At 35.1% G+C, this 144,179-nt stretch overlaps 1 protein-coding gene and 2 pseudogenes across 1 annotated transcript; 2 read left to right on the top strand and 1 right to left on the bottom strand.

Moving 5' to 3' along the window:
* Positions 1-48,384: 48,384 nt before the first annotated feature.
* LOC149204616 (uncharacterized) lies at positions 48,385-49,144 on the top strand (annotated as a pseudogene).
* Positions 49,145-70,102: 20,958 nt separating this feature from the next.
* Positions 70,103-122,069, top strand: LOC149204615 (polygalacturonate 4-alpha-galacturonosyltransferase-like; annotated as a pseudogene).
* Positions 122,070-133,208: 11,139 nt separating this feature from the next.
* Positions 133,209-134,332, bottom strand: LOC149204614 (glutathione S-transferase U15-like). The gene is made up of 2 exons (XM_089393327.1): positions 133,965-134,332; positions 133,209-133,861 (listed from the first exon to the last, which is right to left on the bottom strand). Exons 1-2 carry the CDS (start codon positions 134,295-134,297, stop codon positions 133,493-133,495), a joined length of 702 nt encoding a protein of 233 aa, XP_089249453.1. The 5' UTR covers positions 134,298-134,332; the 3' UTR covers positions 133,209-133,492.
* Positions 134,333-144,179: the final 9,847 nt, after the last annotated feature.

The raw sequence follows: 144,179 nt of genomic DNA, 5'->3' as shown, positions 1-144,179 counted from the left end.
GTTGACCATGGTTGATTTTCATATTAGCACAATCCTTGTCACAATGTGATCATGGAATATTGTTGACCATGCTTAACCATGATTGATTTTCAAATCGAGAGAATATTTCTCACAATGCGACATTGGAATCTAGTTGACCATGATTGATGATGGTTCATGATGGTTGATTTTCATATTGAGACAATATGTGTTAGAATGCGATGTTGGACCAAGGTGGACCATGATTGTCACAATGTGACGTTGGACGAAGGTGGACCATGGTTGTCACAATGTGACGTTGGAACATGAGATAATCTTTGACAAAGTGTGACCATGGTTGACCATGATTGATTTTCTTATTGAGATAATCTTTGTCAAAATGCAACATTTGGCCATGGTTGATCATGGTTGACCATGGTTGGCTATGATCGACCATGGTTAACCATGGTAGATATTATAAATAAAGGGAATAATAAACCCAAGGGATTGATATTATAAACCAAAGGGATTAATATTAGAACCCTAAGGGATTATGAACCCAAGTGAATAATATTAAACCTAGGGGACTAATATTACAAACCAATATTTGGGCATTAGACCATGGTTGACCATGTTTGATTCTCATATTGAGACAATATATGTCATAGCGTTATGTTGGACCATGGTTGATCATGATTGAATTTATTAAACATGGTAGACAATGGTTGGCCATGGTTGATCATTATTGACCATGATTAACCATGGTTGACTATGGTTTACCATAGTTGACTATGATTGATAATAAACCTAAAGGAATAATATTAAACCCTAGGAATATGAAGCCTTATATTAATAAACCCAGGGGATTGATATTATAAACCCAAGGGATAAAAATTATAAACCCAAGGTATATAAACCCTAAGATAAATATTCGAAACCCTAAAATAAACATAGTTAATCACATTTGATTTCCATATTGAGACAATCCTTGTCACAATGCAACGTTGGACTATGGTTGATCATGATTGATTTTCATATTGAGACAATCTTTGTCACAACGCGAATTTGGACCATAGTTTACCATGGTTGATTTCCATATTGAGACAATCTTTGTCACAATGCGACATTCAACCATGGTTGACCATACTTGATTAGGATTGACCATGGTTGATATTATAAACCCAAGGGATTGTGTTATATACCTAGGGGGGATAATATGGGGTACCAAAGGAGGTACCCAAGGTAATAATGTAATAATGGGTGGGCCATAGTAATAAATAAGGTGGTTAACCCATGTCATGTAAGGGACCACAAGTAGTTAATAATAATATAATGGGCCCACTGTTGTAGATCTGATACCAAAATATAAATATACCCAAGAATAACAAGATATAAATAGATAGAAAAGCTTCTTTATTGATCAAACCCTTAAGGTAGGGCAACACCATACATTCACTCCTTAAGGAAGGAGAACACTCCACAAGCCATATGCCTGTTCATACAATAATCCTTCACTATCTCCCATGTGGAGTCTCTAGCCTCTATATAGGCCTCATACATACAATACCATGAGTCATTACCATGGTTCCCTCATACCATCAACTAATACCATGGGCCCATTATATTATTATTAACTACTTGTGGTCCCTTACATGACATGGGTTAATCACCTTATTTATTACTATGGCCCATCCCATTATTACATTATTACCTTGGGTACCTCCTTTGGTACCCCATATTATCCCCCCTAGGTATATAACATTCCACCCCCCTAAGCATGTTTCGTCTCCGAAACATGGGAAGAACATAAATAATAAGATCTACTCAAAAGAGTAGTCCATTGATACCATGCACGTGCATCTAGCCATCCAAGAGAAAGGTGAACCCTCGATCTCGCTGGTGCCTCGCTCGCTTGAGATGGAAGTTGACCGTGGCAGCTCTTCTGTGTTGATGTGTAGTGGGTGGATCTTCTCTCCTCGCTATCCATCATGTGACTACTTGGTTTCCATCTTGATGGTTGTCTTGCGGGGTGATGTGGGTGATGATATGTTGAAGTTTTAACCCACGATGTCTTTTTCTTTAATTCACCCCTTACTGGAGCCTGACTGTTATCTGGTGCATGTTGTGGTGCCTGATGTGGTGCCTTATCTTCCAATATTACTTCAACCACTGAACCCTCATCAGATGTGTCAGCACCTGTTACCTTTTCGGCTTCAGCCTCTGTTTGTGTTTGATTGTCGACCATCAACTGCTCATCATCTGATATGTCAGTCCCTGTAACATCTTATGCTTCAACCTCCTTGGACTCTACCTGCTTATTAATGGAAATATCCTGTAATGTAATTTTCTTCTTTTTATACCAGAGCTTCAGGAATTTCTTCTGCACATTAATATTTATAGTACCCACTAATTCCATCCAAGGGTATCCCAAAACAACATCCATGTTATCCATATCTGAAGCATAGAAATCACCATGAAACACATACTTATCCACAGAAAGTTTCAAATCGTTATAAATTTGAACAACCTCATCATCAACATGTGTACTTTCAATTTGTTTCTCTGGAACTTGCAATTTTTTTGCCAAGTTGACATTTATGAGATTATGCTTGCAACTAGGATTTATAGAAACAATGATCTTTTCTTTCTGAATCAATCATGAACCTACAATAAGGATATACCAGTAGGAAATAACCCCACATGTTTCTCTTTATCTTGTTTTCTGGCATGAGACCATCTGTCTAAAAGTAATTTTTCAAATTCTTCATCGGGCAGGTCGGAACACTTCTTTTGGTTAAGTAATCCCCACCATGTGGCTGCCTCATCTTTAAAATTAAACACTATAAAAGTTCTCCAATGAGGTGTCCATAATAAATTGTGTTCTTTTATGCATTCTTCAATAGTAGGACCATTATCTATTCCTGTAAAACATAGAACCTTGCTAGAAGCCATGAAGAGAGTTTTGAAAAAAAAACACACACTTGGCGAAAATTTGAAATTGTCACAGTTTCGTTAATATTGCTCAGAATCTCTATTATAACCTGTTTTTAGAAATAGAACAATCATTTTGCATCTGCCCATGTGGTAGAAATCTTGATCCAGGCACTTGAAATTTCAGATCTGTGCTGCTACTCTCCCGTCGTCACCAAAATTTCTGCAAAAAGAGTTGATTTTAAACCAACGATATCTCCCTCATCCAGACTCCAATTCGACTGATTTTTTTTTTGAAATTGGGTATTTTTTCCCAAAGAATCTAGATATGCAATTAGATTTTGCAGATCTTGTACCAGGACGTCTAGATCTACGCCGCAAAATCACTGCCCTGAAAATTGTCTGCAACCCCACTGATTTTTAGATCAGTGATATCTCCATCATCCGGACTCCGATTCAACTAATTTTTTTTTTTGAATTCGACTATTTTTTCACAAAGAATCCAAATCTGTAATTATATTTTACAGATCTTGCACCAAAATGTACAGATCTGACCTGCAAAGTCACCACCCCCGAAACCCTGCAAAAAATATAAAAAAAAACTCCACTTTTGTGCCCAAGAAAGTGCTCTGATACCAATTGTTGTAGACCTAACCCAGAAATATATGATAATGGAAATAAACCCAGAAACAATAAGAGAGAAATAGATAGAAATGATTCTTTATTATCAAACCCTTAAGGTAGGGCAACACCATACATTCACTCCTTAAGGAAGGAGAACACTCCACAAGCCATATGCCTGTTCATACAATATTCCTTGACTATCTCCCATGTGGAGTCTCTAGCCTCTATATAGGCCTCATACATACAATACCATGGTTCCCTCATACCATCAACTAATACCATGGGCCCATTATATTATTATTAACTACTTGTGGTCCCTTACATGACATGGGTTAACCACCTTATTTATTACTATGACCCATCCCATTATTACATTATTACCTTGGGTACCTCCTTTGGTACCCAATATTATCCCCCCTAGGTATATAACAGATTGATATTATAAAACCAAGAAAATAATAAACCCAAGGGGTTAATACTAAAACCCCAAGGGATTATGAATCTAAGGGAATAATATTTAACACGAGGGAATAATATTTAATGCAAGGGAATAATATTTAATGGAAGGGACTTATATTATAAACTCATGGTATATAAACCCTAAGATAAATACTATAAACGCTAAAATAAACATGGTTCACCATGATTCATTTTCATACTAAGACAATCTTTATCATAACGAAACATAGTACCATGGTTGACCATGGTCAGTTTTCATATTGAGACAATCTTTGTCATAATGCGACGTTGGAACATGGTTGACCATGATTGACCATGATTGTCCATGATATTGATATCGAGACAATATTTATCTCGAAGTTTATATACCTCAAGTTTATAGTATTAATTCCTTGGGGTTAATATTATTCCCTTGGGTTTATAATCCCTTGGGTTTTTTATTCCCTTAGGCTTAATACCGATCCTTTTAGCTTTTTAATCTGAAGGTTCATATTCCTAGGGTATAATATTATTCAAAGGGTTTATTGCCAAAAAGGTTTATCCCTTTTGGTTATAGCTAGACTTTTTCTCAATAATTCAAATATAGATCACAAAAGTTGAAAATTTATAGATCTATATAAACAATTAAATATTTTTCGATTTATATAATTTATTATAAATTATAAGATCTATTTATTTTTCAATCTATATAGTAAATATAAATTTTAAAGTCTACATAGTTTTCATTTTATATAGTAAATTACAAAAAAATAATTTTCATTTTTATATAATAATAATTAAATTATTTTTAAATAATTGAATATATTTTCAATTAAATATATTTTTAACAAAATAATTAATATATTTTTAATGAGATAATTAAAATAATTTACTCATAATTAAAATGAAACTTTTTTCTTTACTGTTATTAAAAATAATTAATTATTATTATTTTATTAAACAAATATTTCTTATTTCTTTTTATTTTATATTAAAATATTATTCAAAAATATAATTTTTTAAGCTATTATTAAAAAATAATTAAAATAATTATTTCTTATTATTATATTACTTTTGATTATTTAATTAAAAATACATCGGGCCACGCATACTAAATTAGTATAAGCTACCTCTTTTAACCATTGTATATTACGATTTTAAATTTCGAAAACAGGTTAAGCACATATATTATCCTAGAATGAAAATGAAGAACAGATGATAATGGGTTTTTCTATTTTCCCAATCATTTTTGCGATGCACCCAACTGACATAATATGATGTTGGACCATGCTTGACCATGATTTATTTTCAAATGGAGAGAATCTTTGTCACAATGTGACATTGGACCATGGTTGACCATGTTTCATTCTCATATTGAGAATATTTTTCAGAGGGTGACATTGGACCATGGTTGACCATGATTGAGTTTATAAAAAAAGGTAAAAAATTGTTGGCCATGGTTGACCATGATTGACCATGATTAACCATGGTTGACTATGGTTTACCATAGTTGACCATGATTGATAATAAACCTAAAGGAATAATACTAAACCCTAGGAATATGAACCCTTATCTCAATAAACCCTACGAATATGGACCATGGTTGACCATGATTGGCGATGGTTCACGATTGTTGATTTTCATATTGAGACAATTTATGTTAGAAGTCGACATTCAACAAAGGTTTATCAATGATCATGGTTGTCACAATGTGATGTTGGACCATAGGGAGTAATATTATAAACCGAAGGTATATAAACCCTATGATAAATATTGCAAACACTAAAATAAATATGGTTGACCATGATTGATCATGGTTAGTTATGATTAACCATGGTTGACCATGATTGATATTATAAACCTAGGGAATTGTCATTATAAATCAAAGGGAATAATAAACCCAAGGGATTAATACTAAAACCCCAAGGGATTATGAAGCCAAGGAAATTATTAAACCGAAGGGACTAATATTATAAACCTAAGGTATATAAACCCTAAGATAAATATCATAAACACTAAAATAAACATGGTTGACCATGGTTGATTTTCATATAGAAACAACCCTTGTGACAATGTGATGCTAGACCATGGTTGACCACGCTTACGATGGTTGATTTTCATATCAAGATAATTTTTGTTACAATGCAATGTTCAACCATAGTGGAGCATGATTGACCATGGATGGTCGTGTTTGACTTTATAAAACATGGTTGACTATTCTTTACCAAGGTTGACCTTAGTTGACCATCACTAATCATGATTATCATATTGATACAATCTTTATCATAATGTGACATTGGACCATAGTGGAGATAATGATTGATTTTCATATTGAAACAATCATTGTCATAATGCAACGTTGACTAATGATCAATTTTGATTAATTATGGTTGACAACAATTTATTTTATAAAAGATGGTTGACCTTCGTTGAATATTATTAAACCAAATGGACTAATATTATAAATCCAAGGTATATAAACCCTAAGATAAATATTATAAACACTAAAAGAAACATGGTTGACCATGGTTGATTTTCATATTAGCACAATCCTTGTCAGAATGTGATCATGGAATATTGTTGACCATGCTTAACCATGATTGATTTTCAAATCGAGAGAATCTTTCTCACAATGCAACATTGGACTCTAGTTGACCATGATTGATGATGGTTCATGATGGTTGATTTTCATATTGAGACAATATGTGATAGAATGCGACGTTGGACCAAGGTGGACCATGATTGTCACAATGTGACGTTGGATGAAGGTGGACCATGGTTGTCACAATGTGATGTTGGAACATGAGATAATCTTCGACACAGTGTGACCATGGTTGACCATGATTGATTTTCTTATTGAGACAATCTTTTTCAAAATGCGACATTTGGCCATGGTTGATCATGGTTGATCATGGTTGACCATGGTTGGCTATGATCGACCATGGTTAACCATGGTAGATATTATAAATAAAGGGAATAATAAACCCAAGGGGTTGATATTATAAACCCAAGGGATTAATACTAAAACCCCAAGGGATTATGAACCCAAGTGAATAATATTAAACCTAAGGGACTAATATTACAAACCAATATTTGGGCATTAGACCATGGTTGACCATGTTGGATTCTCATATTGAGACAATATATGTCATAGCATGATGTTGGACCATGGTTGACCATGATTGAATTTATAAAACATGGTAGACAATGGTTAGCCATGGTTTCATTATTAACCATGATTAACCATGGTTGACTATGGTTTACCATAGTTGACCATGATTGATAATAAACCTAAAGGAATAATATTAAACCCTAGGAATATGAAGCCTTATATCAATAAACCCAGGGGATTGATATTATAAACCCAAGAAACGAATAAACCCAAGGGATAAAAATTATAAACCCAAGGTATATAAACCCAAAGATAAATATTCTAAACCCTAAAATAAACATAGTTGATCATGTTTGATTTCCATATTGAGACAATCCTTGTCACAATGCAACGTTGGACTATGGTTGACCATGATTGATTTTCATATCAAGACAATCTTTGTCACAATGCAACTTTGGACCATAGTTTACCATGGTTGATTTCCATATTGAGACAATCTTTGTCACAATGTGACATTCAACCATGGTTGACCATACTTGACTATGATGGACCATGGTTGATATTATAAACCCAAGGGATTGATATTATAAACCCAAGAAAATAATAAACCCAATGGGTTAATACTAAAACCCCAAGGGATTATGAGTCTAAGGGAATAATATTTAACACAAGGGAATAATATTTAATGGAAGGGACTTATATTATAAACCCAAGGTATATAAACCCTAAGATAAATACTATAAACACTAAAATAAACATGGTTCACCATGGTTCATTTTCATACTGAGACAATATTTATCATAATGAAACATAGTACCATGGTTGACCATGGTCAATCTTCATATTGAGACAATCTTTGTCACAATGAGACGTTGGAACATGTTTGACCATGATTGACTGTGATTGTCCATGATTGTCCATGATTTTGATATCGAGACAATATTTATCTTGAAGTTTATATACCTCAAGTTTATAGTATTAATTCCTTGGGGTTAATATTATTCCCTTGGGTTTATAATCCCTTGGGTTTTTTATTCTCTTAGGCTTATAATACCGATCCTTTCAGCTTTTTAATCTGAAGGTTCATATTCCTAGGGTATAATATTATTCAAAGGGTTTATTGATAATAGTTTATCCCTTTTGGTTATTGCTAGATTTTTCTCAATAATTCAAATATAGATCACAAAAGTCGAAAAATTATAGATCTATATAAACAATTAAATATTTTTCAATTTATATAATTAATTATAAATTACAAAATCTATTTATTTTTCAATCTATATAGTAAATATAAATTTTAAAGTCTACATATTTTTCATTTTATATAGTAAATTATAAAAAAATAATTTTCATTTTATAGAATAATAATTAAATTATTTTAAATAATTGAATATATTTTCAATTAAATATATTTTTAACAAAATAATTAATATATCTTTAATGAAATAATTAAAATAATTTACTAATAATTAAAATTAAACTTTTTTTCTTTTCTGTTATTAAAAATAATTAATTATTATTATTTTGTTAAACAAATATTTTTTATTTCTTATTATTTTATATTTAAAATATTATTTAAAAATATATTTTTTAAAGTAATTATTAAAAAATAATTAAAATAATTATTTCTTATTATTATATTACTTTTAATTATTTAATTAAAAATATATCGGACCACGCCTACTAAATTAGTAGAAACTACCTCTTTTAACTGTTGTATACTACGATTTTAAATTTCAAAAACAGGTTAAGCACATGTATTATCCTATAATGAAAATGTTCAGGTTAAGCACATATATTATCCTATAATGAAAATGAAGAACAGATGATAATGGGTTTTGCTATTGTCCCAATCATTTTTGCGATGCACCCAACTGACATACCAAGAGATCCTGCCAGCGGTGTGTGCATCCCTCTATTCAAGCCCTTACTGAGGGTAGCCCCTACACAAAGATATTTCGCAAGAAATCTCAAAATTCACTCTCGTTATGGCAAGATTTTTTTCGATTAGTAGTTCGATAGATTTTAAAAATTATTTTGATCTTTTAAATCATATTTTCATCCCCATAGATCCTCTCAAGCTGTTTTCTTTTAAATGGTTTGTTATATTCGTTTAAGTTAAAATATTATTATTTCTTTTTGGGCAAATATACAAAATTTCAAACAATAACTTGCATGGTTCTAACACATGCCAACAACCAAACATTTCTCTAAAATATATAAAACTCACCTATAAATAACACTATATTTTGGGTTGTTGGAGAAATATATACTTTTGTACAAGTTCAAGTTAAATAATATGTACCTTTAGATTTATAACAATTTAAATTATTGATTACATTGAAACAATATAATATTATCTATATTAATAGTACATTATTATTATTATCTAATTTTAAGGTTATAACTAAGCTAAATACTATTGGTGTATGAAACTTTTTTGTTTATAGGATAAGGGACTTACTTGGCACAGGGATTTCACTGCTAAATCTAAGTAGGCATACATATTATACTCCTTAAATTTTGAACATGTAACTTTTTATCAGGAAACACATGTTTTTAACCATTAAACCGACAATAATAGAAGAAATTATTAAAAATAATTTTTAAAAACAAATAAAGATAATAAAATAAAACAACTGCACTTTAGTGCAATAGTATTCTGCTTCATTGTATATGGGATTTGGGTCAACAATTAGATGGAAATCCATTTGTTCTGCGAATTATGTGGAGCTCGAAATTCAATTGCCGTCAAATGATACAATGCATTGAGAAGAAATACGTATATTTTTTATTTCAAACATGAAGCAGAAATGATCCATCGCCCGTCGTTCCTTCACCCATCTAAAACGACGATCCATGCACACACGGTTAAATTGTTGATGAAGCGTTTGGGAGACAAAAGTGATGACAAAGCACTTCATTTAAAATAACCATAACCACACATTACTTAAAAAAATAACATTTCACTATCACTGCACTCTCCCTCGCGCCACAACCCTCGATCTGAGACTTAGACGAAGGCATATTGCAAGTTTATTCGCCCAGATTGAATCACACCCGTCCAAATCAAATAAATAAATAAATAAGTCAATGGTGACTCATCCACCGTGGGCCGATATAGATATGTCTATGGTGAATTATATATTTATAATAATTTAAATTAATTATTATTTTAAAATATGGTGAATTATATATCTATAATAATAAAATTAATTAAAATAAAATTAATTATGTGATTAAAAAAAATTAAAAAGTTAAATATTGATTAATATTAAGTGTTTTTTTTTTTCATGAGTGTTTTTTGGCAATGTATTATATTAGATATCATTTTTTGGGATTTATTTGGGTTAGAAAAGTCATTCATCTATAACTATTTCTAAGAGAGATATTCGTAAATGACTAATTTCTCATCATTTTTAAATAGTCCACTTAACACATTGCATCAGATAAATAAATAAATAACAAATTAATTCATTTGTATCTATTAATTGAAAAAAACACAAAACTATTTAAAAATTTAAATAATTAATTATTTCATTATTAATTAATAAATTAACAATTAATTAATTCTTTATTAATTATTAAGTAATTGAATATATGACTAACTTCAGGTTCGACCATTGTCATTTGGAAGATCCACTCGCAGTCGTTTCACGAATTAGCGAGTAAGGGAGCAAGCAAACCCAAAAAAAATTGATGTTCACTCTAAATTATTTGACTAAAAATTATTAGCGAGTAAGGGAGCAAACAAACCCAAAAAAATTGAGGTTCACTCTAAATAATTTGACTAAAAATTACATCTCAAAATTTAAAAAGCCATTTTTAAATATTATTTCCGTGTGATTTGTCATGATAAAAAAAAATCAGACATAAAGAAAACCTATTACCTAACAATGCCTCAAAAGATTTAATTTTATTGTGAGTGAATAGGGTAATTAACCATTAAAAAAACTCGGTATAATCGTTGAAAATCCGCAATCTCTCAACGCCCAAACCTATTCAAACATCTCTCACAATCTGTTTAAAAAAAAAACCATTACCTAACAATGCCTCAGAAGATTTATTTTACTGTGAGTGAATACGGTGATGAGATTTAGCTTGGTAAATTAACTCTTAAAAAAACTCTCTTTCAAAAAAATATTCTTTACCATCAAAATCATTTACAACTTCTTCACCATCAATTATTTAATGAACATACAATTATATCCTTCACCATCCGTTATTTAATGAACATACAATTATATCCATGCTAAAATCTCAATTCATAAATTCGACTTTTCGTAAATAATATTATGTTTGTGAAAATAATATTTATATATTATTTTATTTAAATATGAAACCAATATTTGTGAATATAAAATTTAAATATCATTTTATTTAAATATAAAATAAACAATATCAAACACACAATCGGTTGGGTTGGGTTTAGCCTTTTTTGGTCAGACGTGACTAAGATAAGGGTTATTGTGGAATGTTAAAAATTAGACATTTTTTTTTAACAAGGTCGGGTAGTTTATATATTACTAATAGCTTTGATGGAGCAAACTCCTATTACAAAGACTTTATCATGAAAAACGTCTAAGCCACAAGATAGGAACGCAGTCTCTTCTCCTAGGCTTGTATTCAAGACTTCATGAGTTTTTATGTGAATTATAGTGTACTGTCTAACGAACTGACCTACTAGAAATAAAAATTTACAAGTCATGAGCTCTGTGTCAAATTTTCAAGGCTTAAAGACTGAATGCTCCTGATTTGACTGGTTCTTCTTGTCAAAATTGTCCAAGTTCTCTCCTTCGTTGTTCAAAGAGTTCTCTCCTTTATTGGGTTGGGTACCATGTGATTTGTATGCTTGTTTTTCCCATGTCTCTGCTTTCTGCTCTGGATTTTGCTGTATATATTTGATTTTGTGTTGCCTAAGATGCTTCTTCTTTTGCTGTTGATGTCCACTTTCCTTTTTGCATAAACGGGAATCGTTGGATGTGTCAACGGACGAGGTTGTCAAAAGATTAGTAGCCAAGGTTAAATTGCAGAGATTAGGATTAGAGGTTGTGCGAAGGGGATAAACCAGAGGCGCTGATGAGAGAGGAGGTTGGACAATCCATCGCAACTGTCACTGACTGAGATCGACGGTCATCAGGCATGAACAAGTCCGCAAGTTAACCGAGCAGAAGGGCATGATTATACGCGGAGGTGGTATATCGAGCAAGTTAAAAACCATAAGTGGTAAAAGGGAGGGGTCACCCAATAGCATTAATCGGGCGACACAAAGCACTCAGCTGCAGGGGTCTGTGCACAGAGCTAGCTGCAGTCTTTCCAGGCCTCTGCGCACACAGCTACAGAGCCTCTACCTTCTACCCTACTCCCTCGACTAAAACTTACAGATGCTTCAAGATATTGCCTTCAAGGACCCATTACATTTCATCTTTTTCCCAAGAACTACTGTCCCTCATAGAGCCCTGCTCTATTTATACTTTCCCTTGGCCCGTGATCCCTCCACGGGCCGACTCTATTACTATTTCTTTACATTATTTTTGGGCGAACTACCTTTGACTCAACCTACTATAGTTCACGCTCTGCGCTTTCCGCGGAGTCTTTTACCCTAATATTACCCCAAAATTCTGGGCTTCGCAACCCATACTCATTCTGTGGAGCTTGCGCTACCCAACAGTGCCCCAACACAATCATCATGACTTGTCCCGAGTCACTTACTACCGTGGTTAGACACTCAGTCTTGGCTTTGCAGTTCGCCTTTTGTTGAGTGGCGCTCGTCATCCGGTTGCTCCTGCTTTGTCTCCTACAATGCTTTTCTGGTTTCAGTGGTTCTACCATATCTCACAACGGATGATGCTCATTCTGCTATGCTCGGTTAACACAGAACACCCCCTCCGAGGATTCTAGCGCGAGAAGGGTAGCCGCATACAAGACCTTCTGGTACCACCGTAGCCCTTTCCGACCATCATATCTTCTCTTCACACCGTCCGCTGCAACCTGTGTTGCAATTTTGCAAGACCCTAGCTGCTGTCTACCGAATCCCACTCGTCGAGAACTATTAGAGGCAACTTATTGACTGCATCTCCACCCATGGCCACCATCTCTCCATCCTTCTGTTGCTCTACTATAACGCGCCATCCTGCCCCTAAGCGGGGTGACAACATTCGAACCAATTCTACTTCGCCTTCCCTTTTTTCCGATACATCCCCTGCTAGTGATGTTGCATCCTGTGGGATACCCGTAGCTGTCAATACCAGACTCCTTAGAGAGTCCTACCCCTTCTTCGGCCAGATTACTACCTTCGAGCACATGCCAGGTGCAGAGATGATGAACAACTCCATTTATATTTTTAAAGCATAGGTTGCCCAACAGATTCCCCATGGTGATTTATAAGCCATGCGAACTTCAAATTCCTAGATTGCCACTCGTTCTAGCTTGTGTAACCTTCCCGTGTGAAATGTATGGTCGATCATTTCATATCTGGCTCGTTATGTGGCTCTTAATTGTCCGCCGCTCATTCCCTTTTTCCATAATGTAGCCATCTTTTCATGAACAGTGGTATTAACAGTCATCAATCCTTGGAGCGGCGCACCTGCATGGCTCTGTCTGCGAAACCACGCCCCTAATTGTTTGTTAATTGTACACGTACCCTAATACCAACGCATCTTTTCCCCAGACTGCTTTATCGTCCCTCGCTCTCTTTCAACTAGTCGGAGCAGTGAGACTCTTTGTGGAACAGTTAGTCAGGTGGTCAGCTTGGCCGTATAGAGCTTCAGGCGACTGCCATTCACTCTTCCTAGGAAGGGGTCTCCGTTGAGCTTAGCTAGCTGAACTGCGCCCCCGTCAGTTACTTCTTTAACGACATAAGGCCCTAACCAATGCATACGGAGTTTACCTGGGAATTTTTCAAACTTACTGTCATATAATAATACAAGGTCATCATTCTTGAACGTGCCCACCTTGATATGGTGATCGTGCCATGCTTTCTTGCACTGTTTTTGTACCTGCTGATGAAATCCCACTAGAAATCGTTCTTCATCTAGTTCGTCGAGTTGTGCGAGCCTTTCCTCGAAATCCCCATGATCTGCCATTCCTGTAGCTGTTGCAATCCGTAGGCTGGGCACGATATATTCCATATGCATCACAGCCTCCTTACCATAGACTATTCGAAACGGTGTCTGGCCTGTCAATTTTTTGGACGTGGTTCGGTATGCCCATAACACACCAGGGATGCACAAGTCCTAATCGTTCAGTTGCGCATTGCAGATCTTATTCAGCACGGTTTCCAAAATTTTGTTGAATGCCTCAATGATCCCATTTGCTTGCGGATGGTATGGCGTGCTCTGTTGGTGATATATTTGGAATTCCTCAGTGAGCGCGCTAATGGTTTCGTTTAAAAATGCGTTACTCGATCACTCATGAGAATCTTAGGACACCCGAACCTGGTCAACACATTCTCGAACAAGAACTTTGCCGTTGTTGCGGTTATGCAATCTTTAACTGGCTGTGCTTCTACCCATCGAGTTAAGTATTCTGTCGTAGTGATAATATAGGGTGAGCCCATCTTCCCTCATGGTTCAATAGGCCCGACGAAGTCGATCGCCCATTTCTCAAATGGTTGTAGTGTTACCTATGGGTGAAGTGGCATTTCATCCCTTTGCAATGGCTTGCCTGTTCGTTGGCATACATCATAGGCCTGGCAGTATGCTTTTGAATCTTGACGTAGGGTGGGCCGCCATAATCCAACTCAAAGAACCTTCTGAGCTGTGGAGCAGCCCACATAATGTCTGCTAGCAACCCCTCCATGTGCTTCGGCAAGGATCTATTGTCGCTCAAACTCTGGTACATATCTATGTAATATCTTCGGCAATAACAATGAAATCTATTGCTCGTGTCACCAATTCCTTCTTTTGTTGCACAAAATACCCCTATGACGCAGTGCCGTTAGTCAAAAAATAGATTATATATTCAAAGTGGCCATCCGCAATGCGCACTGTATACAACTTGGTGTCGAGGAGCCCTTTTAGATTCGTGGGTTCCTCGCCTGTCTTAATCTGGGATAAGTGATCTGGACCCACATTCAGACGTCCTAGCTTTACAACAACCTCAAAATCATATTCCTAAAACAATGGCAACCATTGATAGATGCACACCCCCAACACAAGCTTATTCACTAGGTATTTTAGCGCAGAGTGATCAGTATACATCTTAAAATGTCCTCCATGCAAATAGTGATGATACATCTGGAGTGCGTACACCATTGCCAGTCTCTCTCACTCTGTAGTAGAGTAATTTTTATTGGATTTTGACAACCTTCGACTTGCAAATGCAATCGGGTGGTCAACTCCCTCCGCACCTTCTTGAGTAAGTACTGCTCCTAACGTGATACACGGTACATCGACATGCATGTGGAACTCCATGTCCCATTTTGGAAAAATCAAGATAGGGGCAGATGCCATTTTTTCCTCCAGCAATTCCAAGCTTTTGTTACATTCCTCATTCTAGCAATACATGGCATCCTTTTTTAACAATTGTTCCATTGGAGCCGTGATCTGGGTGTAACCTTTTGTGAACTTCCGATAGTACCCTGTGTGTCCCAGTGTAGTGTAGAGTTGTTTAACACTGCACGGTGTTTGCAAACCTAATATGACAGTGATCTTTGTTGGATCCACCACCAGGCCTTGCCTACAAACTACGTGACCCAGCAAGTTCCCGAGGAATGCACACTTCTTTAGATTGAGCGCAATCTAGTGTCCACGGTAGGTATCCAACATTAATCGTAAGCTCTCAGTATGTTTCTTAACCAGGCAGTATGTTTCTTAACCAGGCCAAAGACGGTCCAATCATCAAGATAGACTTCCAAGAATTTATGTATAAATTCCTTAAATGTAGCTACCACATGTAAGAAAATATTGCCGGCGCGTTCTTCAGCCCAAATGGCATCACCGTATACTGAAAGAAACCCCATTCCATAGCAAACATTGTCTTGCTTCGATCCTCCAGCGCGATCTTGATCTAATGGTATCCATAGAACCCATACGTAAAGGAATACGCTTCTTGCCCGCCCACATTTTCTAAGACTTCACCGGTAAAAGGTGTGGGAAATGGATCGTTAACACAAGCATCATTGAGTTTCCATATATCCATGCAGATGCGGATCTCACCCTTCTATTTCTTCTCCTGTACCACCATTGGACTTACCCAATCGGACTCCTTTATAGGTTCAATGATCCCGGCTGCCAACATCTTGTCTAGTTCTTCTCCTACTTTTGCTTTATATTTTGGATTCAATCGATAAGGTCGCTGCTTTACTGGTTTCACGTCAGGCTTCAAAGGTATCTCATCATTCCTAGTTCGCCTCGAATCGCTTTCAGCTCTGTAATCTTGGTAGGGAAGAGATCTCGATACTCCCAGAGCAACTTGATGACCTTTTCTATTGTATTTTCGTCCTAGTAATCTACAAGCATAGCATACTTCGGTTCTCCTCTATTCCGATATTCACTTGCTTCATTTTTAATGGCGCTGCAATGCCTGGATCTTCTATTTTGGGGCCGTGCACTTCTCGACTTCCTTCGAATTCTAGTATATTAATGTCACGTGGATCATCTTCGTCACCTTCTACTTTTACATTATAACATTCCAGGGCCCAGCTTACCTGTCGTGACCAGTCAAGTTGCACGAATTCTTCTAGTTCTAGCGGCATCGTGAAAATTGCAGTCTTTACTAGCTTTAATTCGTTGTCCACTATATCCATCAATTGATCCTCAAAAATAAATGTTCACAGAAACCCTTCGCGGAAGATATCCCACTCCCCTATCCCTTGTCAGAGCTTTGTTTCAGTATACCAATTCCTTGGGATGACATCTAAGGTATGATAAAATAGGTGCACCCACTCTGGTTACGGCTCTTCACCATAGGCTTTGGTCAATTTTCTCAGATGTATGTGCGGATTTTCTCATCCATCATATTTCTCCGTTAGATGAAGTGCTAGCTTCCCAAATCGTATCTGCATCATGCGCTTACAGCTTCGCTAGTCTGTGAAAGTGCCTTCATAGGTAACCCACCATCGCGCCAGTGTCGCGCACAAGACCCATTTGAGTGCATCAAATCGCTGGTACTCTGGTACTGCACTCTCAAACTTCTCCAGAAATTCATTTACTACTGTGAGCTCGTCATACACTGGCAGCTCGCGGTCCTGAGCTTTAACGCAGTACACTGATTTTGTCAGCATATTGCAGCTTAAAGTAGTTGCCCTATTCATTCTGTTCCGCCATTTCTCATCTTCTTCCTCCGAATCATTGGTGTATGGTTTTGTGTAACCCTGTGAAATTCTCCGTTCCTCCATTACCTTACCCTTTATTGGCCTTTGTGCATAAATTTGGTAGATGCAATCCAAGGCTTCATTTTGCTCGTCATCGGACACAGGTTCCATGTAGCAGGGTCCCTTGGTTGGATCTAGCGGAACAACTACGCGGCGCGACTTTTTCTCAAATATCATCTTCCTATGCTTGAAATTAATAATCCCATTCATGTCGATGACCCAGTCTATTCCCAACAATGCGGGGTATGGACTTTTCTCGTCCACTATCTCAATAACTTCAAAATCTGTTTTATTGCTTGCACCACCCAAGTCTACGGTGATTCCTTGCAGCCTACCCAGGGGCAAGATCTTCTACTGATTTTCCATCTGTAATTGGATCGGAGACCATTGGAGTGGGGGCTTGCCGATATGCTCCCACGTCTGCTTGCGCAAGACGTTTGCATTCGAACCGAGGTCCAGAATGACCTGATCCATCTCATTATCACCAATCGGTGCTGTTAACTGCATTTCTTGTCTTGTCCGCGACGTATGGCTCCACATTCATCGAACTATTCAAGTTTCTCCCCATCCTGCGTATTTGTTAATTACCTCCTGCAACCCTTTCACTGCCCTATTATCGTGAAGTAACTTCATGCAAGTTTCTATGACAGTTGTTAACATCGAGGGACCTTTATACGGCTCAGACTGATCTCCTTCTAAGATTGCACCGCTCCTTAGTACCATATTTACTTTAGGTTCTTCATCACGTGGTTCGGAGCTTATCATCTGGACATTCTGTGTTGTCGTAGGAGGTGTTGTTATTTTGTCGCAAATCTATGCTAGCAGCATAGGGAAAATCTAGCAATTCATGGTCGAATTGTTCGCAATAGGGACATGATACTCGAGTTGGATTTGTGCAATCCCCTATGTAGTGTCATGGTCCCCCACAATTATAACAAATTAGCTATCCTCAACCCCTTCCTGGTCCCATTCCGCCTTGTCCTCGACCTCGTCCTTGGAATCCACCATGCACAAATGTTACAACAGGATTTTGACCTCGTCCCGTAGTCTGTATTAGGTAGGCAAATGCCTGATCCACCAACATTCGGCAATCTCTGTCCTCATGACCCACCGATCTACAAAAGTTGCAAAAGAGCTGCTGGGGGGTCTAATTGTATTTTGGCAACAAATGGAAATTATCTGTGTTGTGTTTTCCTCCTACTTAACAGATTGTGCACCAGAGCGGGGCGATCAAGCTCGGCCCTGCCTGTGCCTCTAGTCGCAATGGTGCTGGTCCCCCCGTGACCACAAGGTTTACTGTGACTAGAAAATGGTCTTTATCATGTCCCTGGCCCCTACACTTGATGCACCAAACTTCTTCCCGAACTTCCAGTGGCTTGTCTTGTTTTAACTTTTGTATTTCCAAACACAAATTTCAGACTTGCGCTTGGATTTGTTGAACTCCCAACCCTGGGTCCTATACCGGGGTTTCGTGCAGCCGCATTGCTACCTCCAGCGCTTCTACTTGGGTTGAGATCTTCTGTTGTGAAAAATCTGATTTCAGATATGGTGTTAATGATGTGATAAACCAAGCATGGTGTTGTGCATCCATCAGGGTCATGTTGGCTTCGCGAATATTGCTTTTTAACCTCTGATCCAGATCCCACGGGGTCTCACCAGGCATCATCGTGATTTCTTTGAATCCTACCACCGACCACAACTCCGATTTTGGCTGGTTGAACTCCTTTTTTAACTCCGTGTAGATGTCTGCTATCCTCGCCGTTGGGTTGATGCCCGAGTACTTTATATACCATGTTAGTGCTCAGTCCTGCAGTGTGCTGACTAAGATGGCTTTCTTGATATCATCATTCATGATCTACTGCGTGTTCCATACTAAATTCAATACAAACCAAAACTTCTCCAAATCTTCACTTCCTGCTCCCTTGAATATTAGTAACTGGATGGCGCTCGCCATTACTCCCATCCTGATCCTTCGTCGCTCTTTCCTCTAGCATCCCTGCCTTTCACACCAGACACCCCTTAGGCAGATCTCGATCTCGGCAACGGAACAATTTGGCTTGTATGGGCTTAACCCAGGCTTAGAAGAATTATTTAGCCAAACAAATCCCGCAACTAGCGGCCCTTTCGACACCAGACCGCGAAGCGCGGACTGAGGTCTCACTCAAGGCAGCAGGGGAGGGTGCTGGAACCAGGTTTCCGCACCCTGGGGATGTCATGGGTGTGGTTTAGGGCTCGCGCGTTGTTCTGCAGCCTTGCGCTACGCTAGATCCGTGCAAATCGGAATACCCTTATCGCGTTTAATACAGATTGAATCACTTATTACTAGTTTGATCTAGTTAAAATGGTCTTTAAGCAAACATTTATTACTTTGGGTTACTTCGCGCATCAAGATTAATCCAGTTCACATGTATTCAACCGTACTGAATGTAGAAATCATAACAGTTCATTTATTATAAGAGAGTAAAGTCGCAACCAACACAGAATTTAGAAGAAACTTATCTTTATTATCACTCTTCCACAATACATCTATATCCACCCTGCGCACTCAGCTGCAGACTTGCTAGTCCTCTGCGCACACAACTACAGAGCCTCTACCTTCTACCCTACGCCCTCGACTAGGACTTACAGACGCTTCAAGCTACTGCCTTCAAGGACCCATTACATTTCATCTTTTTCCCAAGCACTACGTTCCCTCATAGAGCCCCGCTCTAATTATACTTTCCCTTGGCCCATGATCCCTCTGCGGGCCAACTCTATTACTATTTCTTTACATTATTTTTGGGTGGACTACCCTTTGACTCAACACACTATAGTTCGCACTCCGCACTTTCCACAGAGTCTTTTACCCTAATATTACCCCAAAATTCTAGGCTTCACACCCCATACTCGTTCCGCGGAGCTTGCGCTACCCAACATGTCCCAATTGAGCTATATCTAAATGGGAGCGGTCCCTGGTTTTCCATTTTTCCCATGACTATTGTCACCGGTTTATGGTCAAATGCTGTGGTGTGTATAATTTTCGATTTTATGGAGATGTGCACTGCTACTATGTTTTCTTGTATCAGAATTCTATCCAGCCTCTCTTTTATGTTGCTTTTTCCCACTATTTTATTTCTCCAAGTGTATTTCCCATTGCTAGGCGGGATGTCTAGTAAATTGTGTTGTTCCATTATTTTTTCTAAAATATCCCTGGATGGGTCAGTATGGTATGTTCCTCCAAACTTTTCTTCTATACTTCTTACCAAATTTAAATCTCCTCCTAGAATTATTTTCCCAACTTGTATTTCTTTTAGTGCCTCTTTTATGTTGGACTATCATTGCACTTTTTCCTTGTAGGGATTTGGGGCATATATATTTATAACATTGTACCTCTCTTTTGTGTTGATTTGCATTAGATCCCTTTGGATCCAGTGCTGGTATTTTTTGTGTTTTATTAACTCCCATGTTCATTTTTTCCATATTGTGAAAATACCTCCACACGCTGTTGTTGCATGTATTGCTTCCCCCTCATAATTTCTAATTTTTTTTTTATATATTTTCAGTTTCTTGATTGTTTGTTTGTCTCCCAAATCATAAGGATATTTGGGTTTACTTTTTCCAGAATGTCTCTTGTGGCATTTTCTTTGACGGATGATCCCATTCCTCTGAAATTCCAGGAGACCACTATCATTATTTACTTGTTGGGTGGTGCGTGGCTCCTTTCCCTCTTTGATGACTCTTTTGGTTGTTTCATGCACTCCTTCCTAAGAAGCTTTCCATAGGTTCTTGCATTCCTAATTCCATTTCCTTTGTTGTTGCTTCATCCCTGAGTTCTTTGTTTGTATTTCTTCCTGCTTTTTTTTGGTATTCTATGTTGGGGGTGATTCCTTTGATTGTTTTCTAGTTAGAATTCTGTCTATTGAGGGAGTATTGAGGGAGGGAGAGGGGTGTGAGAGTTTGATGCCAGAGGGGATGAAGGGGGGTTGGGGGTATGTTGTGGGGATCTAGATCTGGATCTGGATCGTGGTCCAAGGGAAGAGGGGGCTGAAGGATCCAGAAGCTCAAAAGGATTAAGGCTAGCAAGATGATTATTATCTTCTTTGGGTGATGTGGGATGGAGATCAGAGGATGTGGGGGGTTGCGAGGTAGAAATATTTGTTTGTTTGTTGATTGTCTTCTTTCTTTTGACTTGTTCCCATTTGTTTTCCATTTCTTCACTCGTTTCATTTTCATTTTCTTTTTTTTTGTACATCTATTTGCAAAATGACCATATTCATGACATACCTTGCATTTGAAGGGAATTTGTTCATAATTCAGCTGTTGTATGTGCGTCCACTAGTCCACTTTGATTTTGATAGCTTCTGGTATCCCTTTCCCAAGATCCACTTCTACAAAGATTCTGGCACATGCATGCATATTTTCATTTGGCTTGCATTTGTCTATATATTTCCCAACTGTGTTTCCTATGGCTTTGACTAAATCATCGCGCCAACAGTGAAGGGGAAGGTGTGGCAATCTAACCCAGATGGGGATAGCATTGGGGACATCCATTTCTGGATCGAAATCCAGCATCCATCTATTTAGATATAAACCCCTTGTATCCATAAAATAAGGTCCATTTCTAAACCTCAAATCTCAATCCTCCTTGGTTTCAAAGTGAAAGGTGTAATATCCTCTTCCACAAAACGTGATTGAGATTTTTCCATCTATTGACATGGTCCAATTCTTTTCTACCCATTTTTGGACAGTTTTGGGCGATGGCCATAACCCCATAAACTGCCCCACTAATCCTTGCTCCACCAGAGAAAGTGCTGCTCTGCGGGGAAGTGCAAGAGGAAGTGAGATTTCAGGAATGTCTTCCAATCTTTTAACAAACTTTGTGACTGATGGTCTGTTCTTTGTCGAGCCCATTGCGAAGATGAGAGAGGCAAAAGCTTTTGTTTTTCCTTCATTTTCTTGTTGTTGATCTAATAGAGGCTCTCCATCCTCTGGTGTGTCCATGGTGCTCAAACCCCAGCAGCAGGGGCCGCTAAGGAGCAGGTACAAGCTTCTTGTGTCATTCTCTAGCTAGGGTTTCGTTGCTCCTTCAGTGAGCATCACTCTCACATATTATTATGTCCTAAAAAATAGACATTTTTAACATTAAAATGTAAAAAATATTTATAAATATAATTTATAATAATAATATTAAATATAATAATATTTTATTAGATTAATAGAAAAATGGATAATTTTAACATTAAATTATAATGGTTTGTAGATTTTTGTGGTGTGGTTTTTGAAAAATTGAATTCAGATATTCCACATTCTTCATTTTTAATTCGTGGACGTTTCGAGTCTAGACCAAGACTCATCATCAGGACTGATTTACAAAGAAGAGAAACAGAAGCAATAAATATGGTTAGGTGAGTTGTCAAACTGGTAATCCGACATCTAAATGATTTGAATTTAAATTCATTTTTATTATTTTTATTGTTAATAATATTCTGGTAATATTTAATTTGTTTTAATAATTTATTAAATTCCGTTCATTATTGATTGTATTTCTTTCTTTATATTCCTAATCTTATTATAAAGATTCTTTTAATTTTATTTTATTTTAACTAAATATAATTATTTTTGTTTATAGATTGGTTTTCTTAATTTTGAATTATTGCTTAATTTAAGTTAATGTTATTAGTTTGTTTATTCAACTAAGTATATTTACCTTAATAAATTACCTATTTATTTGAAATTTTAATTGAGTCTATATTAATCTATGTTTTTAAGGGAGGGATGTTTAGTGAATTGTTTCTTTCAATACTTTGATTGATACTAAGTTTAAGTTTATGCAATTAGCTTGTTTTTAGGTTTTCTTTAAAATTTATTATGTTTTTTTAATGTAATAAGTTTGTTCTTTTTTTAATTAAAAATTAAAATATAAATATAAAAATTTATTTTATTTTATTTTATTTGATTAATTTTAATAGTTTAATTTGTAGGAGATTAATGTATTATCAATAATTAGGTTCTAAACTCATATGTGTTTATGTTAATGGATTATTGTTAATGTATTCTAAATTGAATCTTACTTATATTTAATATGAAGCCTAGTTATTATATTGAGAACAAAATTTTTCTTATAATTCTTAATGTTATTTTTATGGTTAGGAGAGGAGTTGTTTTGACCTATAGAGAGTGGGAAAGATTAAGAGAGGTAGGGGGATGCAAAAGGGAGGGTCATTTTAATCAATGGGGTGGAAAGTGAGGTCCAGTTTCTACTAATTTCCCAGCCTCCATCCCTATTGAGGTTATGTGGGTGTTTTATGATCTCAAGTGCCTCGCGAATTTTACATTTAAAATAGTGTTTTTCATTTGCAATGACCTTTGTGTCTTCAAGGCATATATTGTGGTTTGTCTTACCTGCATGCTCAGCTAAATCTGAAGAATGAGTTCTTTCCATACATATATTTGCACTATGCTCTTTGAGCCTGATCCTCACTAACTTGCTTGTTTCCCCAATATAGTGTTATCCACAAGCACAGTTGATAATATAAACACCTTTCCGCTCGAGCTGCTCTTCGTTGTCCTTGACCAATTTCATTCATTGTTTAATAGTAGTCAAGCGCTTGAATGAAGTTTTGATATCTTTCTTTTTGAGAATTTTGGATTGTTTGTCAGTAACACCATGAATATACGGAAGGTAGGCATTAGTAGTGGGGGGGTTATTTGATTTGTCTTTTTTGTTTCCGGATTTGGCTTTCTCAATGGCCTTGAAGATGTCTTTATTATTGTATCCTAGTTTAGCAAATGTTCTTCTTAAGTAGGTAATCTCTTCCTCGATGTGGCTCTCATCTGATATTCTACGTGCTCTAGTGAAGAGGGTTTGAAAAACACCCATTTTTTGAGCTAGGTGGTGGTGTGAATGAGCACGGAGATAATTATCAATATGTGCCTTTTTCTGAACATTTTGTGACCTATGGAACCATCCTTGTTTCTTATGAGGAGGATGTCAAGGAATGGTATGAAATTATTCTCCTCAATCTCTAATGTGAACTTGATGTCATCAGACATGCTATTGAGATGGTTTAAAAAGTTTTTAACTTCATCATCCCCATGAGGCCAATCAACATTGGTGTCGTCCACAAACCTGACCCAAAACTTAGGTTTTAATGGGTAGGTGTCAAGAGCCTTATTTTCAAATTTTTCCATGAAGAGATTGGCTACAATAGGTGAAAGAGGTGATCCCATAGCCACTCCTGAAGTTCTATCAAATATTTCCCCTTAGAAGGTGAAGAAAGTGGACCGTAGACAGATTTCAGCCAACTTTGCAGTTTGGGGGTCTACCACCTCTTTTACCACTTGTATTGGTTCATCTAAGGGAATCTTGGTGAAGATTTGGACCACATCAAAACTAAATTTTTTATTGCCCGGGTCTAGCTTAGCATGTTTAATGAATTCAACATATTGGTTGGAGTCTTTGACGTAAGAGCTAGTTTTACCAGCCAAAGGTGCTAAATTGCTCGCAACATACTTTGCTAAATCGTATGTGGGTGATCCTATAGTATTGACTATAGGTCTCAAGGGGACATCTTTTTTATGAATTTTTGGGGCACCATAAATACGAGGGGTAATTTCACTGTCAGGGGTAAGGCACTTTTTTAGTTTCTCGTCTAGATTGGCTTCTTTAATGGCTCTTTTGACGAATCTTGTAATTTTAGAGATGGGGTTTTTCTCTAGTTTTTTGTAGCTACCACTATTGTATAAATGGTCTTTCATTTTGTTTATGTAATCCCCATGATTCATTACTACAGTGGCGCCTCCTTTTTCATCCTTTAGAATGACAATGTCATTATTATTCCTTAGATTTTTTAGGGCTTTAAGTTGTTCATGGTTTAGATTTCTTTTAGAAGGTCTGGCTTTCCTTAGGACGACAGTGCACTCTTGTCTGACAAGTTCTTTATCTTCATCATTGAGAGCCTTAATTCCATCTTCAAGACTGCAGGTAATTTCTTCGTTAGGGATTCGTTTAGGGGCAAGGAAAAAATTGAGACCTTTGTCAACGACTTCAGTTTCTTCCTTTTTTAGTTCATAACAGGAAATATTTATAACTTTTCTATTGTTAATAGAGTTATTGTGATGAATGTTTTTTATTGTTTTTTTATCAGATGTGATGGTTGTATTAATATCTATATTTTCGACCATAATATTGGTTATTATTTTATTATTATCTAGTGTATTATTCTTTTTATTATGTTCAATCATATTTAATGTATTAATGTTATCATCGTATTTCTTATCTATGCCTATGGTTTTATTATCTAAATTATTATCTACGCTAATGTTCTTTGTAACTATTTTATTGTCATCTAAACCTAATTTATTTTGAATTCTGTTATCATTTGTTTCATACCTACCATCTAATTCATTAAATGTATTGTTTGATGATTTGTCTTGTATTACTTTTGTTCCAGCGTTTTCACTGTTGATGACAGCGTTCAACCGTATTTCAGTCCTGATGATGAATCTTGGTCTAGACTCGAAACTTCGACGAATTAAAGATGAAGACTATGGAATATCCGAATTCAGTTTCTCATAAAAATATAATTATTAATATACAATTAATAATGAATATTTAATCTACTTAATTTAGAATGTTTCAAGAATTTTGGAGAATACTGAATTTATATATACTTTCAAACTCTATACAAAATAATTAATATGTAGTTATAATTAATAATAATCAATAATTTTTTAATTAACAAATTAACTATCAATTAATAATTAGATAAGTATTAATATTTAATTATTATTTAAATATTAACAAATAAAAATGTTTATATACTTTAAAAAATAGTAATCCCAAGGTTATTATTATTGTTATCTTAAATAACATTAATCAAATTATTTATTAATTAATTAACTATTAATATCAATTATTAATTAATTACTAATTACTAATTTTTCATTAGGAATTAATTTATATACATTGTAATTTAAATATAAATTGATGGTCGTTGTTGTTGTTGTTGTTATTGTTGTTCAAGAGATGTGTATTATAAACTCTACTAATTAAAACCCATAAATTATTTAATAATAATAACAATGTTATTATTATTTATAATAATACTACTAATAATAAACCTAATATATTAATATTATAAACCTAAGGGATTAAATAATAATTAATAGATCAATAATTAGTTAGTTATAAATAATTAATAAGGAAATTTAATATTCAACTATTAATATTTAAGTAACGGCTTAAATAGAGAGAAATGTAGAGATATAATTTCAACTAACAGCTATATTTGAACAATAATATTTAAATTATGATATTATTTTATTAATATATTAAAAACAAATATTATTAACTAACGACTATATTAAACAACTAGGTTTTTAAAAATAATATTTAAATAATGGTATTAGTTTATTAGTTTATTAAAAAAATGTTAATTGGTAATGGCTATATTTTTTTAACCTTGGGAGGACCCTTCATTTTTTATTTATAAATGGAAAATTTACACCACATATATGAGATAGGTGGCCTCAACTTGCCCGATGGGAAACCAAGTTTTTCTGGTCACCTATCCTTGTTATAAGCCATCCAAAAACAATAAAGTTTAAGGCTTTTTAACCAAGCTAAGTTTGTCTCAGTTTTATGACAAGATGTTATATGTCTACCTATCATAAGCATGCATAGTGTAAAGTAAATGTTACCCACATAAAACAAAAAGAAACCAGATTAACTAACTATTCCTGTTGCTCTTCCAATGTCGATTCCACCAGTGTCGGTTCCTTGATAAATTCTCTAGGAATCTCTATTAATTCAATGATGCATGGGATGTGCCTTTGGATTCTATCGAGACAGATGTCCTGCTTATGGAGCTAGAATTAGGTTCGCTGCAAATCCTGTTTGTAATTGGGCATATCTTACACGGACAGAACCATCCCCACTAATATTTGTTCCATGGCCTTCCCCAACAGGCTTTTCATAAGCCAATAGAGATCGACAATCTTCTTAAATTGAGTTATTCTTCCTCTGGTATTCCTAGGATCTGGGACTAAGGTCCTCCAGTTCTCTATCTCCTCCTTTGTCTCACTATTTTTCTTAATTTATTCCTCCCATTCTTCTAGCAGATTATGGATGCCTACATTCGTTCCCTCCCAGTATGCCACAACGTCTTCACTAATGAGGTGTTCAATAGACTTCCTTCCTCTACGCGGTTCTGAGGTGCTTGGATATTTGGCCTTTGCAGGCTCCCTCCCACGTCTGTCGCGACCTCTTCCTCTCGCATGACGAGTCATCTCCACTCCGTTCAAGACCTATTCACAGGAAAGAGGTGTTAACCTCTGGCTTTGAATCTTATTGTCGGCGTTCTCCTTATTCTTTTTCCTAGCCCAATTACTCTAGGTGCGGGTCACAAGTTGGGTGACAGCCCAGTCAGAAGACGAGGCAAGTCTACTTATCCGGTCATGCTTCTCTCTTCTCCCTTCCTAGTGCTGCTCATACCTTGAATGGTTGGCGGTCCCCTCTCTCCACCATGCAAGACTCCCCATGCTTAATTAATCCTTCCCATTCCCCTCTGCCTAGTCAACCTGCACCGATCCTCTACCCATCCCAGTACCTAGCCTCTCCTGTTCTGCCCGAGTTAGAACGCTAGGTCACAATGCAGCTCTCAGGAGCGGCTTCCTAGCCACTGGCCAGGTCAATACTCGGATGCCTTATAGCCAAGACGCAGAACCAGATAACAACCATGCAATGCCTGCAATGCTTTCCCCAGCAAGTCCCCCAATTCCCCTCCCTAGGTTTCTCCTGATCCCTCCAGCAAGAAACAAACCATGTTTCCATTACAAGAGGGTTGTAGGGCCAAGATATATAACTGTTCTCACTCTGCAAATTTCATCGATGGTACCAGTGCCTCCCTGCTCTATTGCTCCAACTCCAAATTCCGCAAACAATAATACAATTACCATTCCCCTGTCTTACCTTAACTGTTGTGCCTCCCTCCTTGTCCTTGTCGTTCCTACCACCTTTCCCACCACCCTGGCATGTATTCATATGAAGGGCCACTTCACCCATCACCTTGAGCATGTGAGGGGCAGTGGATGGCACCTTTGCTTTACTCCTCATAACGGCTAGTTTTTAAAAAATAATATTTAAATAATGATATTAATTTATTAATTTATTAAAAAGTATTAATAAGTAACAACTATATTAGTAAAACCAAATGTTACCAGTTTTCAAAAAATAATATGTAAATTATGATATTAGTTTATTAATTTATTAAAAGCAAATATTAATAAGTAACTTCTGTATTAAACAGCTAGTTTTTGAACAATAATAATTAAATTAATTTATTAAAAAAAATCAAAGTCAAACTCTAAATAAAAAGGGAAGTCAAAAATTGAAAAAACGAGTCAAGAACCTAATCTAGATAAGATCATTTAATAAATAAAATAATTAATGGAAATAAAATAAACTAAATTAAAAATAATTAATAGAAAAATAAAACAAAAATACACACAAGTCAAAAGAAATATATATATATATATATATATTCAAAGAAAAAAATCAATAAATAAAATATGGGGCCGAGGCCCATTAAACAAATAAAAAAAATACTAAAAGGAGTTAAGAACAAATATGATGATAAAATACATAGAAAAACATGAAGGGTCAAGAAAATAAACTCTAATGAAGAGTAAATCAACAACCAATACTATAAAAAGGATGTCAATACGTACATAGGTATTGACATCCTTTTTATAGTATTGGTTGATGTAGGTATTGACGTCCTTTTTATAGTATTGGTTGTTGATTTATTTTTCATTAGAGTTTATTTTCTTGATCCTTCATACTTATTATGTATTTTATCATCTTATTCATTCTTGACTCCCTTTAGTATTTTTGTTATTTGGTTAATGGGCCTCAGCCCATATTTTATTATTGACCCTGTTTTATTTATTGATTACTTTTCTTTGAGTATATATATATATATATATATATATTGACTTGTGTATATTTTTGTTTTATTTTATTTATTTTTCCATTAATTATTTTTAATTTAGTTTATTTTATTTATTAAATGATCTTGTTTCTATTAGGGTCTTAACTCGTTTTTATAATTTTTTACTTCCCTCCTTGTTTAGAGTTTGACTTTGATTTTTATTTTTAAATATTATTTTTCAAAAAAAAGTTGTTTAAAATAGCGGTTACGTATTAATATTTGTTTTTAATAAATTAATAAACTAATATCATAATTTACATATTATTTTTTAAAAATAGTAATATTTGGTTTTATTAATATAGCCATTACTTATTAATATTTTTTAAATAAACTAATAAACTAATATCATTATTTAAAAATTATTTTTCAAAAACTAGCCGTTTAATATAGCACTTACTTAATAATATTTGTTTTTAATATATTAATAGATTAATATCATAATTTAAATATTATTGTTCAAATATAGTCGTTACTTGAAATTATGTCTCTACATTGCTCTCTCTTTAAGCCTTTGCCATGGTCTCTCTCTTCTTCTGGTCCTCATGATGAACCACATTTGTTGGTTCGAAATGTGTCTGCCAAAAATTTCTCTTATGTGATTTCTACCGAAAAACTTTACTTAAATAATTATGTTTCATAGAAGCGTGAATACAGATATTAATATTTATTTAGTTAATAATTAAAGTATATTAATAAATATTAATCAAGTTATTAATTAATTAATATTTAATTATTAATAATTAAGTTGTTATATACCTTGAGTTTTTAATATTAATCCCAAGATGGTTATTATTATTATTATTATTTAATTATTCATTAATATTTGATAAGGTTTATATATTTTGGATTTTTAATATTAATCCAAGGACATTATTATTATAATTACGTCGTAAGGCGTTCCCTCTGAGAAAGACATCCTAAATGCCACCTTGCACCATTATGCATCATGAGATCTGTTCTTAGAAAATTGAACCATTCTTAGCCATTGGATGATGTCATACCCATCTCACGAGTCTGACATGATGAAGCCATAATCGTCTCACAGTTAATTAATAGGCATCGTTATTGCAACTCTCATCGATTCAATTACTATTCTCTGCTTCTGATATGTTTGCTTCATTCTTTCCACTACCATATCTTCTACATAAAAAAATTTAGTTCACTCAATATATAATTTTATTATATAAAAATAGTTGAAAGGCCTCGAACATCAGCCATGGCTACGGCCTGCAGGAATCCCCACCATTTACTAGAAATATGATAACAATTCTAAGTATTGATGGAAGAGTCTGAGGGAATATTCCATCAACTATCCTTAATTTAATTTCTTGGAAGCAGAGCTTCAGGTATTAATTAATCTAGCCCACGTTCAACTTGGAAAAGATTAGATTAGGTTTCATTATATAGATTATATTAGGTTTCAATAACAGAATATATGGAATTATTACATATGAAAAAGTGTCTTGTCTGGTACAGCACTAGATACATGGGATTGCATTTCAACTAGTCTTGCGTTTGTATGAATTTGATGGTTAAGCCACTTCTTTCTAAATGGTACCAATAATGAAACTCAAGCCACTTCTTTCAGAATGGTACGAGTAATGAAACTCAAGCCACTTCTTTCAGAATGGTACCAATAATGAAACTCATGTGATCTTTCCATGAACTAAATTTGTAGTACTTTACACTTTCATGTTTCTTTGTTTCTATTTATGAACTTCTTTTCTATGGATGTTTCTAGAATAAATATTTTTAATTTCTAAATATTATATTATTATTATTATTATTATTATTATTATTATAAAATTTACATGACCATGGAATGTATTAAGAATTTCAATTAATCAACCTGGATTTGAATTTTCCATATTGCATTCACAAATATACAACCTGGAAACATTCGATGGTGTTCACATATATCATTAATATATATCATGCAAACCTACAAATATTAGATGGTGTTCACAGATATCATTAATATATACGGTGCAAACATGCAACACTATTCACACATATCCTTAATATATATCCTTTACATTTACGACCTTAGTTATTATTCCTTACGAGTGTTCACACATATCCGTAATATATGTCATTTACATTTACGGCCTTAGTTAGTATTTCTTTTACAACCTTAGTTATGCTTGCCAAAATCAATCAACTATTTATATTGAAACTTCCATGGATTCATAAAAGGCATACCACTAAAGTTCATTTTCTTTTCTAAATTTAAACTTTCAAGGATTCATAGTATCATTTTTCCAAACTTCCATTGGAAAACAAGTGTATATTTTTTTATCTAGTTCATTTGGGAAAAATAAGTGTACAAAAATGGGAAAAAGAAGTGTACAGTTTTGTATGTAGTTAAACAAGTGTACATTGTTCAAAGTACACTTTAATCCATAAGCAAAATCCTTGTTTCAAGGAAAAAATTATTCCAAAAGCAAAATAAATCAGTTGCAAATGGGTATCTTGATGGAGTTCATCTACATACATTCGCTTTGACGATATAAATCAATTTCAGTATGCTCGAAATAACTTTACTTTGAGATTATAAAACAAAGAAACTTACTTTGAAGTTATAAATCTATTTCAATATTTCAAAAACTCTGCAAATGTTTTTCTTAAAATAAATTCTTCAAAGATGTGATGTCAAAAATTGCAAAGTTACATAAACAAGTGGAAAATTCCTCCCTTAATCTAGTCCCTGTTTGGTTACTTCTTTGTTTTACACATTGAGTTTGAGCATGCTCATGGTGAAACTCTAGTTGACAAATTGAGTTTGATCATAGTGAAGAAGAGCACTGAATTTGACTATTTCGAAACATTGAGTTTGACCATAACTATACTATATCCATATTGAAAGATTGAGTTTGACCATAACTAGAGTATGATTATATTGAAACATTAAGTTTGACCATGACCATAGTGAAACATGTATTGGTCACCTTATTTTGTCCTTGTCTAGCTTAATCTTAAAGTTTTTGTTTGAGTTCTTCTTCGGTTGACGCATGGAGTTTGAGCATGATCATAGTGAAATCCTTATTTGGGTTCTTCTTTGGTTGACACATTGAGTTTAATCATTATCATAGTGAAACTATTTGGGTTCATTGGTTGACTCATTGAGTTTGAGCATGATCACAGTGAAAATGTTTTGGTTTTGGTTTGGTTGGCACAATTGAATTGGAGGATGATAATAATGAAACTCTTTGTTGAAAATAGAGTTTGATCACAGAGAGAATGAGCATTATGTTTGATGATGACCATATTGAAACAATGTGTCTGACCATGACCATATTGGAGAACTTATTTGCTCCTTGGCTAGATTATTTTTTAGTGAAAATGTTTGGGTTTTGGTTTAGTTGGCACAACTGAATTTGAGGATGATCATAATGCAACTCTTGGTTAAAAAATAGAGTTGATCACAGTGAGAATCAGAATTAATTTTGATGATGACCATATTGACGCAATGTGTTTGACCATGACCATATTGGAGAACTTATTTGCTTCTTGGCTTGATTATACTTTAGTTGTTTTTAAATTTTAGAAAAGCTCTCATTTAAACATAATGAAAGGAACAACTTGCAAATATTTGACAACAGCTCACTATCAGATGCACTTGAGATAAAGTGTTAAGGCACCTACCCCAAGATTGGGTTCCAATAATTCGCATTAAGGCACCTAACTCGGGAATTGTTTCCACTAATTCGATGGTGAGGAAGTTAGGTCATGAGGGGGATGCTTCTGGTTCCAGAAGGAGCCAGAGGGAACACAACCTCATATCCAGGTGGGTCTTGTCCCTCTTATTAAGGCACCTGTCTCGAGAATTGTTTCCACTAATTCGAAGGGTGAGGAACCGTTAAGTGATGAGGGGGATGCTTCTAGTTCTAGAAGGAGCTAGAGGGAGCACAACCTCATGTTCAGGTGGGTCTTGTCCAGCTTATTTTTAGTTAAAACATTCCAAAAGTGAATAAATGTTTATTTTTTACTTTTACATAGTGGGAAAATTTATCATAACTTTATGACTCAGTTGTTAAATAGTAGTGGAAGAAATTATCACTGGTTATTATGTGGGAATGCCAAATGACTCATCATTGTTATTGAAGGAAAGCCACTTCACTTGGAATTACCCACTTGTGATTTGTAAAGTGGAAGCCTTTTACTCCCACTAGATGCCTCTAGGTCTTAGACCTTTAATCTATTTATTTAAGTCTAAAGAATATAAGCTCATGGCCAAGAAAAAGTAATTTTAAGGCATACTCCACTCCAAGCTCAATAATGAAGCTAAAAACTTGTTTGGTCCTTGTTTTCAATTTTTTTTGGGACATATTCAATTAAATTACAGTATATGGAAATGCCACCTTGTACCATTCTGCATCATGAGATTTTTTGTTAGACGATTGAACCATTCTTAGCCATCGGATGATGTCATAACTGTCTCACAAGTCGGACCTACCATAACCATCTCACAGTGATTTAACGAGCATCGTATATACTTGCTATGAAATATGGTTTAGGTTTTATTTATTTTATGACTAGGAAACTACCTTAATTGTTTCTTCCCTTCTCAAAATGCTAATGCAATGAATCTTCATCTTGTACGTCTTGCAACTCCCATTGATTCAATTACTATTCTCTTCTTATGACGCTTTTTCTTCATTCTTTCCACTGAAATATATTCAGCATAAATATTTTTAGTTCATTCAATATATCTTTTGTTTATATAAAAATATTTGATAGGCCTCAAACATCAGCCATGGCTATGGCCTGCATGAATCCCCACCATCCCCTAGAAATATGATAACAATTATAAGTATTGACAGAGGAGTCTAAGGGAATATTCCAGCAATTATCCTTGATTTTTGGGAGGCAAAGCTTCAGGTATTAATTAATCTAGCCCACGTTCAACTTGGAAAATATTAGATTAGGTTTCAATAACATAGTATATGGTATTATTACATATGAAAAAGTGTCTTGTAACAATTTATAATAAATAGTTGATGGTCTAGACATAAGGATAATTGATTATTTCAACGTGATTATCGGGACCTGGAGGATGAGGATTGAAACATAAATCAGTATGACTGAACGCATATATTCTTGTATTGCAGCTAACATTTCCATTTACATTACGAATAATTATTAATCATAAGGGAAGTTTCGTTTCATAACATGAGTATAAGCTTGTTATAGTTAGGCTTAATTATTAATCATAAGGGAAGTTTTGCTTCTTAGTATGAGTATAAGCATGTTATAGTTAGGTTTAAGTATTAATTGTAAGGGAAGTTTTGTTTCATAATATGAGTGTAAGCTTCTTATAGTTAGGCTTTTTATGAGTATAAGGGAATTTGTAATTTTATAATGTTTATTTTTTTTTTAAATGTAAAAATGAATTTAGTGATTTAAAAATCTTAAAAAATTAATAATATAAAGGTGTACTTTAATAAAGTGATTTTTTTTCATAAAATTTGGTGGTATTATTTCTAATGAAATTGTTAATTTTTGTAATTTAACACATATTTTTAAATATAAAAATAGATTTAGTTGTTAGAAATGTTTCTTAAAAATAGATTTAGTTGTTTGAAAAGTTTTTTATTTTGTTCAAATTGTCACAAATGTGTGTAGATTTTTAACTTACCGTGAAGTGTTGTTTATGGTTAGAAATAACCATCTTATTAACTCCAAGTTAGTTAATGATCTTTGATGGAAAGATGATTATAAATTCGGATCGAATAAAAAGGTATCTGATTTTCCATCCTTTGGGGCATTAAGTCTTTGATAAATTAGATCCCTCTATTGGATTAAAAAGGATTTCTTATAATTTATTAGTTTTATGTTTTTTATTTTATATAATTTAATCCACTCATAATTATTAATTTTTTAATATAATTTTATTTAATTTGTTTAAATATTAAAATATTAAACATTAAATTACATTATACTACAATATCTTTACTATATTATTATTACTATTATTACTTAATTTTACAATATCTTTACTATATTAATATTATTATCATTATTATTATCATTATCATTATCATTATTATTATTATTATGTAATTTTAAGGTCATGACCAAGCCATGGGGGATTCACTAGGGGAGTAATACCATACCAAGTGGGTTCATATTGGGGGATATATATTGAGGAAAAACCGACATAATATATTACAGGATATATAGCGGGTAAAGGGTTTTTATATTATTAGGCATAAAAAATGGAGCTCAAAGTTAATGAAAAAATATAAAAGGGTATAAAAATGTTAATGAAAAATGGATACTTACAATATCTACTGAATTTACAGGTTTTTTAAATTGGGAAAGTATATTGGGTTCATATTGGTAGGGGGTTAAATAATGTGATTTTTAGAGGATTTTCCAATACATAATCAAATTAAGGGAATTGTTTAATATTCCATGAATGCACGTGATATGTTAGAGGTTCGCTGAGTGAAGCCCACATGGACCAAGCCAGACACCAAAGTGGTGTATGATACCTCTTTGTTTGTGGGACAACGGACCCAACTCCGCGCAACAATTTGATTGCTATGTCTACGAAGGAATATATACTCTACCCCCTTAGTTTTGAACATGTGACCTTTTAAGAGGAAACACATGCTCTTGACCATTACACCCAGTCAAGCTATATTTTTGTTTGTCAATTTACATTTTCATGATGTTTAAAAACTTTCTTGAAGGGGTCAATGCCACTTCAAAGATTTACATTTTGATAACAGTGAAATTTAATCAAATCCATTATAGACGTTAACAATTCAGCCGAATTTAAAATATTTAACGGTCACTTCTTCATTAAACAAATGAATTTGACAGTTCATTCTTTTATAACCATTAAATTTTTTTATATATATTAACCCTCTTTATTTCCAATCGATTCATAATTGTTTCAGGGTGTGTTTCGTTGTTTTATAACTGTTCTCATTTTTATATATATTAACCTTAGCGATTCATAATTTCTCGATGACACCCAACATATGATTAAATGCGATGAACCCCATGGTAACATAAATAATGCATTATTGTTTGTTAAAAAAATTGTATAATACAAATCGTATTGTAAAGAATTATTATTCATTAATTTTGTTTTTTTTTTCATTTTAGGTAAAACAATCATTCTAGTTTTTATATATATTAACCTTAGCGATTCATAATTTCTCCATGACACCCAACAAAAAATAGAAATACTCCATTATTGTTTTGTTAGCAAATTTGGATAATACAATCCATTTGTAAAGATTTGTTATTCACTACTCATTTTGTTTTTTTTTTTCATTTCAGTTAAAACTGAATAAGAGCCTATGTAGGTCAATGACGTTGGCACTACTGAGACTAGATGAAACTATTCCTAATCTTCCTGATGATATCATTAGAGAGTGCTTCCTCAGAGTTCCATATAAATCGCACTAAACCTAAAATTCGTGTGAAAAAATATAAATATATAGTAAGTAGTCCAGGTTTTTATAAGTACTGGATGACCTCTCGAAAAAGTGACCACTTGATCCATATGATTCAGTATTTCAGGCTTAGACTACGTTGCAAGTTCCTTCTACATTTATATGGACGCTCGGACACTAACACTAATATCATTTCATTTTTATTAATGTAAGTTCTAGCATATGCAAATAAATTTAGATTTTTCTCAATTGTGTAAATTATCGAAGCATCACCAAAGATCGAAGATGCGAGTATCAGCCACATCAATACACTGCTACTTGAGCCCAATAATCCTCCGAAAAATAGGTACTCTCAACTCTTAGTTGTGATTGCAGTTGTGGAAAGGAAAGCGGAGGCCAAAGAGGTCGTGAGAAATGCACTCACCATTATAGTGCCAAATGTTTTGAAATGAAACAAACTATTTCAACGAGATCCATCCCATTCATTCAGAAGAAACCCTTATCATTCACCATTGGAAAAGATTCACATAAAAAAAATCAACAAAATGGGCTACATAATCAAATAATTAAAGAATTTACATCATTACTCGAGTAAGTAGGAATGGATAAGAGTCAAATTACAAAACCAATGCAAGCCTGGTGAGGAGCCTGCCAATATTCAACAAAAGATGTAAATAAACCTCTATAGTTGATGTTACGAGGGCAAAACTAAGCTACAAATAAGTTGTTTTCAGATGACTCTACACGACAAGGCTGGTATTTTTTCATGTTCTTCAAAACATTGTAATCCCATGAAGAATGACTGAAACCCTGGTTAGGAAATCCTCTACCATAATAAGGATTGTATGAAGCCATTTAAACGCTTGAAATAAAATAGAAACAAATTGAATACCTAGAACTCAAAAACCTCAAGAAAGATCAAGTGAAACGATCGCAAGAACTATGAATTAGAGATGATTCTTGGTGTTATAAGGAGATACAACCTTTCAATAGATCCACACAATCAATTACAGTGAAACAAGAACAATAGTTAACAATTAATTTTCTTAATTTTTTTAGGTTTATGTTTAATAATAATTAACGGTTTAATATGAGGGTAGACCATTGCTCAATCATCTAACAATTAATCTGATGGTGAACAATGGTGCAAAGTGGAATTTAGGAGAGTTCACCCAGATGGTGGTCAACAAGAAATATGGAGGAATTGTACCAAAATGACCTCTGATTTTAAAGGTACAAAACTACGATCTATTTCTTTATTTACGAGGCATTCATGTTGGCATAATCCGAAAATTTATTTAACTTCAACACATTTGTAACACTCAAGGAAGTAGTATTGTAGTAAGATTTCATTATAACATGCCCTTGTCTTCTGTTAATATTTTTTTCTTTCAACGATTGTCAAAGAACCATTAATTAGTGTTATATGCTATTGTCTTACGACATTTCCTTTGCAACATCTGGTGTAATTGCTAGTATATAAAATCTAACAGATTAATGAAATCAAGAGATAATGTATTATAAACTCTGCGGATTTAAACCTAGGGATTATTTAATAATAATAGTAACAATAATATTATTATTATTAATAACAAAAATAACAGTAAACCTAAAATATTAATATTATAAATCTAAGAAATCAATAAACCCATGGGATTATTATGAAAAATTAATTTTTTATAATATAATATTATTATTTTATCAATATTGATATTAATATATTTATCAATATTGACATTAATATATTTATCAATATCAATATTCATAATATTAATTTATGAATATTGATATTAATATAAATTTTAAATCTATATCGTTAACCAAGTTTTTCAATTATATTTACTAGTGTGATTTTGCATGTGATTGATATCAGCCTATATCAACAACATTTATTTAAATAAATATAATTATGCTAATAATATATTCATAAAAATAAACACACATGACTTGTAGTGCACCTAGATAGCCCATAAATTTTTAACGAATGGGAATTCACATCAAAAATAACTCCATTGTTCTCCTAACCGAACATAACTCCAATGTTACAATGACTATAGTGAACAGTGACATATACAACAATATTATTGCATTGAAATCTCCCAGAATCTTTATTAGCCACCAATTCTACAGGAGTATAAACTCACCTAATACATAAATCTAGCATTCCTGTCTCACAACATCAAAACACAACACACAAGAAGACAAACCACAATACCTACTAGCTAAATATTATTTTACCCATATGTCAACCTTCTCATTTCTAATTGCTAGTGAGTGGTGATATCAACTTCTCTCTCCTCACAGATACAAATTCAAATAACTCGGACCGATCGGGCAATGACTCCTTCACTTTGTTTCATTTACAAAATTGGTCATCCCATGCACTTAATAGCAGCATTGTTTCACTACAACACAAAGGGGGGTTTAAAGAAAATAATTAAGACAATTTTTGAGTAAATTGTCTTAACTTGAGACCAAAGAAAACTTGTGTATTGTCTCAAATATTGTCTTTAAGTGGGTGTCTCAAATTAAATTGTCTTAAAATATTGTCTCTATAAAGGCAATATATAAAATAATCCTTTTTGTCTCCCCGGAGACAATTTAATTTTCATTTTTTTCTTTCTAGAGACAATAGTTGGGATTAAAGACATATTGTCTTTAAGGAGACAGTGTCTTTCATCCTAACTATTGTCTCTCTAGAGACAATAAAAAATTACATTCAAAGGCAATACAACATCACTTTTGAACCAATGCATTCACAAGTGCCAAGAAATAAACAATATTCAAGTTTTTTCTTCCAAGTTGTAGACATTGCATCGCTATTTGTCTTAATTTAGGATGAGTGATGCTTCAAGGAAACCAACAATCCAATGAGAAAGACCTCTTTTAAGACCCCTTCGATGGTGAAAACTCACTAATGCAGTGATCCAAACTTTTTGAGTCTTTAATCATTCCCAGTCCATGATTTATAAAAGAAAGAAGAAGGTTCAATTGTTCTTGTCCACTCTTCTTGATAGTAGTGAGAATGAATTTTCATATTAAACTTCTATTCAAAAGTTTAAATGAATTTCCCACCATAGCCTTCGGCTACACGATTTTCTCCATTATTCTCACATTCTTCATTCTTAATGTCAGAATTGTTGCCTCCATTACATTCATTCACTCTTGATTCCAACTTTTATTTAATATTAACTTGACTTGTTCATTCATAATTTTTATGATAAGCATCTACTCAGCTTTGATGGGGGCTCTTCTTCTGTCAAATAATTCACAATGTAAAATCTCAAATAAAAAGAGTATCAAAATTAAATGTAAAATCTCAATAAATGGAAGTGGAAAGTGGTAGTTTTCTAAAATGTGAAAAAATATAATATTTGAAATATTTATAATTTTATGAATTATGTTTCTAAGTGTTTTTTGCATAGGAAAATATATTATTAATACTAAATGAGTTAGAAATTTTAAATTTACTTTTCCTTAAAAATATTCTTCATATTCTAATTTATATAGGTTAAAATATTAATTTATTTTTAATATTTAATATCATTTTATGTCATTTCAACACCATTCATGTTTAAGGTAGGTAAACCATATTATTAAAAAAATTCACCTATACCCAAATTAGATAATTAAAATTTGCCATGTCATATTAGCTACCTATATTTCTTTTTAATTTTAAAAGATTTTGATTGCATTAGGACATGGAAATTCAATGTTAAGTTTTTTAAATCAAATTTCCTATAATGAAAATAAAATATCAATAACTCGCAATTTTGATTAATTTTACTTCATTTATAAATACAATACAATTTTGAATTAAATAGTTAAAATAAATATACATACAGATTAAAATCACAACGGGAATTATACCAAAATCACTCTCAAACTAAATTTAAAAAAAGAACTTTACAAAGCTGTCACAAATCTTAGTAAATTGAAAATGATACTTTTGAATGGAATGGTTGAAAGCACAATAGTTATATTTACATTAAAGTTGGACCCGAAATAATAAAACAATAAAAGACCTTGAAACAAAAATATGCCAATAACTTTGCAATTTTGAGAGATTTTAAATCTCATAATTTTCAATGTATATTTTGCTAGATAATGCACACAAACACACACGCGCACACACACATATATATACTAAATTCACCCCAGAAGAAGTGAACTCACACATACCTGGAAATCCAATATCCTCAAGATGAATTATTTGTGTCTTCAACCCTCACAAATAGGTTTTTAGATGTGAATGTGAATAATAATAAATTAAAATTACAATATATGAACCAACGAAGAATTAAAAGAATCAAATCAACAGATACCAATCACATTTAACAAACCTAGTGCTAAATCTTCTTTGCCCTCCAAACATCTTAGTGGCATGTGTAAAAATTAATTGAAATTAAGGAGAAATGGCGATGAATGGGTTCATGGGTAAACAACGAAAGTTCAAGGCCATGTTACACCCCCTCAAAACTGCTATCTAGATTATTGTAACATGGTATGACAATAATATTAATCCTTACATTCAAATGGTGCGCATAGATATATATTCATCCAAGTAGATGGAAAACCGAGATTTCTAGGTTCAAGTATACCTGTTCGTTTAGCAGTTGAGCCATTTCTACCTATTTTTTTTAGACAAAAAGATCCACTAATGATTAGTAAATAGATTTTATGATAATAAAACAACCAATTGCCTAAAGAAATAAGTTCATCCTATGGATCTTTATATCAATTATAGGTTTGTCCAAAATAATTGTTTTTCATAATTTCTTGTTCTCTTCTTTGAGTTCTGTTACTTCAACTTCCAACTCAACAATATATGCCTGCAAACAAGGAAAATTTTTAAAAGATTAATATTCCTAAATAAAAATCTAGCAGCAAATACCAAGTTTGTCAAACTGAGGGTTCTGTCAAAATGTTTGCCCAAACTTAGTTGTGTCGTTAAAATAGAGACAGGAATCAGAAAACTAATATCAATCAACAAAACACAGCGGTTATAGAAAAATCCTTTCATAATGCTTCTCGAGAAATAGTTTATCAATAAGGACCAACATTCTTACAAAATAAGACAAACAGATTGTTATGCTCAGTTAAGAGATCAAGGAAAGTTCACTTACACTATGTTTATAAGGCTTGACCTTTGAGGATAAGCTGACAAGACTTATTCAAAACCAAGCACATGATGTATCTTACCTTCATTAGAAGGTTTGGCATAATGTTACCCTCTAACTCTGTTAAGACCTTTCAGACAAGAACACATCCATAACCCTCTTCCTACAACTTTTTTGCTTCCTTTTGGAGTGTCTGGGTGACCAAGAATACCATTAGGAGGGTTGGGATAATCTTTCCTTATACCTCAGGTAAGACATAGATGATTGGGCAAGAAGACCCCTCTCTCCTACAATAGCATCCTTTTTGGAGCACCCCAGGTCACCAGGACAATAATGAGAAAAATCAAGGGCAAACAAATCATGATGTCAAATATTTGTATGCCGCAAGCATGGACCTCCCAACCCATAGTACAAAGATGAGGACCTAAGAAGCATAGAGTGAACCATTAGTTTTGCGATCTCAAAATCCAACCAAAAATAGGTAGTTCACTTGTGCATGCAGTCCATTAGAGATGGCTTATACTTTACTCTTCAATCCTAATATCTTCACTAATACATAGGTAGGTACCTTAATCCAGAGAATGGATCTTAACATAGACTTATATGTAGTTAAAATTACATTGTATAAATTTTAATGTTGGAGGCTTTTGATTGATCCAACAAATAAAAATCTAAAACATTAAGGACATGATTACTCTTTCATGATCCTAAAATTTACATACTTTATCATGAACCTAAGATTAAAACAAATGACACAAATGCTATCTTTACCCCTAATTTATGTAAAGCACAAAATATCATTTTTTAGTGGAAAATTCAAAAATTTTATGAAGAAAGATAGATTTCATATTTCTATAGACGATTCAATGTCTCAAAAATTTAAAATTTGACCGATGAAAACTATGCTTCTCATTTTTTACCAAGATAGATACTCAATTGCAACAAATCAGAGCATAACGTACAATGTACACGTAGTTATTCAATACATATCTCACAGGAAAAACTATAAAATACATCATAGAAGAGCTTGCGCATGGACAAAATTTCAAAAATATAAACCATCACCTGGAAAAATTGCAGGATAGTTTTTTCATGAACCAAGAAACATTTAGTACTGGGATTCTGGAAACTCCTTGCACATAAAAAATAATAGAAAATAAAGAAATAAATATATTTCTTAACTTATCTTTTAGGAAATAATAAGGTTTGTAATTGAGTTTGAGTTTGAGTTAGGTTTGTAATCTAATGCACTGACAAAATACAAGAGCGAGTTTGAATGGAGGATTATGGTACCAAAGCCAACAAGTTGGGCAAATCCAAATCAATTTTAGTATCAAATACTGAATGCAGGCCTCACGTAGATTACACCCATACTGTCTAACTTGTATAGTAAGGTGAAATCACTGGTGCAGAAAAAGATAGTTTTTTATATCAGTACTTTTGGATTACATGATTTGGCCTCATGTCAAGAAGTATGCAAAAGGTCTCAGATAATGGCAACATAATCTTAACTGTGTGTACTCTTGAGCATGCATCCAAGGTAATGTTTATTGAGGGAAATGGATCAAGTTTAAGATCAAACTAGCAAGAATGTTGCGATGCGCTACTTCATGCTAAAGCACTGTATAGTGACATGTCCACTCATACATTTTACAATACATATCATAAACATATAATGATAAAATGTTTTATTGATCATTTTACCTAGAAACACAGTAGAAAGTGAAGCACTAGCTAAATGTCATAGAGGACGCCTTGTATACAATACTTGCCTATCCTCGACACAAAGGTTCAAGGAAGCAAAGTAAAAATCCCTAAAATAGGCATGATGGTCCTTTATTTTTGGTGGCTCCTTTTTCACTAATGGTGAAGAAAAACGTCACCAACATCTAAAACCTAGCTCAAGGTGGAAGAGAATAATACCTACTATTGCTATTAGGTATTTGGCATCACCAAGATCATGTTATACTACTTAGTCTTGCTTTGTTAAATTAGATAATAATTGTTAGGTTGGACCCATATGATGAGAAGCCCCATATTCACATACCACACATTCCTAAGAATTGTGTTGATAGATATGCAATATACCATCAAGAAATCCTTCTCAAACTTGGCAACAAAAATATCCAACTAAGTTTCTATATATGATACTACCTACTTTTTTGTTGCTTCCATTTACCCTTCTTCTAATGTATATTCTAGACATTGTGATGCATAATGACCATGCTTTTGAGGAATGAAGCACTTATTTTTACTCAAGTCCTTTAATAAATATGAGGTTTACTCCTCACTTTTTCCCTTACCCTTGCTAGGTCCTTAACCTTTTCCCTTATTTGTCTAACCAAATAGAACAATGTTCTCATCAACTCCCTTCTTGCTAGCTTTCAACTCCATACAAGTCTTCCTCTTGGATACAATCATCATCCATATTTTCAATGTGAGGAAGGTTCTCATGATCAGAAACACCTTTGAAGAATGCTTCCCATGAATCTAGGAATCCATTTAGTGCCATGTTCACTCGCTTTAAATCTACAACCTTCTCCATAACTATTACAAGTTGACCATGAACTTGTGCGCCTTGCATAAGGTAACTATTGACTAAGTCTGATTAGGTCATATCTATGGATCTAAGATTGTTTCACAATATCACCATCCTATTTATGTTCTCACTTTCCTAGAAGTCCACTAGGACATAAAACATATCCTTTATTGTATTCTTCTCATATATAGAGGGATCAACTGATCCTTTACAATGTCCAGGATCATCCATTTGGACTTAACTTTTGTCCTTGTGTGCACTTCTAACCACTGTAGATCTATAGATGAAGGCAAGATATTCTAGATATCAGTCTTTTAATAAGAGCATAACCCTTAGTTTCTATAACTAAAAAAATGAGGCACCATAAAGTCTATCCTTCAATATGAAGCTAGCTAACACCATATTTCAGATCCAATACACAAACACCTAGATCTGACAATTAGTCCATCAAATAAATATGGAAATCATCTAACTACTAGTCCATCCTTCTGACAATTTCTTATCCACTATAAATGTTGGAGAAGTTCAATTAGAGCAAGGAGGGTTGTTGGGCAGTAAATCCCTACCTTGAGTGAAAAACATATTAGGAAAGCATATGCTCACCTTAAGTTGGCTAAGCTTGATGACATTGTGTATGTGGGTGATAGATGCAGTGTTTTAAGTTTTTGATGTTTGGGATTCACTTTTTGGCAATTGTTTACCCTCCACCTCAAGGAAGGCTTGTTATCTAAGCACATCATCCTCACATCCTACCTAGAAATAATGCAGTTGAAGAACGAGTCATGGACAAGGATAACTCTCTTTTGGTCCATGATCTTGACAAGTTTCCATCTCTGTAGATATAAAACAATAAGACTTTCAAATTATGAGGTGCCCACATCCTCCACAACCAAAGTATGCAGAGGAATTGAAATTGACTATAAGACTAAAGGAAAATGGAATTATGGTCCCTTCACAAGATAGGTATCCAAAAAATTATGCATAGAGGATGCTTGTTTAATAGGAAGTAGTAGAACCAGACATTGTTATTATGTTTGTCAAAGGATTGAAATTGAGAATAGGAAGGATTTTGTATACTAATAATCTTTTTCGTAATTTTTGTTCCAATTTGAACACTGATCTCCTTAATGCCATGGATTTGGGTAGCAAGTTTTTTAACACCAAATTTTTGGTGGCTGCTCAAGAAGTGATCAAATGTGAGGAGCCTAATCACTTATAAATACAAGAAATTCAAGGGTTGAAGGCTTTTGTATGCAGATCTAGGAATGGTTTACTTTCATTTGTAGCTAGGATTGAAGTTAAATCCATGATGAGCTCCAAACCTCTGCAAATGCTTAGGCCTCTCCATCAGATTTGTGCTTGCACAATTCTTTGGAACCAAGCTCCATTTCTCAGAGAATCGATCATGTACCATGGCTATCTAGGTGTCCATAGGTGGTTTCTTTGTGACAAGAACAATGATGACAACATAGAAGTGATAACATCATTGGGTTATTTCAACATGAGTAGACATATGTGGCTATGGATTAAAACCCAACAGGTTGGATTCTCCCATTTGTGCATTATGCACTTGCCAAGAATGTCAATGGGTGGCTTTCATGGACATAGATGAATTTTTGAATCCTATAGAATATATTCAAAATGGGGCTATGCCAATAGATTCTACTCAAATGGGCCCTTACATTCATGGAAAGGCTAATCAATAATGCAACATCTGCGTATCTAAGCTTATTCAAAATAGGAGAAACAAGAGTTGATTGTCATAGCTTTGGCCCACCTAGATTGAAGAAACACTGAGATGAAGGTGTGATAGCAGGTTACACCTACATGCTAAATAGAACAGAGGGGCATAAATCTATTGTTCTCTTATCTGCATTGAACCAAATCCTAATAAACATAGTCCATTATTTTCAACTCAAATAGGTATATTATTACATGAACCATCGAGGGACTAATTATTATGGCAGATCAGTCTACTAAAAAACTATTTACAACATTGATGCCCTTTCGCACATTGACCATGGACTAAGTTGCTGAATCAAACATTGATATGCAATCTAAGTTGTTGGAAACTTACCAAAGTCGTTGGAATGTTACCAAATTCATTATAGCCGATGTCGAAGAGAAACAATTTGATTCATATGCTTGAGAGGGATTTCTTCTAATTATTGAAGTGAATTTTCTTCTTACCTAGCTTCGTTTGTCTATATCATTAGAAAATTACATTAATTCAAACATATGTATATCTAAAAATGTATCACTCGTTCATATGTATAATATGGTCTGTTTAATTATGTTTTTTGATTGGGAGAGCACTTCTCCAACAATTGCAACAACTTTTCTCTAAATTTAAAAGGAAAATTATTTGTACTCTAACTGTCTGTGAAGATTTGCTACAATAATTGTGCATTATCTGTTAGCTTTCCTATGGATTTGATCGATGTCAAGCAACATACTGATTAAACACAATATAAACTATGGAAAGTATTTTATGCAGTTAATATTTGAAGTTTCAATCCACCGTTTGATTGTTCTATGCTTATCAAGCAACAGTTTACTAATTATATCTCTCAATGCACCATAAATGTTTTCAGAGCTTCCTTCACATCTTGGTTGACTCTCTGATTCAACCAACCAAGAATGGAAGAATTCAACTTGTTTCCCTGTCATGAATTCGATGAAAAAAGACCTTGGCAGACACATGCCTGTCGATAAATGTTTTCACGAAGATGTGAGAAAGAACATCTTCTCAAGGAGAATGAGGAAAATATGAGGGGAAATATAAATAATTTTGTCTCAACTGTTAATTGTAGAACATAGGGATTTTTTGAAGCCTTTGACCATACACATTATTTTATCCTGCAAATTGATTTCTGGAAAAGATCTTGCTGAATGGAATAAGTGTGTGGTGAAGACGAGGTAGATAATCCTTGAGGGAGTTCAAGACTACATTGTCGCAAGTCTCCATGGGAAGGAAACTCTATATTCTATGTGGAAAAAATTGAAAGACCCTTTCCAAAACATCAATCACCATAGGAAGTTGGCACTGAAAGATAAACTTCGAAAAATCAAGATGGAGAAAGGCGAGACCATTCCAAAATACTTGACTAAGTTCACAATGTGCAGAGATGAACTTGCTATGTTTCAATGTGCTTTGTTTGTTTGATGTTGTGGAAAAGCTAATAGATCCTTTTCAATAGCCTGGTAAACTTAAGTGTGGATGCCGCCTCAACCATGAGTGAGAATGATGAGTCACGAAGATATGGCCAGTTTTGATACTCTCCTTCGAAGGATCAAGCTTTGGCCATATGGCATTTATTTGGCTTCACTTATCAGCTTTGAACATTGTTATTCTCTTACCATGGGGTTTAAGCACATAACCATTAAATGTATTCAGGAAAGTTTCTTTAGTTAATTATCGCATCAATATCCAAAAAATAGCTTTTTGGGGCTCTACACAGTGAGTCTAGCAGGAAAAATAGCTTTCCAAGGCTCTACACGGCGAGTCCACTCCAAGAGTTCCTTTGGTGTGGAGAAGGTAAGGCCATGGCTCTTTGTCAAATCTCCAATAAATCGAGGGAGTCCTAAAACTTCATCCTTGCGCAAATATTAGTTGAACAAATGTGGGATCAACAATGCCTATTACTATAAAAACTCCTTACCCAACAATAATATGCCTAACAACAACCGAAACTATTGTTTTTGTTAGCATTATTGTGCATCGATTCATATTTACTTTCATGGAAAAGCTTCAACATTCATTGTGGAAAGAGCTACAGATTTTCATGGGTCAACTACTTGAGAGTTGATATCAATTGAGGTAGTTTTCATCCAAATGAATAAAATCTTATGATTCATCTGCATACCATTTTTAGAAACAGGTTCATTTAAGTGTCATCGATTTATTAGTTCATGTTGGTTCATTAAAGGATTGACATCAAGATAGGTTTTAATGGATTAAATATGTGCAGGTGGGCATACATAGCATTCCATCCACCTAGAAGAATAGATAATGATATTTAAAATTACTATAACTCTTGGATAGACAAAGAGCTTGTTAAGGGTGAGATAATCTCAAATAATATTGAGGCTTCTAAAGTACATATTAATTTTCCATAGTTCTTGTTCGAAGAATATGCAACTCTAGGTAATGAGAGTAAGCTACTAAAAATTCAAGAATTTTAACCATCTCTAGAAACAAAAAATGTAAGAACAATAATTTTCAATATATATTACACTGGCACAATGGTATGCATGTTCAAGGACTCCCAATTTCAAATACATTGCATGGCTACAACATCTTGAACCCACTTGAAGGCTCCTTTTTTTGTAATCCAAATTCAGAAGTAAAAAAAAAAAAAAAAAAGAGTAAGGACTTACGCTACATCATCCATGAATGAGAGTGACTACATGAGATCCCTGAATATGGAGTTGTTAATTTATTCTCATCATGAAACATTGGATCATGTTGATCATGTTAGCATAGTTAGATTGTGGGAATCTGGTTCTAACTATAATGGGGTTGTTTTAGGATATTTCAAGTGATTATATCATGGCGAACGGTATAACCATGACACTAAAAGTAGTTGAATCTATTTGCTTCCACTTTATGATGCCAGTGAAGAATCTGCAACCATTGATTTTAAAAGATAGTGACAACAATTCACTAAGATATTTGGAGCAAAACCAAAAGAATGAGATCAATATAGCCCAAGAAAAATGAGCATACAATGTGAACAAAGTAATTTAAGATGCAAGAAGTGGAAACAATGATATAACCAATAAATTGAAAATAATAAGTAAAACACTAGGAACATAGAATTTGTCAACATATAACTTTTTGTACTACTTCATTGTCCACTCTAGGAAAGGTCTTTTGTGAAGATATAGAAGCATCATTTACACCAAAATATGCCTACCAAATCATGAATACTATTATTGAATTGAGGCTTCTGTGATCCATATCAATTATAAGAAGGTTTCGGCGAAAATCACATGAAGAAAATCATGAATACATTTAGATAGACTTACAAATTTTTAATCAAATGATCTAGAATATACAACATGAATATGAAAACAATGATCCAATAGGAAAAGGGGTAGATTTTAAATGCGTGTAACAACCAACTCTTGAGTTCAAAATCCTAGATTGTAGTTATACCCTCAAACAAGGTCTTCATGCATAGCTCACTAATTGTGTATCAAGAGGCTAGTAGTCTCTTTGCTATAGAATTGGATTGTTTTTATTTGTAACTTAGTGAAATGGAAAAGATGTGAAGACAAGCCGCATTCTTCTTATTTCACTGGGTCATGACAAACAAATAAATAAAATAGTATAAACCCCTTGGAAAAGGAAAGTTGAGAACAACAAATACCATGAACAAATAAATAATCTAATGAGTTGAAGGGATAAAAACCCTACCACCCATAACAAACATTTCCATCCAAATATAATTCTATGTTGGGCCACAACAAAACATTTCGATAGAAATTTCATGTAGCCTACTACTACAAAGTAAATTCAAACCCAAATTTGTTGTTCCACTTCTAATTTTACCCAAAATTACCTCATATTTAAAGGGATAACCATATCTTATACCAAAAAAAATTCAAAAAAAAAATATCCTTTGGAGAAATAGGATCATCAAACAAAATTGAACCATACATATTAATGAACCTATTTTTCTATTGGAAAGAGAAAAAATTTAATAGATACTAACAAATACTTATGCATTACCTACATTCAAATGAGTTAACAAAAATTAATGGCACAAGGAGCATGATATTGTGTTTTTGGCAGAGATATTTTATCTCTTCCTCCAAAACCAAGATTCTTCTTGTCTACTGCAGCAAAAATGGAAATTCCCAATGGAGATTGTTGCCTTCACAACTACTCCATTTCTACTAGTGTCTTGGGAATAAAATTGAACTCTTTCCGGCTAGAGCTATTAGATGCCGTTTCATTGAGATACAGTGATAGATGAGAGCTATGCATAGCTCACTAAAGGTGTATCAAGAGGCTATTAGTCTATTGGCTATAGAAATGGGCTCTTTTATTTGTAACTTTAGCGAAATGGAAAAGTTGTGGAGACAAGCTCCATTCTTCTTCTTTCACTGGGCGATGTAAAATAAATGAAGCAAATAGTCTCAACCCATTGGAGAATGAAATTTGAGAACAACAAATAGCATGAACAAGCAAAGAATCAAATTAGTTAAGTCGAGATGGGTCTCACTTTGTAAACAAACATCCACAGGCTTGTTAGAGTGAGTATGAATCTTTACTAAAAGTTGAGTAGTCTTCGCATCACCAACCACATCCAATGGAAAGGTACCAACCCCTACAATACAAATGATGTCTCCAAATAAGGTGCATTCAATACCAATAATATCATCTTTTGAATCTATTCTCAAACTTAAATGCCTCAAACTCTGATGGAAAGAGGTCATCATCAACTACAAACATACCAACTAAATCACACATGTTATTCACTTCGTTATTGAAAGCTTCACCATCATCAATTGTGTCTATTGTTGGATTAATCAATTCATAACTCACTTTGCAGTCACCATCAACATGTGTCTTGCCACTGAAGTCCAACTACACAATTGGCCTTCCACCAGTTCCTCCAACAGTTGGAATTAGTTTAACTGAAAACAACTTGAGATAACTAACTTTGATTGCTACAAATTAAAAATAACACATGCTTAACTAAACTCTAACTCCTCCAAATTGAATTTACTGAGTAAATTGGGTGGCAAAAGCCATGTCACACAAGTTAACTATATCAAAGTTGTTTGTTGATGTGGAAATTCAAATTTTATCAATATAATCAAGGTAAAATCAAATTGGGAATTTATTGCTCCATTTTTCAACACTCCTTCTCAACAAGAAAGGGATTATCAACCACCCCTATACTGCACCTGTGGAACTCAAACTTCCCTCTTGACAAATCTTTTTTCAAAATGTCAGCATCTTGTTCCTTTGTCAGAATGTAGTGTAGCAACATTATCTGCCTCCATACACTATCCTATAAATGGTGATACCAAATATCTATATGCTTGGATCAATTGTGAAATACAAGGTTCTCAGAGACTTTGATTCAAATCTGATTATCACAGTAGATCATCGTTGGATCCATCATTTGACCAAACAATCCAACAAGCATCTTTCTCATCCATATCGCCTCACATGTTGCTTGACTTGCAGCGATGTATTCTACTTCTGTCTAGCTAAGCACCACATATATTTGCTTCTTGTTGTACCAAGAAACAACTGCAAACTCAACATTGAAAATTCCACCTGATATACTCTTTTGGTGTGATGGACTTTGCGCCCAATCTGCATCTATGAAGCCACACAACTTCACTCCCTTTGTCTATCTACACCATAGTCCAAACTGGGTAGTGCCTCTGAGGAACCATAAAACATGCTTAATTGCCTTCCAAAATAATTTTTTTGGCCTAACTATAGCTTGACTTAGCTGGTTGACTGCATAACACATATATGGTCATGTGTTCACAATATACATGAGTGAACCCACTAGCTGACGATAAATGGTAACATCCACTTTTTCACTTGAAGTGACATCCTCTTTCCTGCAGTTGTTTGCTAGAGGTGTCTCCATGGGTTTACAACTCTCCATGAAAAATCTCTACAATGTCTCATTTGCATACTTGCCTTGAGAGACAAACAATTCCCCATTGTCTTTCCATACTTCCAACCTAAGTAAGTAGTGCATGAGACCCATGTCCTTCATTTCAGATTCCCTTTCAAGGTCCTCCTTTGAAGATTTGATTAGTTGCTCATGGTTAGTTAAAATCAAATCATTAACATATAAGACACTAATAAGCAATTTACCTTCTACCAATATGTGATTCAGGTTTGCATCCACTTCACTCTTGGTGAAGCTCAAATCAGTGAGATAACTATCAATCTTGGTGTATGAAGCATGGGGTGCTTGTTTGAGACCATACAACACTCGCTTGAGTCTGCACACATGAGCCTCCCATTCAAATGTCTCAAAAACTTATGGTTGTTCGATGTACACCTCCTCCTCAATAACCCCATTTAGAATGTTGTTTTTACATCCATCTAGTGAATCCTCCACCCCATCTGCATAGCTCGAGCAAGAATTGATCTAATGGATGAGTACCTTGCTACAAGAGCAAAGGTATCATCATAGTCAATTATTAAATTAATATGTTTTGTATTAATTGCCTTAAATGATTTTTGTCTTAAGTGGCATTGTCTTAAATATAAAATTTTGTCTTAAAATATTTTTGTCTAAAATATAAAGTTTTATCTTAAACTATTTTTTTCTTAAATATAAAGTAATCTTAAAATATTTGTCTTAAATATAAAGTTTGTCTTAAACTATTTTTGTTTTAAAATATTTGTCTCAAAATATTGTTGTCTTAACTTTTAAGTTTTGTCTTAAAATATTTTTGTGAAAAAACTATTGTGGTCTTAAATATAAAATTTTGTCTTAAATATTTTTGTCACAAATTGTTTTTGACTTAAATTTTATATTTAAGATAATTCATTTGAGGTTAAATTTTAATGTAAAATAGCTAAAATAAAAAGTGAATTTTTAATACAAAATATTTCTTTTGTCTTAAAAGTACCCTCGGTGTAGTAGTGTTTGTGTGTCGATTAAAACTATATTGCTAACCTTCTCCATTGTTTTGATGGTTACCAATAGCCCACCCAATGTGATATCAACCAACCCTATCCCATCTCCTCCAAAATATTCTTTTCTTATAGTTCGCAACACTTGCTATGACAAAATAAGGTTCGCCACTGATTCTTCCATCACTTTATGTTGCTTCTCACCCTAGCCCCTGAAAGCTCCCAGAATACTTGGAATGACCTGCAGCCACCAATACTTAATATTAGAAACGGAAATGCAAACTAGTAATTCAAACTTTCAAAATCCCTAATAGAAGATAACGAAGTACGAATGCATGAATTGCCTTATTGTCTATGAAGGAAGCTCAGAAGTGGGCAATGGCTCGGTCATATGGATCTTTGGGCGAAAAAAATGGCGATTCACTGTCCCATGCCTCGTCTATGTACTCCACAATAAGCATGGACTCACAAACAGGGTTCTCGTTGTGGATAAGCATTGTAATCTTCTTATGAACAGGGTTTGATTGTAGTAGCAAGTCGCTTTTATTTTGAATGTCCTCTTGTTAATTTTAGGTATGTTCTATGCTAGAGCAATTTATTTCAATTTTCACAGTTAGCTCAATATATTTTCTAGATTAGCAATCACATCAGCATTAAAGTAAACTGCAAATAGAACATAAATATAAATCGCAGAAGACAATCTAAGACAAGAGGACACAAGATGTGGTGCTATCCAGGGAAAAACCCCAATGTGGGGAGCCCTTGATCAATTCTTCTTATATGTTCTTCAATAGTTCAGCAGAGAGAGAGAGAGAGAGAGAGAGTACGTTTACAACAGAAGTCAACAATTTTGACTTATCTAGATAAAAGCATAGATCATCTCTAAGAAGATGATACATGAGATGAGTTGAAGACATGCTGCTTCAACTGGTTCTCCAAGGTGACTCCTTCACCTATCTTTGTGCTACATTTCATCATCATGTTACACCTCACCGCACTGCACCATGCTGCACCCATCATCACTATGCTACATCTCATCATGCTTCATTAATCATAACTGTACCCATCACTATACTACATTATGTGCCGTTGCTGCACCATGTTGCCATCCTGACCTATGTGTTGGTTGCACCTTGCTTGCTTGTTGTCCCTTGCTTGCTTGTTGTCCCTAGCATGCTTGTTGTTGCATGCTAGTTGCCCCTTGCATGCTAGTTGTAACATTGCATGCTTGGTGTATTTGTTGCTATGTACCATACAACTGCCCCAATGTTAGTTAGTTATCCCTTGGATGTTTCTCTCCTTCAGAGACAGATGCTCCAGTTGTTATGGCAGTTCCCTGTAGTTCTGGCAGTTTCGACTGTTCCCAGCAGTTTCGGCAGTTCTGGCTGTTCCCGGTAGTCCCTGCAGTTCCTGCAGTTCCGGCAATTCCGGCTATTCCTGGAAGTTCTAATAGTTCCAACTTTTCCAGCTTTTCCGACAGTTCCGATTTTTTTGGCAATTCTGACTTTTCCAGCAGTTCTGGCTTTTCCGATAGTTCTGAATTTTCTGACTTTTCAGGCTTTTCTGGCAGTTCCAACTTTTCTGGCTTTTCGAGTTTTTTCGGCTTTTACGACTTTTCCAGCTTTTTTGGCTTTTTCGGCAGTTTCGGCTTTTCCGGCAGTTCCGACTTTTCTGGCAATTTTGACATTTCCGGCAATTCTGACTTTTTTCTACTTTTCCGGTAGTTTTGGATTTTCCGGCTTTTCCAGCAGTTTTGGCTTTTCCGGCTTTTCCAACAATTTTGGCTTTTCCGGCAGTTTCGGCTTTTCTGACAGTTCCTGCTTTCTACCCTTCGGATCAGGGCAACGTTATCCCTTAGAATCTCTCCTCCTACTAAAACCCAAAGACAAGTAAAAAGAGGAAGAGATCTCAAGTGTGTGTTGAAATGACTTGAAGGCCACCTCTATTTATACTAAAACATTGAGCACATGTGGGGTTTATTTGGTTGTTGGCCGACCTTGACGAATTGTCTTATAACACAAATAAATTCATAACTCCATGAATACTTATTGGAATCAAATGATCTTTAGGTCAATTATACATCTCTCGATGAGAGGGATCCAAGAGAAATATCAGCTGCCACAAATAAGATGGCCCACATGGAGTTTGCTCCTAGTTGTCAATTTTAACACCTCTTCAATGAACTCATAATGGATCCCTTTAAGAGCGAGTGCTATGCGAACTCTCACCACGAAGGGACTGTAAGCCACACCTAACAGCACTACTTGCCCATCTTCTCCACAACCCTCCATTGTTATCAAATCTATTTTTTCAAATGTAATGAACTTATCTTACATATGTGTACCTTCCTCTAGTATCTTTAGTGTATTATATATGGAGTTGTATTTAGTGTGACTTTTTAGAAGCTTTTACGGTGGGTTTTTCTGGTTCAATTTCTCTAAAATCCGGCAAGAATTTATTGAAATCACAAGCTTGATGGGTAATCCTGTGCAATCAAAGTGCCCTGGGGTTTTCCAGGGTGCTGAATTCATATATACAGTAAAAAAATTAGTTTAAATAACACAAATCAAGATTTTACCTCAAATTGTTCCACTGGATTCCGGCACCGGAAAGTCCAAAAAGTCGCACTAAAGACAACTCCATTATATATAAGTATACACAAAACTTGTGCCCCAAGTCACGCTTCCCAAGTGCCAATAGTGGCGTTGGGTTCCACTCGTGTTTTCCAATTGGGTGGGACGATGGGTAGCTTCAAGCACAAGCAACCTACAGCACCCAGGAACTTAGATCAGCAAGCCCACCCCCTGTGATCAAGAGCCTTCAAGAGGTTGATGGGAGTCAAGTCAAGGAATAACTGCAAATACTAATGCTCTGCATAATCCCCTGCACTTCACTTGCTGTCTAGATTCTTTTTTAATGGTTATCATTTGTAGACCCAGAAAATTTTCCAATTATCTATATATTATATAAATATTGAATCAATTATAATTTTTTTATTAAAAAAACTGAATTTATTAAATTTAATGCCTTGAAAATTTGTTTATAATTTTAATTATTAATATATGTGACTTCAATAATATTTAAAAAATTTATATTAAAAAGTCGAAATATATAACACCAAAGGGTTCAAATCAATGTGAAGAAGCTTTATCTCTATCTTTAGTCAAAACTAAATGTTTTGCTTACTCCTTGAAATAGATTCCGTAACTAATAAAGTCATCAGTTTGTGCGTGAAGCAAGTCTTCGTATTTATTAATTGATTTCGAAAGCATTGCATTATCATGTCTCGAAGTTCGTAAGCAGTGATATCATTACCATTTAAAAGTCTCTGCATATCCACCCACTCTCACTTCCCAAGCGGTAACTTATCCCTCTTACTTCTTGACTTACCCTCAACAATTTCTTTGAATGCGTACAACCTATTGTGCAGGTTATTTCACAGACAAATTATACTGATATATACATTTCTCTATTTAATTCATTTTTAAACAATTACGTTATATTAAAATTTATAAAAATATAATTAAGAGGGGCCGATTTTCGTTACGTTGTACGATGGCTGAAGAAAGTTTTATGACTCTTTGATGGCTAGATGAGATATTTGGAATTAGATTGCACGATTGTGAAAACGAATGGGTAAGGTTCAGTGAGCAAAATCGACAAGAATTTTATAGCTTGATTCTTTTGCCTTAATCTCATCGCCAGATTTGAAAGCGGCATCTATGCCACACAGCTGGAAAATTACTTTGCTCTATTTATATATATATATATATATATATATATATATTTATATATATTATATATATATATATATATATATATATTTCTTCACACGATTATCATTAAATATTTGTTATGGGAATTTCATTTGCTTGAGATATGTGGAATCATATGTTTTTTTTATTACATTTGTATTATAAAAACTATGAATACATTTATTAATTTTGGGTATCCATGAGAGACTTTTTTGTTGGCATTATCATGATTTGGTCTCTGAATGATGAGTTGTGACGTTATATTTAGTGGTTACTTATCTTACTGTTAAGAATGTTAGAATATTTGTTATGAATTGGTGTTTAAATTTGATGATGGACAAGTATGTGGAGTTGCTATAAATTGGTGTTCAAGTCTGATGATGGAGAGGTACGTGTAGTTTATGCAAAGGGAATGAAGATATTCACCATTGTCTGTGTTCATTTGAGAGTGTTTAAACTTTTTGGAGAGCTACATAATAGACATAGGGGAATTAGGTATGCTTAATTTTAAATTTTTATGAAAGACTTTACCCATGACCTTTTAATTCCATGAATGTCATAGTGATGAGAACTTGCTAACTCGTAAATAACTCTTTACTTTAAAAAAGAATTAATAGAGGCACTTAATGGAGTTTAATTTGAAAGATACATAGCAATTTAGTGACCTCATATCTTAATGTGGTACAGAGTATTTTTTTTTGCAAATAACTAAGATTACGTTGTAAAGAACAAATTCATAATCATGATCATTAATTAAAGTTTGGAGGAAGCACTGACTTAGTTACCTAACAACTACGAATTTCTCCAATAGTGAGAGATTAAAGTCTCTTGTTCATATTCAACTGTTTGCAATGTATTGGATTGGGGATATAGCTTTTCCATGAAGTCTCTTGGTATTTGGAAGAGGCTTAAGTGGGGCAACACCTATTTCACCATTGATGACTAACGTTCATCCCATGGAAAGCATGTGGACAACCTAGATTGAAATCATAAGGGCTTCTTATCCAAGTGTAAAAGAAGGTAGTTGAGGAGATAAGGAAATTAGGATCCCACTACTCCATAAGGTAATAAACACATGTCATGAGGAAGCATCGTAAGGCCTAAGAACATTGAATAGTATTTGGGGTTTCTATGTAATTACCATTGACATTTGACATTCAACCTATATGTATGTTTTTGCTTAAGATTTTTGAACTATATAAGATGGACGAGATCATCTATGCAGATTTATTCCATGGGAAATGTCGAGTTATCAAAACAGATATTTATACCACTAGTAAAAAAAAAACACACGACTATCATGGCTTATAAAATCAAAGGAAATTGGCTCCAATCCACAAGGTTTTGAGTTAGAAATAACATGTAGAAAAAAGTGGGGTTTAGTGCAAAATTATGTCAATTTAATAAACAATTTACTAAAAAGAATGTAGGGTGGGAATGGAGTTTTCACTCCCTTCACCCCATAGTTCCCTTGAGAATTAGCAAATCCTCGTGATAGTTTTTCATTCTTCTAACAATGACAATGGGTAATGGAGTCATTTCTTTATTTCATTTCAGTATCACACGTAGAGTATGTAAAACATATTGGAATGACTAGTATGATGATTTTGTTGTTGTTTTGAACTATTAGAATTGTTGTTGTGCAAAATTCTTACACTTCAATGTATATATTCAAAGCTATGACAATATTGGAGAATTTATAACATATAATGAACTTACAAATCCGGGCTCTATTATCCAAATTGAGAAAATTTACAATGATGGGAAAGATATTCTAGTGAGAAGAAAATTGAAGATTCAATTCTAATTGCTTATAGAGACCCTTATGATTTATCGATATAATAGAAATAACTCAGTTTAAAATGCACAAAATTTTGTATCATGTTATGAGAATAGACAATAAGGTAGGGGCTTCTAGCCAACTTGGGATGCAATGACATTCACCTTCATCTTTTGGCAAACTAGAATAGTCACTTATGGGAGGACTCCACACTTATCAATATGATAATCGAAGATCGAGAAACCTCATTAGGGGTGGAAGAACATGAAGAATTGGCTAGCTTTGAGGATCAACTTTGCAACAAAACAAATGTTTCACCTCTAGTCAATTCAACCATTCAAGGCATTGATATTTCCACATCCTTTTGATGATTTTAGTTTTTTTTCTAATTCACTTGGAATTTACGAGTATTATGGAACAATGTGTTACATAATGAATTATTGGTTAGTAGATATTTAGTATATGCACATTTGGGATAAAAGAATTTGAACTTTGTTGTTGGTCTTTTTTCCAATCTAGTAGAGCACGAAAAAAGGATTTACTAAAAAAACAAAGAAAAGGAAAAAAATGTAATCAACATAGATATGTGTTAACTCTATATTTATCAAACCCTTCTTCAATTTTTTCACTCAAATAGATATTTTCATGTTGACTCATTTTATCCCTAGATCCAAAGTTGAGATGGATATATGTTGGGTTTATTAATGTCACAGTTGCATGGAAATAGCTCAGAACATTTTTTAAACTCATTCCTATTCCCCATGTTAATTGAATGTATCTAATTTGTTGGAAATGGTTCTAGGAGCTTGGGAGCATTTTGGAATCTTCAACTTCAAGGAAATTGGAGCTTAGAAGGATTTTCCAATATGAATAAATACAATTTTGGAATATTATTAAATTAAATTGTAAATAATTTTATTCAATTATTACAAACACCTACTTTATTACAAATATTTTTCTTATATTTTTTCAAAATATCACTAATATGATCCCATAAATTATTAAAAAAACCAACTTAATAATATTCACTTTATAGTTGTAGATATGCATATATTTTTTAATGCATGTAAGTCTTTCTATCTTCCAAAGCTAAACATGAAAGTGCAACAAGTTATCTTTCCAATGTAATAAATCATCATTATTTATTATTGTATTATCATATTAATAAACTACTAATATTTAGCATTTTTTCTCAAACTTTATTATAACAATGCTATAACAATATTCAAATTTAGAGATATATTCAAAATTTATATATGTAAAGTTTAATTTTATAAAGATGTTATAAATTAATTGTCAAATGTAATCAATCATCATTATTTTTTTATTGTATTTTCATGTTACTAAACTACTACTATTTAGCTTATTTTCCATCTTTATAATAACAATGTTTCAAATTTAGAGAGATATTCAAAATTATATATATATATATATAAAGTTTAATTTATAAATATGTTATATTTTACACTTTGTAATAAATCATCATTATTATTATTTTTTATTGTATTTTCATGTTACTAAACTACTACTATTTATAATTTTTTTCCATCTTTATAACAACAATGTTTCAAATTTAAAAAGATATTCAAAAGTTATATATATATATATAAAGTTTGATTTTATAAAGATGTTATATTTTACGTATATACTTTGTTTTCTATTTAGTAAATCAATATTTATAGATGTTAAGATTCTAATAATCTGTTAAAAATATTTATATAATGATCAACACATTGATAAGATTTTAATTTTGGAGTAAAGAAAAACATCTTTTGAGGAGCCGAGAGAGGAGCCAAGGAGCCCAACCCCGCAAGCCGAGTCCCGTGACTCGAGCAGAACCTGGCCATGACACGTGTCGTTTCTCATGACCTCAGCCCAATTCCGCGGAAGCTAACGTTTTTTCGTTCTTCGCGAAGCCTCATGTCCAGAGTTGTGACCCAGATTTCATGCAAAGGTGATCAATGTCGACTTGTTTGAATGTCGAGTGTCTTCAGGCATTCCTTCTTCTACGTGTCAAACCAGCGCGCCACTACGTTATACCAGTGTCCTCGGCAGGAGCATTATAGAGGTCTTTGCATGATGGTGATTCAGGTTTCGCCTCTCGGCCTTATGGCCTTCTTGTAGGGGGCTCTCATCCTGTTAATGCTATGTAGGATCATGTTTTCTTTGTGTTATTGACCGCTCTATGCCAATTTCTCATGTTTTGTAGAGCCTGTTTCAGTGTGTTTTTGTACCATCTCTGTGCTAGTTTATTTTCCAAGTCTTACGGCCTAGGATAGGACGGCAGGGTTTTTTTACCAGTGTTTTTCTTCCTTTTTACTGTTTGTCGTTATCTTCTTTTTACCCTGGACTTTTATCTTTAAAATCCCTTTGTCATCCCTCTGATGGTCATGTGGGTTCGGCATGTAAGCAAATTTTTGGAAGAGGGGTTTTGGACGGCTCACAGAGGTTTTATATCTCTCAGGAAAGCGTGGTTTAAGGTAAGCCGTTTTTTATCGCTCCTCTACTATCATTTAAAAGGACAAAAAGCATAAATTCTGAGTTTTTAGCTACAGGAAATTTGTGGTTAAATTTGTTATGTCACTCTACTTCTTTAGTGGCTCAATACTCTGTTTCAAAATTAATTTATGTGATCCTTCCTCCCGGCAGCAAATTTGGCTCTGGTTGTCTAATTTATGTATCATTTCTTAGCCTTGCTTGAGTTTTAACTTCAAGGTAGGGAAATGGTGGTGCAATTGCAGAGGTTGTTGGTGCTGCTGTCTAGTGTTTTAATACTTTCTATACAGGGGATGTGTAAAGGAAGGTTTCAGAAGTGTTGTTTCGTCTAATTTTAGTTTTTTTTCTGGTCCATTAATTTGGAGAATATGTGTTTTTTATATTCTGAAATAGTAGGTCTCTGTATCCCTCTGTATCCTTCTTGGCCTCGTTTTTTCAGCTTACATTTTTGTCCTTGGCTTGTTTCATCACTCTGGTTTTTCTGGTCCCTCCCTTTGGTTTTTCTAGTGACGAAAAAAGCCTCGGGTTTTCCTCTCTCAGGTGGATGAATGGATGTGGGTGACAGAATTTGGACATCTAGCTAGTATTTGACTTGCGCACCTTCCACCACCATCACTCCCTCTTCTGATGTCAGCCTTTTACTCTGTCCATTACTTTTAGCTGACATAGCACACTTCAGCTTAAAAAGTTTTTCAGTTTACATGTACTAGTCTAAACGTTACCTTATCCGGGCTGAGGTGTGCACGGTACATCCCTAGGCCTTGCCAGTGTTTTTTTATGGGAATATTAATCTTCACGAGAACATTTTTCTCGTTTTTTGGTGATTGTACTTGTTCCCTTTGACGATATTTGTTTCCTCCATACATCTGCACTTGATTCCATACATTCGAGTTATTTTCATCATCTGTAAGGCCTGCTGACACCTTGTACATTTTTATTCTTTCCTTGGTTTCTGTCCTTGTGATCTATTTCTAGGGCCCTGACGGATAGTTTGTCCGACGTGTCTGCATCATCCACCTTGGTCCGAGCTACCATCGAAGCGGAAATGCTCCATGCGGACTCCTGAACTTAGGGAGGGTGGCATTCTAGAATTGGACATGCTCATATCTCTCCATCATGCCATCCAGGACATGCCCATCAGGGTTGTGCTCTTGAATTCCCTTGTCGTAAACCGAGATAACACCCTATGAAAACCATCCCGCCTCCCCCTGTTATTAACCTGGACAACATAACCCTTTTGGATAGAATTTCCAGCCTTAAGAATCGAGCTCTAGTCGGACGTTGGCACTTTCCTGATATGGATGAATCCCAAATGAGAACCTGGCTGGGCATCAAATGGAAATCCTTGCTAGGATATATTCCTACTATAGTCAGACTAATGAAGAATTGGTACAATTTTCACTTTCTAAGTATGGAGGACTTAGAAACCATCCAATCTCTTCAATGGGTTCATGGCAGAAGTTTCTTAGCCCTCCATAACTGGTACATTGGTTTCAATCCATTAAAGAATACCCCTTCTAATAACCTCATATGGGTGAAATTACCTACCCTTCCAATCAATTTATGGACAAAAGAAGCATTATCGGATATTGGAAATGCCATCGAGAAGTTTGTCTATGTTGACTCGAAATGTTTGGGAGCAAAAGACAAAACAGTGGCCTGGATTCTTATTGAAAAGGAATTCCGCAGAGGATTCCCTGACCACATAGACATTTATTGGGAAGGAATTAATTACAACAAAGGTTGGACTACTGGGGAGTCCCTTTCCATTTCTCGTCATGCCACAGGACTGGTCATGTCAAAGAGCAGTGCCCTTTCTATCCTGAAGGAAGATGATATGCAAGGAAGGAATCTGACAATCCAAAGTCTTTCGTTCAGGAAAAGATCCATATGGATGTCGAGAGACTAAAGAAGGAGTCAATCCAAAAGTCAAAAAGCCCAGGTATATCCCATTTCTCTAACCTTCAGTTATCTCCCTCTTCTAATACGAGAAGATTTTCTCCGGTTAATATTCCCTCGTCTCCTTTCTTCCCTAAAAAGTCGAATTTCTCTCCTTTCGGTTGCTCTCCTCCCCCGTCTGAGCCTCCTTCCTATCAGGGAATTCCAGCCCCTGATCCTCTCCCTCATCCCATCATGGATATCCCATCTACTTCTCATAGCACTTATGTTCCTTCTCCCTCTCCAAATAAGATCTCTCGATAATCAAAAGGAAAGGAGCCTCGTCTCTCTGTTACTCACCCGAACTCTCCATTTTCCTCTCCTCAGAATTCGTTTGGATGTGACCTGGAATTGAGAAGCAAAAAACTGGCGACGATTAATATAAGAGTGAGCGCTAGACTCCGCTTCGGATAACACAGTTCATTTATAATGGCCAACCTTCATGGCATAACCCCTTAACAAGAGTTTTTCCCATGTCATTGAGGGGATCATGCATTCATCCGTCAAATCTCTACAACTGTATCAATTTTCATTACACGCATAGTTCCTGACATACACTATCTTACATTTTCAGGACATACACTATATTACATCCCTCGAGCGAAGCTTCATCTAATGTGTCGCTCCATCTAATGTGTGGTTATATGCATGGAGGAGGCCAATTGAAACAGCAAGTGATGGCTATATGAAATTGAAACTGTTACTGATTGCCACTCTAAATCAATGTCTTACATCCCTCTAGCCATGTTTCACATAGGAGAATTGAAACAGTGAGTGATGTCTACGCGGAATTGAAACTGTTGGTGTTCCTAAGGTAATTGAAACGGATGGTGACGGCGATTTGTACTTTTCACAACCATTTTTAATCTTTCCACTTCGTCTTAATCAGAATAGCGGGTGATTAACAAATGGTATGGTAAATTTTTAATGAAGGTTTGTAAATTTTTAATTTAAACATGGTTTAATCACATGATTTAGATATGAAAGAAAGTTACTGTTGCGAATTTCATCCATTGATTTAGTTACGACTACGAGAGTATACTGGCATCTTTCAACTTAGGCCATCTGATCAAAAATATTAATTAAGAAAATGATTAAAGTGCCCAACTCCAATATGAGGGATGCCTATCGGCATGATTACGTCAATGTTAATCAATATACAATATTAATAGTTTTGGTTTAATGTTAAATAACTTGTATTGTAACTAGTTTGGTATTTCATTACTTGTATATTTCCAAAGAAACTCATGTGTTTTGGATAGTTGTCTTTGCACAATAAAATTTTTATTTGGGAGAATTTTTCTCGAAGAGGCTTTAGAATTTGTGCCCTCTGTATGCAGAATTTGAATGATGTTCTTCACTTTTTATTGAGGTGACCAATTTCTTCTGAAGTCTAGAACACAGTCCTTTACACCTTAGAGATTGAGGCAGTTTCGAATGAGGTTTCACTAGAGACATGTCTTAAACATTGGTTTGAGACACATAAGGATTTTTGTACATTACCCTTTTACAACTTCTTGGGCATTTGGCGATGTAGGAATCAAAATATATTAAGAACATATAAGGGTGGATGTAAGGATTACAATGTTGCGATTGTGGCCTATTTCTCATAAATTGGTTCGAAGAAAATTGATCAGAAACTGAGGAAGATAAAACCCTGAATGTGTAGCAAAATTTCCAGGTTGGTTTTTTAGATGGTGCTTTCTCTAATAGACAAGGTGGTTGTGACACTCACATAGTCACCTTACTATCATTTTTTGTGGGAGGGAGGTAGGACTACCAACAACCAGGAAAAGATCATAGCATTATGGAGTATTCTCTTCACTGCAAAATGGCTCAACATTAACAATATATAACTCTATGGGGATTTAAAAAGCTCCAACGATTGAGTAGATGGCTCTCTTGATTCCACCCTGCCTTGCTAGCAAACTGGATGAAGCGAACATACCTTTCAACAAATCTCCTACAGTCACATCTAAAAGAAGCATAATCCCATCACGGATATACTCTCAAAAATAGGGTTTGATTCAGCTCCACTAGTCATACACTATGTTGCCTACAGTCATGACTTCAGGATTGAGTCAAACAATATATTCACAAATTAGTTCCTTCTCTCTCTGGTTTTTTCTTTAGATTTTGAAGACAAGCATCTCTATTTTTGTTCCTCTATTCCACATTTTATGTTTCTCTACACTAGCTTTGGTAGACCTGTATTTATTAAAGGATTAGAATTTTGATAGATAAGGATATTTTTCTATAACCTATATTTGCAGAATTTCGATATGAAAAGATATACATGTATTTTCTTGGGGCAATATTAATTAAACTGAAGAAAAAATAAATAAATAAATAACCTGTATTATGTTTTATATATAAAAGTTAGTGTTTTCTTCTTCTAGAAAAACGAATTAATAACTTAAATTTCATGACTAAATTTATAATGAAAATACAGTTAAAAGTTTGATATAATCCATTTACATTTAATCAATTTTAAATTTACCATGTACAATATCAAAATTGGCTCTTAATGCCTCAAATTAAATATCAAAATTGGCTCTTAATGCCTCAATAATGCCTCAAATTAAATAAAAATGAGTAATTTATATGCCAATGGATCGAATGTACCCGAACATAAACAACTAAACTCTAAAACTTATAATTGAACTTCAGAATCTAACGTGGATCGATTAACATAAACCTATCACGACACAACACTACTATATATATATATATATATATAATCCTTAAGCAATGGAATATATCCAAAAAAAAATTATATGTATCCTCTTAAAGTCAATGAGGTGAATGGTTATTTTGCGGAAGTGTAGATTCTTTTGAGGCCTGCACTCCCTTTACAACAAATACCCAAAAATTATTTGGGTTTTTCCCATTCGTTGTGATGCAGTTTGTAAAAATTGAAGAATTTATGATTAATATATACCTATTATGATGAAGTACTTGATACTTTAGTTAGCATGGGCCTAAAACTTTAAATTTTCAATTATAAATAACTAATAATTTAATTATAAAATAACTGATAATTTAATTAAGAGCTAGATATATTCTTTAATATTTATTAAGTATATGGTATTTATTTCGGTAAGAAGATTTTGTTACGCCCACTTAAAATAACAAGGAAGCATATAAAGGTTTTGACTCAGAGTTAGTGTGAGAAAACCCAATATGGGAAACAACCATTTCACAAGAGAGCCTTTGGACTCAATGAGTATTGTTAAACATAGTAACCTCATATCAAATATCAAGGGCCGTAAACCCTTCATCAAAATCATTTTCTTTAATAAACTCAACTGTTGTCATTAAATTTGATTCGTTGTATGATGATTAACATCTCCACCTTAACTTCATGTTTTAAATGGTTAAAAGCAATATGCCCATGCAATTACACTCGTGTTTTAACTATGTGATTATCATTTAATTTAGAAAGAGTTTATCATTGTTCAAGCTTAGGGAATTTCTCTGATACTTAATTTTCATTTCACCATGTTTCTTCGGTTATGGATTGATACTTCCCTAAAACTTAGGGCGGTTCACAAAGAAAAAAGCTAAGAAGTCCTCTACCTCAAAAGTTTTCAGTATGAAAAAAAAATGCATGATTTGTATTAATATAAAAGATATTTACATATGTTGAGGAGCTATAAAAAGCAAAGGAGATATAAAAAGCAAATAACTAACAGGAAAATTTTGCTATAGGAAGGAAAAAGTTCAAGGTTAGCAGGGCCATCATATAAGCATAGAAATACTCAATTCACTGGATCATGGTATATATCAGAAAAATAGACAGATAGTGAGGAGTCCAAAAAAAACATACATATATATACTTAACCCATCACTCATATGCTTCAGGGGTAGACAACATACCTATATATAAAGGCAGAAGGCGCGCTAGTAGAAATCTAGGTACCTGGTAGGGTGAAATCTTCTATCAGGTAAAATGAGTCTTGATTTTGTACCTTCATTTTCCATATGCCAGGGTCTATTGCAAGGCCTTTTTTTGACAGAATGTCCACCTAGAATTCAATGACCTGTCCACATGGCTGATTGTGAAAGACAGATTACTATTCAATAGCATTTTTATCTTGTTAATCCATCCTGTAAGAAAGGGATTCTTGTTTATTATCTTCCTTGTAGCCAAACCTATTATATTTTTTGAGTCCCCATATATCTGCGGCACTTGAATATTCAAGAAAGACCAGAACTATAAAAGGCCCACTAAAGCCATTACCTCAACTTTATTGTTTGTACCACGACCACCATGCCAATATATGGAGTATTGTAGATCTTCGACCATCAATGAGTAAACACCACACTCACACATGCCTCTTTGAGCAACTCCATCAAAAAATGCCCTTTGGAAACCCATCAACCCCATTGTATGGTTCCTTGGAATATTTGATTTGCCAGATGACGGTTTTTTAGGAAGGGAAAAATACATCGAAGTGATCTGTACTAGCAAAGGCATATTAGTATCTTTCCCATCACGGAATATGGCATTATTCCTTTTCTTCCACACTGTCCAGAAAAGTAGAAGAGGGATTGGTCTAAGAGAGGCTTTCTGCGAGCTCCACCAGCCTATAGCCTCTTGGACATCTGAATGATCTACCAGACGAAAACAAAAAAATGCTACAATTTCCTTTCACAACTGATAATCTGCAAGTGAGAAAAATATGATTACATCTTTCTAACCCATCTTTATAAAAGAGAGAGATACTAGGACCTGACCAATTCCTTTTTTGGGGATTCTCCCAGGTGAAGATTTTGTTATAAAATACCAGCCAGGAAAAATGTATGATTCTGTTAGGTACCCCAAAAGTTAAAAACCATTTCGACATCGTTAAACAATTCTTAATTTTTGGCTGTCAATACTCTAAAAAAAATGAGTTGTTGATTGCACAAACCTCAAATAAATAAAACTACTACTTTCCAGGTCATCCATTTCCAAGAACTACTACACAGATGATGAATCATTTGTTCAACATTAAGGTATTTTTAATATTTTTATGTTTAAAATCATTTTTCTTGATTTATTTATGTTGGAGGATCTAATCCCAACTACTTGTTAGGTGTTAAAACTGCTTCTCCAAGTGTCTAGTTTAGTGTGAGTTAAGTCTAATTTAGTTGAGTTTGAATATTTTCAATGTAATTATATTTAAGTGATTTGTAATACTGAAAAGGGTAAGGAGAGAAATTCCTCTGCTCCACATTTTGTTCTCTTCAATTTTTTCATGGTATGAGAGGTCAGCCTATGTAAGACTCCTTGAGAGTAACAGAGAGAAAAGAGGAGCCTATGTAAGACTACTTGAGAGCAACAGAGAGAAAAGAGTTTCGTGAGTGAAAAGAATGCGTAAGCCTTCTTAAAAGAATAGCAACCTGAGTGAAGAAAACGCTTAAGCCGTTTTGAAAGAGTAGCAACGTGAATGAAGAGAAAGTGTAAGCCTCTCTGAGAGAGCAACAGAGAATGGAAGAAGCTCGGGAAGAAATAGCAAGAAAACCAAGAAGCCAGCTACGGCAAGGCGAAAGGGAAATCATTGGAAGAAAATTCAATTTGAAGTCTGATTTTTTTTTTCAGAAATTTTTGGCGTATACCCTACGTCATTGAAGAGAACATATTAATGCAGCGCAGAAATCGGTAGTATAGCAAAGCGAGAAAACGCGTTAGTTTAAAAAAAGAACTTACAGCGTTTTCCTTCACACGCGGCCTTTGCTCATCCCACAGAGCGTTAAGGGAAACAAAATTTGTACAGTTCCTTCGTAAGGGACCATAGCGGACTGGGGCAACCATTTCATTGAAAAGTCAAGAAGTTTGAAGAAGTTCATAAAAAGACCGCAGCAGCAATGTCCAGTTCCTTCCGTCGGCTCGAAAGAAAGACCGACCTCTGTCCAGAAGAACGTTGACGGCATTCCAACCAACAAGCGACGAGCCTGGAGCCGAAGCTTCATCATCGTGAAAAGAAAAAGCGGCACCCTTCGAACGGCTGACAGTGCGTTATTGTAATTCTTAAAAAAAGAAAAGCGGCTGCAGAGTCTATGGGCTTAATGGTCAACATAGGCTTTTAATTTTGAAGCCGAGTCTTCATACAGAAGGAGCACAAAAGAAAAGGTCAAAGGTCACAATTAGGAGCACAAAAGAAAAGGTCAAAGGAGTATGATCGTAGTTTTATAAATGAGCTTATTTCAATTCTTTAATGTTTTTTTGAATTCGAATGTGAGATAAGATTCATATAAACTGTCGAGGCGATCTTTTAAAATAGGCTCCACGTGATTGGGAAAAGGGACTATATTTTTATATAAAGGAGGTGCATGTAATGTTAAAAAGGGCATTAAATTGTGTAAAAAATGTTTAAAAGGGCATTATATTGTGTAAATGAAGTTTTTTTTTAAAAGAGAGAATTAAAAAGGGAGTTATATTTTTTTTAAATGTAATTAAAAAATGGGAGTTACATTTTTTTGGTTAAAAATTGATTAAGAAATGGGAAAAACGAAAAAGTTGAGAAAGTCAAAACTACATTAGGAGATGTTTGAAATATTTTTAGATTTTGAAGTGAAGAGGCAAAATAATGCCTTGGCATTGAAATGCATAAAAGAATCTGTGGATGACAACATTCTTCCCCTGATTTCATAAGCCAAGACAACCAAGGAGGCTTGGATACCCTTGAGAGGTTTTTTGGTCCAAGGGGGAGTATTGAAGTTGAAGATGAAGGTGGATCTATAGCAGCAGATCTACATGCAGATGAATGGATTGTTGAAACCCACTGTGCTTAGTCACACGCGGATGATGTTTGTGAAGAAGTCGCAGAAGAAAGAGAGAAGGAGCACGTAGATGCTTAAGAACCCCACTGTGCACAACGATAGGTGGAGGCAAATTTGGTGATTCCAGCAACCGAGCTTGCTAATGAAATTTTGGTGAATCTAGCAACAGAGCTTACTGAGGACAATGAAACTGCCATTGTAGTAGTCAATGCTATGGTGAATACATCAATTAATATTTCTGTTGTAACTTTTGATGAAGAATTGTTGGGTAATGATGAATGGTTATAGGTGATGCAACAGAAACATCATATTGACATGATGTTGTTTGGTGAGACAATTGAAGACAACTTGTTTGCAGCAGCACAGGTTAGTACAAAAGTCAAAAAGACAGACACAGAGATAGAGGCAAAAGCAAAGAAGAAAGCCCAGAAAGAGAAAATAGAGACAGATGCAGAAGCAATAGCTGAGAAAGAAGCACAACGAGAAAAATCTCTCATTGCAGAGCAGAAAGAACATAATCAATGTGGTTCTGCAGATTTTTTTACACTTACAATTGATTTCAAATGTGCAGGTACATAGAATGATTTTGAAGAACAGTTAAATTTTCTTCAAACATGGCTTGCAACACCATGTCTAAATGAGGTTTGCATAGAAGCTGTAGAAATGAATGTTGAAGACAACATCAATAATGAGTAAATCAATGAAATTTTCAAGTATTGGAGTCTTGAAGAAATGTTATTTTATTATAATCTTATGTTGCAGTAGATTGATGATGAAAAGTGCAATACAGAAGATAATATGTGGCAGCAACCCACATACAACATTGTTTTTGAAAAAGTCCAAGATATTCTTAGAAAGCTTGGAAGAATGGAAGACCTACATCAACAAATGAAGAAACTGAGGTTTTAAGGATACAACAAAAATAAAAAGATGAAACAATTTAGAGGCTATAGGATCTGGAAAAAGAGAAGAAGAAAAGTTGAAGTCATTTTTTTTAATTGTAAACCTAGCTAAGGCATAGACCACCAGGTATCTTAATTGAATTTTTATGTGGTTGTAATTAAGGGGGAGTGTTGGAGAATCTAATCCCAACCACTTGTTAGGTGTCAAAATCATCCTTCCAAGTGTCCAGTTCAGTTTCAATTAAGTCGAGTTTAGTCGATTTTGACTCCAGTCATTTATCACTAATGTTTCCAATGTAACCTTATTTAAGTGATTTATAATACTGAGAAGAGTAAGAAGAGAAATTCCTCTGCTCCACATTTTGTTTTCTTCGACTTTTGTCATGGTATCAAAGCTCTATCAACTTATTTAGTTCCCTCGAATATCATTGTGGTTATAACATTTTTGGTTTTGCCAACATGGAAAGGTTAACTATGACTACATGTCACAGTTACTTACTATACTAAAATCACGAGAAACAATACAAAAATACTCTCCTAAATGCAATTATGCCTAATCATACTCAATAATAATAAAAACCTCTAAATTGATTACCACGCAATGAAACAAACTATCAAATATAGCATAAAATGAACCTAGCTATCAAATATGTAAAGAAGGTCTATTTTTTTTACAAATCACCACGTGTTCCAAGAATTGATATTCATTTAAGAAGTAACATAAAATAAATCCATTAAGGTTCCAATTATATACTAAAATCACGAGAAAGAATACAAAAATACTCTTCTATATGCAATTATGCTTAATCATACTCAACAACAATAAAAACCTCTAAATTGATTACCACACAATGAAACAAACTATTAAACATAGCATAAAATGAACCTAGCTATCAAATATGTAAATAAGGTCTGTTTTTTTTACAAATCACAACCAGTTCCAAGAATTGATATTCATTAAGAAGTAACATAAAATAAATCCATTAAGGTTATGTAAATAATTAAGCACAAAGAGATAAACAAAGAAATGATTGCAATCAACTAAAATGGTTGTCTTTTTCAGGGTGCAGCCATGAATCTAGGTCTTACACGTAAATGTTCAAATTAAAATTATTAATAATAGATAATAAAAAAAATCTACATGAATGGAGCAGTCCAATTCCCCCTATTTGAATGCTGAAAATATATAAAAACTTTGGGCCAAGGTCACATGCATCTTGATGGCGTAAGTCTGGGAGTCTCGATAAGTTGAAGTCAGTCCACGACAAACTTGAAGCAGAGCACTACCACCCGACTCGCCATGTCTGAGTAGGGGGTTGGGCTTCTCTTCCCTAACCTATACCACAAGTCCTCACCTCACACTAGTCCACATCGTGATTTTCACTTTATTTTTTCCACTATTTAATTTACAAAAATATATAAGCATATAATTAACACAAACACATTAATAAATATTGTTGATATCATAGTTACCAAGTTCAAATTCGAATTCAATAGGAATCGATAAAAATTCGAATAAACAAATTTCAATTCGGAAAAATTTTGACAGTATACATCTTGAACATATATATATATATATATACTTGGTATTTATTTTCTTTCTATTCATTTTGAAATTTAAATAATTTTAATTAATATAAACAATTTTAAAACTATGATTTACAAACCAAAACTATAACCACACTTTTATGCTTTCTTCAAAATCTATATTCTTTTCAAAACTATAATCTTATCTAAAATCCTTTGCAATTAATATGTATTTAAAACTTAATATTGAAAACTCAAAACTGACACAAATCTTATTTAAAATATTATATATATAGATAATATTTAAAACCCAAAACTACATCCCTCTTAAATTTCAATTTTTTTTTAATTAATATCTATTTAAAAATTAAATATTCAAAACTCATTGTTCTTGACATAAATATATAAAAGCAATTTCAGGATTTAAACATATATAAAGGCAATTTCAATATTTTTTTTCCTGGTTTACTTCGCTTTTTAAACCTCTTAAGATAAATATATATAAAAGCAACTTCTTTCTTGGTTCACTCTGCTTCTTAAACCAACTATGAAAATTCAAGTCACAATTTGTTTCCATTTCACGTACGATGCCGCTGCCATTTACATCTGTTTTGTGTCCTAAATTATAAACCATGAATTTCGGTTACCCGCGCGACGCTAATCTAACCATGGATTTCGGTTATCCACGTGACGCTACCATGAAACAGATCGATTTTTTTCGAATTACGAATCGAACACACGAATTTTCGTACTTTTTTCACTCATTCGAATTAATTTGGTAACTATCGTTAATATACCCGTCCGCATCAACTTAATATATATTATATTATATTATAGATCTAAGATGCTAAATTAATATATAAATATTAAAATTGAAATTGAAATTAATATTAATATATTTATATTAATAATAATAGTAATATTAATATTAATATTGATAATATATTAATATTAAATTAATATATTAAATATTGTTATTAATATTTTTAATTATATTTATTAATATACAAAAATTAATATAAATATTGTTAATTATTTAAACACTGAATAATTTATTTAATTATTATATAGTTATTAATAATTAAATATAAATTAATAATTCATTAATTATTAATAATTAATTCAAAATTAAATACTAAAATAATTATGGTTAATTATGATTGATCATGATTGAAATTATACATCCAAGGGATTAGACCTTAGTTGACCATGGTTGACCATGATTAGCGATGGTTCACAATGGTTGATTTTCTTATGGAGACAATCTGTGTCAAAATGTGACGTTGGACCAAGTTTGTCATGGTTGTCACAATGTGATGTTGGAGAATGAGATAATATTTGATACAATTTCACCATGGTTGTTGACCATGGATCACCATGTTTAATTTTCATATTGAGACAATCTTTGTCAAAATACAACATTTGACCATGGTTTGCTATGATTTGCCATGGTTTACCATGATAGCTATTATAAACCAAAGGGAATAATAAACCCAAGGGATTGATATTATAATTCAAAGGGAATAAATAAAACCAAGGGATTATGAACCTACGTGAAAAATATTAAACCCAATGGGCTAATATTGTAAACCCAAAGTATATAAACCCTAAGATAAATTTTGTAAATGCTAAAATAAACATGGTTGACCATGATTCACCATGGTTGGCTATGATTTACCATGGTTGACCATGTCTGATATTATAAACCCAAGGGATTATTATTATGAACCCAATGGAATAATAAACCCAAGGAATTAATACTAAAACCCCAAGGGATTATGAACCCAAGGGAATATTATTAAACCCAAAGGACTAATATTATAAACCCAAGGTATATAAACCTTAAGATAACTATTATAAACACTAAAATAAACATGGTTGACCATGGTTGATGATGGTTGATCATGATTGACCATGGATGACCATGTTTGACTTTATAAAACATGGTTGACCATGATTGACCAAGGTACACCATGATGGATCATCACTATCCATGATTATGATATTGAGACAATCTTTGTCATAAGGCGACATTAGACCATGGTTGAGACAATGAGTGATTTTCATATTGAAACAATCTTTGTCACAATGCGACGTTGGCCAATGGTTGACCACAATTTATTTTATATAACATGGTTGACCTTCATTGAATAATATTAAACCAAAGGAGCTAATATTATACAACTAAGGTATATAAGCCCTAAGATAAATATTATAAACACTAAAATAAACATGGTTGAACATGGTTTACCATGACTGATATTCATATTGAGACAATCCTTATCACAATGTGATGTTGGACCGTGGTTGACCATCCTTGACCATGATTGATTTTCAAATCGAGTGAACCATTCTCACAATGCGACATTGGACCATGGTTGACCATCATTAATAACAGTTCACGATGGTTCATTTTCATATTGAGACAATCTCTATCAAAATGCGACATTGGACCAAGGTTAACCATGGTTGTCAAAATGTGACATTGGACCATAGAAACTAATATTATAAACCCAAGGTATATAAACCCTAAGATAACTACTGGAAACACTAAAATAAACATGGTAGACCATGTTTAACCATAGTTTGCTATAAATAATGATGGTTGACCATGAATTATATTATAAACCGAAGGGACTATTATTATAAACCCAAGGGATTAATACTAAAACCCTAAGGGATTATGAACCCAAGGGAATATTATTAAACCCAAGGGACTCATATTATAAACCCAAGGTATATAAACCCTAAGATAAATATTGTAAACAATAAAATAACATGGTTGACCATGGATGATTTTTATATACAGAAAATCCTTGTCACAATGTGACGTTGGACCACGATTAACCATGCTTAACCATGGTTAATTTTAATATTAAGAACTTTTTTGTCACAATGCTACGTTCAACCATGGTTGAGCATGATTGACCATGGATGACCATGTTTGACTTTATAAAACATGGTTGGTCATTTTTACCAAGGTTGACCATAGTTGACATCGTTGACCATAATTATCATATTGAGGGAATCTTTGTCATAATGCGACATAGGACCATGTTTAAGACAATGATTTCTTTTCATATTGAAACAATCATTGTCACAATGTGAAGTTGGTCAATGGTTAACCCTTACTAACCATGGTTGACCACAATTGATTTTATAAAACATGGTTGACCTTTGTTGAATAATATTAAATCAAAGGGACTAATATTATAAGCCAAGATTTATAAACCCAAATATAAATATTATAAACACTAAAATAAACATGGTTGACCATGGTTGATTTTTATATTCAGATAATTATTGTCACAATGTGAAGTTGTATCATGGTTTACCATGCTTGACCATGATTGATTAATAAATCAAGAGAATCTTTCTGACAATGCAACATTGGACCCTAGTAGACCATGTTTGACTATGGTTTAGGATGGTTAATTTTCATATTGAAACAATATATTTCAGAATGCAATGTTGGAACAAGGTTGACCATGGGTGTTACAATGTGACGTTGGACAATGAGACAATATTTGACACAATGTGACCATGGTTGACAATGGCTGATTTCATATTGAGACAATCTTTATCGAAATGTGACATTTGACCATGGTTGACTGTGGTTGGGTATGATTGACCATGGTTGACTTGAATATATATTATAAATCAAAGGGAATAATAAACTGAATGGATTGATATTATAAATCGAAGGGATTAATACCGAAACCCCAAGGGATTATGAACCCAAACGAATAATATTAAACCCAAGGGAGTAATATTATAAATCCAAGGTATATAAACCCTAAGATAAATATTATAAACACTAAAATAAACATGATTTCCCATGATTGACAATGGTTAAGTACGATCGACCATGGTTTACCTTGAATGATATTATAAACCTAAGGGATTTTTATTATAAACCCAAGGAGGGATTAATACTAAAACCCCAAGGGATTATGAACCCAAGGGAATATTATTAAATCCAAGGAACTAATGTTATAAACCTAAGGTACATAAACTTTAAGATTTATTTTTTACACTAAATTAAACATGGTTGACCATGGTTGATTTTCATATAGAGACAATCCTTGTGACAATGTGACGTTGCACCACAGTTGACCATGCTTAACCATGGTTTATTTTCATATGAAGGAAATTTTTGTCACAATGCAATGTTCGACCATGGTTGAGCATGATAATAATAATGTTTGACTTTATTAAACATGGTTTGCCATGATTGACAAAGGTTGACCATGATTGATCATGGCTAACAACGATTATCATATTGAGACAATCTTTGTCATAATGTGACGTTGGACCATGGTTAAGACAATGATTCATTTTCATATTCAAACAAACTTTTTCATAATGCAACGTAGGCCAATCATTGACCTTGATTAACCAAGGTTGAACACAATTTCTCTTATAAAACATGGTTGACCTTTGTTGAATAATTGTAAACCAAAGGGACTAATTTTATAAAGCCATGGTATATAAAACCTAAGATAAATATTATAAACACTAAAATAAACATGGTTGACTATGGTTGATTTTCATATTGAGACAATCCTCGTCAAAATGTGACAGTGGACCATGCTTGACCATGTTTGATTCTCATATCGAGACAATATTTGTCACAGTGCGACGTTGGACCATGGTTGACCATGATTGAATTTATAAAATATGGTAAACAATGGTTGGTCATGGTTGACCATGATTGACCATGATTAACCATGGTGGACTATGGTTTACCATAGTTCACCATGATTGATAATAAACCTAATGAAATAATATTAAACCTTAGGAATACAAACTCTTATATCAATAAACCCTACGAATATGGACCATGGTTGACGATGATTCACGATGGTTGATTTTCATATTGAGAAAATCTATATCAGAATTTGAAGTGGGACCGAGGTTCACCATGGTTTTCACAATGTGTCGTTGGATAATACGGACTAATATTATAAACCCATTGTATATTAACCCTAAGATAAATATTGTAAACACTAAAATAAACATGGTTGAACATGATTCACCATGGTCTATGATTGACCATGGTTGACCATGATTGAAATTATAAACTCAAGGGATTGTTATTATAAACCCAAGGGAATAATAAAACCAAGTGATTAACACTAAAACTCCAAGGGCTTATGAACCCAGGGGAATATTATTAAACCCAAGGTATATAAACCCTAAGATAAATATTCTAAACACTAAAATAAACATGGTTGACCATAGTTGATTTTCATATAGAGACAATCCTTGTCACAATAGGATGTTGGACCATTGTTTCCATGCTTAACCATGGTTGATTTTCATCTCAAGACAATTTTTGTCACAAAGCGACATTCGACCATAGTTGAGCATGATTGACCATGTTTCACTTTATAAAACATTGTTGACCATGCTTGACCACAATTTATCATGATTGACCATCATTGACAATGATCATATTGAGACAATCTTTGTCATAATGCAACGTTGGTCCATGGTTGAGACAATGATTGATTTTCATATTGAAACAAACTTTGTCACAATGCGACTTTGGCCAATGGTTAACCCTCATTAACCAAGGTTGAACACAATTTCTCTTATAAAACATGGTTGAACTTCGTTGAATAATAGTAAATCAAAGGGACTAATTTTACAAATCTAAGGTATATAAAACCTAAGATAAATATTATAAACACTAAAATAAATATGGTTGACCATGGTTGATTTTAATATTGAGACAATACTTGTCACAATGTGATGTTGGACCATGCTTGACCATGATTTATTTTCAAATGGAGAGAATATTTTCCATAATGCGACATTCGACCATGGTTGATCATGTTTGATTCTCATATTGAGAATATTTTTCATAGTGAGACGTTGGACCATGATTGACCATCATTGAATTTATAAAACATGGTAGAGAATGGCTGGTTGACCATGATTGGCCATAATTAGCAATAGTTGACTATGGTTTACCATAGTTCACCATGATTGATAATAAACCTAAAGGAATAATATTAAACCCTATGAATATGAACCATTATATCAATAAACCCTATGAATATGGACCATGGTTGACCATGATTGGCGATGGTTCACAATGGTTGATTTTCATAGTGAGACAATTTGTGTCAGAATTCGACGTTGGACCAAGATTGACCATGGTTTTCACAATGTGACATTGGGCCATTGGGACTATTATAAACCCAAGATATATAAACCCTAAGATGAATATTATTAACGCTAAAATAAACATGGTTGACCATGATTGACCATGGTTGGTTACTATTGACAATGGTTGACCCTGATTGATATTATAAACCTAGGGGACTGTTATTATAAACCCAAGGGATTAATACTAAGACCCCAAGGGATTATGAAGCCTAGGAAATATTATTAAACCCAAGGAACTAATATTATAAACCCAAGGTATATAAACCCTAACTTGAATATTATAAACACTAAAATAACCATGGTTGACCATGGTTGATTTTCATATAGAGATAACCTTTATGATAATGTGATGCTGGACCACAGTTGACCATGCTTAACGATGGTTAATTTTCGTATCAAGATATTTTTTCACAATGCGATGTTCGACCATAGTTGAGCATGATTGACCATGGATGACCATGCTTGACTTTATAAAACCTGGTTGACCATGCTTGACCAAGGTTGAACTCGTTGACCATCACTGACAATGTTTATCATATTGAGACAATCTTTGTCATAATGTGACATTGGACCATGGTTGAGATAGTGATTGATTTTCATATTGAAACCATCATTGTCACAATGCGACATTGGCCAATGGTCGATTGTGATTAACCATGGTTGAGACAATGATTGATTTTCATATTGAAATAATCATTGTCACAATGTGACGTTGGCCAATTGTCGATTGTGATTAACCATGGTTGACTACAATTGATTTTATAAAACATGGTTGACCTTCATTGAATATTATTAAACCAAGGGGACTAATATTATAAAACCAAGGTATATAAACCCTAAGATAAATATTATAAACACTAAAATAAACATGGTTGACCATGGTTGATTTTCATATTGGCACAATCATTGTCACAACTTGATGATGGACCATGGTTGATTTTCATATTGGCACAATCCTTGTCACAATGCGACAATAGACCCAGTTTGACCGTGGTTGACCATGATTGATGATGGTTCATGATGGTTGATTTTCATATTGAGACAATTTGTGTTAGAATGCAACGTTCGACCAAGGTTAACATTGATTTTCACAATGTGACATTGGACCATAAGATAATCTTTGACACAATGTGACCATGATTGACGATGGTTGATTTTCATATTGAGACAATCTTTGTCAGAATGCGACATTTGGCCATGGTTGATCATGCTCGACCATGGTTGGCTATGATCGACCATGGTTAACCATGATAGATATTATAAATAAAACGGAATAATAAACCAGATTGACATTATAAACCCAAGGGATTAATACTAAAACCCTAAGGGATTATGAACCCAAGTGAATAATATTAAACCCAAGGGACTAATCTTATAAACCCAATATTTGGCCATTGGACCATGGTTGAGGGGAACATGCCTCCCCTCACAGCAATAAAAGAATGAAAAGAATAGATCTAAGAGCTAGCGTATCCTTTGATTGGGCCAAGTAGCCCTGCATAAACAAAACAAAGGGAGGAGATCATCTCATGCTCATCTACTTTGCTTTCCTAGGCTAGGAGTTGGGTCCTAGTTATTTCAACTTACCTCCAAATATGTCAAAGTGAGTTTCACGACCCAATTCTCTGTGTGGATGTGTATGAAGGAGCCACAGGTGTGGTCTAGGTCCATCTCTCATCGTGCTAAAGTAATGACTAGGCAAGGTGCTCAGCTCAATGTCACGTTGGACCATTGTTGACCATGATTGAGTTTATAAAACATGGTAGACAATGGTTGGCCATGGTTGATCATGATTGACCATGATTAACCATGGTTGACTATGGTATACCATAGTTGACCATGATTGATAATAAACCCAAAGGAATAATATTAAACCCTAGGAATATGAAGCCTTATATCAATAAACCCAGGGGATTGATATTATAAATCTAAAAAAAGAATAAACACAAGGGATAAAAATTATAAACCCAAGGTATATAAACCTTAAGATAAATATTCTAAACCCTAAAATAAACATGGTTGACCATGTTTTATTTCCATATTGAATCAATCCTTGTCACAATGCAACTTTGGACCATGGTTGACCATGATTGATTTTCATATCGAGATAATCTTTGTCATAACGCGACGCTGGACTATAGTTGACCATGGTTGATTTCCATATTGAGACAATCTTTATCACAATGCGACATTCAGCCATGGTTGACCAGACTGGGCTATGATTGACCGTGGTTGATATTATAAACCCAAGGGAATAATAAACCTAAGGGATTGATATAAACCTTAAGATAAATATTCTAAACCCTAAAATAAACATGGTTGACCATGTTTTATTTCCATATTGAGACAATCTTTGTCACAATGTGACATTGGACCATGGTTGACCATGATTGATTTTCATATTGAGACAATCTTTGTCATAACGCGACGCTGGACTATAGTTGACCATGGTTGATTTCCATATTAAGACAATCTTTGTCACAATGTGACATTCAACCATGGTTGACCAGACTTGGCTATGATTGACTGTGGTTGATATTATAAACCCATGGAAATAATAAACCAAGGGGTTAATATGAAAACCCCAAGGGATTATGAATCTAAGGGAATAATATTTAATGCAAGGAAATAATATTTAACGCAAGGAACTAATATTATAAAGCCAAGGTGTATAAACCTTAAGATAAATATTATAAACACTAAAATAAACATGGTTGACCATGGTTGATTTTCATATTAAAACAATCCTTATCGTAATGGGACATATGACCATGGTTGACCATGGTCAATTTTCATATTGACACAATCTTTGTGAGAATGCGATGTTAGAACATGGTTGACCATGATTGATTTTCATATGGAGACAATATTTGTGACAATGTGACATTCAATCATGATTGACCATGATAGTCCATGATTTTGATATTGAGACAAGATTTATCTCAAATTGTATATACCTGAGGTTTATAATATTAATTCCTCAAGTTTAATATTATTCCCCTGGGTTTGGAATATGCCAGAACCACCTATGCACGCATCTGTGTGGAAATGGACTTCAGTGCCGGATTCCCAGCTGAAATAATCCTAACAAGTAAAGACTATGTGTGGAACCAAAAACTGGATTATAAAAGTGGCCTCTTCAGATGTCGATCCTGCTTTGAGATAGGCCATCTAGCCAAAAAGTGCCCAAAAGCCTCCCAGAAAAATTCTGCTCGAAGAAACCATCACAGATCTACATGGTGGGAAGGAGCACAAAAAGAACACTACACTGTCATCAAAGAAGAATAATTTAGAGAAAGCTTTGAATCACAAGAAATCGGGCAAGAAAGAAACAACTCTCAAGACAAGCAGGGAGAAAGTCCCGCCCAGCAAATCAACAGTTATGTGGATTCGAATACTGCACAAAATAAATCTTTATTTAACAGCAAAGTAGATCTCCTATACCAAACCTCTTCTCCGACTATCTTCAAAAGGACGAACACAATAGATCACGAAGCTAAGACACCAATGTCCCAAGAACCAGAAGAGATGAAGGAGATGCAAGATAAAGGAAGTTGGAAAACCGTAGAGAAAAAAAAAAAGTTACAACACCAATCTCGCCAAGAAAGACGACGAGCCAGATAATTAAAAACTAAAAAAATTGTAGGTCCGATAGATCAATTTGGTCTTAGTGGACGTTAACCATGATCATCATAATCCCTTGGGTTTTTATTCCCTTGTATTTACAATATTGATCCCTTGAGATTTTTCATCTAAGGGGCAAAGAGTTTATTGCCAAAAAAGTTTATCCATTTCGATTATTGCTAATTTTTTTCTCAATAATTCAAATATAGATCACAAAAGCCTAAAAATTATATATCTATATAAATAATTAAATATCTTTCATTTTGTATATTTAATTATAAATTATAAAATCTAATTATTTTTAATTCTATATAGTTAAATATAAATTTTAAAATCTACTCACTTTTCATTTTATATAATCAAATTATAAAAAGTAATTTTCATTTTATATAATAATAATTAAATAATGGAATATATTTTCAATTAAATATATTTTTAACTAAATAATTAATATATTTTTTATTAAATAATTAAAAATAATTAAAATAATCTAATAATAATTAAAATTAAACTTTATTATTATTAAAAATAATTAATTATTATTATATTATATTATATTATTTTTAATTGTTTAATTAAAAATATATCGGACCACTGCCTACTAAATTAGTAGAAGTTACATCTTTTAAACGTTGTATATTAGAATTCTAAATTTCAAAAACAGGTGTAGCACATATATCAACCTAGAATGAAACATGAATCAGAGATGATAATGAGTTCTACTATTTTCCCAGCCAGTTTTCCGATGCACCCAACTGATATACCAAGAGATCCTGCAAGCATTGTGTTATCCCTCTATTCAAGCCCTTACTGAGGGTAGCTCCTGCACGCATTTCACAAAGAAATCTCAAAATTCACTATGGTTATGGCAAGACAACATGTGTGTTATGTTTTGTTTTTTCATTGGAATTGTTTTCAGTTAGTAGGATAGATAGATTTGAAAATTTATTTTGATATATTAAATCATATTGTCATCATTATAGATCCTCTCAAGCTGTTTTCTTTTAAATTGTTTGTTATATTTGTTTGAGTTAAAATAACAAATTTTTTTTCAAATATACGAAATTTCGGACAAGACTTCCATCATTCTAACACATGCCAGCAACCAAACATTTCTCTAAATATATAAAACCTACTCAGAAACAACACTATATCTACGATTGTTGCACAGTCATATAGTTTTGCATAGGTTAAAGTTAAATAATATGGATCCTTGTATTGGTAACAATTCAATTCATTGATTACATTAAAATAATATAATACCATCTATATTATTATTATTATCTAGTTTTAAGGTCAAAACCAAGACATACTCTAAATTGGTGTATGAGCGATCTCTTTGTTTATGGGATAAGTGACTCACTTGGTGCAGTGAAATCACTGCTAAATCTACAAAGGCATACATACTCTATCCCCCTATTTTTTTAACATGTGATCTCTTAGAAGGAAATACATGCTCTTAACCATTATAACATGTGACCTCTGAGGAAGAAACAAATGCTATTATCGATTATAACATGTGACCTTTTAAGGAAAAAAAAGCATACTCTTAACCATTAGGCCCACAATAATATATGAAATTATTAAAAATAATTTCAAGAAAAATTGGTAAAGACCATAGTACAAGCACACTAGGGAACAATAGTATTTTTCTTCGTCGTATATGGGATTTCGGTCAACAATCAGATGGGAATCCCTTTAGGTTGGGAATTATGTGCAGCTCGAAATTCAATTAGCGTCAGATGATACAATGCCTCGAGAAGAAATACGTATATTTTTTATATCAAACATGAAGCGGTTGATCTAAACATAAACCTCATAGACGATTAGATGGATTAGTTAAAGAAACAATGGTAAATAAATGTTTGGCAACAATTGTCGTTGCCCACATCAATGGAGATGAAATGCTTTCCACTCGGGAATCTGCTTTGCTTTCCACAACCAATTGCCCTGCAACCATCGTTATCATTCAAGCTGCATATATTCCTAGTTTCGTCGTCAAATCTCTTGTCCAAAGTGCAAAAATGAGACCGTGTTACTTTGCATTGGTTCATGATGAACAAATTACCTGTAAACTCAAAAACCACTACAACGGTGATGATAGACGAGATGGCATTATCACCCACACCATTCACTCTGATTCGATTTGGGGAAACCCCAACAGAGGAGAGAATGGCGATAACGACCCGCGTTGATGTATTTTCTGAAGAGAGGAGGAAAAAGGGGAAGAAAATTTCCACGGGCATTTCCATGGGCTAGCTGCGATTCAAAATCCCGCGTTGCCTCACAAAATTGTCGAAAATGTTATTTGAATGATTCAACGTTGGAGGACGGGAGGCTTGCAAGTGGTTTGATCATATGGAGATGGAGAGGCCATGGTTTCCGCCATGGCTAATGAAATGATCCATCGGTCTGTTGTTCCTTCGTCCATCTAAAACGACGATCCATGCACACACAGTGAACTTGTAGATGAAGCCTTTGGGACACAGGTGATGACAGAGCGCTTCGTTTAAAATAACCTCAACCAAAAGTTATTTATAAAATTAACATTTCACTGCCGCTTGACTCTTCCTCGCACCACAGCCCTCGATCTGAAACTCAGACGAAGGCATATTCCAGGTTTATTCGTCCAGATTGAATTACCCCTTCCAAATTAAATTTAAAACAGAAAAAGAGAAAAAAGGTCAATGGCGACTCATCCACCGGGGGCCGATATAGAAATTTCTAAGGTGAATTATATATTTATAATAATCTAAATTAATTATTATGGTAAAAATAGTAAATTTATTAAAAATATAATAATTGAAAATTATTTTTTAATAAGCCTTTTCATAAATTATAATTAATTAATTAAAATAAATAAATCAATTAAATAATTATTTATTTAATGATTATAATAAAAAATTTGATTAAAAATAAAAATAAAAAATTAGTTATTAATAAGTAAATAATTCATAATTAATTTAGTTATTAATAAATAAAAAAATCATAATTAATTACCCATTAAAAAAACTCGGTATAATCGTTGAGAATCCTCAATTTCTCAATGCCCAAAGCTGTGTAAACATCTCTCACTATCTGTTTCAAAAGGTATTCTTCACGATCAAAACTCCTTCTTCACCATCCACTATTTAATGAACACTCAATTATATCTATCCTAAAATCTCAATTCATAAGTTCAACTTTTCCTAAATAATTTTATATTTGTGAAAATAAAATTTAAATATGATTTTAATTAAATATAAAATAAACAATACCATACACAACAAGTTATGGGCGGGTCTGGGCTTCCTTCTGTGGTCGGAACGGACTAAGGTCAAGGTTATTGTGGAAGGTTAAAAATTAGATATTTTAGTAAAATATATTTATAAAGATAATTATTAATCATAATATTTTTTATTAGTTAATAGAAAATTAAACATTTTTAACATTAAAATGTAATTATTAATATATAATTGATAAAGTGTATTTACTCTACTTAATTTAAAAGGTTTCATGAATTTGAGAGAATATTGAATTTATTTATACTTTTAAATTTTATACAAATAATTAATAAATAGTTAATAATTAATAATAATCAATAACTTATTAATTATTAATATTTAATTATTATTTAAATATTTATAATTAAAAACATTTATATACTTTAAAAATATTTTTCCTAAAATTATTATAGTTTTTACTTTAATTAACATTAATCAAATTATTAATTAATTAATTAATTATTAATCTTAATGGTGGTGGTTAATGTTCGTTAAGACCAAACATTGGTCTATTGGACCTAAAGAAACAAATTATTTATTTTGATTTAAGATTTTATTCCTTGCTCAAAAAGGTTGGAGAGAAGCCTCCCAAGCTCACTATACTTTTGACATTGTAAAAGGCTAGGAAGGCCAATATTGTAACAAGGATTGTGAAACTGAGATCGAATGTGGTTGTACGCAGGGCACTCTAAGAGGAATTGGTTTTCATCCTCGATGTTCCTATTCTCTCATTTATGGCAAATCCTTTCCATCCATGGCATTTTAAGAACTGCCCAATGACCTGTTTCACTATGGAGCTCATGAGAATTCGTTCTAATCTTTGCTATATTAATTTTCTTCTTTGAGCTAGTTAAAATAGAGAGATACTTTTGATCTTCTAGGGTGGGGTTGATGACCTTCTTATAATAACTTAATTTTCTTTTAGCCGCTAAATCTTTCTCACACCACACTTTTTCTTTGAACTTAGAAGTAACAATATCTTTAATGTTATTTATGTTTTTCAATGCATCATTCTCGTTAATCTACCAATAGTTTAACCAGGCCCTTGTGTCTTTATGCCACCCTCGATTGAGCCTTAGGTGGTTTTGGCTGGAATTTAAAGCTAGCGTAGGAAGTCTATGATCGGCTATCTTATTGAGTTTGTGCTTGTACAGTAGAAACCTAATCATAGCTAGGCTCTCAAAAGGGGAAAGCCCTGCTTCTATAGGGAGATATGAAACATTTCTAGATTTGCTCAATCATTCTCCATGATTCTCTAGAGATGCTGCAACCCCAAACTTCACAGCCATATAAGGTAACAGGAGTGACTAAAGTTTCAAAGAGGAACTTCTTTTTATCCCACATTACGAGGTTTGCTGTTTTACAATTATTTTCAAGACCAAAATAAGTTTTCCACCCCCCATTAATACTTTTCTCAATGCTATGGTTCCAGTTGAGCTTGTGATGAATATCAATTCTTAGGTACTTGTAAGAATACACTTCCTCCAAGTTATTATTGTCATACATAAAATTAGCGTAAGTGTCCTTCTTGGATTTGATAATCATAACTTTTGTTTTGTCAGTGTTAACAGTCATACCACTACTACACCAAGGGCACTTTTAAGACATTTTTTTAAGACAAAAGAAATATTTTGTCTTAAAAAGTCACTTTTTATTTTAATTATTTTACATTAAAATTTAATATCAATTGAATTGTCTTAAATATAAAATTTAAGACAAAAACAATTTGAGACAAAAATATTTTAAGATAAAACTTTATATTTAAGACAAAAAAAACTTAAGACAAATATATTTTAAGGCAAAAGTTTAAATTTAAGACAAAAACAATTTAAAACAAAAAGTATTTTAAAACAAAACTTTATATTTAAGACAAAAACAGTTTAAGACAACAATATTTTAAGACAAAAACAGTTTGAGACAAAAATATTTTAAGACAAAAATAGTTTGAGACAAAAATATTTTAAGACAAAAGTTTATTTTAAGACAAAAATAGTTTAAGACAAAACTTTATATTTAAGACAAAAACATATTGATACAAAATCATTTTAAGACAACTTTATATTTAAGACAAAGGCCACTTAAGACGAAACCCATTTAAGACAATTAACAATTAAGACAAAAACATATCAATTTAAGAAAATATTATCTCACAACTAGAAAATTGACTCTCATAGTGCACCCTAAGTCCACCACATTGCGGGCTACTATTGTATCGCGCCTATACCAATGCTTCTATTTCACTTTCCATTCATGTTATCTTCTATAAAGACAACGACTTGTTGGGCTCTTCGTTTTGTGGGGGTAGCCGACTCTAAAGAACATGAAAAGTTTCCCTCACAAGATTTCCCAAACATTTATTACTCTTTTGTCCCTTCGAACTCTATTGATACGATTAGAGACAACTTGTATGCCGTTGCATTCGAGACTACTACATGGAGGGGAATTTTAAGAAAAAATTTTAAGACAAAATAAATCTTTTGTCTTAAAATTTTCAATATGACGCGGTAGTAAAAAAGGTAAAGGATTAGGGGTTCGTCTTTACGCTATTGATGATTTCTTTGGGAAGTAAAGCGATGGAGGTTGACAACAACTAATGGGATTTAGGGCGATGGAGGCTGAAAAAAGAGGTGTCTGTCGTGAGAGGAGCGATGGAGCACTTTCGAAGAATGTTGGTAGCATAGTTGGAGCACTTTTCGGGGTCTCCATCGATTATGTTTTAATATGTGTTTTTTAAATGTTTTATTTATTTTGAATGTTACTTATATCCGTTGGTTTTTATTATTAGCACATTTTTGTGCTAGATTGGCAACAAGGATTAGATTCACGTGAAGGATTGTTGAAAAATGCATCAAGAAATTCTCAATTTGATTTTTCCTTGATTAAATTGAGAAAGTTTGAATTTCCACATCAGTAGACAACTTGGATGCAATTAGCTTGTATGACATGGTTTGTGTCACCCATTTTACTTAATAAATTTGAGTTGGAGGAGTTAGAGTTCAGTTAAGCATGTGTGATTTCTAATTTGTAGCAATCAAAGTCAATTATCTCAAGTTGTTTTCAATTAAATAGGTCTAATTGTTGGAGGAACTAGTGGAAGGCTAGTTGTGCGGTGGGACTTCAGTCAAATGTAGTGATCATCTAGTTAAGTGATCAATCATCCCAAAATTTCTAGTGCATGCAAACAATTCAAGTTCCCCAACTATGGTAGAGATTCCAAGGCAGTGTAATATCAGTTGCAGACTAGTCTTGAGCATACAGGTGCTGCATGCAGTCACATGATCAAACTTAGGAATTGTGCAATCCATTCTGGAAGAAACCTAAATAATAAGGGCTTAATTTCTCAAGGAATTGCACAAGGAAATAGGGGCTCAACCAGAGGCAAAAATTGACAAAGATTGGGTTTGAGCTTCTTAGTGAGCAGAGAGATAGGTTATTGACTAATGGGTTGTGCACAGTTGAGTAAATCAATTGTAATACATCTATATTCATAATATTGATGCAAGAAGGCATTCGAGTTATTAAAAAATATCTTTCCCCACGAAAAATATTGTGTGCATGTGTTTTATTTCTTATTGCATGTGTGAATTTTTTGTTCTAAATCGTGAATTAACTTTTGTAGAGTAGTAGAGTAGGTTTGTGTCTTATGATTTTGAAAAAACTTCATGATGAGTTGCAATTCTACACCATAATTTCTACATCGTATCATAGTAGGATTCACATTAGAGCAGGAATTTTGAATTTGTTTCTCAGGAGGTTCGAGCTTGTAGTTCAGTGTAGCAAGATCTCTTAAGAACTGAAAATATGACCTTCAACGGGCTGAGGCTAGAGTATTCCTTGGAAGGCAACTCTAATTTCATTGACTGGAAGGATCATGTGGAGGAGGTATTTGATGACAATAGATTGCTAGAATACATCAACAGAGATGTTACAAAACCAACAGAATCTGATGCCCAAAACCTTGCTCAGTGCAAGAAAGTTGTAGCCAAGGTGTGGGTGTGGATAATAATATTGGAGGGAGTACGAGACCACATTGTCAACAATCTCCATGGGAAAGAAAATCCTTATGCAATGTGGTAGGCACTCAAAAATCTATTCTAGAATAGTAGCGACCACAAGAAGTTGGTGCTCAAGGATAAACTTTGAAATATCAATATGTAGAAGAATGACTTTATCCTGCAATATCTGAGGAGGTTCACACAAGTTCGTGATGAGCTTGCAGGAGTTTATGTAACTCTTTCAAAGGATGACTTGGTAAGAATATCGTTTTGGGCCTTCCTAAGACTTGGCATAGCTATCAAGGTTAAGTGAACGGGAGGAGAAACTAACGAATTAGGGAAACTTATGGTACAATTTGGTGTTGTTAGAAAATTATATATTACGGAGCAATGGAACACATAAAATATTGCAGAAATATAAACACAGAAAACGCATAAAACAAGAGAGACACAGTTATACGTGGTTCACCCAGTTTGGGCTACGTCCATCCTGAGCAGCCAGTCCTTCCTTTCTATTATCCAGCAAAATGAAGAGACACAACCTACAACAGATCCGCTATAATATCCTATGTTTTCTCTCACAGTCTCACCTCTTTTCTTCTCACTTGGAGAATACACATCTATTACACAGCCTCAAATACAATGCCCTCATACAAAGAAAGGGGTTTCCTTCTATGGCAAAAACCCTAAACTAAAAATAAGTTCTATCGTCAGATCATCTGCCTAATGAACGACCTAGATTGACTAGAAATTACTATACTTTTACAAGGCAATTTTACATCTGTTTTTAGCTTCAAGGGCGCTGCCCCCGAAACCCCTGCCGGGGGACCGCTGGCCCTCGAGCCCCATAACCAGGGGGGATCAGCTCCCCCGAACCCCCGCGAGGGGGACAAGTCCCCCCCACATGGAGGGGTGTACAAAATTCCTGGGGTATACATCCAGCTGAAACAAATACCTCTAAACAATCATGATCCATACTGAACAGGTACAAGAGGAAATAAGGCAGAATACTAGAGAGGGGACCTCATCTAAGGGCAAGGATGAAGAAAAATTTGTATTGGTTGGAAAGGGAAAGAAGGGAAAAGGGGAAGAAATATCAAACCAAACCAGAATCTAACTAAGGGAGAAAGAAGAAAGATTTGTCAAAAATTAAATGCTTCTATTGTCACAAATACGGGCACTATGCCATGAAGTGCCCATAGAAAAAGGCAATCGAGAAGACCTTAGGAGGAGGAGTAGGTGAAGCCTTGGATTCACAGTTAGTCCTTGACATTATCCTTATCACATGCATGTCCAACATAGTGATGGGGAGCATGTGGTACTAGGACTCAAGTGCATTGTTCCACATGGCAGGGTGTAGAGACTTTTTCAGTCACTTGGAGGAGAAAGATCTCCAGATGCACATCAAGCTAGGGGAAGATGGAAGGTACAACATGACCAGTATTGGTACGGTCACCTTTCAGAGGGAATCAGGCTCCCCTCTCAGGCTCAAGGATATCATGTTTGTTGTAGGCCCAAACAAAAATCTTATCTCTATGGAAGTTTTGGAAGACCGCGGTTATGACATGATCTTCAAAAAAGGAAAAACATTTCTGAGACACATAACCACGAGGCAGGTGAAGAAGATCAAGTTTTGTGTGAAGAATCTATATAAGTTAGATTTGGAAGATTGTGTTGCATTAAAAACTAAGGAAGAGAAACTGGAGGGCCATGATGTAGGTGAAATTTACCACATAAGCCTTGGCCATTTGCATCATGGCACCTCAAATATTATACAACAAATATCCACTAGCCTCCCTAAAGGAGAACTTGAGCAGCAGGATGTATGCAAAGGATGTACCTTGGGGAAATACATAAAATCCGCATTTCATGATTGGGACAAGAAAGCACATGTAGTCCAAGAAAGGATCCACTTTGATGTCTGTGGACCTTTCTTGATAGCCTCCACTGCTCGACACAAATATTTTGTCCTTTCTATTAATGACTTCTCACATAAGTGTTGGATCTCTTCATCCAAAAGAAAGATGAGACATTCTCCAAGTTCGTAGAATTCAAGGCAGTATTTGAGAAAGAAACCAACAAGAAGGCGAAGGCTCTCAAGAGAAATAATGGAGGTGAGTATGTGTTGAATGAATTTAAAAATTTATGTCTGAAAGAAGGCATTCGATGAGAGTTTACAACACCCCACAACCCACATCAGAATGGGGTGGTTGAGATAAATATCCATAGCTTTTTGGGATCAACGAGGGTGATGTTGCATGACCAAGGCTTACCTCTGCATTTGTGGGTTGAGGCATGCAATACAACAGTTTGTTTGCAGAACTGAAGTTCTCATCGAATTCTTGGCATGATTACACCGGAGGAGGCTTTCTCATGAACAAAGCCAGATGTGTCACACTTCAAGATTTTTGGAGCCTCTGTTCACTGCCATGTCTCCAAAGGATCAAGGAATAAGCTTTAGTTGATAGCAAAATTCAGGGTATTTGTGGGTTACATAGAAACTCCCCACAACTAACATGTGTACTTGTCATCATTCATAATGACAGTTGTGTGAAGGGATGTCAATTTTGATGAGGAGGAATCTATGTGGTGCCCTCTTTAGAGGGAGCTTTAGATGGCACCAAAAGATGAGATTTTAGCTCAAAAAGAGGAACGTAAGGAAGTTGTAGAGCAACCAAAAATTGTGGAGCAGAGAGTGGAGACATTCACTAAAGAAAAACCTCTAGAGAAGGCATAAAAATAAGTAAGGAAGTTGATAGACTTGTGCAGGATGCGAGGGAGAATGTGGGATATCCTTCAAATTTCCGTAAGAAAAAGAGGTCAACTGAGAGGTACACTGGCTACATGGATCTTATGACTGAGCTTATAGAGATTGAGCCATCCTATTTTGAGGAAGAAATAGAGCAACCTGTATGGGTTCATGCAATGGTGGAGGAATATGAATCCATTGCAAAGAACCGTGTTTGGGAAAAGGTCCCAAGAACAACATATAAATCAATAGTTGGTTTAACATGGATCTTCAAGGTGAAGCAGGTAACAAATAGAAGAATAGGGAAGTATAAGTCCAAATTTGTGGCCAAGGGGTACTCTCTTGTAGAGTGAATTGACTATGAGGAGACATTTTCTCTAGTAGTAAGGTACTCATCCATTAGATCAATTCTGGTCTCGCTACATAGATGGGGTGGAATATCCACCAGATGGGTGTAAAAACAACATTTATGAATGGGGTTATTAAGGAGGAGGTGTACATAGAGTAACAAAAAGGTTTTGATACATTTGATCAAGAGTCTCATGTGTGCAGACTCAAGTGAGCACTGTATGATCTCAAACAAGCACCTCGTGCTTGGTACACCAAGACCGATAATTATCTCACGGTTTGGGCTTCACCATAAGTGAAGCAGATGTAAACCTCATCACATATGGATAGAAGGTAAATTTCATATTATTTTCTTATATGTTGATAATTTTATTTTAACTATTCATGAGACGTTGACCATATCTTGCAAGGAGGACCTTGCAAGGGAATTTGAAATAAAGGACATGTGTCTCATGCACTACTTTCTCAGGTTGGAAGTATGACAAGGTGATGGGGAGTTATTTGTCTCTCAAGGCAAGTATGAAAATGAGATACTACAGAGATTCTACATGGAGAGTTGTAAACCCATGAAAACACTTCTAACGAACAACTAGAGGAAGGAGGATTCCACTTCAGGTGAAGTGGATGCTACCATTTATCGACAACTAGTGGGTCCACTCATGTATCTTTTGAACACATGACCAGATATGTGATGTGTAGTCAGCGAGCTAAGACAAGCTATGATTAGGTCAAACAAACTATTTTGGAAGGAAACTAAGCATTTTTTACGGTACCTCACAGGCATTATCGAGTTTATACTATGGTACAGACGAGTAGAGGGAGTGAAGTTGTGCGGCTTCACATATGCAGATTGGGCACGAAGTCCATTAGAACGAAAGAGAACATCAAGTGTAATTTTTAGTGTTGGGTCTGTAGTTGTTTCTTGGTATGACAGGAAGCAAAGATCTATGGTGCTTAGCTAGATAGAAGCATAATACATGGCTACAGGTCAAGAAACATGTGAGGTGATATGGATGAGAAAGATACTTGTTGGACTATTTGGTTAGATGATGGATCCAATTGTGATAATCAGAGTTGCATCAATCTCTCTGAGAATCCTATATTTCACGATCAATCCAAGCATATAGATATCCGATATCACCATTTACAAGACTGTGTCTAGAGGTAGATGATGTTGCTACACTCCATTCTGATAAAGGAGTAAGATGTTGAAATTTTGACAAAAGCTTTGTCAATAGGGAAGTTCGAATTCCGTAGGTGCAGAATAGGGGTGGTTAATAATCCATTTCTTGTAGAGAGGGAGTCTTGAAAAATGTAGCAAGAAATTCTCAATTTGATTTTTGCTTGATTAAATTAAGAAAAATTGAATTTCCACATCAACAGACAGCCTGGATGTCGTTAACTTGTGAGACATGGCTTGTGTCATCTGCTTTACTTTGTAAATTTGAGTTGGAGGAGTTAGAGTTTGGTTAAGCATGTATGATTGCTAATTTGTAGCAATCAAAGTCAGTTATCTCAAGTTATTTTCAGTTAAACTAGTTCTAATGCTTGAGGAACTAGTGGAAGGCCAATTGTGCAGTGGGACTTCAGTGAAACTCAGTGATCATCCAGTTAACTAATCAATCAACCCAAAATAGCTAATGCATGGAGAATTCGAGTTCCCTAGATGTGGTGTAGATTCCAAGGCAATGTAACATCAACTATAAACTAGCCTTGAGTGTACAGGTGTTGCATACAGTCAGATGATCAACCTTGGGAATTTCGCAATCCATTTTGTAAAAATTCCTAAATAATAGGGGCCTAATTTCTCAAGGAATTATGCAAGGAAATATGGGCTCAATCAGAGGTAGAAATTTACTAAGTCTTGCATAGAGCTTCTGAATGAGCAGAGAGATAGGTTATTCACTTGTAGGTTGTGCTCAGTTGAGCAAATAAATTGCAATACATTTCTATTGATCATATTAATGCAAGCAAACATTGGGGTTTTTAGCATATTGTTTTCCCTAGGAAAAGTTTTCTGTGCATGTGTGTTATTTCTTATTGCATATATGAAATTTTTGTTCTAAATTGTGAATTAAGTTCTAGAGAGCAGTAGAGTAGGTTTGTGTCTTGTGATTTTGATTAAAACTTCATGAGTAGTTGCAACTCTACACCATAATTTCTACAATTATTGTGGAGGAAAATTACAGAATATTCATTACTAGATGATATGCCTACTTCAAAATATCTATGACAACTTTTGCGAGAAGAATACATTGAGGATAAAATATTGGATTTTGGAAGAATTAGTCACAATGTTCATAAGGGCGGTAATTTTGGTTGTAGGTGTGGAGGTAGATGGATTAAATGTAATTTTGGATGCAGGTGTGTAGGTTGACAAGTCATAGTTACTCCTTTTATTTTTTTCGATGATGTGTTACTATTTGGTAGATTCACCTCTTTTGATCAGTCTCTGGACTCCTTATGAATAATATTAAATCTCATATTATTTCTTCTTACCCAGATGATGCATTGGTACTGGAGATTTATCATATTTTTGGTGTTATCTCCACTGCATTGAATGCAGATTTTAAATATCTTAGACTTATGCTCCAACCTAATTGTTATGGAATTAAGGATTGGATCTGAATTATAGAGAAAATCCATTGTATACTTTTATCATGGGCACATAGGAGGCTCTCCCTAGTGTTTCCGGGAAAACTAGTGTCTATTTAGATATGCTAGTCCCACTAAGACGGGTAGCTCTTAGAAACAAACAATTCAAAGTAACTTGTGTTTTCCTTTATGGGAGATAGATGAGAGAGAAGGAGAGAGCACCAATCTTAATCTTTCGCTTGGCTCCTTGCTTGTTTCGTTTCTGCTTTGATAGAACTTCGCCACTCCTTTCTCACTTGTCCCGATTCAAAGAACACCTCTAGAGTCAAAGCAGAAAAATACCATCAAAGCATAGAGATCTATAACCATAAATAATGTAGAATTTGATGTACATTAACCATACAAATGCATACACAAATACAAGATTCAGAAATATACAAGTATATGGAGGAAAACTCAAATAGCTTTATTGATAGAAGTAGTAGAAGAGAGGAGTACAACCCAGCTGTCTGATCCAGTGCCATCCTCCCAGCATGAAAGCCCTCTTCACATCATGAAAAGCTAGATCACCCAACAATACAATGTCTCAAAGAGAAACCAACAAAACTTCCTTACAACTTACAAAATTCCAACCTTTGGATATCTAGGATGAGGGATCCATATATAGATATTTGCAGGGGGTGAGTCAGCTTCTGGGATTTTTATTAGTGCCATTTATCTGATAGTTCTTGGTTCCACTTGGAGATTTCATGATCTCTTACTCATCCCTAGGCGAATTTAGAGAGGCAAGTGTCATATGAGTAGTTTCTAGAAGATTCTCTGAGTTTCTACCTAGCAAATTGCCTCTGCCATTTGTCTACTCTCGCTCATCGCACCCTACAGAAGGGCTTTTCAGTATGCATCACACCCCTTGTGTGTAAGAGGTGAGATGCATCACACCCTTAGCACTGAGCAGTCTGTATGGTCCAATTTTGACCAGTTCTGAGTAGTTTTTTAGGGAGAACTTCTGGGAAATGATGTAATGAGTTGACCTTGATCCTTTAGGGTTTAAAACAAAAATTTTAGGGGTTTATAAGCCCTTGGTTTATGGACATATATGATTGGGGTTACAGTGCCCAAATATGTCTATAACACCTAGGAGGCAAGGTGACTCTAGTTCGAGCAGTCCTTCAGAGAATCTCTGTATATTGGCTTCATATTTTCGCTCTATCTAAGAATATCAGTAAATGTATCTCTCTGACTTCATCTTGGCATGGGACAATTTGTGTCGTAAAGGATAGAGTGGGCCTGGTTATTGTTTACTCTATATGAAGGTGATGGATGACCAAAACCATTTATTTCTTTGATTCTCCTTAGTAAAATCAATTTGTAATGGTGTATTTAATATGTTGCATTTACAAGCAGATTAGAACTACTCTTTTGTGGTTTATTGTATTCGGGACTGGATTCTTGAATATAAAACATTTGGACCATTTCCAATATACATTAGGGTTTCGACCCAAAGAATTCATTATTGTCCCAAGATCCTTTGTTGTGATACATCCACCTCCATCCTTGTCAAAAAATCTAAAAGCCTCCATGAACTTAGACATAACCTTCATCCCATATTCCTTTAGTATATAAAACCCTTCTCTCATTTTCTAACCATGCCAATCTACCCTCCACCCCATATTCTCTCATGAGCCCTGTGTAAATCACCATTTTATTCAAGGATGGGGATTTTGATTCCTACTCTAATGATATTTGTTAGATACTTTTCCCCTTTTCTTGCTTATGGTTTCTTGAGTTGGCCTCCTCTAAATATTCCCTACTCTCCTTAAATTATTTGGAAAGTAGCCTTTGGTTATTAACCCCATTTTACCGAAGATCCTTGACATGTCCCTTGAAATTTTGATTCAGCCCCATGATCTATTTTATGTCAGTGAGTCGAAAGCTTTAGATTTCTTTTCCACATATTCATTCGTGACCAAACACTATACCACTAGTTCTAAGAATCTTGTGGTTACTATCACCACAATAAATTTATATTGTATTTTAGAGGAGATAAGAATTGTATATTTCCCTTTGGGACACTCCAAAAATATTTTGATGCACCCTATTTATCTAACGCTCTAGTCTACTTTATGACCTTAATTCCCATTCCATGTTCATCCATGTGGATGCACTTTATGATGTTCTAGGACAACATAATGTCCTTGTCAACTCCCTATCATGTTCCTTGTCATGTTCTCTAGGACTTGTGTAGCCAACAATAAATTTGGGAGATGAATGACATCAAGGTAGAAATTCAAGGGGTTTTCAAGTCATTTATTTAGGTTCCCACTAGCAGAGTCCCACCATATGATCCAACCAATCCCTAAATTGGGGTTTAGTGCTATTTCAATTAATTATTAGATGATCATGGTGGGCCATAATTCCAAGTTAAATGTTATGACTCTTCATAGGATATTATTGGAGATACTTTAGGAGACACTTCTTTGGATAAAGGGTTAAGGAAGGATTTTGACTTTAATATCAAACCATCAACCATATCCTCAACATTTGTCGCATCAACCATATCCTCAACATATCGAACCAACAATCAAGAAGACCACTGAGGTGAAGCATGGGAATCCTCTCTGGCCCACATTGTTTAGGATATATATATCAATCTATGAATGCCTATACACTCCACCAAATGTGCATCAATAACAATTTTGGTTGCCCCACTGTCCACCAATATGGATACACATTGTCCCAACACTATGCCTCTGATTGCCAAAATTGCAAAATTGGGATATTCCATGTCAAAATTTTAATTCAACACTGTCCATGCATTGGAAGGCCATTAACACAATATTAGGACATAAAAATTTAATAATTGACACAACACTAAATACAATACATACATTGAGTTTTGTCTCACAAGGTATCTAGATGCTAATTTGGCAAGTTCACACAAAGAGAGAAAGGCAATGTCATGATACATTGTTCAATTTGTAATCAGGAGCATTATCTTGGATAAGGGAGAAGTAACATTTAGTTTCTTTCTCATATACAAAGGAAAAATTATGAATCAATGTCAAATGCCTTTCGTGAAGCAATTTTGTTGTAAAGGGTATTAGAAAGCTTGCATTGTGGGCAAGATCCTCACACCATACTAGATTGTGTTAACCAAAGCATGTTAACCATGTCCAATGATCTCAAATTTCATGAGCATGTTCAATGAGTGACCATAAATGAGGGGTGTCAGAGTGGCTAATAATCATAGCTTATAGTGGATGATTGCCATCATACATAACATCCGTGGTTCAAGTCATTTTTTTGGTGCCCAATGTTGGTGAATCATTGTATTGCATCATGGTAGCATATCTTGCCTTTTTAAAGAAAAATATATTGAAAATGAATTAAGTTATGTTTCATGCAAATGTTCAATATTGTTGTGTTGTGAGTGGTTTGCATATTATATGTATCATATTCATATATATATATATATATATATATATATATATATATATATATATATATATATATATATATATATATATATATATATATATATATATATATATATATAATCACTTATTTCAAGCCTACTTTAAGAAATAAAGGAATAGGCATAGGGCCTTTCCATAAGAAGGACTTCCACCAACTCCTCTCCTCGTAGAAATCTTTCAAACATTCGCCCATAATAAAACGCATGCCCTTGTTTCTCTAGTTTGGAAACCCTTGGATGGATATGACAATGAACTCCTCCCAACCACTTCTTTAATCATCTATTGAATGCCTTTTATTGGTATGTGTAAGTGATTTTGATTGATTCCTGGAGAGGTGTGAAATCTAATTTTGCATTGACATAATACAAACACCAAATTTAGCCTGTGGTAGCCAAAATTTCAGCCTTACAACTCTCTCATCCAATATTGAATACTTCACTAATTAGTCAAGGGGTAATCTCCTTAACAATATATTAAATATTAGAAGCATTCATATTAATTGAAATAATAAGAATAGTATTTAATATTAAGTTATAATGTAGGTAGCTTCCAAGTTAGCATATGAGACCCCCTTGTTTGTGAGACAAGGGATGCCCTCCATTCAATGCTTTAACTATTTAATCTATGGATGTGTACATACCTTAATTTCCTTTGGATACAATCCTATGACCTTTAAAGAGGAAGCACTTTAACACAAATCTAACAAGTAAATACAAACTTAATTTGTATACGTATCAAAGTTACTTTGGGAGTTGCATGGAATGCTTAATGTTGTATAGAAGCAAGGGAAAACCTGAAGGGTTGATCACAACAAACATGTATGGTCAATTATGATTATTATAGGTATATTAGTTTGGTTTTCCCAATATAGAACTTGCACACTTTGTTACTACTGTTAAAGGCATGTCATGATGGTTTACTGGTTTAACATCATGTGCATTTAGTTGTGTCTATTAAAGGCATGTCAGTTCGATGATAAAACCAATGGTTTGTCAACTTGGTCAGCTTAGTGAGCTATGTGTTAATCATCTTAGTGAACAACATATAAGGTCAATTAGCTTAGTCATTAACATGCACATTCTATTTCCACTATTAGTGACATGTTAGGTTGGATATTAACATGTATTTTTTATTAACATTATCTAGGAGATTAACTGAATCAACATGCATGTTTTACTAAAATTGTGGGAGATATTAGATAGGTCAACCCCATCAACAACATGTATGTTTAATTGCACATGTTAGAGGCATGACATAATGGTCAATTGATTAGTAACATGTACATTTTGGTTATCACTATTAAATTTGTGTTAGGTTGGTTAACTTGTTCAACGACTTGTATGTTTGGTTACAATTATTAAAGCCTCACTTGATTGTTTAATGTAGTAAATGGAGTGTAAGTCTAGTTACCATTGTCGAAGGCATGTTTTGTTGGTTAAATTAGTTAACATCCTATACATTCAACTATGATTATTAGAGCCATCCAAGGCTACTAAACCCATTTAAAGTAGTGCATAACATCAATGGGGGCTTCCTTATTACATTGTGTGTGAGTATAGTGTGTTTTTGTTTTTGTAAGTCGAAGATTTTTCATTAATCAAAAGGTATGTAAAAGGGTGTCAAAATGCATGGTTTATATTTATTTATATATTTAATGTAATATTCCTTTCATTAAGAAGAGGAAACAGACTTTGGGGGATAGGGGAAATGGTGTTGTCTAGGGGAAAGGTCGATCTCATCTATCTCATCTTCACTCTCCATTCCGTATCATTAGCATCCCTCTACTTTTTTTCTTTATCCACCAACACCAATAATAGACTTGTTGTTATGAAGTAGCATTGGATGACTCAGGACAAGGGTTATAGCTCATATGTTTATCTTGGGTTTCTCCTTGGGGTTTCTGAGCTTATGTATCTTGCTTTAAATTCTTCTTAAAAGTCCCAAAAATATCCTTTCCCATCTCTTGTTCATGAAACTTCATCTTGCGAGCACAATATTCATCCTAAATTTCCTTTGAAGATTCATGTAGCCATTTTGCACTGAGGCCTATTCCTGTGGGGAGATTGAGAGGATCTACATTTGTCAATAGACCTTTTTATTTTTGTCCCATGCCACCCCAACCTTTATAGTCCATGTTTGTAACCAATATATACCCTCTTCCATATGTAAACTATTTATCAGATTGATAAAAAGATAACACTGATATCTCCAATGAGCTTTTATTTGAAGATGAGAATGACAGTGAAATTTTAATTTTTAACTGTACACCTAAACAAGCTTAGAGACCCTTCAACCTCACTGGCTTAAAATATGTACTCAAACCATGGAAGAATGTGACACTTTGAAGCGTGTCACTCTAGTCCCTTTTACAAGGAGTGACATAACACCTTTTGTGAAAGAGAAACAAGAGACTTCCGCCTCTTCCCCCTTTGATAGTGGTGAAACTTTTTAGAAAAAGGATAAATGTCTAAAAACATCATGGAAAAAGGTTTCCAAAACATTTAAGGATGATTCCATTTTATTTAATCACTACTACAAGAGACTATCGCCTCTTCCCCCTTTAAAAAAGATGAAACTGTCTAGAAAAAAAATATGTCTGAAAACATCCTGGAAAAAAAGTTTCAAAAGCATTTAAAAATGATTCAATTCTATTGAATCACTACTACATGAATAGATTTTTAGGACATTTATTTAATTTCATCTTAAAATTTCATTTTGTCTCAACCATTTTTATTTATTAAATTTATCATAATCAAATCATATAAAATTTAATTTTCAGTATTACACCAAAAACATTATTTATTTAAGAATAAAAAAATATACACCAAAAGTATTATTTATTTAAGAATAAAAAAACATATACAAATTTGATGAAAAATATCTAAAATAATATCCATAATGTATAAAAATATATGTGGTGGGACTAATAACATTGATGAAGCTATTGGCCATATCTATTATAAACCATTCATTCAAATATATTGACCTTAATATCAATGAAACCTACATGAATCAAGGGCATATGCATCCCCATGGAAGACATAGAGAGGAATTAGAAGAATTTTTTTATTTTTAATTTTCATATTATCTTATTAATAAATACAATGGCAATTTAATACCTATGCATCACCATGGAAGACATTGAGAGGAATTAGAAGATATATATATATTTTTTTCATATTAGCTTGTTAAAACATACCAAGGCAATTTAATAACTTTTTTTAAGACATTTTTTCTCCCGCGTACCAGTCACCAAATAAAATTTCGAGGTGGGCGATGCCATTTTTGTTGAAACCCTAAAGGAGCACCCTCGAGGAGCTTTCAAGAATGGAACAAGAACAATGGGCAATGCAAATTTTTCATACCCTAGATTTTTGAATTCTAGAGAAGGTTTCTGCAATTTTGTTCAAATCATGAATTTTGGAATTCTGGAGGAGGTTTCAGCAATGGAGACCAATGTTTCTCTACGAGTATCCTATTTTTCACTTCGAGTTTGACAGAGGCAGGGGATTGTTGGGGTTTTGTGCAGGGAACGTAACACCTAACTAGAACTTGTGCGGCTACTTGATTTCGCTATGGAACCCTAGATCCACATAAGGTTCAAATAGGGCTTTTCCTTTCCACCGTCACCCAAAAAGTGCCCCTCTCTCTATATAGGTTTTCGCCTTCTCCTCCAAGGCAGTGAAAGAGGTTGATAGACCTATTCCAGAAATTATGGACTTGAGTAGGTGATGAGAAACCATCGGTTGTTGGACATACCCTTAGGTATCATACATTTTCCTGAGAATAGGTAGCAAAAACCCCCTTAGGTTGCTACAGAAAAGGCCATTGATAAATCTGGGGAAGAGGGACAAAAAATTCTTGGAGCCCATCGACCCGCCAAGCCTTAGTAAAGAACTTTCAACTGTATCCATTTCTCACAATGGTAAGTCTCTATCTGACTCCAGTTCTATTATCGAATGTCTGTCTTTGGAAGATTTGATGGTTATTGAAACCAGAGTAAATTAAAGGAAAGGAAAAACCATAGTAAATTAAATTCAGTTTGAATCCATCAAATAAAATAGACTTCTTTGACTAAGACTAATTCTATCCTAGCTTTAACTGATGGAATGCATGTACCGAGCATGGGTACTAGAAGTTACTAATTAGAGTATATAAACATTTTTTAAACCCAAGATGTAAAAATCATATAAAAAGTGATGGCTCTAGGCTAAACCCACGTGTGTGTCCTGATTGCCTCAATGAGTTGACATGAAAAGAAATTTTGGGATGCGTTTGGCTTAGACACCAATAACAATCATACCTATTTAAATGAGAATTTAGAACATTGTGTTTAATATTTCAAGATCCTTGAAATGATCTTTATTTGTCATGAACCCCCTTTCCTCTAATACCAGAATCTCAAGGACGCACAAAAGTTGATTCTTTACCTTCAATAAGCATCTGCCCAATGGAAAACCACGAACACTACTCTTTTTCAAACCCTCTTGATTGATGTCACAAGGGCCAAGGAGACTTCACCTTTTGTAGCCTTTTATACTTTTTTGTGAGACAGACAAAGCCCTAATACAAGGCTGAAGGCATGTCAATGACCTCAAGAATAATATTATATATATGAGCTTAGATGCTAGGAACTTTAGAGCTTCAGATATGATTTTATATAAACCTTCAATAGAGAAGGAATTCTGAGTGAGACACTATGTCGAAACCAAATTCAATTCAAGGGTGATTTCATAATAGAAGATTTGACCCTAAAGCAACCAAAGCTTCCTGGTTGTAGTCATGACAAAAGGCCTTAGATATAGATCATTTGACCAACAATTTGACAAAGAGCTATGCCCTAGAGATGCTTGATTGATGAGGTCTTGATCTCATTTCCTTTCTAGGATCTGCAACCTAGAATTTTGTAGTAGGAGTTTGATTGCTTCACGATGACTCATCTTTGAAGAGGAAGGAGGTCAGTATTGTCAGAAAACTTCTTGTGATTTATTTCTTCCTTGCTTGGGATTGCCCTCACCTTAGCTCTGATACCTTGCCCTCATCTTAGCTCTGATACCATTTTGGCGGGGAAGCTAAACATGACAACAATAGAGGTAAGAAGTTGTAGATTCCTGTGTTGTGTGTCTTTTAGCTTCTAAAACATCATATGTTTTATTGCCAATTTCTGCTAAATTTAAAACTGACATACTAATCTAAGAAGAGGGTTTGCAATGCTAATAACCTCTTCTTCAATCCACATTGGCACACTCGAGTCTTGTTAAAGGACCAACTGCTTCTTGTGCAAAATTCGAAGCAGACGGCAACATACAACATGTTTCTCATAATCAAAACAACTTCTAGAAGTGCTATGACATTAATCTAGCACTATGTTTATAAACCGGTTCGTACTAATCGACACAGGATGTGTAAAATGTATTCTTTAATGCAATTTTTCTCTGTCAGCTAGTTTAAAGCTTACAACCTAATCCTATCTTCAAGAAAGGATACTTGCTTCCTTTTCACTTCATAGGTATATGAAAACCTAGTTGTGTAAGCACCCATAACCATGAATATTATACCAACTCCCTGTGGTTAGTGAATCAATAATGTAAGTGTAACACTCATCCATGTGGCAGTCATAAGGCATTTAGGTAAGGTTTTACTAACACTAGCTTCCCAGACCATTAAGATCTATCCATGGCCTCAAAATGATGTATTTCCTTTACTAAATAGAACACTCATCATTTCTCTCCCCCAATCATACAATTTTTTCTCTTCATTCTGAATGAGAAATCAATCAACAAGTCACCATTTTAAATGTTAGAAACAAAAATTAGTCAACAAAGTTAAGCTATTTAATAGAAAAGTGCAGTTGATCGATGATTAATTTAAATTGGGCTATTGAGGAAACATGTTGAAACTTGAAATTTGTATTTATTATGTCCCAATTGTGCAACCTAGAACGATTTATAACTCTATGTTGATCGATAACACAAAGTTATTGCAAAAACAAACATTTTTATCAATATCAAAAGCCATCAATTTATTCAAAATGAAATTGATGTTGAACTAAGGGACATTTTTGTGTGAATGTACTGGTAGGTTACATTGCTTGGGAAAACACTTGAGTACCTCCCCTCATTTTATGGGTGTTACTCGAGGTAAACCCTAGAATATTCGGGGCACAGGGCTTGAAGCCATTAGAACAATATGTCTGTTAAGAAGTCATTATGTCACTTGTGGGAATTGAATCAAGGTGGGGAGGTTAACAACATTCCTCCCAACCACCTGAGCTAGATCCAATTAACTACTGAAGAAATAACTTATGAATTAATGTTTTGTTATCAAATAACACTAATATGTCAAGAGCATATCTATCTCTTCACATTATTTTCTAAAGACTCCTATTTTTCCATTAAATAATCTATAAAATCATGTCCAAAGCCAGTTTTTGTAAGAAACCAAGCTTTTAATAGGTTTATATCAAGATATGGTCTCGTCCCAAAATCAAAGGAGCTTCTACAGATTACACTTGCGCCTTTCCATTTGATTCAGAATGCAGTGTAGCCATAATGGATTCGAGTGGATATTCTCTATATAAAATGTATTGTTGAGGTTGTACCTGTAGTCAATTTGGTATTTCTCAGGGAAGACAAACATTAATGTGCTTCATAATGAATATTGGCAACATATTTTCCATTTGTGTTTGTAACATTGATGTGGCATATGTTAGCCAAAGATGTTACTTAACAAAATAATAATTATAAGGTTGATGTATTATTATTAAAAAAGTTCATCAAATCAAATTTTTTTGGCAGTGAAAAAACTACAGGAAAAGTTTGCATCTGATGGATTTGATCCTTCTTGGTGCTTGATAGATCTAGGGATAACATGGATCTAGACTGGTAGAGAAAATAAAAATCATATATTTTAATGTGAGGAGTCACAACTACCGGAGGATCCCTCTATATCAGCAGGGATGCAACCATGGGCTGCTACTCAAGTAAGGTTGTTTGGAGGTAGATAAGAAGAATATGGATAGGATTCAGAGGCCTTTCATTTTGCAATTCACTCAACACATTACCAATCAAAGCCATTCTATTAAGGGAAAGGAAAAACCAGAGTAAATTAAATACAATTTGAATCCATCAAATAAAATAGACTTCTTTGAGTAAGACTAACTCTATCCTAGCTTTAACTGATGGAATGAAAATTTTGCGGCCATGAAAAATAATGTGCTTCATGCATCGAGCATGGGTACTAGAAATTACTAATTAGATTATATAAACGTTTTTTAAATCCAAGATGGAAAAATCATATAAAAATTGATGGCTCTAAGCTAAACCCATGCGTGTGTCCTGATTGCCTCAATGAGTTGATATGAGAAGAAATGTTGAGATGCATTTGGCTTAAATACCAATAACAGTCATACCTATTTAAATGAGATTTTAGAATGTTGTGTTTTAGATTTCAAGATGCTTGAAATGATATTTATTTTTCATGAGCCCCTTTTCCTTTGATACCAGAATCTCAGAGACACACACAGGTTGATCCTTTACCTTCAATAAGCATCTGGCCAATGGAAAACCTCGAACACTACTCTTTTTCAAACCCTCTTGATTAATGTCACAAGGGTTGAGGAGACTTCACCTTTTGTAGCCTTTTATACTTCTTTGTGAGACCGACAAGGCCTAATACAAGGCTGAAGGCATGTCAATGAGCTCAATAATAATATTATATATATGAGCTTAGATGCTAGGAACTTTATAGCTTCAGATATGATTTTATATAAACCTACAATAGAGAATAAGGAATTCCGAATGAGACACTATCTCCAAACCAAATTCAATTCAAGGGTGATTTCATAATAGAAGATTTGAACCTAAAGCAACCAAAGCTTCCTGGCTATAGTCATGACAAAATGCCTTAGATATAGGTCATTTGACCAACAATTTGACAAAGAGCTCTGTCCTAGAGATGCTTGATTAATGAGGCCTTGATCTCATTCCCTTTTTGGAATCTTCAACCTCGAATTTTGTAGTAGGAATTTCAGTGCTTCACGATGACTAATCTTTGAAGAGGAAGGATGTCAGAATTGTCAGAAAACTTGTTGTGATTTCTTTCTTCCTTTCTTGGGCTTGACCTTTCCTTAGCTCTGATACCATTCTGGCGGGGCAAGCCAGAATGGTGCCCTGTGTTAGGCCTGCGCTAGGTTAGTACTGCCCAAAACTTATGACATTCTACAAATAGTTTAATGCCCACAATCAACAGTACAAGCCCGAGACACCAATTCTGTAGAATGTAGTGCAACACAACTAATGACCACCAAATATTAATTTTTTAATGAAAAATACTTAAAAGGAAAAAAAATATCTTAACCCTAACTCCCTACAAAACCTAACCCTAATAATTAATGGTAATATTTAATTTTTAAAGTCAAAGTAAAAGTTGACATTCTCCTTATCTTTCCTTTTTGAAAAGAAAAGATAAGGATAATGTCAAATTTTACTTAAATTTTTAATATTAACATTAATTGTTTCGGGTTTTTTCAGAGTGGTTCCAACTTCATTCAATTTTGAGAAAGTCAAATTTTAGATCCCATTCAAAACTTATTGGTGATTGTTTGAACCGCTTCTTTGTGATGAGTCCTAGACTTTGACTTCCAATTTTTCATGTGCATTTATTGCATAATCATATTACTCGTGAGACTTTGCAACAAAAGTTTATCTTTAATCCATTGCAAGCAATTGACCTAGATTAGGGAATCATCAGCTACACCTCCCAAGTTGCTCCTCAACATTGAAATTTTCTTTGGAAGCAGGCATTAATTTTACCCATTAGATCATTTTTTCCATTGTGACAGTCCAACAACAACCTTGCCAACCTATGCTTGAAAATCCATCTCATCTTTACTACTACCTTATAAAGACTCTTAAATCTTGTGTCTCCAATATAAAAGAGGAAGAACTAGAAAGGGCCTTCTTGGCCCTCTTCTCAACCCACAATATGTTTAGCTTCTCTCTTGTGCTTACACTCTAGTATTCTTGCAACTTCAGAATTGTGAATATTAAACACAATTTCATGATGTGCATTCAGGGAGGCATAATTCACCCTTTCTTTGCTTCAAATTACCCCCCTAGCATTCCCTTTACCTTTACATGCCTCAATGCAAGGCATTCCAAGTCAGTACCTACTCAGTTAAATTAGTAACTTGAGGGGCTTCATATATACCCAACGTCGCTTACCTGCTCTTCCTCTTCCTATGTCGTAGTGGATGAAAAGTTAGCCAGATTGATGAGGATCCCCATTAATAATAACATCTATGTTGGCATCTGAATCAAAATGATGCATTTCCCTTAATTATATGTTTTGGTTTTTAACAAAAAAGGCTAACAGAGATAGAGACCCTCAGATCTGTCTACTTTTGGCCCCTGTGCCCATTTTCATCTAGGTTTTTACCATGTTAGTGTCCCTTTCTTTCTCAAAACTGCATGAAATCAGCTGATCTAGTCATTTCGTAATGCCTTTGGTAAATTTTTCTATCAAATGCTCTGAAGTATATATGAGATCTGAGGGTTCTTTTATTGTTTCTGACTTCATATATTTCTGCTAATCATGACATCGGTTTGATGCAGAGGATTATGATTAAGGGTTGCATTGGTCGATATATGTCTAGGAGGAGGAGGAGAAGGAGAAAAGTGGTGTTAGGGTTGAGAGCTAAAGATGCCTGTGAAAAGAGGAGGTGTGTGGAATGGAGGATGGAAGGGCTACCAATTTGGTAGAAATGGAGGATGGGGAGGTCATGGTTTTCATCATCAAATACCTTTGGCGGGCTTCCTTGTTATCTATGTGGTTATGCCATTTGTTTTTTTGGCCGCTAGGTCTCATCACTCTGCATCTACATCTGCAACTGGTAATCTTCTTCTTGCCATCCTCTCTTGCTGGTAAGCTTCCTCCTGCCCTCCTCCCTCGTCACGGTCAGGTTGCTTCTGTCTCTTTTTTTGAGGTTGGTCAGCGTTTAATTTATCTTTGTCATCAAGCATGCCCTTTATTAATCTGGTAGTATTGCAATGAAGTGCAGAAATCTTAAAAAAATCAAGTAAGATCTCCATTACAATGAAGTGTATCCATATTATACTATTTCAAAAAGATCCCTTCCATTGAGAACCCACTGAACAATGTATTTATGTGATTTGAGCCTTGGCAGGGAATTATCACCACCCCCGTTAACCATTGAACCAAGAACCCATGGACCTGCTTCGAAATTTTATTTGCCTTCACCATCTCCGGTTAACCATTGAACCACAACCCCATGGATGTGATTTGGAATGTGATTTTCCTTTTAGCTTTTTCGCAAGATCTGAAGGGGCAGATGTTATCAAACTTACTTTCCTCACTTATTGTCAAAAGTTTAGCACCTCTAGCATTTTTCCAGACATTTTGTGAGTTTTCTTTAAAGATTTCCTTTAATTTGATTTGTGTGAAACTGTGAACTCCATCTCTGCACTAACATGGTACAATACCTACTAGGATAAAGATTCAAACTTTGTACCTCTCTCATACAAGAGAAAAGGTTTTACCAACTGCCCCTAGGGCAATTTCCCCTGCCAAAGATAATGAAACCATTGATCCCGATAACAAGAAATAACAATCTCCTTTCCCTTTTTTAACAAAGGGAAATGCATATGACTGGTAAATTCGTTGGGCAACTACTCAGGGAATTCGCTGGGCACTCCTTGTTCCGAGGAGGATGGTAGTAAGAGTGCGCTGGATTCTGCATAAGTTGGATGGGTATTATAAAAATATATTTGTTAAGAGTTCAGTTCAACATCTTACTCATGGGAATTGAATCTTGTGGGAATTGAATGTGGGTGGGAAGGGTAACAATCATTGTTCCCGTCCACTAATTATCCAAGCCAGACCAACTTTCCCTCCATAAAACTAAATCCACTTCTCATCAATCAAGCTAAAACCAGTTCTGATCTACCCAACCTAGACCCAATTCACAACAACAATCTTGTTCACCAGCTACTTTTTGCTATACATATAATTTTCAAACTGTTCCCACTGTGTTCAGAGCACATTGGCCAGAACAAAAGATAGATATTATACACACCGTTTTATTATTGATGTGTAATGAAATCTTGATTTTAGCATATGCATGATAGCAAAGAAACCCCATTTTTAGTGTTTCAGTATTTTTATAGATATTATTCTCCATTAAGTCTTTCTACCTGACCTTTTATGTGTTTTTTTTCATTTAAAACAGCAGGGCACAACTTCTCAGGAGATGGATCTGTTAGAATGGTATTCTCTTTCCACATCTTGAAAATCAATTTTATTTATCTATGGCCATTTTGTTCTTTTTCATGATCTGGGAAATGCACTTGACTTACGTTAGTCTAATCCCAGAAAATAAATAGTGTCCCTAAACTAAAATTTAATCGACCTGAGTTGATTGAAATAGAGAGGAATTATTGAGGATACTAGAGATCTGTCATATGTTTAAAATCACTATTATCTATTTATCTGTGGGGTTCACAGGAACAGGCAGACGACTCAAGAAAGCAGAGTTTAATAGAGAGCATTGACTCTCTCTTCCCAAAGGAGGTAGGTATAAGAAACTTGTTGCATTTGGATATCTTAAATTTGCTTTCTCCCCTATTGAGCAGAGAATTGAAAATAAATTTTATTTACTAGGCAGGTGATTGATGTCATAACAGCTAACACAGAGGACTTGGGAACTCTAAACTTAAATATTGTTGGACGGAATGATTTATCTTCCTCATGGCTATTAGAAAAGCCCTCTGATGTAAACCAAAGGGATATTACTAACTCTGAGGTATGATTGGTGAATATTTTGGTTATTTTTTTCTATTGAACATGTAATGAAACCTGTGTGATGATGATATACGTAGTTGAGTAGGGTTGTATTAAGCATGAAGTGAAAATTGACATTTGCAGGGGTGCTTCTCTATTTCTAATGGTGTACATCAAGCAGAGGCAAATGAATTCTGGAGATAGCTCAGAAAAGTTGCATTCACAACAAGATGGTGTGATCTTGAATGAAGAAGGTGTGGTGTTACCGGGAAAACTAGTGTCTATTCAGAACTGCTAGTCCCACTAAGACAGGTAGCTATCTTAGAAACAAACATACTAAAGTCACTTGTGCTTTCCTTTACGAGAGATAGATGAGAAGGAAGCAGAGAGTACCAACCTCAGTCTTTCGCTTGGCTCCTTGCTTGTTTCCTTTCCCCTTCGACAGAATCTCGCCACTCCTTCCTTACTTGTCCCGCTTCAAAGAGCACCTGTAGAATCATAGCAGCATAATACCATCAAAGCATAGAGATCTATCACTGTAAACAATATAGTATCAGATATATATTGACCATACAAATGCATATATCAACACAGGTACACAAGAATATGGAGGAAAAGTCAAATAGCTTTATTGATAAAAGTAGTAGAAGAGAGGATTACAACCACTTGGTCTGACCCAGCCATCCTCCCAGCTTGAAAGCCCTCTTCACCTCATACAAAGCAAGATCACCCAAAATGTCTTCAAAGAGAAACCAACAACACTTCTTTGCAAATTACCAAATTCCAACCTATGGCTCTCTGGGATGAGGGATCCATATATAGATATTTGTAGGGGGTGAGTCAGCTTCTGGGATATTGATTTGTGTCATCTCTCTAATAGTTCTTGGTTCCACTTGGAGATTTCATGATATCTTACTCATCCTTGGGCGAATTCAGGGACGCAAGTGTCAAATGAGCAGCTTCTAGAAGATTCCCAGGGTTTCCACCTAGCAAAATTCTTGTGTCATTTGTCTTCTCTAGCTCATCGCACCCTACAGAAGGGATTTCCAGTATGCATCGTACTTTTTGCATGTGGCAGGTGAGATGCATCGCACCCTTAGCACTGGGCAGTCTGTATGGTCCTGCTTTGACCAGTTCTTAGTGGTTTTTCATGGAGAAGTTCTGGGAGATGATGTAATCAGCTAACCTTGCTCCTTTAGGGTATGAAACAACACTTTTAGGGACTTAGAAGCCCTTGGTTTATGGACATATGTGATTGGGATTTCAGTGCCCAAATATGTCTATAACAGTTTCCCCCTAAAGCATGAGGTCGTAAATCTTTTAATGTCGGGTGAAATGCTTTATAATGAGGATCCGAGGTTTTTGAACTGGAAGGTGACCTGTAATAAGATACAATACAATACATTATCTTTATAATATTTTCATGATCTAGTTGAGGTGGGCATTCCCATGCTCAGCTTGATAAATTCATTTTCATGTACATAGGACAGACAACTGTCTGTGTGCAGACTGACGATTCTGGTAGAGCCATCATCCCTCAGTTTGGATGATTATCTGTGCAGCAATGATGTACATTTGATGTCTTTAATTTCCTGAATATATCGCAGCCCGAATGGATGAAACTAGATCCGGGGTCTTTAAAACGCATTCAATCTTCACCCGAAAGTACAAGTCGATCAATGTGAAAAGATGTTCTGATCTCGAACATGGAAGGACATCCCCTGATTACCAGCCAATGATGTAAGTTGTTAATAGGTGCAAGAGGAATCATCGATGATGATGATGACCCTCAAAGTACCACAGTAAAATTCACATGGTGTGAATACATGAGTCGATGTCGAACACCGCGCAAAATCTTTTGGTCGAAGGCCATTAATGTAGACTTGTCGTTGGAAGTGAGAAACTTGCCATTGAGGCATGCAAGCTTCAAAGTACTGAAAGGGTTGTTCCCAGATCGGCTTCTTGGATAATGATCTGATGTCGATAAGAGGTGACCCATCGTAGGAGGGCATTGATGGATACCACATCTACGACACGGAATGGAGCAAACGATTTTGTAGAGGTGAAAACGATCTGATGATACAAGGTTTAGGGTGGCGGTCATGAAAGAATGAAGCATGAAGGTATTGCAGCGGATGAGACACAAGCTGGGTAGGTGAATTCTCTGAGCGACTTCTCTTGAACATATCGACGACACTGAAATGGATTGGTAGCGTTAACCCCAAAAGTGGATGGTACGGTGGACCAACGGTGATATGACCGGTGAATAGAATAACCCAACCCGACTCAATCATGGTGATGGAGTGAAAGTGTCATGTTCAAGAGCGACCTGCTACCAATAAAGTTTCTTCAAGTTTTCTTCCCAATTTTCCCCAGTGATTTCTGACCAGTACCTCTTTATTTTTGTCAAGCTTGAGGAGGATAACATATGCTTGTTCTATAATTTTCCCTTCGGGCAATCCCGTCGCTATGTTTTAACGAGCCTAGCGACAGTGAAACTCGCTCTTGTCTGAATGGACAAGTTTGTCGCTATTGTTTTAACAAGTTTAACGACAAGGATAACTCGGTCCTTTTCAATTTTAGAGATTTTGAAAAGAGACAGAAAGGAAACTCCAATATTCCTTTTTCATAGTATAATCCCTTAAGTCTAAAAAAGCATAAAACAATGCGAAAGGGATGACTTTTCGATAGTTTTAACAAGCCGAACAAGACAAGCGCTCGATATTTTTGTGCAATAATCCCTCAGGTCCAAAAAGTTTAAAATCTAGAGGAGGGATGGCACTTCCAATCACTTTAATGAGCTGGAGAGGCCAATTGCTCGGCAATCTTTTCATATTTTACGAGTCATATGAAAAGAGCTTAAAGGAGACTCGTTTTTTAGGAATGAGTGATATTTCGGGTAGCATCTGATTCCAGGTGAGGGTTGGAACTTTCCAATCACGGTAATGTTAAGAATATGGCTAACAGAATCACTCGTCGTAGTTGTTCCTCAAAAGGGGTAAACAATCAAATGGAGGCGTATGATCGACTAAAACAGAGTGGAGGTGATAGTAAGAACACGACCAAGGCTCAAAAGCTGATGATAATGTGTTCGCAATGGTTATTTACTGGAGGTGGGTTAATTTTTTAATGAGCTTAAACTCTGGTGGAACATATGCTCATTTCTAGGTTTAATTTTTAACGAGCTTGAACTTTGCGTAAAATTGCTCGTGCTAGTTGTATAATAAGGTTGTCTCATCGATAGGTTCATTTTTTAGGGAGCTTGCACCATTCGAAATTATGCTCGAAATTATGCTCTGACTCCTTTTATTATGTAAGCTAGGAACGACCAATCCTACGAGTTTAAAGGGTTAAGAACCTACAAGCTAAGAAAATAAATGGTCGCTTTTCACTTTCACGTAAAAAGGTTTGCATGCCCCCAGGTATAGCGAAGTAGAGTTTCCCAGGTTACCCTTCAATTTGCAGACAAAACATTTGTTCTGTCGAGAAAGTTATACCTTCTGACAGATGTATCTTATTCCGGTCTAATCCTATTTTCCTAAACGGACGGGTGTGTCAGACTAGTCATATATCCTCCGTGGAAACCTACCCTATACCTAAATTTTTTCTACCGCAGTAGACCAGGGTGCATGCCCCATGGGTTTCAGTCACAACCACCAAATCCCTCGCGTTCATCAGGTGGACGGACTGGAGATTGATAAGACATTCCTTGTGTAAAAAGACCTGTTAGGGATGGCATTTGACTATTAGCTATGTGTGAACCAGGGAATGAAAGCTGGTCTACGAGATGGACCACTCTTCCTTTATGTGGAAAACACATCACTCGAAAGAGTGAGGAAACAATAGCTCCCATGCTATAAATGTAGTCACGCCCAAGGAGTAGATTGTAATCTAAAGGTCCTTGGACTACCATTACGTTCAGATAAACAGTTTTCCTTCTCAAAGTTATAGCCAAATTTGGAAGGATCCCTAACGGTCGACTGGTTCCTTTGTCGAACTTATCAGATTTTGCATCTCAGGCAAAAGCGATGGTGAACCAAGTGCTTTCCAAGTAGTTTAGGAAAGGATTCTCACAGAAGCCCCTTCATCTATGATGGTACCAACCATGACCATTTTGTATGTTTGCACTATGATTCAAAATGGTACATTAGATGGTAAACGGGGTCTACCTAGTAGATTCCAATAGAAGGAGACAACTAGGTTGCTTGGAGGTGGGACCGAATAAACGGTAGGATACATCTTTGACGAACTTCCTTCCTACAGTAAAGGAACAGGTAAATTGCCCCCATGTTCATCGGAGTCTGTATTTACGAAAATGATTTGAACGGTGTCGTTCTCATTCTCTTTGGTGACTGTATCATCTGAAGGTAAATCCTCTGAAGACAAGATGGGGTCGACTACCGTCTCGACCTGTTGGCTTTGGTCCGATGTGGACTCAGAGGGTTTATCTTCAATGTTAGGTGCTTCAACCGACAACAAAGGTGCGTTAGTCAGATTTTCAACTAGAAATGGACTCAGCAAGAGTTTCTTGTATCTAGGAGGGAGTCGCTGCAGTGATGCAGGACTGTTATCCAAGACTATTTTAGCTTCATCCATGAAGGGACAACGGTGGAGGGCATGATCGCCTTCACACATTTTGCAAGGAAATTTATATTTTCCTTTCTGTCTGATGACTTTGTTTTCACAAGTTGACAGTGTACTCTCAACATGATCATCAGAGGTTGACGACACCAGATTGTGCAAGCGGGGAGACCAGTCCCTTAAGATCCGCGGGATGCAAGGACAATCTCGATGATAGTGGTCCCCTTTGCAGATGACACATGGAGATTTAGGTCTGGATGGTGTAGTGTGTGGATTTTCACTAGACGATGCACGGTTGCCTCTTTTTGTCGTTTGCTCCTTCTTCTTCTTCTCCTTCCCTTTCTTCTTCTTCTCAGTTACTTGGTTTTTAATTTTACTATCTTCACCAAGAAAAGAGGAAGAATGAGAGGGAGAAACAAACGAAGTAGAAGGTTGGGGGGTAACTCTCGTATCATCTAGTTGCTGATTTAATTGCTCAGGAATCACGGTGCTTTGAACGACAGAGGTCGAGAAAATCCATACCGACAGGCCAATTGTCAATCCTGGAAGGGACAATGTGGCCATATGAGGTGAACCAACATCTCCCCAAGAGGAGAAAGGACTAGGATTCCCCCCAAAGGGAAATCCTTGTTTGGTGGACTTGATTTTCTCAACCTAAGATCAACGAGGGAACAATGACGTTATTCTGATTAAAATAAATTTTAGACGCTTTGACACAACTTGCTTTTTCAATTTTTAAGAGTTGAGAAAAAGCTAAAGATGACTCTAATCGCCTTCGATTTTTAATGAGCCTGAAGTGACAAGTGCTCAGATGGACCTTTTCCTTTAAGGAGTCTAAAAATGAACGAAAGAGACTACTCTAGAAATCTAGACAGAGGGATTACCAAACCAATCGAAAAACTGCAGAATACTTTTTACGGTATGGCGGTCAATCTTCCCAAATGCTGTGTTCAGTGCATTGCGATTGATAGGGCAGCAGACACAGCTTCCTAAGGATAAAGGATATAGCCTATTGTGGTCTCCCAATATATACTCGAGGTACATGTGAGCACAAGTCTGTACTGGCACTTGTCGTCGCAAAGAGGAGGAATCACCCAACCTACGATGAAAGCGACAGTTACCAGGCTTTACGACGCCGGAATACGTCTCTAGCCTAGACTTCTAGATGTTGTGTGTTAGGTTCCAAAGTGTTTTTATGTTCATTGAATTTATTTTACAGTTGATCTTTCTTAAGAAGTTTGCCTTTAAGGTTCACCACGTGATGTAGATATACAACTCCTAAATATGCAATCTAAGATGATAAAGAGTCATTTACTCTTCTTTTTGCAATGAAAATCCTAGCTACTAAGGAAAGAGAAACAAAACCCTTTCAACATAGAGCAGAGAGCACACACTAGATGCATTGTCCTAAATCAAAATTAACAAGCAGTCTAAATGCAAATGCACATGCATGTATTTATTTTCCGCTTTCTTAATGTGTGAATGACAAAAATAATGCAAAGTACAAATCTGAATTATATCTTCTTTCAAAGCGACAGTACTAACGATTTTCTTTTCAAAAAACGAAAAGGAGACAAGATGACACTTTGCGATTTTGAATTGAAAACTGATTTCAACACTTGAAATACTATTAATTCAGATCAAATACAAGAGTAACAGTGTAATCGACTATTAAAAAGAGGAATATTCTTTTCCTTGACTGAAAACGACACTTGCGACACTTTCAAATCAAAAGACGACAGTCCGATTAAGCTACCATTTTGTAAATGAGAACTATGAATGGCGAAAAATACATTAAAAAACATTCACAAACCTTTTTACAATGGAGGCTAGATGATGCAAAGGAAGGGGGTTTCAATAGTGGTCTGCTGATCACAAACAACAAAACTCCTAAATAAAGCTGAAGACAGTGAAGAAAAAACCAAAATCTGGAGGCAGAAACAGTCTTATCTGATCATCGCACCTGTAACATAGGGAAACATGGATGCATCTCACCTACTGCACACGGGAGGTGCGATGCATCTATATTGCCAAGAAGAGAAGGTGCGATGGTCCACGGATGAGACTTTAACATGGTTTTTGGTCACAGTTTGCAGCTTAGTTCAGGGATTTAGGCTAAGCTAATGATAGTCAGTAACTACAAAATATAGGGGCTGATCTAATGAGGTTACTTGAGCTACCTCTAGGGCACTCAGGATGTTTGAAAGTCAATTATTCAGTTCATAAAAAAACCCAGAGATTGACTAAAGCAGCGTTGATCTACTTTTCACTTGCATAGCAAATGCAGTTCGAAGGCTAGCTGGTTTAACTTCAGGCTCAGTCTGTGGTTTATGAATCAAACAAATAGAGACAAGCAATCAAACTAATTCCTCCCCAGCGGAGTCACCATTTTTTTATCGGGAAAACTAGTGTCTATTCAGAACTGCTATTCCCACTAAGACAGGTAGCTATCTTAGAAACAAACAAACTAAAGTCACTTGTGCTTTCCTTTACGAGAGATAGATGAGAAAGAAGCAGAGAGTACCAACCTCAGTGTTTTGCTTGGCTCCTTGCTTGTTTCCTTTCCCCTTCGACAGAATCTCGCCACTGCTTCCTTACTTGTCCCACTTCAAAGAGCACCTGTAGAATCATAGCAGCATAATACCATCAAAGCATAGAAATCTATCGCTGCAAAAAATATAGGATCAGATATATATTGACCATACAAATGCATATATCAACACATATACACAAGAATATGGAGGAAAACTCAGATAGCTTTATTGATAAGAGTAGTAGAAGAGAGGATTACAACCACTTGGTCTGACCCAGCGCCATCCTCCCAGCTTGAAAGCCCTCTTCACCTCATACAAAGCAAGTTCACCCAACAATGTCTTCAAAGAGAAACCAACAACACTTCTTTGTAAATTACCAAATTTCGACCTCTGGATCTCTGGGATGAGGGATCCATATATAGATATTTGCAGGGGAGTGAGTCAGCTTCTGGGATTTTGATTAGTGTCATCTCTCTGATAGTTATTGGTTCCACTTGGAGATTTCATGATCTCTTACTCATCCTTGGGCGAATTCAGGGAGACAAGTGTCAAATGAGCAGCTTCTAGAAGATTCTTAGGGTTTCCACCTAGCAAACTGCTTGTGCCATTTGTCTGCTCTAGCTCATCGCACCCTACAAAAGGGCTTTCCAGTATGCATTGCACTTTTTTCATGTGGCAAGTGAGATGCATCGCACCCTTAGCACTATATAATCTGTATGGTCCTACTTTGACCAGTTCTGAGTGGTTTTTCATGGAGAACTTCTGGGAGATGATGTAATCAGATGACCTTTCTCCTTTAGGGTATGAGACAACACTTTTAGGGACTTAGAAGCCCTTGGTTTATGGACATATGTGATTGGGGTTGTAGTGCCCAAATATGTCTATGACATGAGGAAAATCCTTAGGGGGGTAAAATGAATGACGAGGTGCAAAAAAAAACTTCCAATGATGAAGAACTTCTTACGATCTTTCAAGAGGATGACACAAGAAGTGAACATCGAGACGTCGAAGAGAATTCTCTTGATGGTAAGTTTTTATTTTCCCTGGTTAACTAACCTGTGCTGTTGGTAGCCTACTGTAAGGTAACATCTAGTCAAACTCTCAGGACAATGGTTATTCTAATGCATACCATTTGCAGCTTGAAGAAATTCCAACAAAAGTTTTGTGGAGGGTAAAATTCTTTGCTCCACTAGATCGCTACTTTTTGTTCTCATGGAAACAGGAATTATTATATTCTTTTCCAAAATTCTTTTTGAATGTTACTTCTCCAATAGAAAATTTTTATATTTCTTAGATTCTAGCATAGTATACTTTGATTTATAGTAGTTTAATGCTTACAACAATTGAGACAAAAGAGGGAGAAAAGGTCAACAAAGCTGATCCAACAAGATGAAGAAGAATGAGTTCAGCTTGAAAATGCAGAAATTAAACGTTCCAAGGAGGTAGATTCTGTTGTCCTAGGAAAATACAGCATTTGGAGGCGAGAGAATGAGAACTAGAATTCTGAATCCACTGTTAGATTAATACGAGACCAATTGATCATGGCTAGGGTGTATTCAAGCATTTCCCAGGCTAGGAATAATCGTGATTTATACCAGGAATTGATGCTTTGTATTAAAGAATGTCAGCGTACATTGGGTGAGGCTAATTCAGGTTTTGATCTACCTCAAAGGCAATAGTTTTTCCCATTGGCTGCTTCTAAATCAAGAGTAGTAAGTGCTTCCATTTGCATTTGGTGTTCATATCCTTTGTTTCTTTTAAAGTTGCATTCTGTGTGTCAATCTTTATGCTTTTCATTCTCTTTTTCATGGCCGATAATTGATATGCATGTTTCAGTGCACTTGAGAAGATCAAGGCTATGGGTCATGTCCTATCCAAGGTTAGAGAATAATTTTATGACTGTGCGACAGTAACAAAGAAGTTGCGAGCCATGCTTCAATCTACATACGAGAAAGTAAGGACCTTGAGAAATAAAAGTACACTTTTAAGTCAGCTGGCAGCAAAGACTATTCCCAAGGGCCTGCACTGCTTGTCCATACGATTGAATATATAGTATTACTTGCTTCCTCTTGAAAAGTGAGAATTTCCTAAACAGGACAAGTTGGAGGATCTGACTCTTTATCACTATGCATTATTTTCTGACAATGTATTGGCTGCATCTGTGGTTGTGAATTCAACTGTCATGAATGCTAAGGTGAAGCGTTATTAATTTAAAATACTCTAAAGTTTGGAAGTCCAACAGTTTTTTTGCATTTTACATTTAATATTTGGTTCTCATTTTAGGTGATTTACTTGTGTTTGCAGGAATCTGAGAAACATGTATTTCATCTTGTCATAGACAAGTTAAATTTTGGGGCCATGAAAATGTGGTTTTTACTTAATCCCCCAAGGGAAGCTGCAATACATGTAGAAAATGTTGATGATTTTAAATGGATCAATTCCTCCTATTGCCCTGTTCTTTGCCAACTTGAATTCGCAGCTATGAAAGAGTATTATTTCAAGGCAGATCACACGACTACACTCTCAGCAGGTTCCTCCAATTTGCAATATAGAAATCCAAAATATTTATCCATGCTAAATCATCTTTGTTTCTGTCTTCCAAAAGTTTATCCCAATCTGGAAAAGATCCTTTTCTTGGATGATGATATTGTGGTGTAGAATGATTTGATGCCCTTGTGGTCAGTAGGTCTTTATGGAAAGGTTAATGGTTCAATGGAAACTTATGGAGAAAGCTTTCACTGGTTTGACAAATACCTTAATTTTTCCAATCTGCACATAACCAGGCACTTTGATAATAATGCTTGTGGTCGGGCATATGGGATAAATGAATTTGATCTCAAAGAATGGAAGAAACGAGACATAACTGGAATATATCACAAGTGGCAGAACATGGTAAGTGTGTAGTGTGGTTTATTTATGTTAATTTCTGCGACGCTTATTTTAAAGTATTTGAAGTAAATCTAAAGTAATTAGCTAGAAAAATTGATGGGTTTTTCTTTGTTTGATTTCTAAGTTTTTCTTTTATTGTATGTTAGAATGAGGATAGAGTGTTGCGGAAGCTTGGAACACTACCCCCTAGATTTTCGCATTGGCTGCTTCATAAATCAAGAGTAGTAAGTGCTTCTATTTTCATTTGGTGTTCATATCCTTTCTTTCTTTCAAAGTTGTAGTCTGTGTGTCAATCTTGCTACTTTTCATTCTCTTCTTCATTGCCGATAGTTGATATGAATGTTTCAGTGCACCTGGGAATATCAAGGCTATGGGTCATGTCCTATCCAAGGCTAGAGAACAATTTTATGACTGTGCAACAGTAACAAAGAAGTTGCAAGCCATGCTTCAGTCTACAGATGAACATGTAAGGACCTTGAAAAAGCAAAGTAAATTTTAAAGTTAGGTGGTAGCAAAGACTGTTCCCAAGGGCTTGCACTATCTGTCCATGCGATTGACCATAGATTATTACTTGCTTCCTCTTGAAAAGCGAGAATTTCCTAAAAAGGACAAGTTGGAGGATCCGACTCTTTATCACTATGCATTATTTTCTGACAATGTATTGGCTACATCTATGGTTGTGAATTCAACTGTCATGAATGCTAAGGTGAAGTGTTATTAATTTAAAATACTCTAAAGTTTGGAATTTCAACAGTTTTGCTACATTTTTCATTTAATATTTGGATCTCATTGTAGGTGATTTACTTGTGTTTGCAGGACTCTGAGAAACATGTATTTCATCTCGTCAAAAACAAGTTAGAGTTTGGGGCCATGAAAATGTGGTTTTTACTTAATCCCCCAGGGAAAGCTACGATACATGTAGAAAATGTTGATGATTTTAAATGGCTCAATTCCTCCTATTTCCCTGTGCTTCGCCAACTTGAATCCGCAACTATGAAAGAGTATTATTTCAAGGCAGATCACCTGACTACACTCTCAGCACGTTCCTCCAATTTGAAATATATAAATCCAAAATATTTATCCATGCTAAATCATCTTCGTTTCTATCTTCCACAAATTTATCCCAAAATGGACAAGATCCTTTTCTTCGATGATGATATTGTGGTGCAGAAAAATTTGATGTCCTTGTGGTCAGTAGATCTTCATGGAAAGGTTAATGGTTCAGTGGAAACTTGTGGAGAAAGATTTCTCCTATTTGAAAAATACCTTAATTTTTCCAATCTGCACATAGCCAGGAACTTTGATCCTAATGGTTCTGGTTGGGCATATGGGATGAATGTAGTTGATCTCAAAAAATGGAAGAAACAAGATATAATTAGAATATATCACAAGTGGCAGAACATGGTAAGTGTGTAGTGTGGTTTATTTATGTTAATTCCCATGATGCTTACTTTAAAGTATTTGAAGTAAATCTGAAGTAATTATCTAGAAAACTTAATGGGTTTTTCCTTGTTCGATTTCTAATTTTTTCTTTTATTGTATGTCAAAATGAGGATAGAGTGTTGTGGAAGCTTGGAACACTACCCCCTAGATTGATCACATTTTATGGCTTGACCCATCCTTTGGACAAGTCCTGGCATGTGCTGGGTTTAAGATATAATCCTAGCTTGGAACATTCAGAGATTAACAATGCAACGGTTTTTCATTACAATAGGAACATGAAACGTTGGTTAGAGTTTCCAATGACGAAGTACATGCCTTACTGGATAAAATATATAAAATATGATCATCCTTTCTTACAACAGTGTAATATAAATGAATAGTTGTGACCTCAATATTCATACTGCAACATATTGTCAGATGCAAAGTATAAAGGCCCTTGATTCTGGAAGACTTGTCTGTCTCTATTCATTTTGATAATTCATTCTGGTTCATTTGTTTTTGGAGTTCCACAGAAGGTTTCTAGTTTATGGCTTAATGAGTCAATTTTTTGGAGGTCCAATGGCCTAGTGAGGTTTAAGATTTACAAATTTTATGTCCTCATTGTATTCCTTCATAGTTAGAAGTAAACTCCTATATAAGTATTCCTTGCATTTGCCTGGCTTCCTCTGAGGAAGAACGACCACAGAATGAAGAATTGAGCCCAGACGAAGAAGAGGATGACCAGGAAGAGCTCGAATCCATAACTTGGCTGATGGCAGATGATGACGAAGATGATGAAGACAATCAGCCGGTGAGTGCGTCCAGGGCAGACGATGATCAAGATACTTCTGCCAGCGACGATCAAGATGCTTCTTCCAAAACTGATGGCGAGGTAATTTTGTCAAACTCTATTTCTTTTTCCACTCCTTTTATTTGTCTTTGGCACTTTTCAAAGCCCTTTTTTCTTAAAATTTTATCATTGTCATATCCCCCTCTGCTTGTTTTTGGCGCACCGTGCAAGTTCGAGTCTTCCATTCTGTGTGGTCTATGGTAGGTAGTGATTGCTATGAGTAATAGAGGTAAAAACTAGAAATCCAACACACTAATGCAGCAGAGGAGAATTTTCAGTTATGGGATATGAATCTATAAATCCAATACAAAGATAGGTGAAAAACTATAAGTAGAACCCCAGAAACCAGTGGTGAGGATGGAAACATAAAATCCAAAGTCAAGAAGAGTGCAATCTTAGATAATAGTAATAAAAAATCCTGATTATGGACTTTATAACAATTTAGTGTCTAGTTCAGCTGATTTCATCTAAGCGTCTTAACGAAAGATTGTGAAAATCTAGATGTAGGATTTAGATCCCATGCATCGGTCTTGCTTGCGCTTGTGGTGGGGAGGAGTTTAATTCGATTTAGAAAAAGCTCTGCAACATCACAATTTCATTTTCCCTGAGAAAGGATTGTGCAAAGCTAGATGTAGGATCTAGATCTGATGCAATTGTCCTAACTGCTTATGTGAAGGGAGGTAGCTATTTCGATTTAGCAATATCTCTGCAGCATCAAAATTACATTTGTCTTTAGAAAAGATTGTGGGGAACTAGATGTAGGATATAGATCTGACGCACTTGCTCTACTTTCTTATTTGGTATTTTTTGTAGGAGAGGGCTATTTGATTCAGAGAAGGCTCCTCGATTTTGCAATCGCTCTACAGGATCACAAGTGCATCCAATATCAGTTTTTTGGAAAAAGAAAATAAAAATTAAAGAGTTAAAACTATACACCCAATACATGGATGCAAGTGAGTCCGATTCTCGATAAAGCCCAGAATTGGGAAGCAAGTACGGGAGGAAAAAGTCATAAACCCAATACAGAGAATGGAGAAACGTATAAAGAAAACACACCTCAACATGAAAAAGACCAATATTAGAGCTAATAATATAAACCCAATACAGAGAATAGAAAGCACTTATGCAAAAAGCATGCCTAAAGACCAGTATTGGAGAGCTAAAAGCATAGACCCAAATGAAAAAATATACCTAAAGGCTTGTAGGGAAGCTAAAACCATAAACCCGACACAGAATGGCAGACAAATCACAACAAAAACATTTGGAAGGCATCTAGGAAGGCCAAGGGGAATTCTTGGCAAGGAACCCAAGAAGGCTTAAATAGAAAAAGTTTATGCAAATTTCCACGGTATCATACAGGGGAGGGAGTTTCCTGGTCTAATCTCAAATAGAAAAAACTTGTGGAATTTTCCAACTAACAACTCGGAAGCAGCAAAGTCTGTTAATAATAATCATACAGTGGACCTTAAAACTATGAAAAGGAAAAGTAGGTAGAAGGTGGTGCACAAAGAGCCAATGTAGTTTATCCATTAATGTTGGGTTGTGTTATATTCTTTCCACGACTAACCCGGGCGGAGCCCCCCCTTCATTGCACCGATTGTGTAGTGGGGGGGTCACAGGGGGACGACAGCCCCCCCTGTTCGGGGGGTTTGAGGGGGGCGGGTAGCCCCCTCTACGGGGTCTGGGGCAGCGCCCCGGGAAATTTTTTTTTGGACCCTATGTTAGGTTGGGCGAACCTACCTATGGTTTTCGGTCCATGGTATTGGATGCTTCGGCATGTATAAATATGTATTGTAACATTGAAAGGAAAATAATGAAAAATCAAGCTAGTAGTCCCGGTTTTGGGATCCAGGGGAAAATCTCTGTGTATATGTGTTTTATGTGTTATGCTTTCGCATTGTTTATTTTTCTGTGATTTAGAATACATATGCAGGTAATTTTTGTACGGGGTTAAAACCTACATTTGATATCAGAGCTTTTTTGGCTTCAAGGGGACGCCTTTGTTGCTGAGGGGTTTCACTCGGGCCTGTGGTAGACCCTGTTCAGTGGGAGATCTGTGAGATCGATTCTGGTGGTGAAAGAAGATGGCGAGCAGCGGAAAGATAGAGATTGAGAAGTTCAATGGTCAGAGTTTTGAGTTGTGGAAACTCAAGATGGAGGATTTGTTGGTGGATAAAGATTTGTGGATCGCGGTAGATCCAGGTACTAAACCAACGGGAGTGATCAATGAAGAATGGAAGAAGTTGGATCGGAAGGCAAAGAGCACAATACGATTGTGTGTCTCAGATTCAGTATTGCTGAATGTATCAGGGGAAGCTACGATGAAGGCTTTGTGGGACAAGTTAGGGACTTTGTACCAATCTAAGTCTCTGGTGAATAAACTGTTCCTGCAGAAAAATCTGTATAACCTGAGGATGAAAGATGGAGACTCGGTGACAGAGCATCTGAACGCATTTAATACTGTGGTAAGTCAGTTAGCGTCTGTTGATATTAAAATTTCAGATGAAGATAAGTGCATCAGTTTGTTGTGTTCTCTACCAGACTCGTGGGATAGTCTGGTTATTGCAATAGGTAGCAATGCAACTTCTTTGCAGTTTGATGAAATAGTCTCAACCTTGCTAACAGAGGAGATGAGATGGAAAAATATGGAGAACCAGAATGGTGATGCCTTGTCTGTACGAGGATGGTCCCATAATAGAAACAAAAATAAGTCATCGAGTGGGAGATCTAAATCTAGAGGGAGATCTAAATCTCTAGGAAAACCTGTAAAGGTGGTGTGATGGAAATGCGGAAAAGAAGGGCACTTCAAAAGAGACTGTAAATCTAAAGCTCTTGATAAAGGAAAGGGATCTGATGATGCTCCTTCTGTAGAGGCGAAAACCACCTCAGATGAAGGTGGGGATGTGTACTTGGCTTCTTCACGTGCACATGTAGATCATGAGGCATGGCTGATTGACTCAGGTGCATCCTTTCACTTCACTCCCCATAGAGAGTGGTTCTATGAGTATGAGAAATACGATGGTGGTGATGTCTTCTTAGGAGATGATAGGAAGGCTAGAATCATTGGTCGCAGAAAAGTAAAGTTGAAGTTGCAAGGTGGAAGGGTTAGAACACTTCCGGGTGTTCTGCATATTCCTGCATTGGCCAAAAACCTGATTTCTGTAAGCAAGTTGGATGATGCAGGTGTAAAAAAAGTGTTCAAGAAGGATACCTGCAAGATGGTTCGGGGAGCACTGGTATTGATGTGGGAAGTTCGGACTGGAACTCTGTACAAGCTGCAAGGTAGCACTGTTGTTGATTGGTGCAACAGTTCTGTGGTTCCTGAAAGTGGAGCTGAAAATCTAGTGGTCTCTGGAGAGAAGACCATGCTGTGGCATCAAAGGCTTGGACATATTGGAGAGAAGGGCCTTTGAATACCTCATGGTAAAGGTATGGTAGAAGGTACGAGTAATAGCTCTCTAGGTTTTGATTTCTGTGAAAATTGTGTATATGGGAAGCAGAATCGGGTGAGTTTCCCCTCTGGTGCTAAGAGGGCGAAACAAATATTAGAGCTTATGCACAGTGATGTGTTTGGACCTGTGAAAGTTCCATCACTGGGTAAGTCTGTGTACTATGTATCATTTATAGATGACTTCTCAAGGAATACATGGATATGTTTCCTTAACAAGAAATCTGAAGTCTTTGACACGTTTAAAGAATTTAAGGCTCTGGTGGAAAATCAGACAAAGAAGAAGATAAAGGTGTTGAGGACAAATAATGGTGGAGAGTTTTGCAGCAAGGAATTTGAAGAATTCTGTAAGAAGTGTGGTATAGCACAGCAGAAGACTACTCCATATATACCTCAGCAAAATGGAGTCGCAGAAAGAATGAACAAGATGTTGATGGAAAGGGCAAGAAGCATGCTCAGTGGTGCCGGGTTAGGACAAGAATTCTGGGCAGAGGCGGCGGATAATGCATGTTACTTGGTCAACAGGTCACCTTCATCAGCATTGGAGGATAAGACTCCACAAGAAGTACGAACTGGTAAGAAACCCAGTCTTTCACATCTGAGGGTATTTGGATGTGATGCATATGTACATGTTCCAAAGGAGAAACGAACCAAGTTGGATAGTAAATATGAAAAGTGCATCTTTATTGGGTATAAGGATGGTTTAAAGGGTTATAAGCTTTGGAACGCAATAACAAGGAAGGTTGTGTACAGTCGAGATGTGGTGTTCAGAGAGGTGAAAGATGTTATTAAACATGAAGTCCAACCAAAGGAACCTGAGAATATAGAGTTTGAGCTAAAGGAGGAAGAATCAGACTCTGCAGCAGAGGAGGAATCAGAAGATGAAGAGCCACAAACTCCGTTGTGAGAAGATCAGTTCGAGAAAGAAGGCAGCCAAAAAGGTATAGTCCTTCTGATTTCTGTTTAAATTTTTCTTTGTCTATTACTAATGATGATCCCAGAACTGTGAAGGAAGCAGTAGATTCAGAGGATGGAAAACTCTGGAAAGAGGCCATGGTTGATGAAATGGCATCTTTGCACAAAAATGAGGCTTGGGATCTGGTGGAGTTGCCGACTAGAAGGAAACCCATTGGCAACAAATGGGTGTTACAAAAGAAGACAAATGCAAAAGGGAAGGTGGAGAAATACAAAGCTCGGTTGGTAGCAAAAGGATATTCCCAAGTGTCGGGAATTGATTTTGGTGATATTTTTTCTCCTGTTTCCAAGGTAACTTCTATTAGATTACTTTTATCTATTTCTGCTGCTTTTGATTTTGAGGTAGAACAGATGGATGTGAAGACAACATTTCTTCATGGGGATTTGGAAGAGGAAATCTACATGAAGCAACATGAAGGCTTTGTGATGAAGGGTAAGAAAGAACTGGTATGCAAGTGAAAGAAGTCTCTGTATGGGTTAAAACAATCACCAAGGATGTGGTATCAGAAATTTGATACATTTATACGGGGACTTGGCTTCACCAGAAGCAAAGCAGATCACTGTGTGTATTTTAAATTGATTGGTGACCGTGTTATTTATCTGGTCTTGTATGTGGATGACATGTTGCTTGTTGGAAATGACAAAGAAATTATCCAGGATTTGAAGACCCAATTGTCCTCCAAATTCGACATGAAAGATCTTGGTGCTACAAACTATATTTTGGGCATGGAAATTAAAAGAGATCGGGAAAAGAGGAAGCTCTGGTTAAACCATAGGAAGTATGTCGAGACAATACTGCAGAGGTTTAATATGCAAGATAGTAAACCGATGAAGGTTCCTATTCTTGTAGGTGTGAGGTTATCTGCTGAACAGTGTCCCAAGACACAAGAAGAGGAAGAGGACATGTCCCGTGTTCCATATGCAGGTGCAGTCGGTAACCTGATGTATGTAATGGTTTGTACTAGACCAGACATTGCACATGCAGTGGGAGTATTGAGCAGGTTTATGTCAAAACTAGGGAAGGAGCACTGGACAGCAGTGAAGCCGGTTTTCAGGTATTTGCGTGGCACTAGTGATTATGGTTTGTGCTACCAAGGAAGACCAGGATTGGACAGAGTGTTTGATATTCGTGGCTTTTTTGATGCAGACTGGGCTGGAGATCTGGATCAGAGAAGATCTAAAAGTGGGTATGTGTTTAACCTATTTGGAGGTGCAGTCAGTTGGATGAGTAAGAAACAATCTGCAGTGGCACTATCAACTACAGAGGCATAATACATGACAGCCACTCATGCAAGCAAGGAAGCAGTTTGGTTGTAGAGATTGTGTTCAAGTATGGGGTTAGTACAAGGCGCTACAAGAATATACTGTGACAACCAAAGTGAAATTTTCTTGGCAAAGAACCCTGCTTATCATTCAAAGACAAAGCACATTGATGTTCAATATCACTTTGTGAGGGATATGATAGAAGACAAAAAGGTGTTGTTGGTAAAGGTGGACACTTTGAAGAATACTGCAGATGCATTGACAAAATCTGTGAGCTCTGAGAAGTTCTCTTGGTATAGAGAAACAATGGGTATTTCAGGGCTGGAAAAATGACTAAGCTCTCCTGTGGCCCCCTGTGGAAAGAAAACAACAAGTGGGAGATTGTTGGGTTGTGTTATATTTTTTCCACGACTAACCCACGCAGTGAACCGGAGGGTTAGAGGGGGGCGGAGTCCCCCCTTCGTTGCGTTGATTGCGTAGTGGGGGGGTCACAGGGGGGGCTGTAGCCCCCACTGTCCGGGGGGTTTGAGGGGGCTGGGTAGCCCCCCTCACGGGGCTGCCCCGGGAAATTTTTTTTTGGACCCTATATTAGGTTGGGCGAACCTACCTATGGTTTTCGGTCCATGGTATTGGATGCTTTGGCATGTATAAATATGTATTGTAACATTGAAAAGAAAATAATGAAAAATCAAGCTTGTAGTCCCGGTTTTGGGATCCAGGGGAAAATCTCTGTGTATATGTGTTTTATGTGTTATGCTCTCGCATTGTTTATTTTTCTGTGATTTAGATTTCGTATGCAGGTAATTTCTGTACGGGGTTAAAACCTACAATTAAACCATTTGCAATGTTATTATTATTATTTTATTTGGGGTATATACCCATTATAAACTTTCTTCATAGGATTAATCTTCTTATTTATTGAAAAAGAAAAGAGTGGGATATGTTCAGAAAAATTGATGTCCAGTCAAGTTTAAATAGATATTTGATTTTATCAATTTTTGAGATGTTACAGCAATGGTCAGTGGGACCCAAATCACAACGAGTGGACCCAAATCACTATGATTGGTATGAATATAAAAATGAAAACTTAAAAATCTAGAACTACAGTTGGAGCAGGGTCCAGCAATTGCTTGAATCTCTTCATGTGGAATTTAAAAAATATGCCAACAAACAAGAAAATATTTTAAAATGTTGTTATCATGGAAACCATATTTGGGTTTGATTCATTGTTGTACAACAAAGGACAACAGGGGTGGCAACTAGTTTGTGGCTGGAATTAGTTTGGATAAATTTAAGGGAAAATGGAGAGTATCACATGTCCTGCAATTTTACGTACACGTGGATGTGATTAAATATGCAAAATTTCAATTTGGTGAATATTCTTATATATCAAACAAGCTGTTTTTAGTGAGATTTTTTGGATGTTTTTTAGTGAGGTTTTCAGGTTTAATTTCTCTAAAATCTGGCAGAAATTTATTGAAATCACAAGCTTGATTGGTAACCCCTGCACAATAAAAGTTCCCTAGAGGTTTCTCAAGGCGCTAATCTATATATATAATCAAAAAATCAGTTTAAATAACACAAATCAAGATTTCACTTCAATTTTTTTGTCGGATTTCGACCCCAAAAAGTCCAAAATATTGCACTAAAAACAACTACTATATCAAATTTTTAACCCCAACTGGAGGAATCCAAATGTGGATTATATGGAAATTGTTTGTAAGAAATATAAGAAGGATGGGATTGGTTAACAATTTTGAGACAAAATGGGGTCACCACTACAGTGTAGTGTCTATACATTTTGAATGAATGTATGATATATGAAAGAATCAATGCCTTTTAGTATTTTGTTTGTTTAGGAATGGAAGGCACACAAGTCTCTTCTGTGTAGGTCCGCTGCAATACACCAAGAATCTATGGTAGATGACTACTTTAGAGACTTTTTCTTTTTCTACTTCCTTGTCTTCCTGTATGTAAAGATTTCTGGTGAATAAATTGAAACCCTTATACCTATTGATATGTTTCCTTATGTCTCAAGGTATCTATGTTATTACTAGGAAACCCTTGAAATCCGATCATGCTAATAAGATTTGACTTTTTATAAAAGGAGGACATGGGGGTGGGCTTTGATCCACTTATGCGTGCATGGGTCATGAGACCATTGATATAATCTCTTTGGATGTAACCACATGTATGGTCACATCCTCAAGGTTTCCCTTGGCTTCCAGGGTAAATGGCCATCACGAGAATCTAACGTTTCCCAGTGCTAAAAAGCTCCTCGATTTTCACCATTGGATCTAACTCTTTTGGGTTGTTATGCAAATAGATAAATATTATTTATTTTCGAGTTATTGGTGTGAATTTGATATTGCTATCATGCTATAAGAAATTTTGGTTATCTTTTTCAGAATGATATGGTTAAGGTAACTTACTCTACTAGGCCATATTCTCTATGATGTGCACCTTGTAACTACAAAACCTGTTATACACATATAATACTTAAATGTATAAATTGAATAGTTTTTGTAAAGTGAAGTGTTTTAGTGAAAAATGGTGGTTGGAAATCCATGCTTATATATGTTTTCCTTTAGTTAGACTACCTTTTGTTAATTTATTTCGTCAATGAAGACTTACTGAAATTTACTCATAGCATGCTCATTGTGACAAATTTAAGTCAACTATTGAAGAGATTGAAAGGGAGGAAGCAGCATTACTTGAGGATCTTTATTCTACAGATCGAAAGTTTGCTGAATATTACAATGTAATTGTGTGAAAATATGTAGTTTTCACCTTCAGTATGTAGAATTTTCTAAAGCTGAATTTATTACTTTATATAATTCATTTAAACATTTTTTATGGCGGTGCACAATGTAGTTTTTCTTATTGTTTTTCAAGTTTTCAGTCGTTCAAACATTTTAGTAATTTTATTTCACATCTCTGTGATTTTATGATGTTATTTCAAACATGTCTTACCATCCAATGTAATTTACATGCCTTACCGTGCAATGTAATTTTTTGTTGTTATTGGAGATTTAAAATTTGAAATCTTATTTGTATTTCTGTTTGACATCCACATGTTTGTTGGTTTGTGCATTATTTTCTGTTTACATCTCTAATTCCTGTGGGTTATTGTTTTTCTTCTAGTTTTTGGAGCAAATACTTGGAGTGTTACTTAAGTTAGTTAAATATTTCAAGCTACAACACCAACATCAATATGTATTCCATATTTACTCCATGTCTGCTATTTTATTTTATTTTTTTCCATAAAGAAACCCGTAATTTTATTCATATTGAAATGATTGAATTTACATTTTGCATATACACTTCATCAATGTATTCATATAAAACCTCGACAATAACAACATTTAAAGGACCACACCTAAATCTGTCTGTTAATATTACTTCAAACAACAATTTTTGTCCTTCTATTTGTAGAGCATGTGAGACTAATGTTGTGAGGCCACTATTATGATATTTTGTAACATTCATTCCTCGACATTTATTTGTCATGTGGGATGGGTTGAGAAAAGCCTGGCTCTGCAAGAGATGTGAGACAATGAATGCCAAATTAAGGTTAGTTTTTCTTTCCATTTCACTTGTTGGCCATCTGAAATAATTGTTATTTTGTTTTTTTTCTCCATGGAAAATTTCATAGAGAAACCTTGGGGACTTCTGTGCATTTCATGGATGGTACCCACTATTAACCTATTGGCGCTGATTATAGTGATGGACCTAGGAGAAATATCAATTGAGCCAGAAAATAGGGGCAGCCAGTCTCGGACTCCAAGACCTCTGCATGAAGCTCAAAGCATTAAAGCACTCGAGATATCCCACTAGGCTATAGTGATTGTTATTTGGTTATGTGTTATGGCATTGCAAATGGTTTTAATAGAATTTGATTTAGAAATCAAATTTATATACTATACATTCCTTCTATAAATCTAGTCATTTTGCTTAAGGTCCCGCTCTTTAGCTACATTGATAGGTGCCAACTCCCAATACTTGTGTCCCATGGATAGAAGAAATTGTTGAATGTTAGATGTTTATTTTTTCAACACCTGAAACATGTCATGATAGAAAAATAGTTAGAGGGATAATGTACAATATTATCTACAAAGAATGTGATGATCAAACCATGATATTATCTATGCAGTAGACAATCCTGCATCACTGGGGAAAGTTAATGATGTCTTATTTCAAAGCTCATGTTTATGCCTCCGAGAGTACCCAGTCAAACACATTAGATAAGTCCACACCTGACCATATAACCACTAGTAGTAAAAGCTTTTGCACATAAGTTAGGCATTGATTATGACGTGAAATGAAGACAAGCAAGTTGGTTTTAGTGGTGGCATCTTAGCTCAAATGAACGATTTATCAGAGGAATGCCAACAATTCCTTTCTAAATGGAGCTTTAGTCTTCATGCTATAGCCCCAAGGCTCCATGCTAAAAGAACAAAATGTACCTTATATGTAAGCTATAAAAGGCATGGTAGGGACTCAAGTAGGAACCCAAAGCTTGGCTCATAATGACTAATGAGCACTTTAGGGCAAATGGGTACATGATAACTAAATCTAAAATATTAATATTATAAATTTAAGAAATCAATAAATTTATAAAATTATTATGAAAATTTAATATTTTATAATGTAATAATTATTTGACAATATTATTTATCAATATTAATATTAATATTAATATTAATATATTTATCAATATCAATATTTTTATTTAAGAACATTATATAAATTAATACATCATTTAATATAAATATACTAATGTGATTTTGCATTTTGCATGTGATTAATATCATACTTTTATTTGCATGTGATTGATGTCAACGGATATGAATCAGATTTTGCATTTTGCATGTGATTAATATCATACTTTTATTTGCATGTGATTGATGTCAACGGATATGAATCAGATTTATTTAAATAAGTATGATTTTACTGAATATATTCATAAAGATAAACACACAGGGAAACTAGATAGCCCACAGATTTTTAACGAATGCGAATTCACATGAAACATAACTCCAGTGTTCGAAGGACCGAAGTGAACAGTAGCATATATAACAATATTATTGCACCGAAATCCCCCGGCAGCTTTATTACCCACCAATTCTGCAGGAGTATCAGCTCACCTGATACATAAATCCAGCGTTCTGTCTCGCAACATCGAAGCACAACAACACACAAAAAGACCAACGAAAACACCTACTATCTAAATATTATTATTTTAGCTATCTTAAATATTATTTAACTATCCGTCAGCCGCCTTCTTTCTAATTGCCAGGGGGTGGTGATGTCAGCTTCGCTCTCCTCGCCGACAGGAATACAAATAACTCGGCCCGATCGGGCAACGCATTTTTCACTTTGTCGGCTTTACAAAATTGGTCAGCCCATGCACTTAATAGCGGCGATTTTTGTGTGTCCATTAAAACTATATTGGTAACCTTCTCGACCGTTTGGATGAGTACCAATAGCGAGCCCAATGCGATGTCAACCAACCCTATCCCATCTCCTCCAAAATACGCTTTTCCGGTACTTCGCAACACTTCCTCCAACAAAAGAAGTTTTTCCACCGATTCTTCACCCGCTCTCTGTTGCTCCTCACCCTGGCCCCTGAAAGCTCCTACAATACTTGGAAAGACCTGCAGCCACGAATACTTCATATTAGACACGGAAATACAAACCAGTAATTCAAACTTTAAAAATCCCTAATAGCAGATAACGAAGTAGGAATGCATAAATTACCTTATCGTCTATGAAGGCAGCCCAGAAGCGGGCCACGGCTCGGTCATATGGATCTCCGGGCATCAGAAATGGCGCTTTACTGTCCCATGCCTCCTCGATATATTGGACAATAATCATCGATTCACAAACAGGCTTGCCGTTGTGGATGAGCACTGGAATCTTCTTGTGAACAGGGTTTGATTGCAGTAGCAGCTCGCTCTTGTTGTTGGGGGTGTCCTCTTCAATGAACTCATAATGGATCCCTTTAAGAGCAAGTGCTATGCGAACCCGCGCCACGAAGGGACTGCGAGTCACACCTAACAGCTTCACTTGCCCATCTTCACAACCCTCCATTGTTATGAAATCTGTTTTTTCAAATGTAATGCGTTTCTCTTGCATATGTGTACCTACCTCTGGTATCTCTAGTGTATTATATACAAGTTTCACAAAACTTGTGCCGCAAGTCACGCTTCACCAGAGTGCCAATTGGTCCTTGGCTTCCACTCGTCTTTGCCAATTGGGTGGAACGATGGGTAGGTTCACGCACTTACTTCAGGAGGCCCGCCACCTGTGATCAATAACCTTCAAGAGGCTGATGCAGATACTAATGGTCTGCATAATCCCGCTTGCACTCGCTGTCTAGATTCTTTTTTAATTGGTATTATTTTTCAGGTAGAGAAAGATTTGGCCTCATCGACCTATTATATAAATTTTGAATCAATTATAAATTTTTTATTAAAATTATATTTTTCAATTTATTAAATTTAATGCAATGAAAATTTGTATATAATTTTAATTATTAATATATGTGACCTGAATAAAATTTTAAAATTTTATATTAAGAACTCTAAATATATAACACCAAAGTGTTCTGACGCTTTATCTGTCAAATCTAAATGTTTTGATCGCCCCTTGAAATAGATTCCGTAACCAATAAAGTCATCAGTTTGTGGTCCTTGAAATAGATTCCGTAACCAATAAAGTCATCGGTTTGTGCTCCTTGAAATTGTAAGCATTGTATTATAATGTGTGAAAGTTCGTAAGCAGTGATATCATTAGCATTTAAAGGTCTCTGTATTGACATCTTCATTCACCCTCTTACTTCTTCACTTACCCTCCACGATTTCCTTAAATGCGTACAAGTTTTTCTTAATTAGATATAGGGAAATAGGGAAATTAGATATTCTTAGTTTTAATATTTTACAAGGGACTTCATTCATAACCTTTTAATTCCATGAATCTCATGGTGATGAGACATTGTTAATTGGTAACAAATATTTTATACATTTAATGGAGTTTAATTTCAAAGAAGATTTATAGAAATTTAGTGACCTCATCTCTTAATGTGGTACGGGGCAATTTTTTTTTCAAATAACTAAAATTACATTGTAAAGAACAAATTAATAATGACTAGCATTAATTACACTTTGGAGGAAGTAGTGACTTAGTTACCTAACTAGCTCAAGACAACTAAGAATTTATCCAATAGTGAGAGATTGAAGTGTCTTGTTCATATTCAATTGTTTGCAATGTATTGGATTGGTTGTACAACTTTTCCATGAAGTATCTTGGTATTTGGAAGAGGCTTAAGAGGGTGGCACACGTTTCAGCATCGATAACTAATATTCATGCCATGAAAAGCATGTGGACAACATGGATGGAAATCATAGGGGTATCTTATCCAAGTGTAAAAGAAGGCGGTTGAGGAGCTAAAGAAAATCGGTTCTCACTACTCAACAAGGTGATAAACACATGCCATGAGGAAGCATCACAAGACCTAAGACCATTGCATATTATTTGTTTCCTTAATATTTTTGAACTATATAAGATGGACGAGATCATTTGTGCACATTTAATCCACGGGAAATGTGGAGTTATCAAAACGCATCTTTGTACATCTAGTAAAATGACAATGCACGACTATCATGGCTTATAAAATCAAAGGAAATTGGCTCCAATCCCCATCATCTGTGTCCTACTACTCAATAACAATTCGAGCTTTGGAATAAAATATAGGAACCCTGTCTCAATCTATAAAAGACACAGCGAGATCTACGGAGGCCTGCCAAAGGCATTTTTGTCCATACGCCTAATTCCGACAAACTTGAGTTGACCTAACGAGAACGGAAAACTATGTAACGGGTCGCGTCAGCGAAATATATCAATATCTTATCCGACCAAAAGAAAACAAGAAATTGCATTTTCATTACGGTCAAGATCACAACAGGTTATTGATAGCAGTTTTACGACAGAGCAGGTATCACCTTACCGAACCTAGTACATGTTTTCATACCTACATTACCAAGTAGCCAACATAGTACAAGTTTTCATACCGACCTTTTCACCAACTGAATCTACCGAGCTGTAAATTAAACCTTATAAGCATGCTATTATGAATTTTGTTTTTCCTTTTGGCAAAAAAATAAAAATAAAAAATAAAAAATTTATGTTATTCATAATTTAATATTTAGAATTCTGTTTATTTTTGGTGGAAAATTTCTGTGGATTACTTATAGTTTAACATTGTTATTTTTTATTATTTAATTTTATTTATTTGTAAAGTGATTGGTTGAGAAAATTTATGTTATTTTTTATTATTATTTAAATTTATTTATTTGTAAAATGATTGGTTGAGATTTTATTATAGGTGGTTTAGTAACTTTCATAGTTTAACATTGACAATTCAATTTATGTTATTTTTTATTACTATTATTTAAATTTAGTGATGTGTCAGGTGATTGGTTGAGGTATTATTAGGGGCTCTTTAGTAACTTCTATATTTGTTAGTTACTAGTTTTTTATTTTTAGTTTTATTTCTTCTTTATTTAACTATTTTTTTTTCTTTTTATATCATTTTTCCATTTTCATTTATTATAGTTTTTTCTCCATATTTTCAATTTAAAGTGATTTATTATTATATTAAAAAGACATTTTGATAAATTTAATTATAAAAAATTATATTTAATAATAAAAAATAAAACGCATATATTAAAGTGTATATATGTTAATATAAAAAATACTAGTTAATCATATTTCTTAATTTTTCATGATAGCATTCAACAATACAATTAGTTGTTTAATTTTTGAGTTTATAGGTTTTTACTTTAATTAAGCTATATTTAAACTAAATGGTAAGAACTAACTACTATGTACTTGTTAAATATGATATCAATTTCTTTGTGCAAAATAACTTAATTGAAATTATTATATTTTAATATACTTATTATTTTTAATTTGATATATATTATTGTAGTTTAATAATAATAATATTGGTGATATTAATTTTCTATGAATGAGTGAATGAGATCTTAATGTGCATGAGATTAAAAATAGCCCATGGAACCACTAGCTTCAATGTTTTTCACCATTTTCTTATTCAAATGGATGATGAGCCAACATATCCTTCTAAGAATCCCCCCATTGAAAAGACAATACCACTAAATTGTTGAAAATAGCAACAAGAAATGTTAAATACAGAAGCGCTAAAAATAGCATTTCGGGATATATTCCAATTTTAGTTAGTCCCTGAACTAAAATTGAGAATTAAAATTCGAATTTGATCTTAGCAGCTGTTTGAAAAATAATTAATTAATTCATCTCGAGTTAATTAGTTGGATAAAATCAAACATGAAGTCTATGTGAAGACATGCAATAGTTATACATTTGATCGAGGAAGTTATCCCTTAATTAAGGAGATCAAGATGAGTTGTACTTTGAGTTGTAATTAGTTAACTCAGTTAACTGAGTTAAGTCTAGTTAGATTACTTCCAACGGTTTGTGGGACTGATTGTGAGTTCAGTTAGTTAATGCATGCATGCATGTAATTAGTGTACTTCAGATAACTGAATATTCTCTCATAAATAACTCATGTCAGTTCAGTCAGAGACTCAGTTGAGATCAAAGGATGGGACAATGTACTATCATTTGCAGGAATATTCCATTGAGGATATCTCTTGTATGCAAAAGGAATTCATTCCTTGAGGATTGCGCAGTTATTTCTGAGTTTGGTGAGTTGTGTGAGAGGTGAATTCACACAAGTGGCAGCCAGAGGACCTAGGAGAAACTGCGCAATGAAATAGGAGGCTTGGAGGATTGGAGGAAAGCATATGTGTTGCATATTCTGTCTATCAGCAGCATTGAGGGATTGTACTGAGAGATGGATAGCTTGTGAGCTAAAGGTTTTTGTAATCTGGAGATATTTTCCACTTGTATGATAATACAAATAGTGGGGTTTTTAGCTGAGGCTTTCCCCAGAGTATTCTTCTATGTTGATGTGTGATTGATTTCTCATTCTCTGTTATATGTGTTCTATTCGATCTTGCTCAAAATTGATTAAGCCTCCGCAAGTTTGTTTGTAGAAGTAGATCAAGTATTTTGCTTTAGTATATTGCATTATCAGATGATCTACAGTGAGAAATTCTACATGGTATCGGAGTGAAGGTGATCAAAGTGGAGAACAGTATACAAAGAAGGGAGAAGTTCGAAGTTTGAAATTCCTGATATAGAAATCGAATTCTTATCACATCTCAAATTTCACCAATGGCGTTCAACGGTTTGAGACTCGAGTATGCCCTAGATGGTAGCTTGAATTATATAGCCTAGAAGGATCGCACGGAAGTGGTATTAAAGGACAATGGTTTGAAGGACTTCATTGATCAAGAAGTCCCAAAGCTAGCAGCTGTTAATGCCCAAGAATTGGCAGAATGGAAGAAATGTGTGGTTAGAGTTAGGAGGTTTCTTCTGGAGGGAGTTCGAGACCACATCGTCTTGAGTCTCCAGGGGAAGGAGACATTGTTTTCAATGTGGAAAACATTGAAGGATCTATATCAGAACAACAACGATCAGAGGACGCTGGTGCTGAAAGAGAAGCTTCGGAAAATCAAGTGTGAAAAGGGCAACACGATCACTACATATTTGAACAAGTTCACCACCTGCAAGGATGAGCTTGGAAGTGTAGGAATCACGAGAGCCGATGATGACATGGTGAGTCTTTCTCTCCTCGGTCTTCCTAAGAGCTGGCATATCTACCAAGACTCAGTAAATGGAAGAGAGAAACTGCCAGATTGGGAATGACTGTGGTCGGACTGATGTAGGAGGAGATAAGGAGAAGCACCAGAGATGGTTTTTCATCAAAGCATGATGATGAAGAAAATTTAGCCTTAGCAATTAAGGCGAGGAAAGGGAAAGGGAAGGCTTCCCATTCCAAATCGAGTTCTTCCCATGGTGTGAAGAAGATTGACAAATCAAAAGTGCAATGCTTTCATTGTCATGAGGTGGGCCATTCTGCTACGAATTGTCTATAGAAGAAATCCAAGAAGGGATCCTCGAAAGGATCAGATGGTGAGGCACTGGCCTCATAGTTCGAGTTGGATTTCACCCTCATCGCATGCATGGTTTCATCGATGGTGGATTGTGTTTGGTACCTGGACAGTGGAGCCTCATTCCACATGACCGGCGATAAGAGTTTATTCAGTACCTTAGAGGAGAAGGACCTGCAAATGTGCATAGAGATGGGCGATGATGGAAAGTACTATGTTTTAGGTGAAGGCATGGTTGTGTTTCAGAGGGAGCATGGAGCTCCTCTCACCCTAACTGATGTAAAGTATGTACCTGGACTGAAGAAGAACCTGGTGTCCGTCACTATGTTGGAAGACAAAGGCTATGATGTAGTCTTTAGTAAAGGAAAGGCATTCATGAGGTACATTGGCATTGGACAAACCAAGAGGATTGGGATTCGAGCAAAGAATATCTACAAGCTAGAGGTAGATGATTGTGCTGCATTGAGTTCCAAAGCAGAGTTGGTGCAAATCTAAGATATTGGCGAGCTATAGCATAGAAGATTGGGCCACTTGCACCATGGGGCCTTGAAGATCATGCAACAGATTTCTACCGGACTTCCCAAGGATAAACTGGAGCAAGTGGATACATGTAAAGGTTGTACCTTGGGTAAGTATGCAAAATCTTCCTTTCAGGATCGAGACAGTCGAGCTAAGCAATCCTGGAGCGAGTTCATACAGATGTATGTGGACCATTCTCGACAGACTCCACCGCTAAACAAAGGTACTATGTTATTTTCATTGATGATTTTTCTTGTAGATGTTGGATCTACTTCATGTAGAAGAACGATCAGACATTCTCAAGGTTTTGTGAGTTCAAAGCCTTGGTTGAGAAAGAATCTGGAAAGAAAATAAGGGCCTTGGGAAGCGACAATGGTGGAGAGTATGTCTCCCAACATCTTAAGGACTTCTGTGCAACAGAAGGAATTAAACAGGAGTTGACGACACCCCATAACCCACAGCAGAATGGGGTGGCCAAAAGGAAGAACAAAACGATTGTGGGAGCAACACAGGTGATGCTGCATGACCAAGGCCTACCACTTCATTTGTGGGCTAAGGGATGAAATACAACAGTATACTTGCAAAATAGAAGCCCGCGTTACATACTGGGATGAATACAACAGTGGAGGCTTTTTCCGGGAAGAGACCAGATGTGAGTCACTTCAGGATCTTTGGCTCATTGGTATTTTTCCATGTGACCAAAGATGCCCGAAATAATCTAGAGCCAATAGCTGAGTTCGGGGTACTTATGGGGTACACTGGTACACCCCACAACTATCGGGTGTTCTTGCCCACTAGTCATAGGACAGTGGTACGCAGAGATCTGAAGTTTGACAAGTAGAATGCCATGCGAGTTTCCCTTGAGAGGGAGCTCAAGCTGCATGCAGAGGAGGAACTTTTGGTTCCTAATGAAGAGGACCCTCAAACTGATGCGGAGCATCAGCATTCAGAGGATCCAGGAGTGGAGACATCCACTCATGCAAAGTGTTGCAGAGGTGGGCGGAAATGCTCAAGGGAAGCTGACAGATTGATGATGGATGCGAGAGAGAATGTGGGATGACCATCTTCTCAGCGCAGAAAAAGGAGGTCACCAGAGCAGTACACTGGTTACATAGCCCTGGTTAGGGAATGTATAGAGACTGAACCATCTTCCTTCGAGGAAGCAGTGCAACAACCAATCTGGGTTGATGCTATGGAGGAGGTGTACGACTCCATAGTTTAGAACAGTGTTTTGGATGTTGTTCAAAGACGAGAGAACAAGTCAGTAGTTTGTTTCCGATGGCTTTACAAGGTAAAGCAAGCAGCTAATGGTAGTGTCGAGAAACATAAGGCAAGGTTTGTTGCCCGTGGTTTCTCACAAGTCGAGGGGGTTGACTATGATGAGACCTTTGCTCCTGTAGCAAGTTACTCATCTATGAGATCGATATTGGCACTATTAGCACAGATGGGTTGGAAGATCCATCAAATGGATGTGAACACTGCATTCCTTGATGGAAATATTGAGGAAGAGCTGTACATAGAGTCGCCGGAAGGATTTGAGACCTTCGATCGTGAGTCGCATGTGTGCTGACTCAAGAGAGCTTTGTATGGGCTAAAGCAAGCACCTCGTGCTTGGTACACCAGGATCGACAACTATTTCATCGGGTTGGGCTTCACAAAGAGTGAAGCAGATGCGAACCTTTACCACATCATGGTAGAAGGTAAGCAGTTGATCATTGTTCTTTATGTTGATGATCTGATATTGATAGGTGATGATCAGTTGATCATGTCTTGCAAGGAGGACCTTTCAAGAGAGTTCGTGATGAAAGACATGGGTCTCATGCACTACTTTCTAGGCATGGAAGTGTGGCAGAAGGATGGGGAAGTGTTTGTGTCTCAAGGAAAGTATGCCAATGAGATACTCAGGAGATTCCACATGGAGAAGTGCAAGCCCATGTAGACTCCTCTAACAAGTAACTGGGGGAAGGAGGATGCTACATCAGGTGAGGTAGTAGCTGCTACTGTTTATTGGCAACTTGTGGGTTCATTGATGTATTTAGTGAAAACACGACCAAATTTGTGCTTTGCAGTGAACCAGCTGAGTCAAGCTATGGTTCAACCTACCAAGTTATTTTGGAAGGCAGTGAAGCATGTGCTGAGATGCCTCAGAGGCACATCTCAATATGGATTATGGTACAGATGGACAGAGGAAGTGAAGCTTTAGGGCTTCACAGATGTAGAGTGGGTAGGGAGTCCATTAGATCGAAAGAGCAATTTAGGAGGAATTTTCAACCTTGGTTTAGTTGTAGTTTCTTAGTACAATAGGAAACAAAGGTCAGTTGCACTTAGCTCAGCAGAGGCTAAATACATGGTTTCCAGTCAAGTAGCATGTGAGGCTATTTGGATGTGGAAAATTCTAGTTGGATTGTTTGATCAGAGAATGGATTGAATTGTGATCTATTGCAATAATCAGAGTTGTATCAAACTCTCTGAGAATCTAGTATTTCATGGCAGGTCCAAGCACATCGATATCCGATATCATCATCTTTGAGATTGTGTGGTGAAGAGGATCATGTTGTTGCTGTATGTTTCGATTGAGGAGCAGGATGCAGATATTTTGACTAAGGCATTGTCAAAATGCAAATTCAAGTTCCACAAAGACAGGATTGGGGTGAGAGATAATCCCTTTCTTGTTGAGAGGGAGTGTTGAAAATAGCAACAAGAAATGCTAAATACAGAACTGCTAAAAATAGCATTGTTATAAATAGCATTTCGGGATACATTCCAATTTTAGTTAGTCGCTAAACTAAAATTGAGAATTAAAATTCGAATTTGATCTTAACAGTTGCTTGAAAAATAATTAATTAATTCATCTTGAGTTAATTAGTTGGAGAAAATCAAACATGAAGTCTATGTGAAGACATGCAACAGTTATCCATTCGATTGAGGAAGTTATCCCTTAATTAAGGAGATCATGATGAGTTGTACTTTGAGTTGTAATTAGTTAGCTCAGTTAACTGAGTTAAGTCCAGTTAGATTAGTTCCAATAGTTTGTGGAACTGATTGTGAGTTTATTTAGTTAATGCATGCATCCATGTAACTAGTGTACTTCAGATAACTAAATATTTTCTCATAAATAACTCATGCATGTCAGTTTAGTCAGAGACCCAGTTGATATCAGAGGATGGGACAATGTACTATTAGTTGTAGGAATATTCCATTGAGGATATTTCTTGCATGCAGATGGAATTCATTCCTTGAGGATTCCACATTTATTTCTGAGTTTGGTGAGTTGTGTGAGAGGTGAATTCACACAAGGGGCAGCCAGAGGACCTAGGAGAAACTACTCAAGGAAATAGGAGGCTTGGAGGACTGAAGGAACACATATGTGTTGTCTATTCTATCTATGAGTAGCATTGAGGGATTGTACTGAGAGATGGATAACCTGTGAGCTAAAGCTTTGTGTAATCCGGAGATATTTTCCACTTGTATGATAATAAAAATAGCACGGTCTTTAGCTGAGGCTTTCCCTAGAGTATTCTTCTGTGTTCATGTGTGATTGATTTCTCATTCTCTATTATATGTGTTATATTTGATCTTGCTCAAACTCGATTAAGATTCCGCAAGTTTGGTTATAGTAGTAGATCAAGTATTTTTCTTTAGTATATTGCATTATCAGGTGATCTACAGTGAGAAATTCTACATAAAAATTTGTTAACATATTTCCATAGGTATCTATGATGTTTCTGAAAGCATCACATTCCAAACTAAAAAGTTTTTTGATTCCACTAGCCTAAAAGTGCAAGAAATTAGAGCATATTTTCCACCATACCATCGAAGTTGATGCGAGTTATTTCTTAACTAAGCAATAAGAGATGTGAGTTAGTTTCACCATACCACCGAAGTTGATGCGAGTTATTTATTAATTAAGCAATAACAGATGCGAGTTATTTCTTAGTTGACCAACAAGAATCTTTTCTCTCCATGGAATACTCATTTGTTGGAGATCACAAGTAAGGATGGATAACTCAACATAGTATTTCTTTTTACGCATTTTTTTCCGTAGATACTCTTTGAGAACTTCTCCATAACAAAATTATTAAACTCCTTGCTATTTATGGAGGGCCGACATTAATATTTATATTCTATGTTGAAAAATTTCCTATTACAACATGTATATAGTAATTATTTGTTCCAAATATCTTTAAACTATGCTTATTTTATTTATATTTATACTTATTTAATTAAATTAATTATGGAATATCTTATATTTTTTAAAATAATTCAGCGAGTTACCGTATATATTTCAACCTCCCATGGAAATGCATTGATATAATTTCATTATTTTTTATTTATAAGAGTCAGGATCAATTGTTGGCCAAATATTCTTAGTCTAAGCGCTCCATGGACGACTACCATG

Source organism: Pinus tabuliformis, chromosome 1_2 (assembly GCF_031772625.1).
Source record: "Pinus tabuliformis cultivar Carrire ecotype Pingquan chromosome 1_2, CPIR1, whole genome shotgun sequence".
NCBI classification, from domain to species: Eukaryota; Viridiplantae; Streptophyta; class Pinopsida; order Pinales; family Pinaceae; genus Pinus; species Pinus tabuliformis.
Note: the sequence above shows the minus strand (reverse complement) of the source record. Positions and strands in the feature narration are given on the sequence as shown.

Coding starts and splice junctions, on each gene's coding strand:
- LOC149204614 (XM_089393327.1), bottom strand. CDS start 134,297: ATGGAGGGTTGTGAAGATGGGCAAGTGAAGCTGTTAGGTGTGACTCGC. Junction 133,862..133,964: donor CTGCCTTCATAGACGATAAG/GTAATTTATGCA, acceptor TCGTGGCTGCAG/GTCTTTCCAAGTATTGTAGG.